General features: G+C 45.2%; 1 protein-coding gene across 1 annotated transcript; it reads right to left on the reverse strand.

Annotated features, from left to right (window-relative positions):
• Window positions 1-4,074: 4,074 nt before the first annotated feature.
• Tango4 (transport and golgi organization 4) lies at window positions 4,075-92,059 on the reverse strand. Its single transcript, XM_037429260.2, has 12 exons — window positions 91,923-92,059; window positions 91,705-91,811; window positions 91,479-91,612; window positions 76,521-76,654; window positions 75,726-75,821; window positions 62,652-62,744; window positions 47,367-47,516; window positions 44,589-44,690; window positions 40,314-40,525; window positions 32,738-32,877; window positions 17,503-17,696; window positions 4,075-4,209 (listed from the first exon to the last, which is right to left on the reverse strand). The coding sequence occupies exons 1-12, from the start codon at window positions 91,926-91,928 to the stop codon at window positions 4,150-4,152; spliced, it is 1,428 nt and encodes a 475-aa protein (XP_037285157.1). The 5' UTR covers window positions 91,929-92,059; the 3' UTR covers window positions 4,075-4,149.
• Window positions 92,060-108,827: the final 16,768 nt, after the last annotated feature.

Genomic DNA, 108,827 nt, shown 5'->3' on the forward strand with positions numbered 1-108,827 from the left:
GATGGGTAGTGGGATACTAGAAGAGGAAAGCCGCAGGACAGAGAACGAGGAAGACGAAGTGTTTTGAGAGCAGTCGATTTCATTATCGTTAAATGTCAACAAAAGTGCGCTCTTGGTGTTTCCGCTTGCAGACCCAATTTCAATTCCAATTCTATATAAACAGGAACCCATCCAGCAAGTAGACAAGAAGTTTTTCCAATGGGCCAAACGTACTTGGGAATAGAAGAAACACAACTTAGCGGGTGTCTTAATTTTATTACCAACGGTTTCGACCAGTCTTCGTCAGGGTTCGCGAACAAGTGCGACGCTATGCAAACATGCCGCATCGACATGGTGGTGCAAGAAGGAAACGAGAGAGAGCGACGAATTCGTGGTGTTTTACGGTGGTGACATATGCTGTGCCGAACAGTTTCTTCTTCGTCTCATTGGTCTCTTCTATGTATGTATATGTATATATATATATATATATATATATATATATATATATATATATATATATATATATATATATATATATATATATATATATATATATATATATATATATATATATATATATATATATATATATATATATATATATATATATATATATTTGTGTGAGTGTGTTAAAGATTTTATTACAGGTACACCAACTTGCTTTGCCTGAAAAAAAAAAAGACGTGCCGACGAGTCCAAACAATTGTTTGTGACGTTTGGATGTTTAATATTTATGAACCACAAACAAATGTGAATGATTTGGCTGGTCCGCATCTATTTTTGTTATGTCTGGCCCGTACGAAATTCTGTCTTGTTCTCGACAACCTGTTCAGCGCATTATGCAATAATAGACTGACAATGCAGGTTATCGGTCCAGATAGTCTGTAAACACCCTTTCTGATATTTATTATCAGCAAAAAAAAAAAGAAAAAAAAGAGAAGTATGTACCACTCCACTCAAGCCTTTTGCATGCCATATGTGGAGTTTCACTGCTTCTAGAATCTGCCCACCTCTGACTGATTGACAATGTGAATTGACGGTGCAATGACGACATCCATTTACTGAACAAAAACATCACGGTTGCCAATTTCAGTGGTGCCAAGCATGAAGAGGTGCAGAGCTTTGTGCTCTTTGTTTCTCATTTATTCTTTTTCTCTCGTCTTCTTTTGCTGTCTTTTTTGTCTCTCGTTTATTTTTATTTATTTCTCTTCATGTATTTGTCTGTATCTTTCTATGCTATGCTTTATTTTCCCCCTCATCCTCAGTCTCACTTCTCTTTCCCACCTTCTTGCAGTACCATACAACATAAGCCTATGCAATGCAAATCTCGTGTGCATGGATAGCTGAATCGTTATGCCAGGTGACAACGCTCTCCCTTGAGTTGTCTTTCGAAGGCAAGCATCAAACAATAGGTTGAATTCTGCCTCATCAAGAAATTTGTGCGAGGTGACACCACATCATGGCACCACTGCTCACTTGGAGGTGGTCACGTGAGTTTTCAGTCGGACAGAGGAGAAGGGGTGCACAAATCATGCAGGTTGACAGCTCCACTGTAAAGAGGCAGACTCTGCAGTGATTGCGACTAGTGTTTCCTGCAACAGCCCATTGTGGTGCTCTAATTACGCTTCACAGGCCAAGTTCTCAGATTCAAGCTGTCTTCCATAAAGCTTCCAGCAAGACGTTATTGATTATTTCTATGCTATTTTTCTTTTCAAGTTTGACATGGCACAAGTAACACCCTAAATAGAATGGTTTGTCCTCTGCAACCTAACCTCCAAAAAATCTTTTTCTTTTTTAAATCTTGACTGGGCATATTGTAATACCTTTAGGTGATAAAAGAAAAGGTCACAAGACACACGGACAAAAAAGTGATCCTCTTCACTGTGATTCCCAATAAATTGCTCGTTAAAATAAAACAAAAAAAACTGCCAGCATACTTTAGTTCCTTTTTATCCATGACTTTGTAACCTACTATATCATATTATATTTTTTTTACAAAATAACTGCATGCCCCAGCCAGATATTCGTTCTGCAGCGACTAGTATAGGTTTTATTAAGACTCACAATTTTAAGCTGAACACAAGTTCACACAATGGCAGATTAATCTAATCAACAGTGTAGTGGTAACAGCCAATCATATTGTCTCCTATAAATGAGCACAAATACTTGAGTCACCAACAGAACAAGAATGTTATTCATATTGAAAAAAAAAAAAGAAATAAACTAGCACCATCTATAGCGACTTTTTCATGCACTTGCCTTTTTTCCCAGCACAGCAAGAAAATGGGGAAATATCTTTATTCATAAGAACAGGCAAAAGACTGCAGCTTTTCCCGAAGCACAAGGCATTTATTGTTGCCTTGATTTCTTCTAGCCTTTCCTTTTAATCGCACAGCTGCTTGCTTACTTAATTTTACTTTGAGGAAGGTAAAAAAAGGGTCTCACTTTTTTTACTTTTCATTGCATTTATTTATTTATGTGTAGCAGCGACATTCTGATTAAAGGAACCCAATACCTTCCTAAAATGTCTTGTATTGGTTTAGTATTTAAAGATTTGGGACAGGTACCTGTCACTATTATACCTTTGCAGCGTAGTGTTGTTAGGGGAAGAACACCTTAGGCTCTAGGATTGTCCATTGCACGTTGCCCTGCACATTACATGCAAGGTACCCACTATACGCCATGACAGCGAAGAATACTAAGCTTCTTAGTGTTTGAGAACATGCAAGGTACCCGACGGCGCTGCATGCACTGCGGTGAGAGTGTTCCATGTGAGAGTGTTCCAGACCATGGAACCTTCTCTTTCTGCCATGGATGAAAACAAACATAAGGCGCGAGAAGCGGTGGCAACGCCGATGACAAGCTACTACGCCAGAGGCGAGAGCTCGGCAAATGGCAGCTTTGTCACTCATTTACATGTGTGAGTGGGCAATGTCACGGTCGACTGCCGATAACACCGAAAGATCCCACTGCTTTGCGCACTAATCATCATTGACTTCATGGGGATGCAGTGATTTTTATAATGACATACCTTTATTTGTAAGCATTGTATTAGCTGCTAAAAATTTTCAAGAGAAAAACAAAAGTGTGATTATGCATGCCTTGGTTTTCCTTCATTTTTCTAATTACTTATATAGATGTAATAATTGTTTTCTTTTCCATTATCCTATTTAGGATAGAAATGATATTATACACAATGTGTCTTTTTGTTAGCATTTTGCACCTCCCACTCCTGCCTAAATCCTGGCATTCAAGCCAGCAATACTTGAAAAATATAAAACTGCTGTTAAAACTTTGAAGTTCCCTCACTGAAAGAGAAACACCGTAGACTTGCTCAATGTGTGTGCCGCAAAGAAGAATGGCTCTCTAATGTACAAACAGCACAGGACTTGGTCATAGCATTGCCATGGTACTTACACCTTGGTCCTCTGTGAAGCACAGTGCTCTGCAGTTGCTACGGTTAGAAAAGGGTGCCCCTGCTAGGGCAAATGAAGTGCTCCAGAATTCATATCCATCCATCCAAAGGAGGAATATTAACGAGAACAGACATCACAAGTAGTAATTGTAAAGGAAATGTCAAGAAAGACAGGTGGACGAAAAGATAACTTGCCGCGAGCAGGGACCGAGCCTGCGACCTTCGTATAATGCATACGATGCTCAACCACTGAGCTATGGTGGCGGTGATCCCGCTGTCCACTTCATGGGGACCTATACACCCCATTATAATAATGTTCCATTACTCAACTATTCAATTATGTGCCCAAGATCAACGCACAGTTGTAGAGCAGCTTCACAAGCCCATGATTGCATTGCGCGGAACATCTGCCTTGGTCCTTTTCCTTCTGTTGCTAAAAGGGCTGATGAAAAATAGAAAGGCCATATGGCGGAGTGTTAGCATGCTGCTACACACAAACTACGAGCTTCTAGACGTGTCATTTTGCAAAAAACACATTAAAATAATTACTTTTTGCTAGTTTCTGCATGAAGTGTAGGTCGTGTCTGCCTATTTTAATGCCCAACCTCTCAATATGGGTGAAAATGTTGGTGGCTACAATGTTTTCCAGTATTTCTTTAGGCATTAGATGCATACAAAGGTTATACAGTACAGCCGCATTTTATTACACACTCTCAAATGGCATGTTCATGCTACAGCAAAACAATTTGATAACATTAAAACCGTCTTCGTTTTGTGATGTCTGGTTTCCAATTGATTGGGTGGGTCTCCTCAGTCTGAAACAAAAGACAGATAATGTTACTGACATTTATGCAATATTGCATCATATGCAGTGCTGCTGAAGAAAGCACAATCCCAAAGAACACTATTCAAACAAATCACCACAAAAGCTAACTCGTGCAATAATTGAAGCCTGCATTGAGAGCAAGAGCGAGTTCATGTGACTTCATTCCAAGCGGCTTCAGCAACTTAAAGGCCCAAAACATTTCAAGTAAACATGTGGCAGCGCTACAAGCTGTGGGTGCCCCACAAATTTCAAGAAATAATACCTTCTCCTCTCTGGGCCTTTCTGGCTTTCCCAATGACATGCGCGCTGCACCGACATGTGCATATGTGATGTTGTCCACAATTTATGCTGTACTTGTTCGAACAAGAACTTACGCCTTCTGGTTCGTCTGCAAGCATCTGTGAATCCTTGCTATTATTTGTCATGTTGCACATGTATATGCATTTGCGAATTGGAAACCGTGATGCTTGTAGCAAATTGCTGGCATACAAACCCGGGGTTCATACCAGCCCGATTTGTACGAGCCCGCACTGGTATGGCAACAACAGCGGGTAGCTGTGGAGCGCAGAGTTGACAAAGTTGTGGTAACCAGAGTAGAGTGTCGGCGATTGCATATGTCATGTCATGATCATGTGAGATTTGAAAGGGCACTTGGCGAGGAGACCAGTGAAGGAAACAGAGAAATGAGCCATTGCTGCGTTTTGATCATCAAACGCACATAGCAGCACATGACCGTTTCAAAAATTCTCCCAGATATTAAAGACTCATGCACCACACCTAAATTTTCTATCTCTGGGTGATTTTGAGGTCCTTCAAAACCACACGTGCGGCTTCTCTAAATAGTTTCTGGTAGGCTCGAAGGGCCCACATTTCCCTTCAATCACGTTACCTATTTCGCCTTCAACAAGAGATTACAAGCTGAAACCTTTGGTAGCACAAGAATAAAAACTTGAGCGAGTTGGTAGGCATTCGTTTTTGGTTGATGCAGTGCCCATTGGACCAGGAGGAAGAAACAGCACAGAGCAGGCACCAACTCACAAATAAACTTCACTGGGAAAAACAAGCTTAAGTCCGACGGACATTCTTGCCAGTGCCATCATTCTCTGCGTGTTCCACCTAGCACTCGTGAAGGCCTTTTCTAACAAAATGCTGCATATTACATTGGAGTGCTATATAGTTTAAATGAATAACAAATGCAGTCCCTACGAGATAGTTATAATAGTACAAGCGGTCATTTCGTGCATGTTTCCTCACATACAAAGAATTTCCTGCACATCATAAAACATGAGACATCTGTCCATTTCTTTTCATGTTGCTCACTTCTAGAAATATTCATTTAGTACTTTTATGGTGCACACCTACAATCTCGGGTTAGGTATATACATGTAGTGAATGACAACAATTTGTCAGTTTTGTGGTGCTTCTTTTTTCAAGCCCCTGAATCTGTCTTTACGTGTCATTCTGTCGCACAATCGATCATTGTGTTTCAATGCATGCTCAACATGCACTTGTGAAGCATAGCCCTTAAAGATATGAGTCGGAGTACAGCACAGCGAACTGGCACTTCATGCTTGCAAGTCTGATATAATAGAGACATTATACCGTCCAACTCATTGCTTTGAAAGAAACATTGATCGTTTTATGTCCTTCGATACCCTTAATTTAGCAATCGTTTTGTGCCATGGGCTTCTTACGCGCTCCGCCGTTTCCATAAATATGACAGACAATAGAAGAAGCAGAATATTCTACGGAAATATACTGTATTGGAGTACTTGATCGGGAGCAGAGTACACCTACTTACGTTGTCAACGTACATTGACACTTTGCAGCGTGTGTTCATATGTGTAAGTGATTCTGAGATGGCCACCGTTTGTTATCGAAAATAATAATTCGAGGTGATTCTGCACAAAACTACTGCCTGTTTCAAAGCCTAAACGCAATTCAAACACGCCTCTAAGCATTCCTTGCGTTTGTCGATTTCCACTTTCTGAAAGACGCAAAACATTGTGTATCCATTCGTAAAAGAATTAAAGAGCACAATAACTGGAAAAGCGACAAAAAATGCATCGCAGAATTGCAAGTGTTTCCTTCATGACTACGCTGCGTAGTTGGCACCTTGAAGCGTAGAAGAGATACGCCTCGAACCGGAAGTACCGTAGCAGACGATGCACCGTTTTGCTATACACCTATTGGACGACTGTACAAGAGGGCCAGCCCAGTATCTTTTTCACACTTCGGCAAAAATAAAGGAAAAACTTTTTGGGGGTACTTTAGGCAACATCTGCTGCGGCATTATATATATATATTTTTTATTGGTGTCTGCACTTCTACTAGTGTGGCTGCACTCTTATCTTAGGTGACACTACTGTAATCCCTGAAACGCCATGTGAGAAAAACGTTGATTATTGAAGCTGCGGCAATTGAAGAGAAAAAGGCAATTAGCAAACCTATAATGCTACCCACAAAGGAGTTATCCTTCTTGCAGGGAACGGACCCCCTTGCACACTTTTCTCAAGTTTGAGCAATTGATTATGTGTTATAATGGTCAAAAGATGCCTTAAACAGTATGTAATCACTCATGGGCAATTCTGCATATTTATACTAGCGTTTTCCTTCAAAATAAAATTCAGTTGTTACTCAGCGCTAGTCTTCGAGTGTCCCTTTTTCCTGTGTGTCTCTGACTGTGCTGTGAGCTCTTATGGATTATTATGCGCACATGAAGGCACACTTTTTTATTAGTGTGTGTGGCGGCAGTTTCATATGGGTGGCTGCGCCCAACCTGTTCTCTGGTTTTACCCGTCAAGTTTCCGTGTTTCCATCAAGTTTGCTGTATATATGTTTGTCATAAATTTGGTAAATGCTTTTACTAGATGTTTTAGTCTTTTGAAGTAGCATTCTGACAGTGTACTTGATGTTTTAAGTCACTTCAAGCGAAAGAAGATTGAACTTGGATGTCCAGACCATCCTGAGCAACTGTCACGAGTTTAGCTCGGGAGCACTTGTGAAGGACGGAATTGATAGACAGACAGGGGAAAGACACAGGTGTGGCAATACCAACACACTTTATACAAAGGACAGATGACGCGTATACACAAAACTCGCTTTAAAAGGGCCCTGAAACACTTTTTCAAGTAACCATGGATTATATTCACAACAAGAACGTATTGCCAAGCGAATTCAATGCCGCAAATGTTTTAGGAATCCGTCCAGAACAAGGGTAGTTACAAAGATTTGTCGCACGCTACAAACACATTCTTTCTTCTCTCATCCCGATGAAAGCATTGGAAGGTAAGCAGAGAGGAATGGCAGGGGCAAAAAAATTACGTCACGCACCCCTTGTAATATTGAGCACTGTTTTATTATTTTATTTTTCATCGAATTCGCAGCTTTTACAGTGTGATTGTGCGTGCATGTGTAGACAAGTAGCGGCCTTCCACGGCAGTTCCTGAAACGATGGAGCGTGTCATGTCCAAACAGCCGATGGCTGATAGATGGCCTTCTACGAGTGATTTTTGAGCGTCTTCCATCATTTGCCGAAAGAAGAGAAAGCAATTTTTAACCGATTTTGTTAATTTATTGTGAATTCCAGGCTGTGTGCTGCGCTATAATATTAAGTTCACCTATTCTTGGGAGCCCCTACTACCAATCGGCAGCATTTTCTGATCATGCTCGAAATGTGTTGCAGGGCCCCTTTAAAGCACTCAATAACAATGACACTATAAAAATTAAAATACACCCAAACCTCAATATAACGAATCTGGATATAACGAAACATTGATTATAACGAATTAAATTAAAGATACTCTCGTAATAGATTTAGGGTTAGAATAAACCTTTATAACGAATTTATGGATATAACAAACCTACTTTCATGTAAGATGCAAGTTTGTTATAATGAGGTTCGAGTGTAACACACAATATCTCAGAACAGTCCATGTACATGGCCAAACCCACACTGCCTGTAGATTAGTTTCAACCCATTGCTAGCCCTAGCCGCTAGCTCTAAGCCAATATGGCATCAAAAATGGAATGTCCTTGCAGTTTGTTGCGTTGCGACTCGTTGCCCCTTGCATTGGCAACGTTTTGTCGAGTCCTTCATCACTGACGGGCTGTTCTACTTCTTACGGTTGCCGTCTGTTGCTCCTGTCGCTGTACCGCTCTTCTTCATTGCCATTGTCCCGGTCCTCTTCTCAATTTTCGGCCTCGCTCCCCAGGGACTCCCCCGCTAACGCATCCACTCGGCTGACTGGTGTGGGCTGCTCCCATTCTTAACACGATGTGAGGAAGCTGCAAGTACAGCAGGAACTACTGGGCAAGATGCGGCTAGTCTGGGCAGCCTCACTCGGGACCATCTCCGAGATCGACGGCTACTTCTCGGGCTCTTTCATGCTGACATCCTCAGAACCGGGCGGTCATGCTGCTCCCGTTGCCGTAGTGACACTTTTTTCCCACGTCTTTGCAGCTTGGTGTCCCAAAGCACAGTTCCAGCTTATCCTCTGGGATTTCCCCTCCCAGCTGGGGTCGTGTGCCCCAAGCCTTTCTCCGACCAATCTCTTGCGTCTACGCAGCTGGTGCGCATGCACTCGAATGACTCTTCTTTGCTAGTGTACTGTTGCCGCGCTTCCACATTCGGCACGCGCCTCGTGCCTCTCCTTTACTCACCAAGGCAACTTCCAGCTAAAATGATGGCATTTTGATGCCACAACACGCCTCCAGTTTTTAACGAAAATTTTTAACCAGTGTAGCATCAAAAAGCGTGTAAGTGCAAAACATCTGAAACAGAGCAGGTGCTAGACATTATTCCCTGCACCCTAAATACATGAGATTTTCGACCTACCATTTTGTCTTCAAATTTTTCTCCAAGCCACTACTTGTCATGAGTAGAACACTTCACTTAACCTGAACTACATACTAAATAACTGAACGGCCAAGAATTCATCTCGAGAGAGAAGGCGGGCATCAATGGGTCTTTGCTGGAGAGAGAAGGGTGTGAAATCCTCAAGCTAAGTGCTGTCGACTGCGTTGGAAACTTATCTACACCGTTATCACATCGAGAATATTTCATTCTCCTGACATCCACGTCGCAAAAAGTACACAGGCGCAAGTTTACCAAAACCAGTCTCAAAAAGTCATTTTACGTAACACAAAGTTTGGGCGTTATTGATTTACCAGCACGTTCACTACCGGAAATTTGCAAATAATGAATAATTGCATGTGTAAGATTAGTGTGTGTAGGTAGCAGCACCGATAATGTTAAAATTTGCATTATTGCATGACGAAAATCCATGGCAACCGTAGGCTGGCATGCCATAGTAGTATGAAAAGTTGCAGTGGCACCATCTTGTGGCATCCGCGCAAAATGGAGTTGCCAGAGTGAAGCTGTACATGCCACTTCATACATTCAAGTTCACTATACCTCATCTATTGGAGCAGCAGTTTCATACTGCTAGTAGCCAATGCTCAGTGTTGCTTGGTTGACTATAATATTCAGCTAGATTTGGTGGTTTACACTTTCAATTGAGATGCATAGCATAAAGTGACGTTTATGAGCAGCAGGGCGCAGCAGGTATGATTGGCGCAGAATGGTGCAAATGGCACATCTCTTCACAACCCATGGAGTCAGCACCTGTTTCGTGCTATTTTTTCATCCCCATCCTGTGTGCATTGCGTCAACCTTTGGTTGCAGCTTTTGTAGCTAATGAAGTTCGTTTAAATATGGTTAAGTTTACTTGTAGAGGCTTAAATATACTTTCCTTTATTCTGATAGTGAAACTGTCAGGTTGATGACACAAAGAATAGACAGATCAAAATTTAATTTAGCTCGACCATAATTATTGAACATTTTGTTTCCAGAATGCATGCAAGTACAGTAAAACCTAGTTATTTCATAGTTAGCTGGACCGGAAAAATTATCCGAATTAAGAGATTGCTAAATCATTGAAAATACCAAGAAAACAAAGCATCAATGACTTAGTCACATTGATTCACTTTAATTTTCTCAAGGAATACACAAGTCCAGTTTTATTTGGCATGGGAGCAGTGAAAAAGTCGTGATTTCTGTCATTTGTGAATTTGTTCCCAATGTGAGTGCGAGTCAAGATCCCCGTGTTATCCGAAATGTGCTCAGAACCCATACCCCATCACCAGCAACGTTATGTTGGATGGCGAATGTGCCTTTCTGAATGGCAGCAGTTGTTTCAGATATCTGTGAACGCTAGTTTTGTTTGTGTTGCAGATAATTTGTTGCACTTCAAATGAACAAGGCTGCAGCCGAATTAATGTGGATTATTCAATTTCTTGAATTAACAAGTTTTACTGAAACATGTAGGATTTTTGTGAGCTGATAGCGATAGGCAATAAAGTGTTTTTGAAGATGCCAATTGGAAAATCACGATTGTTGTACTAATGCTTTGGCATCGGTAACAGCAGTGTCTCCCAGCAGCTGGCAGCTGTTCTGCGAGAGTGACCACCAATCCTCTGCACTTCATCATGCAGGTTTTTTTTCATGCCTTCGCTGTGATGCTCTTTCCTGCGCTGTTTGGTTTAACAACATGCGCATCATTGGTGCGCGCACTACCGTTCCGTGGACCTGCTCAGATTTCAACATGCGGGACTTGGCTGGACAGTACTCGGGATTCAACGCGGCAAGCCATGCTACTATCTCAGCACTTGGTCCTGGGCACAGCTTGGAAGGCCCCATCGTCAACGATATCAATCGTTGCCCAAGCTATAAAGCCACCGCCCCCGTCAGCATCGCCTTGTGGGCTCGGTAGCTGTTCAGCATCGCCTTGTGGGCTCGGTAGCTGTTCTGCGAGAGTGACCACTAATCCTCTGCACTTCATTATGCAGGTTGGTCCTTCATACAGCCTATACGCAAAAAAGTCGAGCAATTACTTCTTACTTCAGCTGCCGAGCCCGCAGTGCCTGTTTGCTACTTGTTGTGAGTGTGGAGCTGTCGTGTGTTCCTTGCTGCTAGTCGCGGGTAATATCGAGTCGAACCCAGGACCCGATAATGCGGCGATTCTTGCCGAGTTGCGTAAGCTAACTGCCGGTAAAGCAACTGTCATTACGGAAATTAAAGACATTAAGGCACAACTTGTTGCCACGAATAACACTATCGCCGAGCTCGCTAAGCGTGTGGCTTCTGTGGAAGCGAGTTTTGAACACATCGAGCGCTTGTGGCAGCAGCTTGGAACCGTACAGACTGACAACACCGAAACTGTGTATCGTGTTTCTCTTTTAAAAAGCCGTTTTGATGATGCCGAAAATCGGTCCCGCCGTAACAACCTTATCTTTTATGGTATCCCCAATTCTTCATATGAATCACGTGCACACCCTGAAGAAGCGATCATTCAACTTTGTTCCGAACAACTGAATTTAACAGTCGACACAAAAGAAATAGAAAGAGCGCATCGCTTGGGTCGCCATACCTCTGGCCGTAATCGTCCCATAATTGTCAGATTTTCTGCCTTTAAGACGAAAGAGGCGATCCTTACTAACGCTCGCAAGTTGAAAGGTACCACATACGGCATTGGGGAAGACTTTTCCCAATGGGTACAAAACGCACGTAAACACCTTGTCGCCTTTGCAAAAAACAAGTCCGTGCCTTACTCACTTCGATATAAAACGCTACACATCGGCCCACGATGCTTCTTCTTTGATGAAGCTTCACAAAGCGTACAAGAACAACTATAGCTATCTCGTCCCGCCCGTCAACCACGCAGCCACCTTACTCGCATGCCCCGTGCCACCCTTTCACTCTCGGTTATCTTCACTAACATTCGCAGCTTCCTTCCGAAACGTGAAGTAGTGTCAAATCTGGTGTCATCATCCGATAGTAATGTAGTTGTACTAACCGAAACATGGCTTTCTAGTGAAATCACTGATGCTGAAATTTCGAACAACTTTCCCAACTTTGATATTTTTCGAAAAGACAGGCACGGTGGCAGAGGGGGTGGGGTATTAATCGCCATTCATACTGAACTATCTTGTTGCCCTGTCAATATATCAAGTGACCTCGAAATTCTGTGGCTGATCTGCCATACCGAACCTTCATCTATTATTCTTGGCGTGTGCTACAGGCCCCCTACTCATCATTCCGATTTTCCCAGCAAACTTAATAATATTTTGAGTGATTTAGCCAAGCGGCACCCTAATGCATGCATCTTGCTTTTCGGTGACTTTAATTATCCCAGTATTGATTGCTCTTCTATGCAATTAGCTACAGGTAACTCGGAGGCTGCTGCATTTCTGGACTTCTGCCTTAACCATAATTTGACCCAACTGATAAAAGAACCAACTCGTGTCACGGTAGATTGTGCCAACACGCTTGACCTTATTCTGGCATCGCATCCCGAATTCATGTCATCAATTAGTTACCTTAAAGAAATAAGCGGCCATAAAGCAATTCATGCCACATTTTCCCTCAAACCACTTTTTCACCATTCCCCAGCAAAAAAAATTCGCCTCTATAATAAAGGTAACTACTCCGCCATAAACGACGAACTGCATGAATTTTATCGGTCCTACGAGTCGACATTTCACAATCGCTTCGTGCAACAGAACTGGTCAGATTTTCAGGGCAAGATGAATGTTTTAGCGGACAAATATATTCCAGTCACCACTATTCCTTCTAATCGTCATAAGCCGTGGTATACCAAAAACCTTAAAACACTTGAGAACAAAAAGAAGCGGCTCTTCGTAACGCGAAGTTTAAACCTAATGCCGACTCGTGGGACAGATACTATCAAGCTGAACGCGCATATCTCGCAAAAGTTCGTCAACGTAAACATTCCTTTTTTCACTCGGACCTTCCCCGCAAGATAACCGATAACCCCCGTAAATTCTGGCAGGTCATTAACCCTCAGCCCAACCGCTCTATCCGTATCTATACAGATCAGGGTGATATCCTTTCAGATTCTGAGTGCGCTAATACATTCAACGCCGCTTTTTCATCCGTTTTCACAGCTGAACCAGATGCCCCCTACCTGAGTTCCCTACCCCTATCATGTCAATAATGCCGGCTATAAATTTCTCGGCCGAAGGCATCACATCACTTATTGAAAAAATAAAGGTTTCTTCGTCCGCAGGTGTTGATGACGTCACTTCTAAACTTCTAAAAAACACTAAACATATTTCTGCCGCAGTCTTAACCTTGTTGTTCTCGCAGTCTTTATCATCAGGCACTCTACCGAATGAATGGAAAGTGGGAAAGGTCGTCCCCGTCTACAAGTCAGGTAACAGCGTTTCACCATTAAACTACCGGCCCATCTCCATAACCAGCATACCATGTAAAATCATGGAACATATCTACACTAACATCATGAACTTCCTCGATTCCAACAACTTTATCCATTCATCACAGCATGGTTTTCGCAAAGGTCTGTCCTGTGAAACACAGCTTGCTCTTTTTATTCATGATCTGCATTCCAACATGAACTCTAATATACAGGTAGACGCAATATTCCTTGACTACGCTAAAGCCTTCGACAGGGTACCACATCAACGCTTGCTGTTAAAACTTTCCCACTTAGGTTTGCATTCAGATGTGATACGATGGGTTAAAGAATTTCTTACTAATCGGTCTCAGTGTGTGTGTATTAATAACATAGCCTCTAACCCCGTCCCTGTATCCTCCGGCGTCCCCCAGGGTTCCGTGCTGGGTCCCCTATTGTTCCTGATATATATCAATGATCTGCCATTAGAAGTTACTTGCTCTATTCGTATGTTCACAGACGACTGCGTTATTTATCAGTCAATAAGAAATACCTCCGACCAGGCTGTGCTGCAGAGCAGTTTATCTAAAATCCTGAATTGGTGCGATCGCTGGCTTATGGTCCTGAATCCCAGTAAATGTAAATTAATGTCCGTCACCCGCTTGCAAAGCCCTCCCCTCTATCTGTACAAAATTGCTAGCACTCCTATTGAATCTGTTAGTACCTTCGAATATCTCGGTGTAACTATCTCCAAAGATCTCAATTGGTTTCCGCATGTGTCCAACGTCACCTCATTCAGTAACAAAACCTTAGGCTTTCTCAGACGTCATTTACGCAGCTCTCCTCCTCACGTTAAACTCATCGCATACAAATCTTTAATTCGACCAAAACTTGAGTACGCGTCCGCAATCTGGAATCCTCATCAATATTATCTCATAGACGCATTAGAAATGGTGCAGAACCGCGCCATCAGGTTCGTTCACTCATCATATTCGTATAACGTTAGTGTATCCTCATTAAAGGCGGCAACTGTCCTGCCCACCCTTTCTTGTCGCCGTCGCACTGCCAGCCTATCCCTGTTTCACAAAATGTATTACAGCTCACTCAATCAGCCACCTTACATCTCACCGCCTGCTCGCATATCCCTTCGTACAGGCCATTGCTTAAGTGTTGCTCGTCCTCAAACCCGTACTCTCACCTACTCGTCCTCTTTTTTCCCACGCACCATTGTAGACTGGAACGGCCTTCCCTACGCCGTCGTTGCCACCACCAACCCAGATGCTTTCATTGATGCTGTAAAAGTGCACCTCTCATCCTGAATGGTCATGTATCATCTATCCTTACTGTACACCCACCCCTTATGTAATGCCCCCACTCGGGGTCTTTTAGAAAATAAAGTGAAGTGAAAGTGAAATACTTGGTGAGACTAACTGTTGCTTTTTTGCTGCTTGGTTTTTTTTCTGGTGGACATTCATAGGTGAAGAGGGCACAAACAGACACGTGACACTATGAGCTGCTTTTTAACTGTATCTAAAAAAAAAAGCGAAGTGACAAAAAAAAAAGAGCTCACTACAATCTCCAGCACCTTTCGCACAATATTGAGATCAATTTTTGCTGTCCTTGCGAACAAAATTATTACTTTTAGCTACTAGGAAAGAATTGGCAGCAAAATCATTTTGACATACAGTCAAACCCCGATACAACGAACGCCACTTCAACGTACTATAATAACTCGTGTAATGAACGCACCAGCGTAATAAACGTACCTCCAACATTCATCCGCTGCAGTCTCGTCAATTGACACTTGGCGCCTCTTTACCCGTTAGATCTCTTCCGCTCTCTATTATTATGTCGACTCCCCTCAGCCACCTCGGCTCGCTCCCTCCCCCCCCTTCGCTCGTTGCTCCGTGCTGTATTGTTATTCCTTCTATTTGTGCGCAGGACGTCTAGTGTATTTTTTTATCTGAGCGCCACAGCGGGGTTCACGAACGGCGCGAGTGTAGAGGAATCGCAGCTGATAAGCACACAATGAGCGAAGGTCACGAAACTGCTCGCGCCAACCGGCGGTCGTTTCCTGCAAATACGAAACTTTAATGCCCAACCCCATGCAGGTGCTTTTCAAGCGACGACAATAGGATTTGCTGTTGCGAAGGGTTATTCGTCGCTATCGCAGGTTTTTTGAAAACCAGAAAAATCGCTCGTCGCCCAGAAAAGGTTGTGACAATTTCCGCGACATGGTAGCACCTATGATTCTCGCTTCACTTGTTCTCTGCACGTACAGGAACTTTTCATGGGGGAACGAGGCAGCGGCCGTATTTTATCGTTTCTCTTGTTATCGATGATTTGTTTTAATGCTTCGGCGGTAGTTTGCTGCAAAGTCGGCAAAATGCGTCGTAGGGCACGCTTCTGGACGCCCCTCAAGATCACAGCAGATACCACTGTGGCGGTTGAACGATTGCGAGAAAACATAGCAGCAAAACACTTTCAAGGCGTGCTCGGGCAGCCCAGGAGCAGCTTGTAAAAAATAGCGCCATCAACCACCGAAGATGAGTAAAGTGCAACAAAGAAGCTGTTTCCAAACAGCGTATGCGTATGTCAATTGCGAAAGGCTAAGCAACCTAATTTTTTTTGCATTCCGGCATTTTTAGCTCATGTCGAGAAAGCTTTCATAAAATTTGTCCTGCAGAATAAACACACCCCCAGCTTTGCTCGGAGTTTTTGAGAAAAAAAGTGCATCCATTACGCGAGTGAATATGGCAATTTCCGCTACAACGAAAAATTTCGTTCCCCATCAGCAGTCTGTAGGTGTCAATGCATAAATATTCTCACTCCAACAAACACTTTTTATTTTGCCTTTCCACTTCAGCAAAATTTGATGATGCAATACCCGCCACAGATGTTTTATTCTGAGCAGTAAGCACGATCTTGAACGTTTTGATGCATTTTCAGAACATAAAATTACATCTCTACAAAGCCAAAAATAAGCGTTGGCATCACCGGAAACCGCCGCTGTTTACTAAGCATGGAAACCACCATTGCTCGATAGCAATGGCAATGAGACCGCCCTGGTTTTGCCACTGCCTTGCTTCTGAGCTGCAAACAATTCGAAGGTGAAGCGCAGTCGCACAGTTTCCGACCCGCTGCTGCTGGGTGCAATGGTGGAACGATGCCAATGCTGTTAGTTCCTTTCATGCTTAGTCACACTGGTCAGAGCGGCTGTTTGCGTTATCAACTAAATCAGCCAGCTGCAACTAGTGGATGATAAGAATAGCAAATAGAAGGCATAAGTCACCGCTCCACGATTCCACGCCTGTTTCTCAACGTTGTTGGATACTTTTTGACGGCGGACAGCTGCTAGTGTTAGCGTGTTAGTGTAACTGTTAGGTCCGTTTACAAAAGCAATTGTGGGTGTTGTTTCAGCACGCTTTTCAACATGGCGTCGCTATGCATGCATTACGCTGCTGAGAAAGAAAAGGAAGCAGCCGACACTTATTGAATATCTCAAATAAAAGTTCCTTTGTTTTGCTAGCTCAGCTCAGCTACATTTAAAAAAAAATATCAGTACAATAAAATTTTTCGCATGCTACATCAGTTTCGTTTTAGTGGGATTCAACTGTAGCATGGATGACACAATGCAAACGTCAATAGACATGCTTTCCTGACACTGATTTTTGTAGTGCTCTTTGCTATGTCATACTCTGCATTTCCCCTAAAAGTGCTGATACTGGGAGGAATGAAATCATCCCACAGCTTTTATTCATCTTAAACGAAGCTTATCTGAGACACCGAGAGCAGAAAAATGTGAAGGACCTTTTACGTGGAAGTTGAACCTAATAATGGTTGGTCCTTCTTTATGTACAAGTTGGCTTGTTTCAGATCACTCCAAATTGAAATAATAAAAATATCTTGCATGGCCCTGAGGAATCTGACTGTAGCCATGCATCAGGGCTCCCGCAGCTGCAGCCAAACGTAGGATGTAGGATTGTTCCTCTGACAGCTTTTCCGCTGTAAGCTAACAAAATGCTACTGACGAAGAAATGCTAAATGTAACAAAAAAAAATACATACAGCGGTGTCATCTTCCCGGAATATTTTCACAGTCTTGTCAGCCTCGGCTGTGATGAGGCGGCTGCCGCTCTGGTCGAATCCACAGGCAAATATGCCCGCCTCACTGTCGATGGAGCCTGGCTGTACTGGGGCTTGGAGCCGCTGGAAGTTGTAGCCCGTGCGCCAATCCCAGAAGAACAGTGTTCCATTGTCCCCTGAGTTTAAGCATCCACTTAAAAATCAGTCAACGTTGCTGCAGCAAAAAAATAAAAGGACTAGGCAAACAGGAGCCGGCCAATATTCAAGCGAAACTGCAGCACCACAGCAACCTACGTAAATAATCCATTAACCTAAACAAAACATTGTTGCACAAAATACTTGTTCTTACGCAAATTTTACAAACAAGCTCACATTCACAGGTTTGTATGAGGCAGTCAAACACTTAATGTAGCTATTTACAAGGCAAAACTACTTTTTGGGCAAGTTGTTGTAATTTAGAAAACACAATTTTATGGTGCTGGAAAAGCACAAGCAATAGAGAGATGCACAGATGCGAAGAGCACCAACTACAAGTGCAAAGGCAGAGTTGTCACATCATATCTTTTGTTTACAACAGCGCTAGCATTTCACTGTGACCCATCTTTGCAAACTCCCTATCTTTATTGAGTGGGCAGGCCAATGTTCTACAGTGTTCCAGGCTGTGCTACAAGCCGGACTCTTTAGCGTTCTGAAGGGTGTGCAAGTAGAAAGCAGGTTTGAATTCTGCTATATGCACAATGCAACAAGCATGACAGTTATGAACAAAAACAGGCATAGCGACTAAACACAAAGAACTTTGTCGTTGAGTGCCTCCGTTCAGGCTTAATCCTAGGTTTGTACTGGTATTCTAATGCTTTGAATATTTTAAATATTATCACTCCATTCAAATTCACACTGATTTTAATTTAAATCGTTTGAAATTTCAAAGTACTATAAATTAACAATATGTGTATATTAGTCTACATGCAAACTCCTGTAAAAATGGTTTCACTGCAATGAAAAAGTGCTCAGCCATAAAAGCACCTATCTGTATATACATTAATTCGCACGTACCTCATTGTAGAAATGATTTAACTGCAGCAAAAAAATGCAAAGCCCTGAAAACACCTATCCAGGGGAAATCCACACTGCCACAAAACACCACTTGAAGCTTAAGTGAATATATTACTAGAGCTGTATGAATGCTTGCTCTAGGGCCTCACAAAAATTGTACATATTAATAAAAAAACTGCAGGGTGCTAATATAGACGTAAAACTTCTTGCTATTAAAACTTTCACACGGCCGATACTGGAATATGCCAGTATTGTCCGGAGTCCTCACCAAAAAGTGCTTGTAAATAAACTTGAATGCATACAACGGCTTGCAGCTTGCTTTATATGCTCGAGATATAAGCAGAATGACTCAGTCACAGAAATGCTACAACTATGTGATCTGGAGAGGCTCCACAAGCGCAGACACAAAAATAGATTAAAGTTTCTTTTTCAATTATTAGAAGGCGAGTTTAAAATTAACAGAAATTACTACAGAGAACAACCTAGGAAACGAAGTGAGAGGCCAAACCATATGTCACAGAACGAGCGCTAAAAATGGGCGCGCCGCCAAATTCTTGCGATAACGCGCGAAAGAGACGCCGCGAGGTCAAAAGAAAAAAAAGAAAACAAACATCCAAGGCTCCCCGGGGCGCGCGCTCTCCTCTCGGAAGCGTGGCTTCGCCGACGAACCTCCTCACCCCACAACGGCGGTCGAGCAAGCGCTGGAAAGTTCCAGAAGGAAATAGGCGTGGTCATACCGAGCTGAGTCATCTGCCGCGGAGGGCGTTCCAACCGTCTCGCCCTCTTCCCAGCCCTCGCTGCGTATCGCGCCGACGAAATGATGAGAACCTTCTGGAATGTCGCGCGGAAGGTATTTAACCGAGCAGCGGAGATGAGAAAGCAGGAGAAGACGGAAGTAGCGCCAGAGTGCGTAGGGATTCCGCCGTGTAGTCGGCGAAGGTTTTGTCCGTAGGGACGAAGCAGGAGATGAAGAGGATTTCCACCTGAGGGGTGACGACTCGAGCTACAGGCAAGAGTGTGTGTTTACCGCTATCGAGCGAAGACGCGTGGCGACAGCTGCGTGTGTGAAGCCGACGTGTTCGGGCGAAGAAGTTTGAAGCTTGGAGAGTGGCCTATTGAAGACGGGAGGTTTCCTGGAAGAGAAACTTCGGCGAGGTTTCCTGGAAGAGAAACTTCGAGAGCTGCAGAACGACAACAACGCTGGACTATGAGTGAGTGATTCTCGGAAGGGTATCATTCAGACTTTTGTTCCAAGGGCTTTGGACTGAATAGGTTTTCTATCTCTTTAGTCTTTAAGTGCCTTGGTTGTTCAATGCATGCGACTGCATTGTAGTGTGTATTGTTGTCTGTGTCCGTTGTTTAGAGTGTGGCTGATTGTACTGTGTAGTACGTTGTTTGATTGGTTTGATTGGTGACATATTGTATAACTATTGTGGAGTGTGCATACTTGTGTATTGTTTTTGATCTGCCATTTTTGAGAATATAATATTTGTTTTGTTTATCAACTCTCGGCTCTGACTTGTTCTTTGGGCCACAGCCGGCGTCCGCTGGCGCGCCAAAAAGGACCACTTCTAAATTGTCCACGCTTTCGTGGTGCGGTTGGGGGGGCCGATACTTCGGCTCTTGGAATTAGCCCGGCAATTGCCTCCCGAATTAACGGGAACGATGTGACAATTAATCTGGCGTCCGCGACACAGGACCTTTTGGTGCACAGTGTGTCCAAGGTAGTGAGAAAGAGCCTCGAGTTGTTGATAGTGCTATCGGAACGATTTTGTGTGTTGTTCAGTGTTCTCGTTAACGAGTGCAGGGGAGTGTTCCGATAGACTAATTTAGGCAGATACTTTTTGCACGCGGCAAGGTTTTATTTGCGAGTTGCGAGACACAATGGATCTCGAAAAGTTAGTCGCTCTTGGTGAGAAGATGGGTCTTTCTGGCGCCGAACTACGGAAGTGGGTAAGCCAGAAGGAGAAAGAGGCGGTGGAGAGAGAGAGGTTGGCAGCTGAGAGGGCCAAGGAAGAAAAAGCAGCTGAGTTGGAGCGAGAGAGGTTGGCAGCTGAGAGAGCCAAGGAAGAAAAAGCAGCTGAGTTGGAACGAGAGAGGTTGGCAGTTGAGAGAGCCAAGGAAGAAAAAACAGCTGAGTTGGAACGAGAGAGGTTGGCAGCTGAGAGGGCGAAGGAAGAAAGAGAGCAACAATTGAAGTTGGAGTTGGAGAGAGAAAAGTTGGCAGCCGAAAGGGCGAGAGAAGAAAGAGAGCAGCAATTGAAGTTGGAGCTGGAGAGAGAAAGACTGGCAGCAGAGAGGGCTAAAGAAGAAAGAGAGGAAAGAGACCGGCAGCGACAGCACGAGATAGAACTCGAGCGGCTCCGTTTGCAACAGCGAAGCGAAACTCCCGTCCAAGCTAGAGTTGAAAGCAGCGAACGGGAAGATCATGGCTTCCGCTTGAACCCAAGCAAGCTGCTCGTGGCGTTTGATGAAAGGAAGGACAACCTTGACGCGTACCTTCACCGATTCGAGACGATTGCGAGGAGCCAGAATTGGCCGGAACATCAATGGGCAACTGCTTTGAGTACTTGCTTGAGTGGTGAAGCGCTCAGTGTGTACGGTAGGCTGACGCCGACCGACGCAGCCAACTATGCAAAGGTGAAAGCTGCTTTGCTGAAGCGATTTAGATTTACCGTGGAAGGATTCCAGGACAGATTTCGGACAGGAAAGCCAGCTGATGGTGAGACGGCTACGCAGTATGCCGCCCGACTTTGCCATTATTTCGACAGATGGATTGAACTTTCAGGGACAGCGCAGGAGTACGATGAACTTAGAGAGCTCCTAATTAGAGAACAATTTCTTACTAGTTGCCACCCAAGCCTGTCGCTGTACTTGAAAGAGAGGAAAGCTAAGTCACTTGAAGACATGCTTGAATTAGCCGATCAATTCTTGGAAGCGCAAGGTGGCACTAATTTGGCCAAGGTCAAAAAAGAATGTCCTGGAGATTCGAAGAAATCGGCACCCGAACAAAAGAAGCGTGCACCGGAGAGAATTCCGCGATGTTTTCTGTGTAACCGAGTGGGTCACCGTGCTAACCACTGCCGAACTAACTTCACGAGCCCCACGGTTGTAAAATGTTTCAAATGTGGTCAGACTGGGCACAAGGCAGACGCATGTCGTAACGAAGCGAGTCAAACTCACCAGGTATCCTGTGCACAAGTGGCATCAAAAACCGTTGATGACGTCACCGATGGATTCGTAGAGTTGAAAAATGGGGAGAAAATCCCTATTGTGGGAGCTGTAATGTCAAAACGGCCAACCGGTGTTACGAAGGGAATGCCAACGCTCCCTGGAAAGGTTGCGGGGAAGAAGATTACAGTTCTAAGAGATACCGGTAGCTCCACGGTTATCGTGCGGAGAAATTTGGTACGGGAAAGTGAGTTGACCGGCAAAACGAAACCGGTTTGCTTAATTGACCGTACAGTTCGGATGCTTCCCGAAGCAGAGATTGAGGTGGAAACCTCGTACTTCAGCGGGAAGGTTACCGCTCTATGTATGACGACCCCCCTTTACGACCTTGTCATCGGAAACATCGACGGGGCGCGAGGACCGAATGATCCGGAATGTTTGGGAGAAGACCCTAAGATAGAGCCCTCGCCAACCCAGCGACCGCGAGATACAGTGGAGGAGCATCCCGAGACGGATCTCACTAGAGCCCAAGGTGAAGCCGCGGCGCAAGAGACAGCGAATGAGAAGACGATCGTGTTGAATGAGTTCACACGCTGGGCAGCTGGACGTACGTCGGCACGACCCCAACCGACCGACAGTGTAAAGGAGACGGAGTCGGCCAGCCAGGCCAAATGTAGAGACATGAACAAGCTGGTAAATAAACAGACCGGACCCGTCGAACGTCATGACCCGTTAGCAGGGTCGGAAGTGACAACGATGGCTGAGACGCTGCCTCAGATACCGTCGTTGGAAAAGGCTCGCGGAAAAAGAACAAGGAAAAACAAGAAGAGATCGAGCGAGCACCGCAAGAAAGGACGCAAGCGCAGCTCGAAATACACAGGATAGGTGCTGAGGTCGAATCAGAATGTGTTTGGCAGTGCTGAGTGCCATATGTTGTGTTAATGTTGTGTTATCCTGCGTCACAAGTGTCGAAGTGTCTGTGCTGTGATGTATAGTGTTGTATAGTTGTTGTAATGAGAGAACTTTGTACATTTGTATTATTGGGAATGTGTGGTGGAGTGTTGTACTCATGTGCCTGTGGTTATATTTCATGTGTTGTGTAATTGAATTACAATGTACAATTGTATTGAATGAACTATTGCGAATGTGACGTGTCATGAGCGACGGACTATGTTACAGTCTTTGAGTGTGTGGGGACTGTTCGCGCTCGTTTGTATGGTTCTGAATATTATGAGATAATATTCTTAAAGTGGGGGGCAGTGTCACAGAACGAGCGCTAAAAATGGGCGCACCGCCAAATTCTTGCGATAACGCGCGAAAGAGACGCCGCGAGGTCAAAAGAAAAAAAAGAAAACAAACATCCAAGGCTCCCCGGGGCGCGCGCTCTCCTCTCGGAAGCGTGGCTTCGCCGACGAACCTCCTCACCCCACAACGGCGGTCGAGCAAGCGCTGGAAAGTTCCAGAAGGAAATAGGCGTGGTCATACCGAGCTGAGTCATCTGCCGCGGAGGGCGTTCCAACCGTCTCGCCCTCTTCCCAGCCCTCGCTGCGTATCGCGCCGACGAAATGATGAGAACCTTCTGGAATGTCGCGCGGAAGGTATTTAACCGAGCAGCGGAGATGAGAAAGCAGGAGAAGACGGAAGTAGCGCCAGAGTGCGTAGGGATTCCGCCGTGTAGTCGGCGAAGGTTTTGTCCGTAGGGACGAAGCAGGAGATGAAGAGGATTTCCACCTGAGGGGTGACGACTCGAGCTACAGGCAAGAGTGTCTGTTTACCGCTATCGAGCGAAGACGCGTGGCGACAGCTGCGTGTGTGAAGCCAACGTGTTCGGGCGAAGAAGTTTGAAGCTTGGAGAGTGGCCTATTGAAGACGGGAGGTTTTCGGGAAGAGAAACTTCGGCGAGGTTTCCTGGAAGAGAAACTTCGAGAGCTGCGGAACGACAACGCTGGACTATGAGTGAGTGATTCTCGGAAGAGTATCATTCAGACTTTTGTTCCAAGGACTTTGGACTGAATAGGTTTTCTATCTCTTTAGTCTTTAAGTGCCTTGGTTGTTCAATGCATGCAACTGCATTGTAGTGTGTATTGTTGTCTGTGTCCGTTGTTTAGAGTGTGGCTGATTGTACTGTGTAGTACGTTGTTTGATTGGTTTGATTGGTGACATATTGTATAACTATTGTGGAGTGTGCATACTTGTGTATTGTTTTCGATCTGCCATTTTTGAGAATATAATATTTGTTTTGTTTATCAACTCTCGGCTCTGACTTGTTCTTTGGGCCACAGCCGGCGTCCGCTGGCGCGCCAAAAAGGACCACTTCTAAATTGTCCACGCTTTCGTGGTGCGGTTCGGGGGGGCCGATACTTCGGCTCTTGGAATTAGCCCGGCAATTGCCTCCCGAATTAACGGGACCGATGTGACACCATACACGAGTACTGCACCCTTATTTTGCGCGAACGAAAGCGTACCGTCATACTTTCTTCCCCGATGTCGTTGAAGATTGGAATGGGTTACCGAGTAACTGCGGGTGATGTTAATAAATTTGTGCATTTACTTGATTTACATTTATGTGATTTATTGTAAATATTATTGCGATTGTTATTCGTTGCACTGCAAATCAGGGTGTTTTTCGTTTTTCATTTGAAATGCAAAGTTTTCATGGATTTGTATATATGTATACCTGGTTTTTCATTGGGAGATGTATAGTTATATCCCCAATTTGTTTGTACAGTGTGTCGTACCTTTCCTGTAATGACCCTCAACAGAGGGTTGACGGTATTTCTAAATAAAGTAAAAATAAAAATAAATAGCAAAATTCTGGCTGCAAGGCAAATTTAAATATTAAAGTTCGAGTGTGAATTGCATCGAATATTTTTCGTAGGATTTTCAAATACTTTTTGAATATTTCGAAGTAACAACTATCGAAAAAATGTTGCAGAACGTACCTAAAACAGGGTTCGTACAGGTTTCCAATGCGAAAATTCAAGGATATTCAACGACTTTCCAGGACCTGTTACAATTTTTTAAAGGACTCAAAGCGGCATGCTAAGTTAAAATAGTTCACTCTAAAATTTTCAAAAATGACCAATTTTACTGCACTTACAATGAATATATGCATATCGCAACTAAAAAAAAAATTCAGTCTTCTTGCAACTGCTCCCTCCACAGAAAGTGGGCACGATGCCGTGTCAGAAAGTTACGCGCTGACGGGCTGCAGTGCGTATGTGCGGTCAGGCCTTAAATTAAAAGGGTGGTGCCACAATACTTGTGGGTTGTGTTCTCATTGCTGCAAGCATTAATTATAGCTCCAACAAGCACGATACAAGCACCAAGATTAATTTATTCTCGCCAAGTAATTTATCGCCCTATCGATGTGGACAATTTTCAGTTCCTGTTTGTGGGCGTCTGTGATTACAAAAGTTTGCACGCCTCATGCCGAGTATCGTCTGCTCTTGCACAAATGTGCCACACAAGCACTTGCCAAACAAACGCGTCACTAGCTGCAGCGGCTGCGATGCTTTGCCAGTACGTACGTAATGAAAGCCCACAGGTCACTCACCGCACTATAGATCTACAACTTTCGTTGCCCTTCCTATAGAGCTATGTCAGTGTTTGACACGCTCATGATGGGCCTCGATTAAGAGAATTAGCATTTAGGTACACTTGAGAAGTGACTTAAGGGGAGACACGGGTCTTGAAGGCCGATAAATTCCCGAAAAATCGATTTTTTGAGGTACTTTTTTTAATTATATATAGGGCCTACAGGGCCTTCAGAAGGTGTTCCTAAAATGTTATTGCCATGTAATGCATATTTGTTGAGTAATTCGATCTCAAAGTCAGTTTCATGACCATTTCCCTCGCAAAACCACCTCAAGATCAGTCACATTAAATGCAGCGGCGCCTGAGAACCACGCCAAGTAGCGCGGCCATTTTGGTCTCATTTGAAAGCCATATTCCTTTGTTTGTTTCTAGCAGAAGACAACTGTTTGTCTAGCAACAACGCCGCTATCGCGAATAAAGAAAAATCAAATACTCGCATGTCATTGGTGCATTTCTATCACCTGGGGCAGTTCCCGGTTCCCTATTGGATGTCAAGAGATTCATTCGTCTGCTAGACACCGGTGCACAATCCCCCATTTTGTGACGAGGCCTAAGCGACGGCTGTGTGATTGGTGCGATGGCAGGCGGTCATCGAAAGTTCCATACTGCTCATGCGTTCGAAAAGCAGCGAAAATGACGTCTGAGAGCATGCAGCATCTTATCAGCGAAACTCTGTGCCGTCAAGAACATGGAAAAAGCTAGCCGTGCCAACGCCATCACGAACGCGGCTCCCACGATCACGAACGCGATAGGCGGAGCCAACGATCACATGCGAGATTTGCGCGTCGGCACTCCCCTGGTTTACAACGCTGAAAAAGTGGCCCTTGCGTGTCATAAGAGTGACATTCAAAGAGACCTTTCGTCGACCTCAGGCTCACCTCGCGAGCGGTCTGTTTTTCGAGACTCGGGAGGGACCGCGACTACTGGAATGCCGTTCACCGTCATAAGCTGCTTCAGTGTATGAATTACGGTGTGTATGGCGGGCCTGGCAGCATTTCCGAGAAAGATCGGGAATATAGCATCGTTACAAAACTTGTGCTGATGTGTGATGAGTGCGGGGAACTGAAATTCGTACGGAGTTTAGCGAGAGTGGGGGAAGAGGGGGAATGCAGCACGCGGTCCGTTCGAGATCAATGTGCTCGCGGTTCGCGGGGCACAGCAAATGGACAAACTGCATAAAATTGCATTTTTTTTACCTAGAATGTTTCACAGAGATGCAAAGACATATAAAGATTACATCAAAGTGGGAATGATTCCTGCTCGTAGAAGGCTGCCGCGTACGTTAGTGATGACTGCGCGAGCACCGTCAAAACGCTGTATGCCGATCTGAACTTTAGACACCCTGGAAACATCTGGCGTGCAATGAAAAGAAGGCTCACGGAGAATGATAACGACTACACTCCTGGTAGCTTCTAGCATCATTACTGCACTGATTTACACCATTGCCTGTTGAATATACAGGCTCACCGTGTCCCTAAACTTACTTTCTCGTTTTTCCAAAACAACATTTTTCATCAAGCTCGAGGCCTTGTGCCCATAGTATCTTTTGCTCTAGTGATTGGATTTTGATAAGCTTATACATTGATGAGTGCAACAGGACCAAAACATTATGGTAATTTTATTAAGAACAGCAAATTAATTAGTGACAAAATTAAACAACAGAGTCAGATTTCTGATGAGTTACTTGTTAAGGCCATAACTCTTGAACCAATGAAGCTAAAAATAAAGTTATGGTTTCCTTGCACTCCCTGTTCTTTACAGAATTCTCCCATATTTAATTCGCAGCAATATTTTATGAGAAAGCTGTCTAAACAGTGGGTGGTAAGTTTATGGACCAGTCAATATTTTGAAATCTGGAAGCGACAGCTGAAAACTAATTGCATATTTGTTTTCAGCTGTGAGAAATCCATGTTAATAAAATTTTCAGCTCTACATACCCAAATATTAAAAAAAAAACTTTTAAGACCAGTGTCTCCCCTCAAAATATATTTTGAACATTTCCCAATTTCGACCATTCATGTGAAATGTCCTTGCATATATAAGGAAAACCCACACGGTGCTTGCTATAGCCTTAAAATTTGATGGCACCACCCCATCAAGAGCATTGGCTTGTCCACAGTTGACACTTGCAGCCCGTTGCTCAACAACAAAGTAGTAACAAGTGTGACAGCAGTTAATTTACACTCATCTTGTGGACATATGTGTGTTCTTTTCTAGCATCCTTCGTGGCGAGATGAAACACGGTCCCTGACCAAGTCTGATGATGATCTGTCGTTTCGGAATCGCGTACGAGTTTCTCATTCACAGACTCGTTTGTGGTTTCGAAATGTCAGATTAGATCATCATCAGACTTGGTCAGTGACCGTGTTTCAACTTATTCAATGCCTGACCAGACGAACTTTTATCGAACTCTCTAATACATTTCTGTTGGCGCTTAAGCAGCACGCTTCCAGTGTCAAGGTGGGACAATTGTTCATAAGCACTCGTCCTGTGCGTTTTTTTTTTCGGGCATCCTTTGTGCTTGAGCAGCAGCACGTTGCATTTTTGTTCGTGCGTCCTTTGTGCTTGAGCGGCACGTTGCATGTATGAAGCTGCTTGCCTTTCTTCATGTGACATTCTGATTTCTTGACATCACATTCACTGCTTTGCCCTTGCCCCAAAACTGACTTTTTTTTTCACATGCATTTTCGCAAAATGGGACCGTGGGGGCCCTCGCTGCATTACTGCTTTGTAAATGGGGAGTTCGACAGGTTGACACACCTATCTACCACATGTAAAAGGTTGCGATGTCGATATGAGAGTGCACTGTTCACAACTTCAAGGATTTTCAAGGATAGCAAAAAATTTGAAGACTTTTAAGAGTCTTGAAAATGCATATTTCAAATTCAAGGGTTTTCAAGGATTTCAAGGACCTGTATGCACCCTGTTGAGAGCATTTTTGTTCGATAAAAACATGGAAGAGTTTCTGTTGGCTAGGTTGGTGAAGTGCTGCAGGGATGGCGTTCTCTGGTTCTGTCAAGATTGCAATGCAGAGACCGAATTGTATTTATTCAGATGATTAAGTGCTATCAATGTAGTGCTGACAACACTCTACTCTAGAAAGGAAAATCTTTTCTTCCACCTCTCCCGTCTTCAATTTCTTAGGAGGCCCAAATGATTTAGTGGACAACGGCATACTCCCCTTCGAATTCGGAGTTGCTAATCTGCCCTGTAGACATCAATGTATAATAACATCTGACATTTTAGATGTTCAAAATTCTTGTTCAATTTTTTTGGCATTAATTAAAGCCCCCATCTATGTCCCATAGGTTCAAAGCAGTGATTTCATGAGTCGATCTATTACAGCGATAGCAGAGCCCTAAAAGCAGCTTTGCCACAATACCAGGGTGTCAGGTGGTGATGAATACTAAAAATATGAAGAGGCCATTGTAACTGTGCAGTACACCTTCATGTAGGAATCGGCCTTTTCTCAAGTCAACACATTTGCTACCAAAACAGAGCTTGGAAGACAGCTTCATCACACTGCGAAATTGTAATGAGGTGGTATATACCAAACTTTCAAGTGGCCACTGTCTTATCAAACGTTGACTTGGTTTTCGGAAAGTTTGGATAGTCCAAATTCTAGTGCGAATCAAATATTTGAAAAAAATATTCAAAAACAAATATTTGAAAGTTCAAATATTCATACATCCCAACATATCAACCTCAAATCAATACATCATATTTTGAGTTTAAAAGCTTGTTATACCGGCGTATATGCTCCAAGTATATAAAATTTTAGATGTCACATATTCCACAGGTCATCACTTGCATTCTACAGAAATTCAAATTCAGTGACGCAACCAAAATCTTCTGCTTTGGAGCAATTTTCGAGCAGCGAAATGTTCATATTGTAGCATTTTGGAGCGGCACAATTTTCCACTTTGGAGCACTTTGGAGCAGCCAACTTCACGTCTTGGACCAAAAGAAAGTTACATTTACATTCAATCATTTTGGGGCTCTTGTGAATAGCTAGAAATATTTCAGTTGATGATGCAAAATAATGGCGTCATGTTGTAGAGCATTATGAAAAGCTTGTTCTGTGATTATTTTCGTAGCAAATAAACAGAATACTGGTTGAATAAAATTTTTCTTCATGAAATAACATTTTAAATACACCTATGTGGTTATCAGCAAATATGGTAGAGAAACGCTGTGACGTACAACTCTAAAAACTCATAAAGCCAACCTCTTCCGGCACTAATCTCTCTGTGCTGAAACTACACAATTTAAATATCTTTGTTTTCCTTTTGCAGCTATGTTTTATGTAACTGGGGAGTTCTGTCTATACTCCGAAAACCCCCACAGTGTTCCTTATTGAGCAGTGCATAAAAAAAAAACCTCACAAGTTACCTTACATATGCCTAAGATGACTCGAAGGCAAGAGCTATTTCGTTTTTATTGCGATAGCAATTATATGGACATTCTCGACTGGTCTTAGCCATTGCCAGGAGCTTAGGCAAAAGTTTTTCATTTTTTAGGGGGGGGGGGGGGGGTGCATTTTGAGAGGGGGCACCAGCCAGGCGAATGTTATATATGCCATGACGAAAAAGAATTTCGGAGCACTGCGCTGGGCAACTGGGAGGACCCTCTGGAGCATGTCAGTCTCCGAGAAGCCGCTGACGGTCGAGTACACGAAAAGGTCATCTACGAAATTGATGACCGATTACACCGCATCTTGGCCGGAAAAAATGGGCACGGTCAGCGACGTCGACAGGGCCATGGTCGCAATGTGCCTCGACGTCCGTGACCCAGGGGTGGGGTTCTTCCCGTTGGGCGCCAAATGTTGGGATTCGAGGCTGAGGCTAGCCCGAAAATCCCGTGGGGAAGACGCAGAGGCCGACAAAAACCTTGTTTATATCAGAACCCGGGCCGCAACTGCTCGCTGCTAGCGGCTGCCGTGTGCCACGAGCCCACCCGCGATCGTCGTCCTCTTCTTCTTTCTGTAATTGGCAGGCTCACAGCTGCTGCTCCCATAACCTTTAAAAAAATTAATCCAACACGCATCTTTCGACAGATAGAGTCCAAAAATTTCCTCTGCTAAAAACGAAACCAAAACTGCGTTGTTAACAGCCTCCCTTCAGAGGAGTCAGATACAGTGTCCGTCACTATCACACAATGGCAATGGACCAAGAGTTTGCATACGATGCCTTCGAGCGCGACTGAGCTATGCTCATTGTAATTTTTTTCCTTGCAAAGTTTAACTAGTGGTGTCTCGCTCTTATTAAGAACCTTGACATCAAGTGAAAGTAATTTTGCACGGTGACAACAGCATTATCGCGCCCTTATGCGTGTGCAAGCCTGTGACCGCGAGTGCAACAAAGGCAGACCAGCTGCACGTTGACCAGGAAAGGTTTCCACAAACCGAAAACAAAAAAATTTCGGCTTTTCAGCCCACTGAAGCTACTCTGTGTAGAAAGAGCTTGACTAGGTAACAACCCCGGATACGTACGCACATGATCGAGGCGTAAGTAGAAGTCAACGATTTTAGATTTATTCAGCTGGAAAAGAGCGGGGCCTTCTAGAGGTGCAAAATGACTCTCTGCAATCGCCAATCAGGCGAGGGCGCTGCGGTTGCATTAGGATTGGTCTCGGCGGATCTTCTGCTACTGTGCTACTGCTTCCAAGGAGCTGACAAGCGACTACTACAAAGGCTACCTCGATATAGTTGCTCTCCAACACGTGATGAGTCATGAAAAAAGTGCCAAGCTGCCAAATAATATAGTTTAAAATGGTTTAATTGAACACGCGTTCTGTCACCACGGCTTCGCAAATAACCAAGTCTCTCTACCTGTGGACACCGATGTGCGCATTTCATGTGCAATGGTTTTTTTTTTAATACAATGAAAACTCGCTTGTTTAAATAAATTAGCAGCTAATGGGCATAAACCGGGAATGGACTGCACGCGTTCTGTTGCTTACGGAACCCATTTTGAGAATGTGCACACGCCAGAGCATCTAGGATACGTACTTCGCATGCAGGAATGTAACTCCACGTTTACAGTTACTCGCTCACGGCAAACGCGCACGCGTAGGTGACCGCACACACCAGCGTTGACATAAAAAACAGTAGTGACGGTAGGAGTGCGCTACACACAACAAAGAACCTGACAGTCAGCTCCACTACGCTTGCCACTCCACTCTCTGGTTTTCGCTAGGCAACAGAGGCACCAAAACACACAGCCTAGCTAGTAGAAACAGCACGCTCAATGCAAGGCAGCACATTTTCGCGGAGTCACGCGTACAACAGTTTAGAGATTATGGTGGCACCATGCATGGCAGCTTCGTCACCAGAAAAATGCAAAGTAAAAAAAAAAAACATGATTGAGCGTCTCATTAGTTAAATCAGCTTTTTGTCCCCCACAGAAGCTGAGCTTTGCATCAAAATTCTAACTTTCGAGGCTGTTTTGGAGCAGTTCGGCGCAATTTCCGCAATTGTGTTTTTGGAGCAGCTTGGCGCAAAAAAACGGAAATGTATCAAAAATGCGCAATATGCGCAGCTGTATTGCCCCTGCTAACTGAATGTATTTAAAAATGTTGGTAGAAGCACATGCGCTTCCAAGAGAATAAAGTTTTCACTCTAAGAAGACATTTTGTCTCACTATACTTTTCTAATCATCAACCTAGGGGAGTGCAAGTTCATAGTTTGCACTCGTAAATATTTGCTCGACGTTTGATTCAAATAAAAGGTTTTTTCTATCAAATGGAATCTGAAAGTTGTCGTAAGATGCGGTGTCGGCGTAAAACTGTGACGTATAACCAAGGTTTTTAATACATTATCTTTATGGAGATTTCACCGGGAACAGATTGCTTCGTCGTAATATGCGGGTTGTCGTGACACCAGGGGATGTATATTCGAAGTTCCACTGTAAGTTTTCTTCCCAGATAATACCAGAAGACGCTGTACAATGCATGGTAGGCATATAAATTGCATATATCACGTGAGTTTTTAATACATTATTTCCAAGGTGTTTTGCAGGGACCAAACCGATTTGTTGTAAGGTGCAGGTAACCAAATGACCACAGGTGGCATGATTTCGGTGGTTCTACAGTATTTCAATTTATGACACAACCTTGTTATAACAAAGTCAATGAACATGTTGAATAGAACAGTTGACTAGAGTTTGGCACTTCACTTAGAACAACAATTTATATTATACTGGGCGATTTACGAATAATGAAAATTTATTATCATACTGTGTTCTCCCTTCGAAAGGACAGACTGAGTTGGTAGTACCTAATTCAGACATTAGTGCAAAGAAGCACATGGACAGAGAAAGAGTGTTACACGATAGTGTTGCTCTTTGACCGTTCATTTGGTTCTTTTCTCCACTGCATGAATTTCGGCCCCTCTTACCTCCAGACACAAGGACACCATCGTCATTTATGCCAAGACAGTTGACGATTGCATTGTGACCAGAAAGATTCTGGATGAACTTCCCATCAGGGCACTTCCACTGCTTTATGTTGTCAGGGCCCCCAGATGCAAAGGTGTACCTGCACACAGTGAAACTGCTGTCATGGAATATGTAACGTTGGTAGGAAAAAAGAGGAAGTTTTAAAGGAATGGACAATTGTGATCGCTTCTGTGATGGAAAGATTCTGTCTCGTGAAGACTCCAATGCGCAATGTTAGCCTCATCAAACGAGGGTGTATATACTTTTCATTTATTGTGAAGAGAGACGAAAGGGTGCCTTAAAACATTAAGAAAGTAGTATACTCAAACAGGCTGCTTTCAGTTAGTGCAGTATGCAAATCTTAGACTTTAAATCAAAACCCAGTACACTTTTTATAGTTTTACAATTGGTAGTAGAATTCAAACTCTAACAAAACCCAATGTTACAAATTGCCCAATATAACAATTTATGGAACAAAAAAAAACAAACATAGCAGGTTGCATGTCCAGGCTGCTTTGACTTCTCACATGAATGGGCATGGGTTATGGGCAAGTTCAATTCCCTGGTACCTTTTATATTTCACTACGTTACAATTTTATACTTCGCAGACCTCAAAACTCTTTTACTTCATTTTATAAACTTCCCAATTCAATAAAATAATTCAAGTGCAAATGCTGCAATTGATGCAGAGAACTTACAGGGACAATAATCAAGCCAATAGTGTCCCTCGAATCACCCAGTATGTTAAAACAACTGTATTAGAACAGTTAAGATGAATTACCAACTCGCCTAGCAGTCCGTGTTTAGAACAATGTCACCTGTTGAATTCATTATTCGGGACATTGGCACAAGTAGCTTCAACAAAATAAAACAAAGGTTCTGACTAGGCTGGCTAGATGTCTTAAGGCGACTATGCTGGAGCAAACACTCAATGTAAAAGGTGTTTACAGCCTGAATTCCTAAAGAAATTGGCCTTTTTTTTTACTAGCTTATTTCATAAATATCTTTGTTAAGTAGGTTCTGACGTTAACTTTGTTTCGCTAGCCACTGGCTCGCTTTGAAAGAAAGACTACATTAAACTTTACTTTCGACGCGTGCCAGGGGCCGGCAACCGGAAGCAGTGTGTCGAGAACACACAGGCCATCTAAAACCTCGGAGGGCATACTTTACTTTTTTACTGAATCCCGGGTGGCAGTGCTGTGAATAAGTATGCTCATGCTCACTGTCAAATTTCTTCGTCTTTAGTTCAAATTTCCTGTAACTTTTCGTAGCAATACGTAGCAACTAAAGTTAGATAAAAGAAAACCAAAGCAATACAGCTGTACACGACACTAAAAAAAAATCCAACATCTGCAGCTGCGATTCAAACCTCGGTATTTTGAGTGGGAAGCGGGCGTTCTACCTCCAAGCCACTTCGACAGAGCTGCGTGCAGCACTTCAAACGACCACACATTGCAGACAATTGGCTGCAGTGCCACGAGCGGATTGGCCTTGTTTGGGCTTCACTTTTCAAAGCTTGGTCAGGGCACTGCTTTGCTCTAGTTGTGGGGTCTGTGGATGAAGCAACACACTCTCGAAGCGCACGAAGATAGTAGACGCGGCTGGACCGCACCAAACAAATGCATTTATTTAACTGCTTTTCACATCGACGATATAGTCAGCTGAATCAAAATACATCACCATCATCATCAACAACACCATGACTACATCCACTTCAAGACAAAGGCCTCTCCATAGTTCCACCAGTCAACTCGGTCCTGTGCTTGCTTTTGCCACTTTATACCCAAAAACATTGCCTTCCTAACTTTCTGTCCCCCCTAACCTGCTTGCCTTCTCTAGGAATCCTGTCAGTTCCCCTAATGACAAGCGGTTATCCTGCCTACAAGCTACATGCCCGGCATATGTCCATTTCCTCTTCTCGATTTCAACTATGATATCCTTAACCCCGGTTTGTTCCCTGATCCACTCTGCTCTCTTCTTGTCTAATAAGGTTACACCTTAAGGTTACACCTTAAGGTTACACCTACCATTTTCCTTTCCATCGCTCGCTGCGTCGTCCTCAATTTAAGCTCGACTCTCTTTGTAAGTCTCCAGGTTTCTGCTCCGTAGGCAAGTATCAACAAGATGCAGCTGCTATATACGTACCTGTCTCTTGAGAGACAGCGGCAATCTACCTGTCATGATTTGAGAGCGCTTACCAAATGTGCTCCACCCCATTCTTATGGTTCTAGTTACTTATATCTCGTGGTTCAGCTCCGCGGTTATTATCTGTCCTAAGTAGATGTAGTCTTTTACAACTTAAGTGCACTATTACCTATATCAAGGCTGTTCTTTTCCTAGGTTGTTGTACATTACTTACATTTTCTGCAGATTAATTTTAAGACCTACCTTTCTGCTCTCCTTGTCTAACTCTGTAATCATGAGTTGCAATTTGTCCCCTGAGTTACTCAGTAATGCAATATTATTGGCAAAGTGCAGGTTACTAAGGTACTCTCCATTAACTCTTATTCCTAACTCTTCTCATTCTAGGCCACTAAAAACTTCCTGTAAGCACGTGGTAAATAACATCGGGGAGATTGTAACCCTGCCTTACACCCTTCTTCATTGGTATTCTGTTGCCTTATTTATAGAGCACTATGGTGGCAGTTGATCCTCTGTAGATTTCTTCCAGGATGTGTATATATGCAGTAAAACACATAGATAGGCGAGTTGTGCATGCTAAATAGGTTGTATCCATGATACAATCTATTTAGCATGCACAAAAAACAGGGCAAGAAAGAGACAGACGAGTGCTATATATGCTTCATATATACTTTGTCGACGCCCTGATTCCGCAGTGTCAGCATGACTACTGATATTTCTACTGAATTAAATGCTTTCTCGTAATCTAAGAAAGCTATGTATAGTGGTTGGCTGTATTCTGAGCATTTCTCTATTACATAATTGATAGTATGAATGTGGTCGATTGTTGAGCAGCCTGTTTTAAATCCTGCTTGTTCCTTTGGTTGATTGAATTCTAATGTTTTCTTTACTCTGTTAGCAATAACCTTTGTAAATAGCTTGTATACTACAGAGAGCAAGCTGATCGGCCTGTAATTCTTCAAGTCTTTGTCATCTCCTTTCTTATGTATTAGGATGATGTTAGCGTTCTTCCAAGACTCTGGTACTCTTCCCGTCAGGAGACACCTCGTAAACAGGGTGGCTAGTTTTTCTAACACAATTTGTCCTCCGCCTTTCAGCAGATCTGATGTTACCAGATCTTCACCAGCAGCTTTGCCTCTTTGCATTTCCACCAAGGCTTTCCTGACTACTTCCGTCATTACTGGTGGGATGTCATCTGGGTTACTGCTAGTTCTTACATTATGGTGGTGGTTGTCCCGGCTACTGTACAGATGTATGTAAAACTCCTCCGCTACTTTAACTGTTCTATCCATATTGGTTGTTACTTTGCCTTTCATGTCCCTTAGTGAATACATCTTGTTTTTGTCTATCCCAAGTTTTCTCTTCACCGCTTTGACGCTTTCTTTGTCCTTTAAAGCATGTTCAATTCTATCCATATTATACCTTCTTACATCAGGTACCTTAGGCTTATTAAATCAACTTCGAAAACTCTGTCAGTTCTATTTTGTATCTTGTGCTTAGGCTTTTATGCTTTGAGGTTTCTAAATCATGCTCTTCATCTCCTGGGACAGCTTGTCTCCTGTTTAACTACCGTACCTTCAACTTCCAAAGCACATTGCTTAATAATACTCGTCAGATTATCATTAATTGCATCAGCACTAAGGCTGTTTTCCTTGATAAGAGTGTAGTATCTGGTATGAGGCGAGTCTTCGAATTCCTGTGCTTTCCCACTTAGTGCTAGCTCATTGATTGACTTCTTGCGTATCAGTTTCTGTCGTTCCTTCTTCAAGTCCAAGAGAATTCGGCAGCTTACCATTCTATGGTCACTGCATCGTATCTTGACAAGCACTTTTATATCCTGCACGATGCTTGGTTGTGGTACTTTCCCCATTAGGGCTCCTCCATGTCTACTCATGGTTCATTTGTTTTCGGTAGAAGGTATTCAAGATTCGTAAATTATTGCATTCCGCAAATTTTACTAGTCCCCCTTTAGCATTTCTAGTACCGAAGCAATAATCCCGTGCTCCTTTGTCTCCATCCTGCTTCTTCCCTATATTGGAATTGAAATCGCCTATCAGTTTAGTATACTGTGTTTTCATCTTACTCATTGCTGATTCCACGTTCTCATAGACGCTTTCAACTAACGCGTCATCATGGCTGGATGTAGGTGCGTAAGCCTGTACCACCTTCATCTTGTATCTCTTATTGATTTTAATTACAATACCTACCACCCTTTCATTAATGCCATAGTATTCCTCTATGTTGCCAGCTATGTTTCTGTTAATAAGGAACCCCACTCCCAGTTCTCTTCTGTCAGCCAAGCCACGATAGCAAAGAATGTGCCCATTCTGTAGCACTGTATACATTTCATCTGTCCTCCTAACCTCACTGAGCCCTATTACAGCCTATTTAACACCCTCTAACTTCTCGAATAGAACAGCTAGACTTGCCTCACTAGATTAGGTTCTAGTGTTAAACGTGATGATGATGATGATGTGTAGTGCTTTAAGGTGCAAGGGCCATTTGATGGACAAAGAGTGCCAGGTCAATGGACAAGTGATGCGAACGATGATTATGATAGGTGGCTGTAAAAGGGCCTTAAAATTTTTCGCACTGACGCGGGTAAAAACATAGAAGCACTAAAACCATGACATTGACATGAAATATGAGCAGTGAGAGTGAATAGCAAAAGGTCATAGTCAGACAGTGATGGAGATGTAGCCACCGCGGCAGCGACCTCTCTTCAGAGGTTTTGCTATGGAGTGCCTGGGTACATGACGTTAAAAGTCTGTTGAAATGCCAGCAATGATATATGTGCGAAAAGGGGTTCTCTACCGATGAACATTGATGGGTGAAACGGTATCTGTTGTTGATATGCCAATAAAAAGTGCTTTTTTCTGAGAGCATCTAAATCACTGCACTAGACAAGGATGTGGACAACCGTGAACGGTTCTCTACATCTCTCACACAATGGTGCATCGCCTCCAGACAAAGGGTATGAACGTGTAGAGCGTGTGTGTCCTATCTGTAGCCTTGTAAATGTGACTTGTGTGTAGCACAATCTGGACACTGCTGGCCAATTTCCAATTTTCAGTTTGATAAGGTGAAGTTTGTTTTCTGTTTGCCTATCCCATAGGCGCTGCCAGCACGCCCTGAGCTCCGGTCGTAGGAAAGGTTTCAGATCAAGTGCAGGGACAGCTATGGATGTATTAGCGGCAGCATTGTCTTGAGCAGATACGGCAAGCTGAGCCGCCAACACATTTCCAGCAATCTCGCGATGCCCTGGCCCCCAGCACACTACAACATTTCCTTTGAGAGCATAGATCTTGCATAACAAAGAGTACAGTGACACAAGGACAGGATTAGCGTTAAACATGGTCAAGTTCAGGTTCCAATGGTGGCCTGTCCGAACCCAGAGATTCTTAGCACCCTCTGCTGCGTTGCAAATCTGACCGCTGCCGTGGTCAGTTGCTTTGCAGCCACTGAGGACTGAGGGCCATGAGTTAATTGACGTATGCATGTGGGAAAAAACAAATCACTAGTGACGAAGACGCTAAAACAGTCTCACGCAATATTCCAATACACTCAATCAACATAACAAACAAGGTAATGCGAAGACAGCGTCGCCGCACCCAATGGTGCCTCGTCAGAAGACAAACATGAATGCCAGCCATCATGTGCCAGAAGAGAACCTGCTCATGTCATGTGCTGCTAGTCAGCCTCGCTGCCAGGCATCACTACTAGTGCTACAGTAATACATATTGATGATGATAATGGTTATAAACGCTCACAAGCACAAGGCCACCTACTGCTCGATAGTTGTGAACCCTAAATGCAGCCTATGCACGAAACACGTGTGCGCCACGAGGCGCAAATGACTTTATAGAGGGTGTTAGCCCCCTAACATAGTACACTCTTCAAATGCTGGGCTGTCTAATAAGGAACACCATAGCAGAGGGCTCCCGAGATTTCTTATTTAATGAGCACCAAATCTAGGTACAGTAGAACAACGTTATAATGAAGTGATATATAATGAACTAATAAATTTAATGAAGCAAATGTAATTCCTCTTGAAGTTCTCATTGAGGCCGTTGTATTTAAAACCTCATTTCAACTAAGTGAAAATTTCCTTAGAATGAATATATCGACCCATTGTTTATTCACAACGAGCATTTACTGATAATTTTGGTATACGACAATTGAATATTTTATAGCAGACGACGGTTTACATTTAATCACAGCTGCAGTAATTAAAAACTCGCGCTTTGCGCTCCCTGAGAGCCACCTGCCACCACGTGCGTGGGTGCGAGTCTCCCTGCTCTCCTTTCCTCGGGAACTAATCGACTTAACCCCGCAGCAACTTGCGCGAGCGTGCGCATCTGCCGGCCTGCCCTCTCCTGTAGAACTCGTTGACCCGCCCACGCATCTGACCTCCTTTCTTTTTCTTTTCAGCTCTGCGCCAGGACAGCGGAGATTGTTTTTTTGTTCACCTCTGTAAAAGATCTACACCACTTTTATCAGTTTCTGCCGTTGGACACGAGATGGACAACGGCTGCGGAAAACGTATGCGCAAAGATATAAAAATCCAGCAGAAGTCGCCAAAGTTGGAAACCGTTGTGTCCAGCATAAAAAAAATTTGGTCGAAAATTTTGGCGATGTCGCCAGTGAGTGTGTCGCGGGCGACCAGGCCCAGACGTCGTGGGACGCTTTTCTTCACGCCAGCGTTATGCCTGGCTGCGACACTTTCTGCCCGTACATTGGTGCCAATGCTGACGCGGTGACAACCAACTCGTTGTCAGATGTGGAAATTGTGCGCACAATGGCGGGGATGCATGACGACAGTGACAAATGTGTTGACATCCCGGAGCCTAATGTTGGCAAACCCGACGTACCAATGCCCGAGCAACGCTAAAAAGCATTGGCCCGCCCAAGCGCTGGATGCGACAGACCTGCTGTGCCGTTTCTTTGGTGCTTATAATGACGGCGAGGTCGGACACAAAATAGCTGCTGCAACTGAAACAGCAGACATCCGCGTGAGGAAAAGACGACAAAAGTGTATTAAGGACTATCTTCAAAGTGATCTGCCAGCTCGTGTGCTGAATTTGCCGGAAATAAAGTACATTGTTCTTTATTATTTTGCTAGTTTCTTGCCTTCCGACGGTCGTTTTTCTCTGCCAGCCGGCTGCTGTGATATTTGGTGGTGAGTACATCCTTTTTTGCTGGCTAATTTTTGGTAGACTGGATATTGCCTATAACAAACAAATGGTCATAACAAAGTAATTATGACTCCCTCTTCCACTTCGTTATAAGGAGGTTTGACTATAGATGGGCTTCCAACATCTTTGGGTGAGCAGTGAAAAACCCCTAGAGCAGCGCATTTTTTGCCGTTGCGCGAGTGAAGGGAAAAGCACGTACAGCCTGGGATGTACCACCAGTGCCCGTACGCTTTTCTTGTGGTGGGTCAGGGTGACGCGTGATCGACCAGCCACCAAGTCCCAGAGGCGGATTGTGCAGTCGTGGCTCCCTGTCAGCACCTGTGGCTCGGACGACTGTGTCTGCACGCTGGCCACTGTGTTGGTGTGGCCCACCAGCGAGTGGATGTTGGCCTTGGTCCGCATGTCCCACACCTGCAAGAACAGATCTAGTTGCTACATATGCATTCTAAAGAAAACCATTAAACAGACATTATAAGAACATTATAGATCACTAACCAAAGTCTCACCTTTTAATCATTGTTTACATTCTTGAGAGTGTAAGTGGACACCAAAATTTATTCAGTGCCTCTCAAAGTTCAATGAAACAGCTAACGTGCTTTCGCCCTCGAGCTGCTACCTTTATTGCAAACACCTCTAATTTTTCTTTCACGGACAACACTGCTTTTTTGTTCTAAACCAACGATGCTGACGCTAACACAGCCAGCACGAGAACTTCACCGAAACCAGCTTTTTAGTGCTGCTGTGTCAAAAATGTGACCGCTCTCCAGGCCCACATTTGCTGCTGTCGGAGCATTATTATAAAAAAAAAAATACTGTGAGGAAATAAGATACATATACAGTTAGAAAGTAGATTTCGTTACAGCAAAATCACAGTCTATTAATTCATTGACATCCATGTATCTATTATGTATATCGAGCGTAATAAAATGCAAGGCTCCACAAAAATGACCTTCTACACAGGTATCAAGGTTCTCTCCCCCAGCGAGAACCTTGACCCACAAACTGCGAGCGCCATCAGTCGCATCAAAAGAAAACAGCCCAGGTGGCAAACACAACCTAGACGCGGCACAAGGTGCGGTGTCATTACATAACTGACCAAACCAACTTGCACATTATTTTTAGGAATAGAAACTAGGCATTGGCAAATGTCATTTCCTTAGGTTCAAAGTGAAGTGAAAGAGACTTTGAGCAGTAGCGAGGCTTGTATAGCTGTAGGGTACTAGTTACCACTGATACAATACACCAAGTCTTAAACATTATCATACTTAGCACAGACAAGCCCATATAGCACATTTTTAAACTTCAAAAAGAAGTAATTAAGGTGAAGAGAATATGTACATTTAACCTTGAAACGTGGCTTCGTGCCAGTGCGAATTCTTCTAGGTGAATTGTTTCACAGCATAGAGCTTCCAGTCTGCAAGGAAGCCAACCTTACAAAAGCTCATGCATTCAAATAAACATATATATTCGTTCCTTTTGAATAATTTGAGATTTTGAATGATCTAAATTCATGCCAAAGCAAATTAAAATACTGCAATACTTGTTAAAATACTCAAAGCGCTCAATTATTCACCTATACCTACAGTTTACAACATGCTTTCTGAAAATTGCTTAGCAAAATGAGCTGAGGTAAACGTATAACGTTAAATGTGCACCTTCTTTGTTTTCTCCCTCCTTCGACCTCTCTGAGGCTGGCACTGCATTGGTATTGGCCAGATGTCATCACATGGGACCACTCGCAGCGTTCATTTGTTTACAATCACTTCCGACTACCATCTTTGTTCTCGAACGATGTGTCTAAGCACGGTTAGCGCAGACTTAGTGGTATGAAGTGCGGCCTGACCAGACCTAGGCCCGATGTTTGCCAAAAGCGGGCGAGCCCTGCCCACTGATATATAGTTGACGGGCCTCCCAGGCCCAGCTCGGTGTGTCATACCCAAAGCTTGACCCGACTTGATCAACGATGCAATAAAGCACATGACAGCACAAAAATAAAAATGTGTTAAGAAAAAAGCGTGCCATCCTTCCCTGTAGCTTCTTTGCTTTCATTGTTGATAAAAGTGAAGACCTCCCGAGTGCAAAACCATTCACAAATTACTGCGCAGAAACAAAAGGTTGCATCTGAATTTTGGCTTCAATTGAGTGCATCGTTTCTGCATTATGTATCCTGCAGCAAACAAGTTGTGCTCGCTGCTGATGCTTGTAGCTGGAATCGGCAATATCTTTTTTGCAAGTTTGGCAAGTTTCAAATAGTTGTTTTTTTTTCCCCTATCTAAAACTCAAGAAGTTCCGATTCAGAGCACGCGCTTAGTGATTCATCATCATCATCATCATCATCATCATCATCATCAGCCTGATTACGCCCACTGCAGGACAAAGGCCTCTCCCATGTTCCGCCAGTTAACCCGGTCCTGTGCTTGCTGCTGCCAATTTATACCAGCAAACTTCTTAATCTCATGTGCAACTTCTTAATCTTAGTGATTCAGTACGCACATACTCACTAACTTCATTCTACTTATGAACGCTGTCATCGATGCCACAACACTTGCTGAATGGTTACATGCTCTGAATTTTCGCATATTTTTTTTTTCACCAAAAGTGTATGCTACCCTCAAAAGAAAGCACACAAATGAACAAGGACAATTCCAGCACATCTTTATTTTTGGCTTGATTCGGGCTTTTTACCTGGCCCGAGCCTGGCCTGATAAATAAACAAAGAAGTTTGAGCCCGGCCCGGGCCCAAGGTGAAAAGATGTCCCGCTGCCCAAGCCCGGCCCGCTTTTGGATACCTGGAGCCTATGCAACGCATCTGTTTTACGGATACGAACTTTCCATTCTGTGTGCATTGTGCTGTGAGACACTTTTCGCACAAGAATGACGTCGCTGTTGGTTGCCATCGGTACCTGTTACACCTTCTGATGCCAGAATAAGTCTAGTGACAACTGAAGCTCTTTATGATACCACCTGTTTTAAGTGCAACGAGTTGCGACAAAAGACATGGTTGCATAGAATCGGAAGTGAGAACCTCAGGTCGACATTTTATACTCTTTTTTGCGTGCACTGAGATTTGCTTAAATCGATGCCTGCTTTAACGCCTCAAACATATCACAGTCAATTATGTTCTCGCTCAGGTTTCATTAACACTTCTGCATAGTGTGTTTTTTGCTTTTTGTCAACAATACATGGTTACGTTTTCTCCTCGACGTTATGCGCCGACTGGTTCGGGTCTACTTTACTGGGCGGTGCACTTAGCAAGCGCGCGGAAGGACAATCGAAAATGTGATTGTGAAACTTTAGATATTTTGAGCTGCTGTTTTGAATAAACAAAACTGGATTGTGAAAACTGACGTTGAGGTTGGTACTCATCGTAGAAGTTTGTCGCACGCTCGTATATATCTGGCTCTTTTACGTTGACCAATCGGCCATGAGACTCGCGATGCGAGGGCAGCTATGCAAAGCGTGCACGCCCCTACAACCCAGCCGGTGACCACGCAAATAGCACTGCTGTCTATTAACTCGCTGATTGATTTTATGCACTGTAAAGAAATGCCGCCAGAGTTTTCGTAGAAGCTGGAAACTATGTGCACTGCCGTTGTGAAGCTCAAGCTTCCGTAGAAACAACTATAGATTTCAGACTACTGCGACGTGTTGAACCTGTGATGCGCTCTTTAAGGTAAGAAACGAAGTTTTGTTTTTGGGGCCTACTATCTGAAATATTTATTCACTGGTGCCAATGGCGAGTTCAAGCTTAGAGCTACAAAAGGCAGAGTCGCCCATTTTTTCAACCTGAACGTGCGAACATCGACCGCCAAGTATGTGAGCGCTTGTTGCGGGTGTCCTGGTGTCTGGTTACCAAAACAGCCTAGCAGAAGACAGCTACACAGGACTGTTCATTGCAGGCATGCCCATCTTCTCGTTCATTTTGCTGCTGCACTCCGTTGAAAGTCGCTTATTGAGTGGGCGGTCGACGCTCACATGTTGAGGTTGAAAAAATGGGGGGCTGTACATCCGGCGACAATTTCTTTTACGGCAGTCCAAATATAACAATCACAGGTTACAACAATTGAATTTTTAGGTTTTCTTGTATACGTGGACTGTACTGCATTGGCAATAAAGGGAAAGCTACAGAGGTGGAGCTTCTGCAAGGAGATGTGGCCCGTTTGGTGCGCATACTGCTGTCAAAAGTCATGGCTTAGTGCCGGCGCTGCTAAGCAGTACGGGCAAAAGGCGCGACTTTTTCTCGCATGCAAAAATGCAAGTGACCACCTATAAAGTAAAACAAATGCAAATACACCACTAGTGTGAGCTGTCTCAAGAAGCTACATGTAGAAAATAAAGGAGTATCTTTCACATCTACAATCTGTAGATCTGAAAGCTGTAGGATTTGGTCCTGAAGCCTTTGCTTCATTGCTAAGAATAGTTGTCTGTATGTACAGTACTTTCTCGAGTGCTTGTGCAAAGGATAAGTGGTTACCCTTGTTGTCGCATCCCGGCCCCCAGTGACCAGGATGTCGATGGTGGGATGTAGAGAGAGAGCATAGACACCGCTCAAGTGGCCGTGGTAGTGGCGTATCACCTGCACATGAGGTTGACACACAAAGCCAGATTCATTTCAAAAGAGAAGCCAAAGGCATCAAGCAAACAGGTATACACACACTGTCTCTCTCGAAAATTTCGAGACGTGCACATTTCAAAACAGAGGGTAGGCAGTCCTTTAAAGGTAATGTATACATGGCACATCTGAAATTTCGAACAATGCTAAAACTCTTCAGTACCTCATTTTTTGGGGGCCTTACGCACGCTCTGCTTTAACTGCAGGTCAGAAACTGCATCATATGAAACCACTGCCTCTACCATGTTAACATTGAGATAGCACTCTGCAGCTGCAGCGGTTCCCATGGAGTCAGTTTCACTGCAATGCAAAGGCGCCACTCACTAATGTGCACAAGTGCCCGCAGTGTCTCCATAAAACTTGCTCAATTTATGCCCACCTCAAGGCCAAGTGATGTAAAAAAATTTTTAAACAGCAATATTTACTAGAAATTATTGTTCTGTAATATAAACCACATCTTTTTAGGCACACATGAGGGTTATAAATCAAGTCACATTGTTTTGTTCATTTTTCATGACTATAAGTTTTATGAAAAGTATAGCTTGCGTGAACACTCTTTACTAAAGTTCTCCTCGTTTTCATTTTTTGCACGCACATATATAGTAAGGAACTTTGGCCTGTGCAATGAACTAAAACAAATGAGATCTGACAAATAGTGAAAACATGGTAATTAAATGATTAAAAATTAAATAATTAAAAAAAGTATTCACTGGCACTAGGGGTTCCTCCATGTAACAGGCAACTACATTAAATCTTGCAGCATGCTTTTGCTCATTGAGGTTAACCAATGTGGTAAAGAAGTGTGGCAAGTTTTAATAAAAATGTTTATAAGCAAAAAAGCTAGGATTTTTTGCATATGAAAAAATGCCAGAAATACAAGTTTTGAAAAAAATCAACAAAAAAGATTTGAAACAGGTGCAGTGCTTGCACAAGATACTCAGGAGGGCTATATTTGCAGCCAGTTTCATCATGGACTTTACTACTGTGTGCCTTTTTTCTAGGAGCGACGTAAATTATTTTTTCCAGCCTGTTTTGCAGCATCAATGACATGACCGGGCGCTTGTGAGGCACAGTTTTCCAGTGTAGAGGCCAGGCAGGATCCCAATTTGCTTGAAAATATCAAATGTGTTTTTATTGCCATTATTGAAATGATTCGCATCGTCTAACAAAGCAAACTTGATTGTTTACAGGCTCATGTACATGTCCTTCAGCTTGAGCAACAAATTTACCAAGTTTATTACTCTTATGAATAAAAATAATGTGTGCACAATGCTCATTATGACATGTTCACACTTGATATGATTGCCAAATCGCCAACAAAATACTACTTATCAAGCTAATCTTGTGATGCACACAAAATTAGCACTTTCAGTTTCGTTGCACATTTCGAAAGAAACTGCCTAGACAAAAGTTTTCTGCAGCAAAATGACGGGCAATAAATTACACATCTAACATAACCAAAAACCAGAAAATGACATTTTGAGTTCCAGTTGGCCTCATACTTTAAACCTATTAATGATTAAAACGTGGTTGGCCCGACAGTCTATATAATGCTATGCATTTTAAGACTACAGCGCAATGTCCTGTGGTATGCAGCGCCTACAGGTTTGCATGTTCACTGATTGATGAATTCACTGATGATGATGTTAGTAGTAAAGCATGAATTAGTAGTGCTTCCACATTACTTGCATGGTTCCTCCAAAGTCTAAAAAATTGACTGTAAGCTAATTGGGGGCAAGGGAAGTTCTTGCCAAGTACTGCAATCTTGCATTGTGAGAGGTTGGTGGTGGTGGGCAGTCGACTGGACCACTGCCACCCACTGTAATAACAACGTTGCCCACTGTGCAAAGTTGTATCACTCACGTAATCCTGCACAGCTTGCATACTTTGAACACAACACAAAATAAAGGTACTTTTTAAACATACAGAGAAACTACAGCTAAAACTCCATACTTCTACAAACTTCAATATAAAAGAATTCTCAATGTAACAAAGCACAGCGAAACATCGTTAATACATCACTGCCGAGAACATGGCATAGCTACGCATTAACCAGCAAGTACAAGTACTGGATCTCCTGGTGGGCACCGACTTCGCCAATAATGAATTAAACACTATGTGACATCAAATATTGCCTAGAGTACCCACCAGAAAGCCTTTTCTTCCTTTTCGTCAAAGCACTGATCCTACTTTTTGCATGCCAACAACTGGCACTGGATAGAGAATGAACACACATACTGGCTTACCATGATACACACGTGTGCATCTGTACCGAGATTTTATGGAGTTCAAGGTGCTGCTTCATCACCTGTGTACACACACTACTGTAAAAATAATACTACAAAAACTTGGAGAGGTGTCCTTTTAATGGTGAAGATTTCACATTTCTATCTCATTTCAATGCTTGCCTATGAATGGTGAAAAGTGCACCATGATTATGTATACAATGTATCAATTCCAAGGCTTGAATGTTCATGGCTCTACGAGAGCCTTTTGAATTTCACTGAGCTTAGTTTTTCATTTTCGCTGAATTTCGGGGTACTTAGGATGCCTTTTAACAGTTGGCATAATCTGAATAGTTCGAGTCCCTGTGGAACGTGCTTTACCATTTGTCCAATGTACAAGTATGGCTGCACTTGCCTTGTTGTACTCAAGGTCCCAGCACTTGACCTGCTTGTCCTCGCCGCAAGAGAAGAGGTATGGCTGACGTGGGCTCACAGCCAGGCCCCGCACTCCACTGATGTGTCCAGTCAGGGACAGCTTCAACTTCCCGGTGGCCAGGTCCCAAATCTACGCACACGAGTCACAATGAGAACTGAATGCTTGAGCACAACTTCAATTTCCCCATATGTGAAATGCAGAGGTGCCTTTATGTGACAAGTTCCTAAATTACTTGAACTGAAACAATCCCCTTATAGAATCGCTGCATACTTGTGAGGGTACTGTGGGTGCAGCTATTACTTAGGTAAGTGCCCAAACATTGCAGGAAAGCAAGCATGCCTCTAGAGCGTCACACTCTCACTAAAACTGCAGGTGGCAGCAAACCCTCTTACTCTCGGTGTTACAGTGTCTCATCGAGAGCAAGGCGGTGTACGATGCAGGCCACGTTCTTGAATACACAGTGGAGGCCATCAACACAAATCACACCACTCTGATCCTGCGAACAAGTGGACTTATAAACCCCCCAGACAACATCTCTGTGGAGATCGAGTTCACGGGGAATAATGATCATTCAGTTTTTCTGACACAGTGTTTGCTTGCAGGCAATGCCAGTCCCATGCTTGTCTTCTGTTTAGGTTGTGATGACGGGGAGCTTGATTCGCCTACCTAGACTTTGAAATTCGAGGATTGCTCCTGGAGTGCCAGGTGTCAAACCGATTGAAAGTGACACCTTCATATTTGCAATATGCTTCACCTCATTACACTCTTGTATTGTCGCAAAGCTACTTTTCAGGCTCCCCTAAGGTCGAATTTCTCAAAGAAATAGGGTCAACGTCGAATTAAAAATGGCCCCTTCACGTTTTCAAGAACCTTCACCCCATTGCACTCATACTGCGGCAGAACTGTCTGTTGCAGATAGAGATTGTGGTGAGGTTGTTGTGAAAGCACAAGCAGTGCATACCAATTGAAGCTGAGGCCAAAACTACAACCCAGAAAATCACACAGAAAGCGAGTATTCATGCCACCAACCTCAGGTAGCGACTCCTTCAGGTGCTTGGCCCCTGCATCCCGCTTTTGTGCCGATTCGAGGTCCGCTTGCCAACGCATCCACGCTATTTCTGCTTCGCGCACTCTCGGCTCGGGGTCTGCTTGTCTTTACGTCCGCTTCACAGCGGCTTTCAAGTTCGCTAGTCGATGAGCCCGTTTAGCTTCAGACTCACGAGCCCTCACTGCTGCCGCTGCCTTGATGCTGGGGACCAAGCGACGGTAGCGAGCGAGCGCTGCTGTCACCACACGAAAATCTCCAAGTGAATGCCGCCAGAGCGGCGGCACATCACCTAGTGAGCACTCGCACCATCTAGAAAGCACAGTGGGAGGGACGAGAGACAGGCCCGCCAGCATTATAAAATTTAGAATAACAGATAGCTGAACTAGTTCGTAAATGTTGTGGGAATTCAGGCATCCGCGCTAGTGCTCATCACCATTTCCTCTTGGAGAATTCTCGCATCGCTCTCCTCCCAACCGGACGGATGGCGACTAGTAATAAATTGCTGTCACTTCGCTGCCATCCACGCCCCTCAAAGTTTAACACGGTGTCCCATTGGCCCAATTTTGGCGGGATTCAGACTTTGCTCACGCTCGCTCAACATGTGGGAGCGCGAGACGGGGTTCGGGAGACCACTTCAGGGTTTCAGAGGGTGCGTATGTGTTTTGGCCTCTCAGGCCAGCGGGGATCCTTTGTTTGGTTATGTTTGGTTATGTTGTTTTGTGAAACAGTGGTTATGTGAAAGGTGCACGCTCCTTTACGGGGTCTTGAAGTGCCGAGACAGAACGCCTTGCGATTGTGCACCATATGTTCCTCTCAACTGTTGCTATGTATGTCTATTCTCCTTATTCTGCATGCTCTGGGGTGTGCAATTGCGGAAGCGCTGATCGAAGAATTGGTCGGCGCTTCGAAATTGGTTCTTTGTCTATTTGTTTGTTCAATTGTTCTATAAGTGCGCATTTGCAGCCAGTATTAAATGTATAAGGTAACTTGTTTTAGCTAACTGGTGTTTTGTATAGTTATGTTACTTACGATTGCGATATATATTGATTGAGTAATATCTGTGTACTGAATTCCCATAATAAACCAACCTATTCGGAAAGTGTCACCTAGGTTCTCCCTCGCAGCGCGCGTGCCAGCTTGCTGTCCCTTCGTGGCGATAGACCGAGTTCGCCTACGCAGCGAAACGAATGGTATACACGGTGTGACAAGACAGACGAACGAGGACGCTGCACCCCTGCTTGGAGCTCACAGTGCTCAAACCCGTGGTGATGTACAATGACCACAAAGAGAAAAGAAAACAACACTACAGTATTTATGTTAAAATGACATGACATGAAAAGACAGAAACAACAGTGAAGTCAAGAGAATGACCAGTTATATATCGCGAAGACCTTCAAGTGCAACCGACCGATAGGCATCGGCTCTTGCTTTGGAATGCACAAATAACTAAGTATTTCAAGTGCAGAGCACTTTAAGGGGCCGGGCTGTCACATGCTACCATCCTATGCTGCCACGGCTTGGTGAAACACAGGCAAGACCACGTATAGCCACCTGTATCATATCGAGCTCAGGCCAAGGAGTCTTCTTCCTCTTGTTCTTCAACAGCCTAGGGGGGCTTTGGAACCCTCCAGAAATTTTTCTTTGCTTGCGTGTATATACACGCATGTGCAAACATACATGAAGTATGATGAAACACTGCCAATTGAATTCTGGATATCCTCACTTGGTTAAATCACACATAAAATAGAAAAAAAGAGAAAGCAAGCAAAAAAAAGAGAAAGAAAAAATGAGGGAAAAAAAGAGGGACAAATAGATAAAGAGAGATGATTAAATTGATAGAAACAAAGAGAGACACTGCTCTCTTCCAAGTCCCTTGTCCATTCTTGCACTATAATGGACCACCAACTTGCCCAAAGATTTGCTCAGTTAAGAGAGAAGTAAAGGACGAGAAAATCTTAGAGAAACAAAGAAAGCTGCCCAGCTCCTTCACATTTGGTGCCCCTAGTGGGAAGCAGACTTACTTTTCTATTGCTTAACGGTTTTTCAGTCAGCGGTGTTTGCAGCCCATGTTTATGCACCCCATCTTTTTAAGGGCCCCCAAACAACATTTAAAAATACAAAATCGAGCGCGTTATTCTTGCTTGGCATGTTCCATTTTTTTTTTTTGCACGCTTCATGACACCAGAACAGCGATTATGGCGCATACTCTCGACTGGTCCATATATCGAAAATATCAGTTCTGAGTTGCCTCCAACTCTGCTTTGCCGTACATTGGCTTACCAATTCTTCCTCACCTCACTTGATTATCAGACGCAATGAACTGATTTCACTCCAATTTGTTGAACAAGTTTCCGACAGCAGAAGCAGTAATAACAGAGTGTAGCTGACAAGCTCGAAATCTTCATAGGCTGAATGACTAGCGCTAACATTGTGCACAGGCTTTATGAAGAAATTAGTGTGGAGGAGATATTGCCTGTAAGAGTTGTAGTAAAAGCGAGAACAAAACTAATGGAAAGGCACCACGTTATTTCATTCTTCCAACAGACGAACTTTTTACAGCAAAGATGACGGAGTTATCCACAAAAAAGGCCAGCCTGCTTTCATGTTTTTTGTATATTTTTTATTGTAATCTGCATTTTCTTTATTGGCATCATGTTCCATTCCAAATCCATAACTCGTGCATGCGCAGTGTCTTTTGTACTCGCGATTAAAAGCTCACGAGTGCCAACAAGGCACACGGCTGAAGCATTTCTTTCTCACTGAGGGCACATGCGATAACATCACTTCGCGTGTGGGGCCTGCCGTCGATTACACCTGAACCAGAAAAAAAGTGGTTTGTTTTTTTTTTTATCAGATAAAGGAGTATGAAGGGACACCCGGGAAGAGGAACTGCATTGCTTAAACTGCAACTCTGAACTTTGACTACAGTCGATCCTGCATATATGGAACTCGGATATATCAAATTATTGGCTATATCGAACAGTTGAGAAATCCCCTTGTATTTCCCTTGCAAAAATATGGCACTTTTGCAACCATATATCGAACTTCCGCACAGTGGAACATCGACCATGTCCAATGCTGCGCCGCACCGCAGCCCAGAAAGTGCATTTTTCCTAGTAAATATTGATCAATTTTTAGCTGTCTTCTAACAAGTGCTGATCCCTTTCTGTGCTCAGATGATGAAAAGACAGTATTATTCCATCACGCTGATTGCATTGGTACGTTTGATGCACAATCTGCTACTGCAGGTCCTAACGTGCAGGCATAACATTCTTCAAAAAGACCGATTGCCGAGGACACCAAAATGAGAATGCGAAGTGACTTAGTGATCTCGTTGCAATGTTCACATCTCCTTGCTTGTTTGCTGGTGCACAATGGCAGACGAGCCTGAAAAGCATGGCCTTCAAAATGTGAAACTTCACAAGTACGTAGGCAAGGAGGACCAAGGGGGGCCCAGGCCCCCCACTGAAATTCCTCCAGTTGGCCAATAACGCCAGAGTATAGAGGCACAAGTACAAGTAGTGGCCTGCACATTTAAACAAATGAAAAGCAAACACTATTTAAGGAAAGCAAAAACGTTTATTAGAGAAAAAAAATGCCACTTGCATTTTCTTATGGGGGGAACTAGAGTAAATGCGTTGCAGAGTGGTGGGGGCAAAGCGTGAATGTTACATAATTAGGTATGGTTTAGGAATGCTGAATTGTTGTTTGGTCTTTATTATTCTTATTTTTTGAATGAGGGAGAAGCGCTGCCTTCAACATCAAGCGAAAGCCAAGTAAAGATGCCCTCGACTGAATTTCTAATGCCCGATCCAGTGCCTACATGTACGGGGTGGCCAGTGAACGGTTATGCAGCGCAAGTAGTTGTTTTTAGGGGCGAAGCTTCTTAAGCCGTGGGTCGTGCATCCTTGATGTATGTAGTTGTAGGCAGCCACCTCTTGGAATGTCCGCTAGATGGCGGTACTTGTATATGATGAATATATGATGAAAAAATGCGAGGTAGCGGTACTTTCAGTGTTCAGACAGACACAGACAGACAGATGAACAGACAGACAGACAGGCAGATGCACATACAGACAGATGGACGGACGATTCACGGTTTACTGATAAAACCCTCCAAAGCTTCGCTCCACTTATCATTCACTCCGCGGATTTGCTGTGATTTTTTTTACTAGCAGATGATGCCTGCGTCTGCCTTGCGAGATGAGGTGGAGAGGGGAGCGACAGTTTTGCAGATGTCTTTTTGGGCCAGTATGGGGCTGGCATGAGACTGGAGCATGCACACGATCATGCACGGGAGGGGGGGGGGGGGTCGCGTCAATGCCGACGCCGAAGCGCAACGTTGTGTGACGTAAGAAATGCTCTGCATTTAAAAGGAAATAAGAGTTAGAAGCTGGTGGGTGGGGGTTCAAGTCCAGGCCTCCACTGGCCTCAGCAGCTCGCCGCACTTGGTCCAAGAGTGCCGCATGGGCCATCTTCTCCTCACTGGCAAGCAAGGTCTCCCACTGCTCAGTCTTGAATTTTTCCACCAGAATCTGAGGCGTGTTAATTTTGACTGGCCAACTAACCAAGAACAGCAACCAAAGAACCTTTATTCTGAAAGCACGGCAACGTTCGCCAAGAAATTCAGCGCCTGGCCTGTGAATCAACTACACAACAGAAACACCACTCACTCATATGCCTGAGGCGTCAGTGAAACTATTGTCCATACAGGAAAGAAGACATCCGAGTGACTCACAAGCCTACGACCGAAGTCTCTCTACATACAGTTAAACCTAGATATAGTGAAATAGATGAATTCCCGGAAAAATTCGTTATATAGAGGTTTTCGTTATATGGAGGTTCGGCACGAAAATTCGGAAAATAAATGCGCAAATTAAACAAAAGGAGGACTGAAGGCAGAGCTAACCCCAAACACCTATTTCACAGTAAAAAACTGCATTGTTACTGCAATAGCAATTATATGGACACTTTCGGCAGGTTCTTGCTATCCCCACCATGTTCCCCAACAAGTCCAAATTGACAACATGACCCCGCGCATTGTAACTTTCACAAGAGTTTTCATAAATATAGATACGTATACATATACCATACATATACAGCGAATGAAGGCGGTGGCGGCAAAAACCTAGCCGAAACTGCCCATATACATATTTGCTATCGCAATAAAAAAAGCAGAGCTGAATGTTGTCAGAGGACACGCCATGCGCGTGCAGTGAAACTATGCATGCGCGCACGGCTTCGAAAACGAAGAGCGAACGACACGGACACAGACACGGTTACTGCGGAAACTATTCGGGAAAGTGCCCTCCATATGCAGTGTGGCCCCACATATGTGACGCTAACTGAAAGCGTGGCACTGCCAACGTGCAAAAGTGTTTTTTTTTTGGTTGGGGGAAGGGGGCACACCCGCGCATGCGACCGTGGCGGGGAGAAAGGGGGCAGCGCCGGCTCATAAGGTGCAGGACAACCTGCCTGCCTCACGAGGACGCAGCCCCGCCACCGCTTTGGCCGCGGCGGGGCAGAAACGGAAGATGCATGCTCATACCAAAATGCCGAAATGCAGAACAAAACTCCAAGATTGTCCGTGGGGAAATTTGTTATATTAAGGTTGTCTCCCGCAGTTACTTTGTTACATAGACGTCACAAATACATGTGCTTCTATGGAGGGACGGCGGGAATAGAAAAACTTCGTTATATCCAGGAATAGTTATATAGAGGTTTGTTATAAGCAGGTTTAACTGTATTGCCAAAGACTGCCTAACGAGGGAGACAGCCAAAGGCACTCTATACATGGAGAGCTTGGAAGAGAAAACTTTAGTACTGAATGCGAAATATTCGACAATCCATTAACCCGTTCGGCACCACTCTCGCCTATGCGAAACCCATAACCCTTTGTCCACTGCCTCTGTCTTTAAGCAGGTGCCCGCAAGGTGGAAAGCGTAAACAGTGTGAACAATTTGTACGGTTGGGACACCTACCTGTTGAATGAGTGTTTATGCAGCTTTCCAGTTATTCGTATATTGCCCGTGCCGACCGAGGGAAACGCCATAATTGGTGAGCTTGCTCATCACTTTTGAGAAAGTAAGCAGACGACTACCAACGTTATTTATGTCGTTGTATGTGTGGTTACGCGTTGTTCATGTTTCCATTTTCGTTAGAAAAGAGTGAAATTCCTCGTATGTGTGGTGATTGAAACTTATAGTATTGTCTAATAATTGTTCAGGGGTGGGGTGCTCAGCACCTACAAAAATCACCCGCAACACGGTTTGACTTATTTACTGCAAGGTCTTATGAGAAAGAGCGGCGGAAGCAATGGATTGCCACTGGGCGTTGGGACAGACGAGCCGCCCTGACATTGTGAAAGTTAATGCGCCACTTCTTGTTCTCAAGCTTTCGGCACTCGTTAGATGTACTCGATCATGTTGACACTGGTCAAAGACGAAACTTATCGTAGCCTAAGCATGCGTTGGTTGTCGGTTCAACGATCGTGCAAGGGCATTTACCTCGAACATTCTGTATTTTTCATTTACAAAAACAGCAATGCCGCAATCGTTGACTTCAGAATGAACAAGCAGTGATTTAGATGTCGCATTTGAAATCAAAACAAATCGGATGTTCATCACGAGCTCGGACTCATATCTGGGCCTTGTTATGCTGGTCTGTGCGAAGCTCCTATCATATTCACTGGCTTGACGATTCACTTCACCTAGACAGCCGCACTGACAGTCTGTTCTCTTTTGCAGTAGGAGGTGACCACATGTCTCTTAGGCAGCTCTCTTGAAAACTTGTCACTGCTACCACGGCATGATCTATTAATACCTTTACTAATGATACTAAGCGCTATCTGTCGAACGCAGAAAAAACCTTTTTGATGATAGCGCCACGCAAGCACAGCAGCACAAAAACAAATAAAAAGACAAAGCACGTGACGTCCGAAATAGCAGGCGCACGATGTAAAAACACGGCGCGTGCCCGCCATCTCAGAGGCCATGCAAAGCGCAACTGCACCCACTGCGCTGAGGGCGTGCCGTGCACCTTCCAATCTACCACAACGTTTGTGCGCCACCATCCAACACTGCATTTTTGTTGTCGAGTTTGTCGTTATTAACTTAAATGGAACACCTGCTGCGCAGCACGCATTCGGCCGGTACGCTAGCTACACGGCTGGTTTGCACAGCATACACTGGAGCATTGGAACCGAGCAGCTCATCATCAGGATTAGTTTTACATTCGAAATAAAGAAAAGGTCGATGGGTGGGCTTCCCCATGGGCCCAGCGGCTCGTTCCTTTCCTCAACTATTTTGGTGCCGTGAAACCCGGGAGGAAGGACCTTCGGAGGCGAGACGGAGCGGACTTCACAAATTTCGACTGCAGTCGTAGCCTCGAGGACTTTTGTGAAGCCGCCGTGGCTAAAGCTGATGTGTGAGGCCTAACCACCGCTGAGATCTGGGAGCCCGACTCCGGTTGCAATTAGTAAGACTACAAGGAGCGTACATGCTATGACTTGAGTGCAGGTATTGTCTGGACGTTAACGAGGCGGGAGCCTTAACGTCTACTTCAACTCCTTCCTGACTCGCCCTTCACGAAGACCACCCGATATTCACAAGGCAGTCCATAGGTCAACGGCGTGCATCTTGACAGTGCAGCCCCGTGAGTGCAAGCATCATCTGAAGGCTCGCGAGACGGGAGCCCTCAGGTTTTCTTCAGCTCAGTCCTGACTCGCCCTTCATGACGATGGCCCGATACGCACAAGATCATGAAGAACGACAGCCCGACCGAACCTTCTGCGATGGATGCCGTGTTGACTCCGACTTAGCCTTGTGACACAGTCCGCCAGTGATCTCTCCCATTTCCGACACTAGACCGAATCATGGAGGCCCTCTACGAAAGGCGGAGTCAAGCATGCAAGACCGTCACGCAAGTCATCGCTGATATCGAACACCTTTGGCGTATAGACCACCCACCAATATGTGAGTTGAAGAAGTTTCCCCAAATTTTGACTGAACAGTACGAGCTTCTCAGAAGAATCGATAAGGAGATTGAAAAAACAGTTGATATCGATCATTTGGAAGCGGAAATGGAAGAAGCCGAAGTTTATGAACGCCAGATTATTCTAGCAAGGGTGAGAGTGGAGTATAAGATTGAAGATGCACAAAAAGCTCAGCAAAGTCATGCGGAATCGATAAAACGGATGAGAGCAGAAGCAGAAAGGAAAATACTACCTCCGTCTACATCACCACCATCTAGCCATTATGTGCCGAATGGCAATCTTGTCGCACAGAAACTAGATGAGTCAGCCTCAGGACAAAAAAGAGGAATATAACAGCAGCATACAAACCAAGGTTCCTACAACAGAAAAGGCAAACCAAGAACCGTACACCGAAAAACAACCTCCGAGTCTGAAGACACCTTCCACAACTTTAGAATTCACGTCAAAAGACTGTACCCATGAAGATAACGTCAGAATATCTACAACAACTCAGCTGATCATGGTGGAAGACATTTCTTTGATAGGAAACTGGGAAGCTTTTGAAGACCGCAAAGGTAAACCGCCAGGTCCTAAAGGTAGATGCACGCCGAAGACGACAACTCCAGGCCACATAATGTCACCGCCAATATGCTTAGAAAAGCCTGGTGGAAGCAAGACAAGACCACTTCTTAAGGGGTACGCGAGTCTTAGACTGGTGAAAAATGGCCAAAAAGTCAATTTTGAGAAAATGCGATATTTGAAATTTTTAGACCTATAAGCACATGTCCTCAAATTGTGAACGCTGAATTCGATCAGTAAATGAATTAAAATTGATTATGAAGTCGCCACGGGAGCCGCAAAACAACCCACGGCAGGTCAAATTCATTCGAACTTCCCGCGCCCGTCGCCGGCGAGGCAGTCGGCCGATCGCCGCCATCTTGGGCTTGTTTTGAAGCTGATTCCTTTGTGCGCATTTTGCCATGCTTCAAAATGGCGTCGTATAAACAGAACGGCTGCCCTCGCCCCTTTCCCGGAGCCCCATTCCGGGCTGCTGATTAGCCGGAACGCGCGCGCACCAGGCGAGCCCTCTGTTCCTCGCTTCCCATTGGCTGATGCGGCCAAAGTTGCCCGCGCTTTTTTTTGTATATTGTTCGTCGACCGCCGGTTCCCGTTCGCGCACGTTGTTGGTCTGCTTCCCGCACGTGCCTGCTTGTGCTACGCGACCGACGCACTGACTTTCCGTCTTTTGCCGGCATGATTGGAGACGCTCGTCTAAAGAAGAAGACGCGCCAAGCGTACGGCAAGAAACGGAGGCGCCCGTGGAAAGTCCGCCAGAAGAAAGCAGCCTACAACGTGCAGCCGATTTCGCCCGATGCCGCCGAAGCGGCGCATTCCGACGACGGCGCGCAGCTGCGGTCGCTTGTTTCCAAAGCGGTGCACTCTCCTGTGCCTTGCAGCAGCACCTCATCGGATTGTGTCGTCGTCGGATGGTCATCTTGCACTTACAGCAGCATCCTAGACCGCATTGACACGGCGTTTTCTTCGGCGGACGAGTTTGCTGAGTGCGCGAGAAATGCAGCAGGCTTGAAGCATCACTCGCATCGCAGTGCGCAACGGAACAAAAGTTCGAGTTACTAGATATTGATCTGGAGGATGGTGGCAAAGAAAACGGGACAGAATTTGTTATTGTTGATCTGGCGGCAATACGCTCGTTATTTGGACGTGTCGTGTGCCCAGAATGCGGTGAAAGAAGCGTCACTATTTCAAAGGCCAAGAAAGAGTACGAGCTGTGTTCGAAGCTCATAGTCACATGCGGCAGTTGTGACTTTCGCGAAGAGCGTTTTTTGTCCCCACGTATAGCCGACGAGACCTACGCCAAAATAAGGCCGTATGAAGTTAATATGCGTGCCATGAAGACCTTCAACAGTATCGGCAAGGGGGCAACGGCTCTGTCGGACTTCTTCGCCGGGATGAATATTTCGCATCGAGGGCTTCACCACAAGAGTTACCAAAGCCACATGGATATAATGAAAGAAGCCTGCTGTGCGACTGCTGCCGAATGCGAAGCGGAGAGCGTTGCTCGTGCCAAGGAGCTCCATGCGGAGTTCGGCAACGCGCCCGGAAACGTCGGCGTAATTTATGACGGCACCTGGCTTACGCGTAGACATAGCTCGCATATATGTGTTGACTGCATGGTTGAGATGTATAATGGCCTCGTGATAGACCATATCGTGCTATCGAACTTTTGCCTGGCTTGCACCACAGGACCCAAGGAAGGAGAAGCAGGACATTCTGCCTGGCTTATTCAGCATGCCCCTCTGTGCCAGAAGAATGTTGATTGTAATGCTGGCCAGATGGAAGTGGAGGCAGCACTACGCTTGTTTGAGCGGTCACTTGAAAAGCACAAGCTTCGATATACGACAATGCTGTCGGACGGCGACAGCAGGACATTTCATGCACTCACAGAAAAAGAGGTGTACGGCTTCATAAAGGTGGCCAATAAGGACTGCATAAATCATGTACACAAGCGTATGGGAGCTGCCTTAGGTACCCTTGTAGAGATAAAAAAGCTCAAGGTGGCTCACTTGGTGGAAAGGGCAGACTTATGCAACAAAAGATAAAGAATATCACCTCATACTATGGCTACGCATTGAGAAGCCACAGGAACGATGTTCCAGGTATGCAGAAGGCTGTTCTAGCAACTTTGAACCGCATGTCTTCAACTGACGAGGCACCAAAGCATGACCTTTGCCCTGAAGGCCCTGAATCCTGGTGCAAATTTCAGAGAGCTCTTGTGAAAAATGAGAAGCCGCCACCACAGAAGGACAGCCTGCCTGATTTCTTAACTGAGGCATTGGAGCCTGTGTTTAGGCCGCTGAGCGACAATGCCCTCTTGGAAAGGTGCAGCGATGGGATCACCCAGAACCCAAGTGAGAGCCTGCACGCTATGATTTGGCAACAGGCCCCCAAAACTCAGCGTGCATTCTTGCAGAGAATTGAAAGGGCAGTTGCCGAAGCCATCAGCCGCTTCAACCAAGGCACAACCAAGAGCAACTTGAAATTGCCAAGAAGCTGGGCTACAGCGCTGGCAATAACTTGGTGCGTCGCAGCCTTAAGAAGGACAAGGGCAGGCTGCAAAAATCGCGAAGAGAGCATCCCGACAGCAGTTCAATAAAAGAAAGACTTTCAAGGCGTCACAAGCCAGCAGGGGACTCTGCTTACAGCCCTGGTCTGCTGTAAACAGTCATGATGGCAAATAGTAGTGAGAATTTTTGCAAAAATGCATATTCTTGGTTTTAGACCTAAACATTGTGTAAATCTATTGTTTATCCAAGGACAACATTATTACATGATTTTTTTTAGTTCCTTTCACTTGCAAGACACTGGAACGACCACAAAGTAAAAAAATAATAATTCTTATGCTGAGTCAATGACTATTTTATAGTTCTAGAACAAGCTGTGAGCAGTATTCTGGGTGGGTACAGTGAAATTTAGCATGGCCATTTATCCTATAATATAGAGCTACAGAATTATGTCATTAATATCGCTGTAGCTTCACTTTAGCAAAAGTTAAAGTTGCCAGAAACTTCAAACGCGTTTTTCTCAGTTCGATGTTTTCGCACATTGCACTCGGCCTTACGGGGGTTTTTCCTATGTTATACTTGAGTGAATGCGACAAAATTGGTATCATTTTATTTGTCTTGACATGATCTAGGGGGTGATGCTATTTCTATTTCTCTAGCATCACTTCAAAAATTACCATTGAAGATTTCAGTGAGAGAAATTTATTGTAATATAGTGACCATAAGTGTTCGTCTGTTTTCTTGCTTATAAAATGCCTTCAAATGGATAAAAATAGCATCACCCCCTACAGCAAGTCTCCAGCATTGGAATTATGCATTGGAATTATGCATTATGGATTTAGCAAGAATAAACTGTCAAGAAGTCCTGTAACAAGTACGCAATTAATTAAGATTCAGACCTTCATATTTTCTAAACCACTTGAAATATCAAGAAACAAATTAGAGATTTGAAATAAGCATGAAAAGCTAGCTTAGATAGTGAAGTCTGGTTAATATTCAGCAAAAAACTAAAAAAGATTTTAGAACCCACGTCCCCCCCTTAAAGTGAGTGGAAACGGAAGGAATACGGCGAGGACGCAGATGCAACTTCCTTGTACTGCATTTAGGTTCTCCTCTTCTAGGAAGTCACAAACGTCAAGGTTGAAGGCAATATGGATAACCCCTCTTATTTGAGCGAAGAATGCCAAAAGAGCGTCACAGCTGCATATAAGGGAGAGCAGACCAAGACAGAAAGAAACGGCTGGTGCTTCTCAGGTCAACGAAAGCAAGACAAGAAAATGAAGAAAACTGTCTAAAGCGAGCTACAGAAAAACATCGAGGAAGGGACTGCATCATCGTTGTTCATGTGAACTAAAAGTGCTCATCGAAAGTAAACCACGGGGAACACGTTCAAAAGCACGCATTTCGAACAAGCATCGAAACACCACTGGAAGAGCTGGCACAGGAGAAAACTTGGATGGTCCCATATAGACTGCCTTGGAACTCATACAACTACTGACTAGTATTGTGTACTAAGAACATGGGTGTGTGTTTAGAGTTCTTCATCGTCATGCGTCATTATGGGGGCCCAAAGGGTGCTCAATAATTTATGTAAACAAGGAAGAGGACAGTATCATCATCAAGATTAGTTCTGCATTCGGAATAAAGAAGAGGTCGATGGGTGGGCTTCACTATGGGTACGGTGGCTCATTCCTTTCCTCAACAATGACAAGAGTAAATACGGTACTTTAAATTAATTTTGAAGTTTGCATGTGTGAGTGACTCCATCGTGCCATAGACCCTTTTCATAATAGTAAAGCTAGCTTTCCTGATAAGCAGTTTTCCCTACTAATGGCGGCTAGTCACTTTTTGCAAACAGAGTGTTCAAGCACAGTTTACTTGCACTAAGACTTGAAAAATGTAGGTTTAGCTATCTCAACACTACTGCGCATAATAGACAAGCCCCAGCGTGTTCAACTAGGACTTGGTCTCCATTTGAAGTTGGACAGGTGCTGCCATTGGTAAGGCAAACATGCAGTGCCGAGAAGCGCACTTGCAAATTACGAAAGGGGTCTATTAACAACCTCAAAAGGGACCCTTAGGGGATCATCCCCTACTTCCCTCACGTCACCATGCTGCAGTCAACAAAATAACTTACGATGAGATCATACCCATCATTTTTCTTTTGCCACATTTGTTCCCGCAGTCTATGCTTCTTGATGATTGGCTGCGAGTGTGTAGCCATGGCGCACACTTTGAAAGATTAGTGTACAGCGACACTGTAGTCCCATTTATTTTTCGAAAGTAGTTCTTGATGCAGATTGTGCAAAAGTGTGTCACAATTCTGTGTGCTGACGTGGTCGAGAGCTGCTCACGCTAGGCGGATATAATTTCACTCAATCGCTTCTCGATTTTGGAGCTCACTCATAGTGAAACTAAAGCTGGTCGGTAATGAGCGGCCTCCAATAAATTATCTGTCACATGTTGCAGCAAACGATGTGTCGTGTTATGCCTAACAGCAGAAACATATTGCGGCAGAAAAATGCAGCCAGAAGGGAAAAATTTCTCTCCCCACTTTTGAATCTACCTTCCCCCTCCTTCCCACGCCACCGGTATTGGGATCGGTGCACAGGCTTGTAGGTGACATTTTTACCCAAGCGTGTCTTAAGTGCTCATTGTAAAAAGCAGGAGGCTTAGAAAAATGTTTGCTATGAGTAAATGTAGCTTCAAAGGGTAACATAAGAAAAACACAAGTACACCGAAATATGGTCGTTTCAACCAATGCAGTAGACTATCATTAGACAGGACCTGAAGGGACCGGGAAAATATGTTCCACTTGATAGGAGTTCTGTTTACTGAGAGATGACCAGAGTTGTAGTATGCAGGGACAAAACCAATCATATCAGAAGCAGTTGTTCCATTTAAGTAGCAGTTTTGTTTCAACAGATTTCAGCCTACTGAGAACCTATTGTAGACTTATAGACTGTTATAAGCAGGTTTGACTGTATTTGTTTCCATGATCGCTGTGTGTCAGAAGGCACAGAGAAGAGGGAACACAAGATGCAGAGAGCACCATGCTCTGCATGTCTTGTGCTCTCTGCCACAAGCCGTGATTACGGACGCAAACTCGCCCAACACATTTTATTGCCTGCTATTGTTCAAGCCATCTTCTGTACACTCACCTTAATAATTCTGTCATTCGATCCTGTGCAAAACCATTGGTTTCCAGGCTCCACTGCAAGACAGCGAACCCAGCCAGTGTGCCCACTGATCACCTGCATGAAATCATAAAAGTTGAGGACGTGAGGAATTCATAAACAACATGTGTGTGCTAATGCCGATGTTTCGACAAGTGTACTTGTCTTTTTCAAGACTGCAACTTATGTGCTTAGCGCTTGTGTGTGTTGCTTCGTACCCTCTCCAATTTCAACAAGGGACGAATGAAAAGGGGGGAAGAGAAAAAAGAAGAAAAAAAGGTGATAGCGGCGGCAGTGCTCAGGTTTTCCAGAATTACAGTAGTCAGAAGAAATGATTGATTGATTTGTGGGGTTTAACGTCCCAAAACCACTATTTGATTATGAGAGACGCTGTAGTGGAGGGCTCCGGAAATTTTGACCACCTGGGGTCCTTTAACGTGCACCCAAATCTAAGTACACGGGCCTACAACATTTCCGCCTCCATCGGAAATGTAGCCGCCGCAGCCGGGATTTGATCCCGCGACCTGCGGGTCAGCAGCCGAGTAAGTAGTCAGAAGAAAGCACCACTTAAAGAGACACTAAAGTAAAATAACAATTTACATCAAAGTAAAAGCTGTGAGGTGCTGACACCTTCTGTAAAGTTGTTTGTGCCTCATGGCATACGTGTCTCGCACATAAGCCGCATTCAGGGCTAACAAATATCGAGCGGTAGGTGGCGTTGTGCTCGCGAGCATTTGAAGGTCCCTAGATGAAACAAGTTTTCAAGGTAGTGACATCTCCCCTTTCCTCCTCACTTATGTTCCTAGAGTGCCCCCTAGAAGGTTAAAAACTTTTATGAAAAAGCAAATGTTTGGGTTGAGTTGCTACAGTGAATAGGTGTATATTAAACAAAATGGGAGGAAATGAGTCATAGGATAAACGGTTACCTATATGAACATAAACGGTACAACACAAAAGCAAGCAGGATGTGCGTTACTTGACTGGCAACAATGTTCAGTTCTATATTTTACACCACTAGCCATGGTGTCTCACGTCGTATATCGTAGTTAGTCGAGTTATAACTAGTCCAGCTCTCCAAATGTGTTTTCTTCATACTTTGACACAGTGAACACGCTTTTTCCTGTATCCTGTCAGTGACCACAGGGTGCGTGATGCTGTGACAAGTGATTAGAGCCGGCTTGTGCGCACGCAAGGAAAAACCACGGCCAGACTGGTACGAACGCTTGACTAACAGCACTACGATGACTTTTTTAATGTGCCCATTTGGACAATCGTGATGCCAGGTGATTCTAGTGTGGTGTGTGGAACTTCCTGAAAAGTGAGAGTTCTAGTGGTGAAGTGTCCCGAAGCAGTTTGTTTAGGCTTCTTTATGACGCGTTCTCATCAACTGGTCAAGCGTGAAATGTTACTGAAGGTGCGTTGATTACACCCTCCAGCTGCCCTGTATATGTGCATACGCACAAGTATTTGTAACAACTGGCATGCACTAGACACACTTTTGATGCGCGCCTGGCGTTTGAATAAAAACCGACAAATAAACTCGCTTTGCAGATCCACGTCAACGTACGTTGACGGAGTTGCACGAAAGAAAGCATTCGCGTGAAATGTTTCATAGCTACACTTCACGGTGTGCTTCATCTCGTATAGCACAAGGTAAGTTGAAGCGAGCAAAACTGTTTTATGTTGTTTCGCGGCAACCCAGCATTGTTGAAAAAATGAGAATGATGAATTGAACGAGCACAGCGAAACAATCCTAGCCGGCTTGGCGCACACTGAAACGCTTCTCTTCACTTTATGTCCTGGCTACAATTTTGTCTTTGGTCACGGCGAGAGTCCGGCTGGAGCCATATGCGCATGCGTACTTGTTTTGAACCTTTTGCATAATAATAAATAACACCACCAGCCATTTGTAAGGTCACGTGCAAGGAATGCACCAATTACAAACGTGGATGGCAGAAAAAAGGAGGGGTAAGCAAGACAGTGAGGAGGACAGCTCGAGAACAATGAGTGACGCTACCTTGGAAACTTGTTTCATTTGGGGACCTGACAGCATTTATCACCACCACCATCTTCATCCTCATGGTTAGAATAGTTGCGCCGGCAGTGATGCCTGGCGGCGTCACTGCCGGTGTAACTATTGGTCACCACTATCTGGTAATGATAGTGGTCACCACTGCCGGCGCAACGTTGGTCACCACTATCATTGTCATGGTTAGGTCGGTAGCGCCGGCGGTGACCCCTGGCGGCACGAGAGAATTGAGCGAGTCTCTTTTGGGGTGGGGCGGCGTTTGACCGAAGGCGTTTGATCACAATTGATGTTATAATAATTTGGCTGACGATATCGTGATTTTAAAAGTAGTTAAATAAATGTACATTGTTTTGGTTCGTTCTGATCATGTTGACTGTGTCCGTGTTCCAAGAGCGTGGCGCGCTCCATTTCGAGACCCCCCAAAGCTCTATGTATGATGTCTAAAACAACAATATTATCAACAGCAGTGCCCTACTTACCGAGAAATTAAGGCAAATGCACAAGAATACATGCACCGCAGTAGAACAACCTCAAAATGATCCTAATGACGTCAGGCAAACCGCCTACAATTAATCACTAGTTATAGATCTAGCTGCACTAAGTAAAAAACTTTTCGTGCATCAAGAGACATCATAAAATGCTGCTTGTTCATTTCTGTTTGATCCATAGAAAAAAGAACCATCAGACGTTACTATGGAGAATGGCGTGAGTGATTCAAATATTTTATTTTATTGTAGTTAAACAAACCGGTATTACATGGAATCGATCTAGCCTATATATATCGTACTATTATTGTTCTCTTTCAATTTTAATTATAGATATGCATGTGTCTGAATACAACTACGAAGTTCTTATTTTCTAGAACCTTTACGCTACTGCATTCTTTCCTCTTCCCTTGCTTCTAAAACCACTCCTACCACGCATCATTAAGGTCATTCCCAACCCAGAAGGTTTTTTGCGTCTCCTTTTTCCTATATTTTTTTCCTCTTTTTTTTTTGTCGGCTGTTAACCCTAACGTCCCACGTACCACCCCCCCAACTTCCCTTTTTTTAGGGGCGAAGCTCCTTAGGGCGTGGGCTGTGCGTCCCCTGTAGCCTGTATGTAGCCACCTCTAGTTTAGTTCTTGCAGTGTTCACTAGATGGCGGTACCGTCCCCTGTATGTAGCCACCTCTAGTTTAGTTCTTGCAGTGTTCACTAGATGGCGGTACCGTCTCCTGTATGTAGCCACCTCTCGTTTAGTTCTTGTAGTGTTTACTAGATGGTGGTACTTGTAGCTGATGATGAAAAGATGCAAGATGTTATAAACTAGAAAGCGGTACTTGTAGTTGATGAAAGACGCGAGATCTTATAAAATAGGAATGATGTCACATATGGCGCGTGTCATTGGTTGAAGGCAATCGTTCGATTTAGTGCGGCGACGTACGCTAGGGGGAGCAATGTAATAAAATCGAGTGGGCAAAATGTACAGAGGATTTATGGTTTACCAGGTTTACCTCCGGAGCTTCGCCCACTCATCATCATTCACTTCGTGGATATGGCGGAATTTTTACCTTTCTTCTTGTGCTTCTCTTGTCATTGCTCATTTTCTTTGCATTCTCAATTTCCCTTTTTCTCAACCGACATGCTGCCGAATTCTTGAGACAAATCCACTGAGTGGGCAACCTACGAGGATACTGAAAGCATATTTTTGCCAATGACTTCTCTCATTAAACACGTGCTCTTCCGACCCCATCCGGTATCGCTTACCTTCGGCATCTTGGCATTTAAAAGTACGCCGCCTGCTTCTCCCCCCTTTTTGTAACCACTCTCTTGTTATGCGTCCCATTCAGAGGTGTTCGGGAACAGGCGTAAGCAGCTATCGTCGACAACCCTTTGTGGTAGCTGGACACGGCAACTATCTGCTGGCTTCAAACTTTCAAGCTGTTTCCTTTTTTCGTGTCTTTAGCGGCCACCGCTTTGCAGCACACCACTCCTACTTTGTGCATTTTCTTTTTTTTCATTTTTATTTTTTCCTTTTCTTTTTTTTTCTACCTTCCGAGAACATTTTGAATCACTACCACCTAACTCAAAACAAAGCGAGGACTGCACTTCTCTGCTTTATAGTTCTTTTTTTTATTTAGACAACAATTGCCAACAGGGACATGCACCACCAGGACATGACGTCACTACTAACCCCCTCAAAACTAACACGCCAAGGACGACATGCTGTCTTTGACAAAGATAGGTTCTCTTTTTGAAATGTTAGCCAGCCTGTATGAGGCACCTCCACTGTTCACCCTGATTATTCCACTACGAGTTTCCATCAGTCGGCTCGCATCTTGATTTCTGTATTTATAGGCATTTATGCTGATTTCAAATATGTAATTAATTTTGTAGCAAGTTGCACAGCTTTTTGTGCCTCAATGATATGTAAAATATACTGTATTTACTCGCATAATTAGCACACCTTTTTTTTTGCGATTCTGGAGCTCCGAAAAGGGGGTATGCAGATTATGCGGGGATTTTGCGAACACATACAAAATAATGTGCAATAGTCCTAACGCACGCAGTATATACATTCAAGAAAAGAAAATAAGTTGGAGTCCGAATGAAGCGTACGTACTTGATTATTTCACCGAATTAGAATGTACTTTAATCTCGGTCAGATCTGGTCACGTGCAGCTTAGTGGGAATCACTGATCGAGATGTCTGATAGAGAATCATCATCGCAATCACTGCCTTTGTCCTCCCAAAGCGCATTGCCCTCACTTCTGTCCAGTGGGTTCGAATATCCCATTTTCTTGAAGCTCTTCTCAACAACGTTGGAAGAAACTAGGTCACACAGCAATACCGGAGGACCTAAGGTTTGTACATAATTGAAAAGGCCTTCATCAGTAGCAGGGCAGTTGTATTAGCAAGCGCGCACTCTTCTGTTTTCTCCTGTACTGATTGCACTGATCGGTACACGTTGAAGGAATTCACGCTGAAGTGCTTGGCGATGGCACGATTCCCGTTTTCTTCGGCAAACTTCAAAACAGCGTGTTGGAATTTTGCTGTATATGTAATTACTGTAGCGCACCGCAAGGGAACCGTAAATATCCATTCGCCGGATATGACGAAACATAAACTTCCGAAATCAACCAATAAGCGTGTGTTGCAGTGCAGATGCAGAGAATGAGAGGAACAGTTGGTTGGCCCGACAGGCCCAACAGGCTCTCGCACACCTCCAGTGGCAAAAGTTGTCTGCGCCACAGCACGAGCACACATTCTCACGGTGGTAGAGATGGAGAGATAGAGGGGTTAAAGGCTTGAGCACTTACGGCGACCTGTCAACAGGTTTGAGTGTTCGCGCACGATATTCTATGGATGGGGGAAGTCCTGAGAAGAAGAGACTTTGCACTCGCAGCTCGTTTGACTGCATTCGCTTGATCGGCGAGGCGCATGCCCATCCAAAAAATTTAAAGGTGCGCGCCGGCGAGCTGGCTCGGGCGGGTTGCAGAGCGCGAAATACGCAAGCATTTTTTTTTTTACACAAAGGTAAAAAATTATGCGAGGGTAAAAATGATGGGAGTAAACACGATAGTTCTTTTTGACAAACTTTTTATGCCACTAAACTTTTATGGTTCTGAGCTATCAATGGCTGATATCACTCCTCACTAACTTTAGAATGCCAATAACTATGAAGAAAGCACGTATTTCACATTTTAATGGACAAGAAAAATTGTAATGTAAAAATTGTTGAAATCCTCAGCCAATACTAATTGCTTGCTCTAGCTTCATAATCTATATACACAGGTAAAATCAAGTTTTAAAGAACATAGTTGCACCCTTTACATGTTAAGGAATATCTGAGCAAAATTTCATCTTGATCTGACTATCAGAAGTACCAAAAACATGATGTCTAATCTCAGGAAGTTGCCCAAAAATGGATCTTGAGGAAAACGCATTTTAAAGACATAACTCAAAGCTCATATATGAGGCAAAGATATTGTCGCTAGGTGAAAATAACAGAATACAGGATGACGGTGCGACCAGAAAAAACGAGGTCTGTATTAACAGAACAAAAGAGCAGCCGCTTCGACTTCTTCTTCCTCGGAGGAACCGTGGGTGCTGTCCACGCTCATCACTTCATCGTCCTCTGTCTTCTTGCCCGGCCTTAAGCCGTGACATTAGCCTCCCATTCAAGAAAGCATTGTCCCGATGCTTTATAATCAAAGCGGTTTGTACTCGTTGGAAACGCATGAGTTCATTCGGAGAAATAAGGCTTCATGCGTACCACGTGCACAACTTCTGGAGCATACCTTCGACGCCTTAAAGAGTGCGCAGTATCAGGAACAACCTCATAATTAACGTCACTGAGACGTCGCAGAACTTTATAGGGACCGAAGTACCGTCTTAACAGTTTTTCTGAGAGGCCACGGCGCCGAATAGGTGTCCATATTCAAACTTTCTCTCCTGGCTCGTAAGAGACTGGTCGGTGACGAAGGTTGTACCGTCTTGAATCGTAGCCCTGCTGGCGACTAATACGTAGGCGTGCAAGTTGTCGGGCTTCTTCGGCCAGCTGAGTGATATAATCAGCATCCGTTTCAGCGTCTTCGCACTCGTGCGGCAGCATAGCATCCAGCATAGTGGTGACTTAACGACCATGAAGAAGGCAGAATGGCGTTGTTCTTGTTGTTTCTTGATAAGCCGTGCTATAGGCGAACGTGACATACGGCAAGATTTCATCCCAGTTTTTATGCTCCACATCGACATACATGCAGAGCATATCCGCTAGTGTCTTGTTGAGACGCTCTGTAAGACCATTCGCTTGCGGATGATACGCCGTTGTTCGCCGGTGGGATGTGCCACTAAGTCTTAAAACTGTCTGTAATAGTTTGGCTGCGAATGCAGTTCCCCTGTCAGTTATTACCACTGATGAAGCACCATGCCTCAGCACCACATTCTCTACGAAAAATCGGGCTGCTTCACTTGCCGTGCCCCTCTCCAAAGCCTTGGTTTCGGCGTAACGAGTGAGGTAGTCGGTGGCTACAATAATCTATGCTGATGAGGTTGGAAATGGGCCCAAAAGATCCATTCCGACTTGAGCGAATGGAGTAACAGGCACGTCAATAGGATGGAGGAGGCCTGCTGGTTAGACGGGTGGAACTTTTCTGCGCTGGCAATCAAGGCACGTCCGAACATAGTGTTGAACGGTCGCCGTCAGTCTTGGCCAGTAATATTCCTGCCTCACTCTGCACAACGTACGCGTGTAACCCAGGTGGCCGGATGTTGGTTCATCGTGGCATGCCTGTAATACTTCACTCCTTAGAGATGTTGGGACGACGAGTAAGTAGTCGCTTCCGTGTGGCGTGAAGTTCATCTTATACAGGACGTCGTTGCGCAAGCAAAATGACGAAAGCCCTCTCGCGAACAGTCTAGGTACAGCTGAAGTGCGACCCTCTAAAAAACGTATTATGGGTTCTAGTTCGGGGTCGTCTCGTTGCAGCTGTGCGACAGTTGCAGTGTTTACAACTCCGACAAAGGCTGTATTGTCATCTTCTGCCGTCGCAGGTTCGTATGGCGCACGAGAAAGGCAATCAGCGTCTGAATGTCGCTTCCCCGATCTGTAGACCACCGTCATGTCAAATTCTTGAAGCTTCAGGCTCCAGCGCGCCAACCGTCCTAAAGGGTCTCCTAAATTCGTCAGCCAGCAGAGGGAGTGATGGTCGCTAACAACATTAAAAGGACGACCATACAGGTATGGGCGGAATTTTATAACCGCCCACACCACCGCAAGGCACTCTTTTTCAGTAGTGGAATAATTTTCTTCCGCACGTGAAAGAGTTCTGCTCGCGTAAGCAATTACTCGTTCGGAGCCATCCTGCCACTGCACAAGTACAGCTCCTAAGCCGACATTGCTAGCGTCGGTGTGCACTGTTGTCGGTGTGTCATCATCAAAGTGTGCGAGGACTGGTGGCTTCTGAAGGCGTTGCCGCAGCTCGTCGAATGATTTTTGCTGCTCTTCATTCCATACGAATGCGACGTCTTCTCTGGTAAGGCGGGTCAACGGCGAGGCAATGTGCGAGAAGTTCTCAATGAAGCGTCAGTAGTAAGCACACAGTCCTAAAAACCGCCTGACCGCCTTTTTGTCAGTTGGCGCTGGAAAATTCGTAACGGCAGCTATTTTTTCAGGGTCAGGCGGCACACCTTCACTACTGACAAGATGCCCCAGGAACAGAAGCTCTTCGAAGCCGAAGTAGCATTTTTCTGGCTTAAGTGTTAGTCCGGCGGAACGGATAGTTTGAAATACTGAGTGCAGTCGCCTGACGTGTTCGTCGAATGTAGCAGAAAATACGATGACGTCATCTAAATACATTAAGCACGTCTGCCACTTGAGGCCTGATAGTACGGTGTCCATTAGTCGCTGAAACGTTGCCGGTGCTGAGCACAAGCCAAATGGAAGTACCTTAAATTCAAAAAGGCCATCAGGTGTCACAAAAGCTGTTTTCTCCCGGTCTCTTTCATCGACTTCTATCTGCCAATACCCACTCCTTAGATCCATCGACGAGAAATAACGCGCATGCCGTAGTCGATCGAGTGAATCGTCGATACGCGGAAGTGGGTAGACGTCTTTTTTTGTCACCTGATTCAGCTTGCGGTAATCCACGCAGAAACGTAAGGTGCCGTCTTTTTTCTTCACTAATACAACCGGCGAAGCCCAAGGGCTTTTCGACGGCTGAATAACGTCGTCTTCAAGCATCTGTCGCACCTGCTTTTCGATGGCTTCACGTTCTCGCGGAGCTACCCGGTACGGGTTTTGCCTGATGGGTCTGGTCATGTCGTCCGTCATAATTCGATGTTTCGTCAGTGGCATTTGACGGACCCTGGAAATCGAAGAGAAACAATCTTCAAACTTGTTAATAAGCTGCATGATACTTTGATTCTGTGCCGGCAGCAAACTTGGGCCAATATCAACAGATAGAGGTGCAGGGGTCAGATCAGTTGAATTATCTTTTTCAAGAGTTAGGCAGTCTGTCATCTCGGTGAGCTCTTCCACGTAGGCGACTGCCATGCCCCTCGTTAGATGTCGGCGTTCAGAGCTGAAGTTCGTAACAAGGACGTGCGTGTGTCCGCATTTTATGCTTACGCCGCCTCTTGCGATAGATAAACCATGGCTGAATAGCAGTGTTGGAATTTGCTCGGCGATGTTTTCAGAATCGCTCGACGTGTCACATGTCACAGCCACGAGTGCACTCGATCGCGGTAGGATGGTTACGTCTTCTTCGAAGACACGCAAAGGCTGACGTCGCTGGTCTGTACAGGGCACATCCGAAACTTGATCTGGGGCCATCCAAAACGTAACCGATCTCTCAAGAATGTTGATAATGGCCCCGTATTCATGCAAGAAGTCCATGCCCAAGATCAGGTCTTTGCAGCACTCCGGTAAAATTACGAAAGTAGCGACGAAACCTGAACTGCCGATATTAATTCGAGCTGTACATTTGCCTGTCGGCGTCACCAATTGACCCCCTGCGGTTCTAATGTTTGGGCCCGTCCATATTGTTCTTACTTTCTTTAGGCAGTCGGCGAGTTTACGGCTGATAATAGAGAAGTCCGCACCAGTATCTACCAGTGCTTTTATTGGGCGTGCGTCTATACAAATGTCTAGATTGGCGCTTACGATTTCTGTTGATGTCGGTGACGTCGTATCGTCCTTGGTATTGTGCGTCGTACGATCCGTGGTATCATTCGTCGTATCACGTCGTAGAGAAGATGTTGGAGGTGTGATAGCATCTCGACGGGCGGCAACCTTCCCCCCAAAGGTCGCAGCTGTTAGTTTCCATGACGAGGGCTAGGAGATCTGCCCCGGACCCCCTCGGAGTAACTGCGCTGTGGCGGCGAGTTCGGTGCAGGTGAAGGAGAGCGGGGTCGACGATACGGCACTTCGGGTTGCTGTGCTTGCGGGCCTGCACTGCTGTCACGGCGGTTATCGAAATAGGCACGAGGGGAGGTTTGTAGAAAGTTATGATGTCTACGGTCACGGTACGGGCAATCGCGAAAAATATGGCCGGCTTCTCCGCAATGAAAGCAAAGTGGTCGACGGTCGATGGTGCGCCACAAGTCCGTCTTACGGATGAATGGTCGACTGGTGGGCATACCTTACGACCAAGATGCAGATGTCGGCGGAGTGTACATTGGCGCCATTTGCATAGGCACGTTGGACTGTGGATACGGCTGCGGCGGATTGGGAGCTGGGGCCCACGGCTCGTTGTAAGGCCCTTGGCTCACGTCACGATAAGCCAGTGGTGACGAATTGTAGGACACTGGAGTGTGTCGACAGACAGCTGATGCGTAGCTCACAGACCGCTGGTCTGAGGGCGATTCGGGCAACGAAAATGCCTGGCGGAGTTCTTGCCGCACAACTTCTGCAACGCAAGCCATGGTATTTTCTTGCGGAGTCACAAGGAGGTTTCGGATCTCCTCCCGAACGACCTCACGAATGAGTTCGCGCAGAGAACACTCACTACCGGCACTCAAAGCAGAGGGACTGGGAGATGTTTTGAATGGCTGGTCATGGTATCGGCGCCGTTGCTGCATTGCTCGCTCCATTGTTGTAGCCTCTTTGACAAATTCGGCTACGCTTATTGGTGGGTTGCGTAGGAGACCGGCAAACAGCTCTTCCTTGACGCCCCTCATCAAATGTCGGAGTTTTTTACCTTCAAGCATCTCGGGGTCGGCCCGCTGAAATAGGCAGGTCATGTCTTCCGCAAACATGGCGACGCTCTCGTTTGGTTTCTGTATGCGTGCCTCGATGAGCTGCAAAGCAGAATCGCGGCGGTCGGTGTTTGCGAATGTCCCGAGAATTTGCTGCCGAAATTCCTCCCACGAAGACAGCGTTGACTCGCGGTTCTCGTACCATGTACGAGCGCTGTCTGCCAAAGCAAAGTAGACGCGCGATAGCTTTTGTACAGTGGACCAGCGGTTGGCTTTGGCGACTCGCTCATACTGGGCTAACCAGTCCTCGACGTCTTCATAAACCTCACCATGGAAGGTCTCAGGAATTAGAGGCTGATCAACAGTAAGCTGTGAAGGCCCTCCGGTAGCCATTTCTCCCGGTACGGTGTGTTGCTGGAGAAGTTCGAGCGGGATCACCTCGGGACTAAGGCGTCGCTGTCGGCGACTGTAGCGGTGGATAGGAGTATCCACTGCAGCAACGGATTGCGGTGGTGGACTCGATGTGTTAGGGCGCGGAGGTGTCAAAAGCATCAATTGGAGAAGTCCAGCACCTCCACCAATGTCGCTAGGTGAAAATAACAGAATACAGGACGACGGTGCGACCAGAAAAAACGAGGTCTGTATTAACAGAACAAAAGAGCAGCTGCTCCGACTTCTTCTTCCTCGGAGGAACCGTGGGTGCTGTCCACGCTCATCACTTCATCGTCCTCTGTCTTCTTGCCCGGCCTTTAGCCGTGACAATATGTTTTTTTAAATGGTTTGTTACATCATGAGAGCTTAGCATTCATTGTTATTTTGAGCATGTGGATTTAGTAAACTCTTCATGTGAAGCGCAACGGCAACCAACCAGGTGACAATTTCCAGGAGACTCTAGACAATGAGCTCTTCTTAGTTTTTGGTAGCCACCTTATGCTCTTTTAAAGAGATTTGAACCTTCTTAGAGGTTGATTAATACCTTTATTATATTTTTTTGTGATAGAAGTAGAGAACCCAAACTTGTGAAATCAAGTAAAAGTGAAAATTATGTCATTTTGGAAAAAAAATGCGTTTTTCAACTTGCATCTTTCCCTGAACAATGCTATGTCAGAAATTCTTTGAATAAGGGCTTAACACTCATCAGTTTCCACTGTGTACGTAGTGTACCACATGAACTCAAGAGCCCCCCTCAGATACATTTATACTTGCTAACCGGAGTGTGGATAAGGTGTGACTCTGTATATTTTCTTTCCTGGGGATCGGAGTCTGACTCATGGATGTAAAGACCGAGGTCATCAAAGTTGTGAGCTGTTAAATTAAAATGCTGTGCCATGGCTTTCAATAACTTCCTTGCTGTGTCCGTTTGATGCCCATTTAATCCAACACTAACAGGTTGTCCTGTTTCGTGAAAAGTTTCACAAAATCATATGCTCTCATTCATTTTGCACTGAGCAAACATGTTGATCCAAGACAAAAACATTGAGCTGTGGGTACCAGTGTCTCAGGCTGTGAGAGGTCGCTTTAGAATACGATTGACCAGCTGAGGTCAATGTCATATTATCTAAGGCATGGTTGCTCAACATTAACAACGAAGCATGACATGAAGCAGGGGTCGGCAACTTTTTTAGGCAGAGGGCCAAGTTGTGTGAAGCCGATACATGGAAGGGGACTTTGCAGGCAAAGCACGAAATTTGGCCAATATACACCAATCGGTAAAACTGGATTAGAAATCATGTTTATTTCAGCATGCATGTTACAAAGCCGCAATCAAGCATAGACTACAAGTGAAAATACTATTTTATGTGAAAACTGCTCTGTCAGTAAGAAGTAGCAAAAAAATAAAAGGAGCTGGGGGGTTTGACTTCGTGCCAGGGGCTAGATAATACTGCCAAGCGGGCCGTAGGTTGCCGACCCTCAACAGAAAGCAAAGGAATCGCAGCACAATGCCACCTGCGACTCTGAACCTGACTTCAAAAATGCACCTCAGTAGACTGCTAAGTGCTCTTCTTTCATTACTTTCAAGGTGCCCTTGGATACATTTTGTTTAGAAGTTTACAAGAAGCAATACAACAATGCAATGTAATGCAAGAGAGCTTTTTGGTACACAAGTTTTTTTTTAAAGGTTTATGTGACATGGCTTGCTTTAAAAAAAAAAAAAATCTTGTTTCCACCTCAACAGGCTCCTAGACCGAAGGGGATCATAAGTTTTGACAAGACTATAGGGCCAACTTTTCATCTGCGCACTTACAGTACATCTGCTTTAAAGTCCTCACATGTTCATTCATGTAAAAATGGCAGCCTAACTGAGGGATATCACTGGAGCTAAAGTGTGTCAATAGGAAAAAAAGGCACATACCCTGTATAGCTTCCAGGGTGGATGCCACTGAGGCTTTGGTATGGCTACCTGTTTTCGCTGAACTTGTGCCAATTGTTGTCCTGCTAGCACAACTGCCTGAAAAGACAATAGACAAGCATTAATGAAAGATAGACTACGAAAAATTGCACAAGTCGTATACACTACCATTGAGAAAGTACTATGGCACTGCCCATTCTTTTTATAATTTATAAAATGAAATACACCAGACTCTTGTTAAACAGAACGTGAAGAGACCAGGACAATATGTTCCATTTAAAAAATATTCCATTTACTGAGAGATGAACACAGACGCAGAATTTATCTTTGAAAGCTATTACATTCAAGTTAGTTGCATTTAAACAGCAGTTTCATTTACTATAATTCCATTACTACAACTACTACTTGTGGCAAAAATATGTGAAAAACATTAGGCCAGCAGCCAACTTTCATAACTATATGTAGGATACCTTGTTTTGCAATTTCCCTTATCTCACCAGTACAGAGGAGCATACAAAACGAATGCCCCTTTGGTTTAGCCTTATTTAGCCTTATTTATCACAACAATTTAGAACTAAATCTTGAGATTTACTACTTAAGCTTAGCAAAATCACAATATTTGATTATGTTTGTGTTAAATATTGTACAACTCCCAAACTTCTTCATTTTTACAACCATGTTGACATACTATCTATTTATATTATTAGAGAATTGATAAATTAATTTTTAAAAATGATTATAAGCCATGAATCTACACACTGCTGCCCTGTAGTGCATGTAGGTGTATTAGACGAGTACCTGTGATGTTGATGATGGTGGCGCAGCTTTCATCACCGGATAGTCGTCAACACCTGGTGGTGGTGCATCATCGTCATACACGGGCATTACATCCATGCCTGAATATGTCAGCTCTTGAAGCTTGATCTCTTTACCTGTGCAATGGCAATATGGAATCTTCATTTTAATGCTCTAATCAGCAAGCACTGCCACCAGCAGACAGTGGTAATATTGCAAGTCAGCAGAGCCTACTATGTACTACTGATTCCAGAGCTTAGGGGTCACAGAATCAGTGAACATGCTGAATCGCCATGAGATGGATGGATTGATTGATGAACATTATTTGGTCTTTCGGAACCCACTTTATCAGGTTGTGGGCCGCTTTCACGGCGGTACAAATGTCTCTCTGCTGCCCATGAAAAAGAGGTGAAACGGGTACAAAGTTCATTGATCAAATTTTGCTGCAGATTCCAGTAAAAGACACAATAGGGAAGCTGGAAGGTGCAATTTAAAAGCTCAAGGCAGCAACTGTAGGACCTCCTGTAGGAACACACAAAATCCATTGTTGTAAAATATAGTATGATCTACAGTCTGCACTAGTATGTGCCAGCATATGCTTCTGGAAATATAAATTGCATGGGCTTTATTCAAGAGATTCCACAAGCCTGCGTTGTGTACTGATCAAAAAAGGTTTTCACACGATACCTACCTAAGCACGCTTACTACTAAAACTCTCATCACAAAGTTCACTGAGGAGTAAAAAATGGAGCATAATGTTGCTGTGGGCAGTGTGACACAGGAACAAACACAGACAGTTCGCTCTGGTCCTCCATCCAGGTCCCACTGCCCACAGCCACATCATGTTTAATTACCAACTCGCCCAGCCTGCCCTTCTGATGAGAAAAATAGAAAAATGTCATCTTCTGACATACTACTAAAGTGAACTTTCGAATTTAATGCACCACAGGTCGTCTTAGCCATCAGTGTCCACCAAGTCGGCCTACCACCAGCACAGATTTCATTATCTTTTTCATGTCGTTCATCCCCTCCCCACCCAGTATTTACTAACACAATCATTTGTGAATGCCTACAAATTAACTGTACAGTGAACTGTACAGTGTTTGATAAGCCCTATCTCCGTCTACAGGCATCAGCAAGCTTAACTCGAATGCTCCGCAGTGTGTCCTGAAACAGTTTGATGGACACTAGTGCTGCGTAGCTTTGGTTTCTGTCACTGAGATGTAACCAATACATGTTGACATACTATCCAAGCAAACCAAGGTATTATCTCGGCAACAGCACCCAGCACTTTATGGCTGGCATCAGTCAAACCAGTTCAGGCCAAGCTGTGGAACATTTAAGTTAAGATTGCTGATGCCTGTAGACGGAGATAGGGCTTATCAAACACCAGTACAAAAATATTAACTAACGGCAGCTAGCATCTTAACCACAGAAATCGACATGGCAGAAGAAACAGCAATATCGCTAGCAGTCTCAACCTGTACTCACAAAACAGTAATACTAACCGATTCACCAGCAGCTTGTCGAAATTTTCAGAAGGAAAGAATTTCCAAGCAAGCCTTAGAAATTCTCACCACTGCAGCAAAGACAAATCTACCAGATACGTACAGACGGGTTCACTGTTAAAGAGAAAACCTGCGTGAACAGCATGTTTAGATTTCGCTATCTTACGAAATCATAGTGGCTTAGATGTGCATAAGACTACTGGTGGTTAAAAGTTGCGACTCCTCTTAACAGACTATTGACTTGTATGAAGATTGTTTCTTAATCCAGTTGCTCTTAGAGGGCCAGGAACATTGATAGTATGCATTCGAGTGTTCCCTTTAACAGTGGACCATACTGTACATTGTTTGGGCTCCAGGTCACGAGTCCCTGAGGCAGCCAATGCTTTCGCCCGAGCTCATGTTCACCGGGCCATCGCACAGGACGCACTAAGGAGGAAAGATGTACCTAAAAGGTACAATGATATTGTCACGCGCTAGGAGCACGAAGAAACGTACAAGGAGACGCGACTGTCAAAATCTGAGACACAAAGAAGGACGTCTCCACTGGCACCGGTTGCTCGTCTTTGTCTTCTTCGTTCACTGGCCCAGAACTGGCTCACTGTTCGCTGGCACAGAACACCAGGTGGCATTACTCCTCCCCCAAGAGGGCATCGACCCGATGCTCAAGAAAAGTGTGCACAGTAGTGGGTCAAAGTAGGCAACATCAACAAATATTAAACAAAGTAGCGCAGGATAGAAAATGCGTCCTGGGCCCGGCAATCGGAAATAAACGGCATTCACTGTTCACATAAAGAGTTCACTGGCAAACGAAGAAAATTCACATCACCGCGTAAAGTATGGTTTTAGGCGGACGATGTGTACAGTCTCTGGGCGGGATAACCTGCGTTCGGATGATGGTGAGCCTCCGTCTAGAACCACTTCGTAGTTGACGTTGCTGACACGTCTGAGTACTTCGTAAGGTCCAAAGTACTTCCAGTTTCTCACTGAGACCTCGCCACCTAATGGGTGTCCAAACCGAAACTTGGTCACCAGGTTCATAATTGACTTCTCGATGGCGGATGTTGTACCGCTGTGCATCTGCGCACTGTTGAGTTCTTATGTGCACACGGGCCAGTTGACGTGCTTCCTCAGCATGCTAAATGTACTCATTGATGTCGGGGGCTAATTGGTCGTGCTCGTCTATGTCCTCATACGGGATCATGGCGTCTAGCATAGTTCTGACATCTCGACCATAAACGAGCCGAAATGGCGGGAAGCGTGTAGTTTCCTGCGTTGCAGTGTTGTACGCAAATGTTACGTACGGCAGGATGTCGTCCCACGTTTTGTGCTGCACATCCACGTACATAGAGATCATGTCGGCTAGCGTTTTGTTTAGTCTTTCTGTTAAACCATTACTCTGAGGGTGATACGCAGTGGTCTTTCGATGGGTTGTATAACTCAATCTGAAGATATCATCCAAGAGCTTCGCTGTGAATGATGTCCCTCGATCAGTGATGACATATGACGGGGCGCCATGCCGTAGCACAATTTTATGCATAAAAAACTGGCTACTTCAGCTGCAGTCCCTCGTGGCAATGCCTTCGTCTCAGCGTAACGCGTCAAATAATCGGTTGTGACAATAATCCATTTGTTGCTAGAATAAGACAAAGGAAACGGGCCTAGGAGGTCCATTCCCACTTGATCAAATGGTGTAGGGGGTGGATCGATCGGTTGTAGATGGCCTGCAGGCTTTAAGGGTGGTGTCTTGCGACACTGGCATTCACGGCAACCCTTCACGTAGCGTTTGACACAGGCAGACATTTTAGGCCAGTAGTAGTGCTGTCGCACCCGATCCATAGTTTTTGAGTAGCCCGGATGGCCGGATGTGGGCTCGTCATGGCAAGCTAATAAGACGTCATCACGGAGGGCTTCAGGCACAACGAGAAGATGCAATCTGTCACCAGCACCAGTGTTCTTTTTGCATAAGAAGCCATTTCGTAGGCAAAATGATGGCAACGTTCGCGACATTGGACGAGGAATGGGTGCGGTGCCACCTTCTAAGTGATCTGTAATCATTCTTAGATCGGCGTCATTTTGTTGCTGAGACATCAGATCCGGCCCGCTCAGCGTTGCCACGAAGGCGCCGTCCTCTTTTGCGCTTGTACTGGTGAATTGGAGAGGTGCTCGTGATAGCGTGTCAGCATCTTCGTGCTTTTTGCTTGACTTGTACACGATGGTGACATCAAATTCCTGTAGGCACAGACTCCATCGTGCTAACTGTCCTGAAGGGTCTCGTAAATTGGTCAACCAGCACAAAGCATGATGATCAGTCACCACTTTAAATGGTCTTCCGTAGAGATATGGCCTAAACATTGTAATTGACCAAATGACCACAAGACATTCTTTCTCTGATGTAGAATAGTTAGATTCTGCGTGAGACAGTATGCGACTTGCGTAGGCTATTACCCGTTCAATGCCATCTTGTCGTGTTACCAAAATATCTCCAAGACCAATATTGTTGGCATCAGTGCGTACTTCTGTGTCAGCATCTTCATCGAAGTGGCCTAGCAAGGGAGGGGAAGAGAGCCGGTGCTGTAGTTCCGCAAAGGCAGTCTGCTGTTCGTCAGCCTAGACAAATGGTGTGTCATCATGTGTGAGGCGTAATAGTGGCTCCGCGATGTTGGATAAATTTTCAATAAAGCGCCGGTAATACGCGCACAGACCCAGAAATCGTCTAAGACTTTTCTTGTCAGTTGGAGTTGGAAAAGTGGCGACAGCAGCAGTTTTGTCAGGATCAGGCCGAACACCAACGGCGCTGACGACGTGACCAAGAAACTTTAATTCTTCGTAGCCGAAATTACATTTCTCAGGCTTGAGTGTGAGATTGGCCAATCTTCGAGCACATTCCGAAGGCGACGAAGATGCTCGTGAAACGTTTCTGAAAACACAACGACGTCATCGAGGTAGACGAGACAGCTTTTCCACTTGAGGTCTGCCAGGACGGTGTCCATCATTCGCTGGAATGTGGCTGGAGCGGAACAGAGGCCGAAAGGGAGCACTTTGAATTCATAAAGGCCATCCGGCATTACAAAAGCAGTATTTTCCCGGTCACGTTCATCGACCTCTATTTGCCAATAACCACTCTTCAAGTCGACGGACGTAAAATACTTCGCGCGGCGCAGCCTGTCCAGAGAATCGTCCACTTTAGGCAACGGGTACACGTCTTTCTTAGTGACATCGTTCAACTTCCTGTAGTCGACACAAAAGCGAAGCGAGCCATCTTTCTTTTTCACAAGAACGACTGGTGATGACCAAGGGCTGCTTGAAGGCTGTATCACGCCATCCTGAAGCATTTCCTTAACCTGCGTTTGAATCGCGTGCCGTTCGGTTGACGAAACACGATAAGGCTGCTGCCGTATGGGATGTGCGTCGTTGTAGGTGATAGTACGGTGTTTCGTAATCGGTGTTTGACGTATCTTCGAAGAACGTGCAAAGCATGTGTGGAATTCCAGCAACAGCTCGCTCAAACGCTGCTTGTTCGCTTCAGAAAGCGTTGGATTGATGTCGATGCTGCGGAAAGGCACTTCAACAGTGCCGATGGTCTCGGAAGCAAAACACTCGGTGACATTGGCGACTGGGTCGGCGCAGGCGATGAAAGTTCCAGGAAAAAGGTGCCAGTGCTCGTAGCTGAAGTTTGTGACAAAAACGTTGCAGTGATCATCACGAAGGTCAACAAGTCTTCTCGCTTTGTAGACACCCTCAGACAGCAAAAGCAAGTGATTGCTTTCTACGACTGCTTCACCGTGCATCACTCCGTCCCACGCCACCTGAACCACGACAGTTGTAGAGGGTGGTAACGTGACAGCGTCGTCGATAACACGAAGAGACACTCAGAAGTGGCTGGGGTCTGCGTAAACTGTTGTGGCATTTGTGGTCGCGAAAGTGACTAGACGTCGTTGAATGTCAATTATAGCACCATGCTCCCTGAGAAAATCCATGCCAATGAACAGATCTCGAGAGCACTGTTGGAGAACACTAAAACTGGCAACAAACGTACAACCACGGACTTGCAATCTTGCCGTGCACGTACCGAGTGGCGTGACGATATGCCCGCCAGCTGTACGAATTGGCGTGTGGTTCCAAGGAGTCGTTACTTTCTTCAGAAGGGCGGCCAGTTTTTTGCTAATTATGGAATAGTCCGCACCAGTGTCCACTAAAGCGCCGACTTCGCGACCATCTAGCAGAACAGGAATGTCTAAGGAAACTCTTCCGCAATCAGCCGGTGATGTCGTTGTCGATGTATCGTCGGTACCTTCAGTCTGCGTCGATAGGGAGCCTTGAGCATGACCAGTCTGAGCGGCCTTGCCCCCGAAGGTCGCTGTGGCTAGTTTTCCCGACGCGGGCTAGGTGACCAGCCCTGCACCATGCCTGAATAGGTGCGATGATTCAGCGAGAACCGCCGCGGTGATGGAGAACGTGAGTGGTGCCGAGATGTCGATCCGCGCTGCTGGGCAACGTAGTCCGCAATTTCCGGAGGCCGTTGGCCGAACCTAGGAGGTGGGGAGTTGGCCGAAAAACCACGACGTCCCAGCTCTCTATAAGTGCACTGTCGGTAGATGTGCCCAGGTTCGCCACAGTGATAGCAAGGAGGACGTCGATCAGGGGCCTGCCACACGTCTGATTTTCGCGGAATCGGTCGGTGGTCGCTGAGGTATGGGCCCGCTTGGACTGCCTGAAGCATGGCCGGGGCCGTAGTATGAGTAGGAGTGAAATGCCGTGCAGGTTGTCGCTGAGTTTGGTTTGCCAGAAGCATGGCAGGGGCCGCGATGGGAGGCGGAGCCAAAAATGATGCTGGCTGGAGTAGAGTTTGCGCCAACGACATGCGAGGAAAGTCATTTAGGGGCCGCAGCTCTGTCTGACAGGACTGTTCTCGTAATGCGTGCTGAACTTCACCTCAGACGATGCCGGACAGAGAACTGATGGTGGGGGCCGAGGGTACTGAAAACTTCTGCAGTTCTTCGCGGATTACAGAGCGTATGAGCTCTCGGAAGAAGTCGACGTGGCCCCCAAGACCGCCCATGTAGTCCGTAGCAGAGGCAAAGTTCACTTGTCGCTCGTACGTCTGTGTCCGTTGCCGAAGCATGCTTTCAATCAGGACGGCTTCAGCAAGAAACTCTGACGTAGTCTTGGGGGGGCTGCGTACAAGACCACCGAACAACTACTCCTTCACTCCATGCATCAGGTATCGCACCTTCTTCTCTTCCGGCATGTGAGGGTCGGCTCGTCGAAAAAGACGCGTTATGTCCTCAACGTACATTGCTACGCCTTCATTTGGCATTTGCACACGGCACTGGAGTTCACATTCAGCTCGCTCTTGGCGATCGGGACTTGCATACGTTTCGAGAAGCCGGCGTTTGAAGTCCACCCATGACGTGAACAGACCTGCCCGGTTTTCGCACCAAACACGCGCCTCGTCATTCGAACTGAAGTAGACATGTCAGAGCTTGTCTGTGTCATTCTACATGTTATGAGCGGCAACGAAGTCATAGTGGGCTAGCCAATCCTCAACATCTTGATGGACAGCACCACGAAAGGGATTCGGCGTTCGTGGTTTGAACAGTGCATAGTGCATTGGCGTTGCGCCTTCCATACCGGCTGGGTTGGAGCCATTCGGGACGGCGCTGCCTGGGATAGTTGGGGCCGTCATCCTCTCTGAGAGAAGTCCGAACTCGGGGTCCAGTCCACGGATCCTTCGGCTAGCACGGTGAACAGGCGTAGCCACCGGTATGGGGCTGGAGCTTCTTGTACTGGGAGGGGTTCGGTGCATAGGGTACCCAGCACCTACACCAGTTGTCACGCGCTAGGAGCACGAAGAAACGTACAAGGAGACGCGACTGTCAAAATCTGAGACACAAAGAAGGACGGGTTGCTGGTCTTCGTCTTCTTCATTCACTGGCTCAGAACTGGCTCACTGTTTGCTGGCACAGAACACCAGGTGGCAATATACTGCAACACTTTAGGCTAAACAGAAGAATTTATCTGCCAGCTCACCCCAGTCTGATTCGGGAAGAGGCAGTAACCCTCAGAAAGCAGCAAACTAACACTTACGTTCATGGTACACTGCTTCACCACATCTCACCGAGTACTCATACAACTGCAAGCACTGTGATGTCCCAGAAACCCTATTCCATATGGTATGGGGATGCAGACAAAGCCCTGGAGCCACTACACTAACCGAAGAGCAATGGAAGGCCAAGTTATCAGACCTGGGTGCAGGAGATGGCAAGGGCGCGCGGGTACCAGGAATAAGGTGGCCACCCACCTTGGGCGCACAATGCATTTGCTCAAATAAACATTTATTCTCTCTCTCTTAAAACGCGACCAAATACTTCAACTGGCTTCGAAGCAATACTGATAGACTGTAGCGCCTTCAGAAGAAGACATCACATTGAAGTGAAGGTGTCAGTGGCCACCTTTAAATCAAACCAAGCAGCCAACTATTAGTCAATATGACCATTGCAGTGGCATAGCCAGGGGGTGGCACAACGAGCTCAGGCACCACCCCATTAAATTTTTTTTAGAAGCTTGCTTGCCAAGCTTCTTATGCTCACACCTTGTCCATCGCACTGCATCTGCTAGTTCTAATTGCTCCCACCAAAGGCACAGCTGTGTTCACTCCAATGATTCAAGCTTGCTCACTAGATGGAGCGCCACCTGAACGGCCGTGCCGCAATCCTCACTGCACACATGGTGTGTGCTCTTGTTAGATAGGTGACTGCTAGAGAGCCGCGCCAATATACAGTGCTTGCCTTTGGCACGCTTCCTTCCTCTTCACAGGGAGCTCACTCAGTGCACTTCGCTATGGCTACTCAGCATGAACACTCAGGAAGCCAAGGCAGCGATGGTGAGAGCTAGCTTGCAAGGCACCAGCAGCGCTGGCTCGCTGCCAAGACCCTTCGGTGAGAGCTTGTGAAGCAGGCTTTTTGTACTCGTCGCTAATTTTAACATAGACATCTTGCAAAGCGATGGGCTAGTTCAACACATGATGTTGCATTACGCTCTCCGATGCGTGCCATACTGCAAATGTCCCACTACCAGCAGAGGGACCTATATTGACGTTGCCTTCTTGAACTTTCCACTGCATCCCATCATTGAAGATCCCTTGGCAACGTACTTTGCGAATCACAAAGCAGTCATTTTTCAAAGGAAAAAGAGTCCTCAAGCTTATTGTAGGATGCCGTCCTTGTAATTCATGAAAATATATGTAATTTACATGTGTATACGGTGCGTCAAACGTAATAAACAATGTGTGTGTGTGTGTGTATATATATATATATTATTCAAAAAAGAAATTCTGTGGGTCCGGTGCAAATATAATTAGGAACAAAGGAGCACACTTACGAAAATTTGATAGTTGTTTACTCTAAATTTCGGCCGGGGCACGGCCTTCGAAGGCCGCGCCACGGCCGAAACGTAGAGTAAACAACTATCAAATTTTCGTAAGTGTGCTCCTTTATTCCTAATTATTATATATATATATATATATATATATATATATATATATATATATATATATATATATATATATATATATATATACTGATACGAGCATGTAGTGGGTTTCTGGCACTTGATCTGCTAGGTATTGCTGAATTGCTGAATCCCGCGAGGACGCTCCCCGTTGCTGGGTCGACGCACGTTAGGGTGAAACCCCTAAAGGCCCATCCTGCGATACGCACACTGGCGGTACAGATGGCCTGCTTTGCCGCAGTGGTAGCAAAGGGGCCTGTTGTCAGAGGATTTCCTACCATGCTGCGGGCAGTGAGCGCCGCCGACGTTATGCTGGACATAGCCACCTCACTCAACCTGGCGGCGAGCACACCCAAGCAACGCAGAGAGCTCTGTGGTGCCCTCATGCAGCCCGAGGACTAGCTAGCTGGGTGGCTTCGCCATGGCACTCCGTGCTTTTTCACTTGCAATCCTATCATTGCAAGCTGCCTGCGCATTACCAGAGTTCAGCAACTTTTATGACTAGGCCGAAAATTGGGTGGCGACCATCAACACTGTCAGATTTCGCGAGGCCTGGTTGGACCAGTAGAAATTGGGGGTGGCTATCGAACAAATTCAGGATGGTGCCGCGGCGTGGTACAAGTATGAAGGTGTGAAGCAGCAATCCTGGGTGGAAGAACGTGCTGCCCTGATTGCCACTTTGGCCAAATTATCTGTGCCTCCGGCGAGTCCAACACGGCCTTCACCGAAGACGGAATGCTGGAGGGGTTCCTTCCCGAGGCTGCAGCTGTGCACTGCAGTTCATCTTTTCAAGCTTCGGACTGTGATGGTATCTGGCGTAAATCCTCTACAGCCAAACGCCGCATTACAGCCCCATCACTCAAGTTCAGCATTGTTTAGACAAACACAAATCCTGACACCGCTGGTACTTGACACACTGCCATACCAGGAATACGACGTGCCACGGAGATAAGAAACGAGATCTATTTTCACCCGTAGGAACAACATCCTTGGCTATCAGAGCCCGTCACCACATGAACGTGGGACAGTGGCCTACTGTAGAACACTGCCCCTCGCATGGAAGACTTGCCCGTACGGCCTAAGCCTCTCTCCCAAGCTATGGTCACTGAGCAGGAAGGCTCATTGGTGCATAACGGTCTGTTAACATCCACAGATTCAGGCCCCACATGTGTGCCTACCAAAAGCTACGCACTGGAAACGTCGCAAACCAAAGCTGAGGTTTGCCTCATCATCACGGTTCATCAGTGCGATCAGGATTGTTTGTTCCATCTTCCGTTCTGTCTGCACACTGCAGAAGAAGCTGATGCGTATGATTGGACGAGACCATCAGGGATGCATTTGACCGCCCATCAGACTATCTCACTACTGTAGCAGGCCTTCAGTAGTGGCATTTTGCAAAAACATGCGCCCCTGCTCGCGGCATCATACCAGAGCCTGTCAGTCATGCGACCATACAAAGGCAGTCAATTCTATCAATTCTGTCAAGGCAATCAATTCGTCTACCAGAGACTAATGAACCTGCTTACCGTGCATCGCCGCAGTATTCCCGAGACTGCTCATCCATGTCCGCATGAAAAAGTTTCAGGCAAAGATTCAAGACAGCTTGTGTTGCACATTGGAGGCACTTCGGGCCCAAACGCGTGTCAGCGTGGACAGGACAGACCTCCCTGGTGCAGCCAACACCGTCTAACAAAGACATCGTAGGCAAGCCCTCACAAGTTTCCACATGAAATAAACCGAACCCAGCGACAAATCCGATTCCGGCCAGCAGACAACACACAGTCAGATACCCAGGCAGGGTTGCAACGTGGCCGGTTCTGACCACTTCGATGCAGCCAGCATCGCCCTTGAGAAACACTGTAACTGCTGCAGATAGCCTCGCCCACCAGAACATTGTCGTGTGGCCCATCAGTCATGGTTGCAGTCATAGCCGAGTGTGATGATGAAGACCGACACTGGCACTCTGGCACCGGCCCGCATTCTATGCGAGCGAGGTAGAGGAGGAAAAAGATAAATAGAACGAATAGAACAGCCGGCCCCCACAGCAAGGGTGCTGTTTCTGTGCCGTCATTCGTTACAATACTTATATATATATATATATATATTGCTACGGGGCACCATATATGCCAAGGAATGTCACGTCATTCATCAGAAAACGACAGCATACCACCCGCAGACTAACGGGCTAACGGAACGATTTAACCGCACGCTAGGTGATATGCTCTCAATGTACGTGGCATCTGATCATAGCAACTGGGACCGTGTTCTCACATATGTCACAATCGCATATAACACTGCAGTACAAACAACCACGGGATTTTCACCTTTCTTTCTTCTTTACGAACGCAAGCCTTCCTATACAATCGATACTCTACTTCCCTACCGTCCTGATGCTTCCGAGTGTCCACCTACCTCCGATGCTGCTCGACAAGCCGAAGAGTGCCGCCAGCTCGCCCGTACGTTCACCTCGAACGAGCAACGCCAGAAAGAAAACCGTAGCACCTCCCTTCCGGATCCCAGCTATGCCCCAAGGTCTCTTGTGTGGCTCGCCATCGCATACCAAACTCCGGGACTCTCATCGAAACTTGTCCCTTGGTACGTGGGGCCTTACACCATTTTGGAGAAAACCTCTCCGGTTAATTTCCTAATTGAGCCAGTTTCCCGATTGGACGACATGCACTGGCGTGCACGCGACATTGATCGTGTTTCCCGCCTGAAACCGTACCATGAGCCGCTGCCTGAAACTTCTTAGGTCGCCAGGATGGCTCCTTTTTCAGCGGGGACGATTGTGAATAAGAAGATGTGCCTGCAGCAAGCAGCTTCGCCAACGCCCGGCTATCTCGGCTCGTGCTTCGGTTTGCTGCTGTGCCGGTCTCTGGACCGTTCTTGACGCTGCCTCACCGCTGTCCTTAACGACTAATAAACCTCTTCACTATATATATATATATATATATATATATATATATATATATATATATATATATATATATATATATATATATATATATATATATATATATATATATATACACACTGTTACCACATATTTAATTTAGATTTAGGTATGTGCACCTGTGTAGCGGGGAACAGGGTGGTCAAGAGCTCGCTGGCGCGCGTTCACTGCTGTATACCGTCGAGTCAACCATCACACACACACACACACACATATATATATATATATATATATATATATATATATATACATATATATATATATATATATATATATATATATTCTTATATTGTTATGGGGAGAAGGTGTGTATGTATGTATGTATGTATATATATATATATATATATATATATATATATATATATATGCAGAGGAATAACTACGGTTGCCGCAAGGTTATAAATATGAAAGTAGATGCGCTTTCACATAACAACTGCTTATTGTGCCGACATATCGACGGGAACCCCGTCTTTTTCAAGGCATAATACTATTTACACATGTTCCATGTCTTCTTATAGCCTGTCGAGACAGGAGGGAAGGGGTCAAAAGAAAAGTAAAAAAGGAAAAAAAAGAAAGAAAAGAGAGAGAGAGAAAATAAAGAAGAAGAAACAGCGAAACGGGACGACAAACATAAAATATAGAAAATCTAGGAGAAGAAGCAAGACCGACACGGCGTAATTAGAAAGGGGCAGGAGTACTTAATTAAGGAGTACTTAAGATTAAGGAGTACCTGATTAAGGAGATGCGCGAAGTACTCCTTAATCAAGAATACCCGCCAGCTATCATTGATGACGCCATCAAAAAAGCTGAAAATCTGGACCGCCGGATTCTTCTCAACCACCAGAAAAACGCCGACCAACACCGCAACAAAAACTTGCTATTAACTTTCACGAGCAACCCACCGAACATAAACAAGGTCCTAAGAAAACACTTTAACATATTGGAACAGAGTGTGCGACTATCCAAAATTTTCACTTCTCCTCCTTGTGTTGTATACAGAGGGCCGAAAAATATAAAGGATCATTTAATAAATTCAAAGATAGGTGTGAAACCTCAAATTGGGTGTCATCCTTGCGGAAAAAGCAGGTGCAAGGTATGCAAACACATGCAGACAACGACAGTGGCGAAAAGCACCCACTCGGATTTTAAGCACAGGATAAGAGGTGCACTAGACTGTGACTCAGACAATGTCATATACCTCCTGGAATGTGGGGTATGTAACAAGCAATACGTGGGCCAGACAGACACTCCGTTTAGAATTAGATTCAACAACCATCGGGCACATGTACGATCTCTGCCAGGCCTTCCACTTTCAAAACACTGCACATTAAAAGACCACAGCTTTGATGACATCAGGGTTACACTACTAGAAAACAACTTTCGAACAATCAGAGAACGGGAACAACGGGAATCTTATTTTATCTACAAATTTAACACGATAAAATACGGAATAAATGAACACCCAGGCACTCTGTCAGCGTTACGACCGCTAAAAGACGCAAATGCTTCTCTCTAATCAGTCCGGTTTCATTACGACAATAATATTACCCTCTAACAAAGCTTTTGGCCTATGAATCTGACAACATAGAAATGATTTGCCTCATCAAGCACAGCTGGAACGCACAGATAAGTGGTCCCGGATGTCGTACGGTTTCCCCCCCCCCCCCCCCAACTTTTTCTTTTCTTCTTTTTTTTTTCTTCTTTAAGTTTTAACGCACATTCTGTTCCTTCACTGACAAGGAGCTGACAGCTAGGTGGTTTCGTTAACTTTTCCATACATGCGCGCATGTCTTCCCAGTGAGCCGCAACTGTGTGGTGACTGTCCCGGATGTCGTACAGTCTCCCCCCCCCCCCTGTTCTTTTTTTTTTCGTCTTTAATTTTTAACGCACATTCTGTTCCTTCACTGACAAGGAACCATTGCATATAATGAATATCGATGGCGGCGCCTCAATCACTGGCTTTTTCATTCCTCCCGACGCCACCAGCACGCACTCGAAGCGCTTAAGCCCTCCCCATTAACTTGCCCTAACCTTCAAAGAGGAACGAGCCGCCAGCGGACTACACGGAAAGGTGAAATACAAGAACGGCGGCTCACTTCCCACTTGGGGAAGAGTGGGTGCGGGGGAGGTATTGTTGACAATGATGACATTGCTCATCTACCTCTGCCCTACTCTGTTGAAATGCTGCCCCTATCTAATTACGCCGTGTCGGTCTTGCTTCTTCTCCTAGATTTTCTATATTTTATTTAATGTTTGTCCTCCCGTTTCGCTGTTTCTTTTTTTTTCTCTCTCTCTTTTGACCCCTCCCCTCCTGTCTCGACAGGATATAAGACGACACGGAACATGTGTAAATAGTATCATGCCTTGAAAAAGACGGGGTTCCCGTCGAAACGTCGGCAGAATAAACAGTTATGTGAAAGCGCATCTACTTTCATATATATAATATTATATATATATATATATATATATATATATATATATATATATATATATATATATATATATATATATATATATATATATATATAGTATTGTGGTTACGCCCTTATATGATGGTAGAGGAATTTGTATGGAGGATTCACGGGTTACCTGATGATTTCCAAGCAAGCTCCTTGAACATCTCCAAATGAATATGGCGTGATTTCTTTTTATTTTGCCATGGCATACAGAGTTAGAAATCACCATTTTAAGGGGGGTGCACCTCCCTTCCCCCACCCGCGGAAAATATCTGGCAGCGCCCCTGCACTATTGGAGAATATAAGATGAGGTGGCTACGCAGCACCTACCACACGTACGGCACTTTAAGTGGCGAAAAAAAGGAATTCAGTTAAATAAAAAGTTCAGCGAGGAGGTGGTCGTTAATGAAAACTGAGCGGTGGGGGCACGGTATGCACTGAAAACAAGCAGAGGAGGACAGAGGCCCTCCTTTTCTTGTGTGCGAGGTACAATGCCCCCCTCGGCCAGTTATCACGAAAAAAAAAAAAAACTCACTTTTTGGCACCTGGTCGTGGTAAGACGCGCGGTGCCCGTCTGTGCTGTGCCTGTAGGTTTGTGGGTTAGACTTGACAAGGTGCATCACGAGGCTGTACTCGTCTTTCGTCTTGACATTCATTTTGAACTTCTCACTGTAATATAATAGGGCCAGGTTCGTTAGCGCAAACAGAAATTAGCCATGCTAAGGTCAAATATTTTGCCACTACGTAAGCCTGCCACTCACCTCGTGTCATCTTGCGGTGGAGGGTTCGCTTGGTCAGACAGGAACATGTCGTGCGTGCGTTTCAGAGATCGGAAGACCAGAGTGTGGACCGAGTGCTTTTGAACGTCCTATACGGGCAAAGTAAGCGAGAAATATAAGCGCACTTCAACAGAAACGAAACACTGAACGCAAACAAAAGAAGTGGCAATATACAGTAACGTTACTCCGGCGCCTCTCACCTCCATGTTCAAACCAATTACCACCACGGTGTCTGGTCACCGCGAATGTTTGAAGATTAAACCACAGATCAAATCATCAACAGAGTTCCCACCATTGCGTTGCGGCTACGACGTTGGATCGTACTGGATTGAGTAACAACATTGTTGCCATGCGCAACATTAGCCAGTCAACTTTCTTCCGCTTTTGTATGGTATGGTCACCAGTATATTAACTCTATGGTACGTGGTCACCACCACGACCGGCTTTATAAATTTATAAAGCCGGTCGTGGTCACCACAAAGTAGCCACCATCATACAGTTTCCTAAACTCTACGGCCACCATAGTAAAGTGCCTAGAATATACTTACTAGTGTGCCGACCAGCATTTTCGATGGGAAACGCTGGCACTCCCGATGATGTCTTCCTCCAGTAGCCACCAGACGGCGAAACCCTTAGGGACAATGCTATCCGAGCGGCGGGGCGCACCTTGCGAGAGCGCGATAATCGATGGTGAAGTCCCTGATGGATGGAAAGCAGGATGAGCATGATCTATAAAGGAAAGGGGGACAAAGATGACATAAACAACTACCGTCCTATAACATCAGTAATCTACAGGCTGGCGATGCACGCAGTGCATCAAAATAGGCAAAAAGGAACTCAGGCCCCTGTGGCTAGCATTTTTGCATTTCAAGGGAAAGTATGATAGTGTGGTTCAAGAGGACTTGCGAGGAATACTAGACACACTGGGTGTGGAAGATGGAGTCACTAATCTTTTAAAGGAAATCTGTAAAAGTAACAGGGTAGTTATAAAGTGAAAAAAAAAAAAAAAACAGGTATCCAAGCCCACAGAGGTGAAATGGGGACTTAGGCAGGGGTGTCCACTGTCACCCTTGTTATTCATGATGTACCTACAAGGATTAGAGGCCAAATTAGTGGGAAGTGGACTTGACTTCAACCTGTATTTAGTCAAACAAGGAAAACTCATTGATCAGGCACTACCAGCATTAATGTGCGCAGATGATATAGTGCTAATGGCCGACAACAAGGAAGATTTGCAGAGATTGATCGACATCTGCGGTAACAAGGGAGATAGGTTACATTTACGATTCAGTAAGAAAAAATCAGCAGTCATGATTTTTAATGATAACGAAGGTGGTGAGCTTAGAATACAGGAGGTCACGCTAGAGATAACAGATAAATGCAAATATCTCGGCGTATGGATAAGCAATGGGACCGAGTAGCTAAGCGAACACGAAATATACGTGACGACTAAATGTAATAGGAATGCAGTAGTGATGAAAAATAGGGCATTGTGGAATTAGAATAGGTATGATGTTGTGAGAGGATTATGGAAATGGGTCATGGTTCCTGGGCTGACGTTCGGCATTGTGCATGGTCTTGTGCATGAGATCAGAAGTTCAAGCAAGATTAGAAATTAAGAAACGTGGAATAGGTAGGCTTGCTTTAGGAGCTCACGGGAATACACCAAATCAGGGAGTACAAGGTGACATGGGATGGACATCATTTGAGGGCAGGGAAGCTAGCAGCAAGATAAAATTTGAGAAGCGATTGAGAGAAATGGGGGAGGAGCGTTGGGCTAGGAAGGTTTTCGGCTACTTGTACATGAAGAATGTCGATACAAAATGGAGGAAGCGAACCAGGAAATTGACTGGTAAATACTTAGAAAACAGCAGGTTGCCAAACCAAAAAGAACTATATCGGTTAAGAAGAAACTGAAGAAAACGGAGACTGACATGTGGAGAGTGGGCATGATTAAGAAGTCCGCACTAGAGATCTATCAAACTTTTAAGCAGGAAATTGCCAAAGAAAGGATCTATAATAATACTCGGGGTAGTTCTCTACTGTTTGAGGCCTGGACGGGAGTATTGCGAACCAAGACAGATCGGGCCAAATACGAAGGGGTAGACACAGTATGCAGTGCGTGTGGAGAGGAAGAAGAAACTGCCGAACACTTGATAATCTTCAGCAAAGGGCTTTACCCAATAGTTCAGGATGATGGCGCAGAGTTTTTCAAAGCACTGAAGTTTAACGACAAGGGGGGGGGGGGGGGGGGGGGGGGCAAAATAGACTTTAAGCGGGTAGAATTAACTAGAAGGAGGTTATCTGATTGGTGGCTAAAGTCAAGGCACGAGTGAAAATTAAACCCTTCACTGCATAGTACGAATCTTCAACCTCATTAGTTAAAGAAAAAAAGATAAACTTAATCATTAGTTCACTAAGTATTACGGCTAGGTGGCGTTAGCCGCCGCCCGATCTAAAGGGTACAGCCACATTCATCGATCCGCGCAAGTCGCGACGCACGCGCGTTGCATGCACGTCGCTTGCGCTTTGGATGCACTTCGGATGCGCTTCGTATACCCAGTCGGTTGCGGTGTAGTTGAGGGGCATTTCTGTTGTTGCGCACATAGCGCGAGCCTCCGCCTGTTTTTGACGTGTTCCTGTTCTGTGCACGTTGTTCACGCTTGTGTCTCCTCACGAAACTGGGATTTCGTCACAGAAAAGAAGGCGTAATTAAGGAGAGCGCCTGATTTTTTTTTTCATATTGTGTGAGTGGATACTGCTCTAACAACGAGCGGATCTTATTATTCAGCGCCCCTGCAGACCCAGAACACTGAGCCTAGTGGGAGAAAAACAAAAGGCGAAAGGATCGAAGACTAACGGCGGCGGCTGTCGTTAGTGAGAAACATTTTAGTGAATGCTACGTTTAGCGCTCCCCGCATTCTTTCAAAATTACAGCCTATGGTGTCATCAGTGGGATTCCCTGTAAAAAAGTCAAACCTAAAATTTTTATCCTTCATTTATTTCCAACTCTCTCGATTTCTTTTCATGGCCAAGTAGATTTCTCGTTTAAAACGGCGTCGCCGACACCGGCAAATCTACGAAATTAGCTTTTTAATACTGTTGCGTTAATACTCTTTTTTTTCTGGCACCAGTTGACATTGTCCGCATTTGCACCGGTTGTTTCAGCCAATGTCTCCAAAATCCTCAAAAATGGAGAGAATTCGATATGTGCTGTAGCACTCGGAAAATAAACTATTTGCATTTAATCCAATGAGCTAGTATCAACGTCATTAGAGTATTGAAGCTCATGCAAAAAACTCAACCTTCAGCAATAGAAAAATTGGCTTATAGTAAATGTTGTGGCATCGTGCAATCAACCAAATGCCGCGGGTTTCACAGTTGAACTTTATTGAACTTCATTAGAGTTTTCCTCTTTCCTTGGAAAGCACGCCTATTCATTTATTTATTGGTATTTTTTATCAAACACTCGATATTGTGTACCGTAATAATGATAACGGGGCGTATACGTACGTTTGTAAGTGCAACCAAAATAATATTGCTTTGATTACGCATCACCCCCCAACCAGCGTTCTACAGTTCTAAGTGGGCTGAGAGAGCCCACTTCACCTGTCACATGCACCTGTCACACGCACGCGTTGGCTGGCGTGTTGGTAGAGACACGGCCGCAGGAGCGGCCACGCTAGAGACGCTGGCGACACCATTCCGCTCGGGTAGGGTGGCTAGAATGGGGAGGTGTGATGACCGGCCTCCGGAGGCTGGCCCAAAAGCGCGCTCCTGCCGCGCGGTGGCGCTGCCGGTGGGGGCGCTGTGCTTTTCTCGCGTCGTCTACTTGTCTCTGGGCGGGTAAATGATTTGACCGCGCTCAGTTTTACCGCTGTAGTCTTTTCAATTATGTTGTTGACGTCGGGAAACTTGCACGTGTAATCTACTAGCACAAACCACGCAGCCGATACAGAGCGTGGGTTTCGCGGCCACTTCTTGCGAGATGGGCGTGCTTGTCACGCGAAAAATAGTTTAGAGGAATCTCTCCCGCAGACCAGCAAGTGGTAACAACCCTGCGTGTGTCGCTCGCAGATTTGTTATACATTTTCGATTGCAATAGTACTTTTAAGAGTGGAAGTCAATGCAGTTTTTATGCAGTGCAGCAGAAGAATGCAATAAAGTAGAAGACTTGTGGCTTGATACAAGTTTATTGGAAACAGTACATTAAAACATTACATAACATTACATAGCTCGGGCTCTTGATCCTTAAAACAATGCACTCTAAGAGCCACGCTTTGTCGTATCGATATCCTCGCATGAATTTCCGCTTCGATGCCTCAAAACATGCTCGGACTGCATACTGCTGCGTTTTCGGAAGCTGCTTGATCTGAAACAAATGCACGAAACAGGAAGCTTTATTTATGACGCTAAATATGTAAAGATACAGCACCTTACCTTTGCCTCAAATCTGTTTTCCTTGATAGAGGAATTCCTTTGTCGTAACGTTCGTACGACCTCATGAAGGGTGTGCACTTTCTTACTCCGCCGCCTCAAAGTGCGAACGCCACATTTCAATCTCCTTCCCGCTGTCTTTACCAATGGGCTTCGCACCTTATTTTTTAAGCGCAGCAAACGCGCCTTGAGGATTCGCCTCACTTTTCTGCACTTCAGACACCACTGAGGCATATGGGCCGGCATACCTGGAAGAAACAACAAAATGGGCGACATGTGAAGTATATGAAATAATTTTTCACAGTTGTGATGCCCAAGACGTATGTACCAAAACACAACATACTTTGTGACACAGATCCGTCACACACAGCGGAGAACAAGCCGTTTGCTGACGATGTTGTGCAGTCAGACACATCTAACCGTTTAAACTCGCTGGTATTTCCAACTCCACAACACACGGAGAGTTTTTCTGCATACACCAGAAGCTCTTGGGCCTCTTCCTCAGACTCAACGGTGCGCTGACAGTGAAGGTGGCCAGCCAGGAAAACGGTGCAGGAGGGTGAATTTCGCTCTCCAATTTCGAACACAGCTATCTTGTTGAAGGCAACAGGGGGTACTTTGCTTTTTTGATGTTCAGCTGTTTGATAAATCGCTATGTTTTTGTTTTGGAATGTCTGACGTGACCAATACTCCGATGGTAGTCGAAGACCAAAAATGAAGTGTTTCCGAGGTAGGTACTTCATCGTTGACTATGTCCAGTTCGTCATGAGGAATGAGCTGAACCGATTCGCGTTCTGAATCGTCAATGTCCTCGCGGCTCTTCTTTGCAGGCACGGAAGAGCCCTGTCCCATTCTCCTCTTCCTCTCTTTTGGCAGAGTTTTCGTCATATACTTTGGAAGGTTCGGGAAAATTGTTGGAATAGCACTCTCTTTAAGGGCAGGCACATCGCGTGGTATATGGACCTCCTTTCCATTCAAAATGTGCACGTAGTGTCTCATGATAAACCTGAAAACGTAATAAAAAGTGAGCGTAGCCTCTGTAATGAAGACACTTCGGATTTCCAAGCAACGAAACAATAATTAATGCATGTGCTGCAGCGTTAGGTGACACACATCTAGCCTTGGGTCGATGGAGGCAGAACGCAAAACACGCCCACGTGGAGCAACATGCCAATGTAAGTACAAGAACAACGGATCATCTGAATTAGTCTGGCTCTTTCCACTGCACTTGTGCTGCTCATGACCCGTGTGTCACACCGGGTCAGTGTGTTAACTTGTAGAAAGCTCAACTTTTCTATATGCTTAAACATGTACGAATTCCATACGTACCTTGGGTCAAAATGCCTTTCGCAAACTGCAGAATTCTCTTGCAGTGGCTTGTCGGCCCTTAGTATGGCACGTGCCCACTTTTCAAACTCATCCTCACGGGCAGGTGCACGAGAGACAGTCTTTCACTGCAGGATTTGTAGCCGGCGTCGCAACCTGGCCAAAGCACCACCTCTGCGTTTTTTCCCCCGTCGACGGCATTCTTCAGAGCGGTTTAAAAATCGACGACAACCGCTGACATCATCTCCTTCAAGAAATCTGGAAGCGATAGAAAAAGCAGGCCGTCCTTCGCGAACAGCAACAGCTAACTTGCGCTGCTCCGTCACCTACGAGACACGAGCAAGACATGCTCACAGTCGGCACTAAGGTCCCTAGATGAAACATCTAGGGACCTTAGTCGGCACATGCCAACAGCGCCCCAGACTGACGCGCCAAATTCCCCCCCAGAGGCGAGAACGCGCAGAGGGGCCTCGCTAGGAAAGAGGCCGCCGCCGCAGTCATCACACCTCCCCATTCTAGCCACCCTAGCTCGGGCTCGGGCCGCTCGGCCATTGGCTCGGCATAGCACGGTCCCTGCGGCTATCGCCGTCTAGTGGCCGCTGGTGGAAGGCATTATTCTCCGTGCCACCGCGAAGGCCACGGTCAGCACACCAGTAAGTATATTCTAGGCACTATAACCATAGCTTCTGCATTCAGGCACACACGTTGAGGTTTAGGCACAGCCTCCTGTGGTCCAGGCTACAGGAGAAAAATCACAGCATATCCACGAAGTGAATGATGATGAGTGGGGCGAAGCGCTGGAGGGTTTCATCGCTAAACCGTGAACCATTCACGAATATTGGCCACTACATCATCAAACACGTGACAAAAACACTGTATATCTAAATTCGAAGCATTTCTTAGCGAACTTCAGCGACTTTGAGCGTATCTATCTATCTATCTATCTATCTATCTATCTATCTATCTATCTATCTATCTATCTATCTATCTATCTATCTATCTATCTATCTATCTATCTATCTATCTATCTATCTATCTATCCACCTACGACTTCCAGCTCTCCTGGCCGTTTCGATAATGGTGTCGATACCAAGCTTGGTATGGCATAACATGACTGTATGAAGAACTTAATTGACTAGTCGAACATGAAAATCATGACATGTATGCCATGATTTACACTTCATGGTCCTGCAGCTCTTGCGGTGGTTCCGTTCACATGGCATGTTGCAAAACTGGTATGGCAGGGCATGATTGCATGGCGAGTACAAGCGACAGACCCTAACATGAAAATCATGAAATGCATGTCATATAACAACATGACTACATGCCACGCTCACGATGAGCTCGCGGCCGTTTCGCTAGCTTCATATATACCAAATTTGGTATTACGTGAATGGATGACGAAGGTATGTGACTGGTGCAAACATGATAATCATGTGATATGTCTCATGTAACAACATGACTACATGCTAACGCTCATGATACGCTGGTGACCGTTTCGCTAGCTTCACTTATACCAAATTTGGTATTATGGGACGTGAATCGATGACGAAGGTATCATACTGGTGCAAACATGATAAACATGAGATGCGTGTCATGTAACAACATGACTACATGACCGCAAGAGCTGCAGGACCATGAAATGTAAATCATGACATACATGTGGGTGCACGTTAAAGAACCCCAGGTGGTCGAAATTTCCGGAGCCCTCCACTACGGCGTCTCCCATAATCATATGGTGGTTTTGGGATGTTAAACCCCACAAATCAATCAATCAATGACATACATGTCATGATTTTCATGTTATGAGTAGTCAAGTACGTTCTTCATATAGCCATGTTATGCCATACCAGGTTTGGTATTGATACCATTATCGAAACGGTCAGGAGAGCTAAAAGTCGTAGGCGGATAGATAGATAGATAGATAGATAGATAGATAGATAGATAGATAGATAGATAGATAGATAGATTGATAGATAGATAGATAGATAGATAGATAGATAGATAGATAGATAGATAGATAGATAGATAGATCAAAATCGCCGAAGCTCGCTAAGAAATGCTTCGCATGTAAAAGCGCGTCTCGTGTGCGCTAGGATCTCCCTCTGGCCGCCCCTGACCCTCTCTTCATTATCACCCGACTGAAGTTCTTTCTTTTTTTTTCAAACACCTGCGAATAATGAGAAAGCGACAGCATTATGCTTCGAATTTCTGTCATTTGCTTTAACGTACTTCGAAACGCATGCATGGAATAAAAGTGACGTACAAGGAATAACAAGATACTCGATGTAACACAATACAGGAAACGAAAGAAAAGCAGCGTATTTACGTTTTCATGTTTTGTCAGGCTGACACTATCCATAGCCCGTATCCATGCCTTACGCGTGCTTTCGTGAGTCGAAAATTCAATTACGTACAATCGCGGGCCAGACGGTTTCAACAGAAATGTGGGCACAGCTAGCTTCTGGTTCGATCATTCTCTTCCTGCTCCTTTACCCCAGTGAATTCCGTCAACTGTTCACTGATTGATACGATTAAGAGACGCTGTAGTGAAGACTCCGAGTATTGTGACTACCTTTAACGCGCACCCAAATCTGAGCCTACAACATTTTCGCCTACACAATCTCACCTGTGAAGTGTGCGCGACTCACCATGAAGCGGTGCGTCCACCTGATGTGTGTTCGATTCGTGATGGGTTTCGACGCCTTCAACTCCGTGAGCAAGCTTCTGCAGAACTGTCCTGTCCTTCTGATACCCCTGCTCCTGCCGTGTTGCCTGCGGTTGAGCATACCCTGGTAGTGCCTTCGACTGGAAGTGCTTGCTAAAATGAATGTTCCGACTGCTACTGAACATACTTCACCTGCTTGCATCCGAGCTGTCTACACCCCGGTTACACCTGCTACTCTCTGTCTACCTGCTGCTGCACGCCCCGGCTGTTCTTCCTCCGACTGTTGGTGCTTTTTGGGAGAAAGGTACTATTCTACGTGCGCTGGAGGTGCATCCACCGATCGTGCCAGCCATGTTCCCTGTGGCAGTTCCTGTTTTGCGTGCTTAGGAGGTACATCCACCGGTCCCGTCCGCGTCGACTATGCCCGTTGCCATTTTGTGCACGGTTTCTGCATCGGTGTCGCCAAGCCATACCTCATCTTAGCCTCACCACCATTTGCATATTCCGGCCCCTACTGTGCGGAAAGTGTCCTGGAGGAAGCTTCCTCCTACAAGAGGGAAGAGTTTACGGGCCGATTCTTTCACTCCGCCGTACTGCTCTGTGCGGCTTCAGTTGAGACGGCTTTCGTGGAAATGGCAGAGGCGTCGGCGCCGTACCACAGAACGCCTTTATATACTACCATAGCCGTACACTTAAACAAGACAGTGACTATGCGGACATCCTCTCTCGGGGGAGTGGATGAGATGGTGGTACGTTTGGCAACGTGTCTTGCTTTCATGTGCTTTGCTTCTTATTTTAGTAAACTTGCCGTGCATTTTTTAACTTTGTATACAATGTTTTTTTTTTCGAGGAGGGGATTCAGTTTGGATTGCGGAGTGGTGCCTCGCGCGGCAGCGATGTGCAGAAACACCGCTATAGGCACTGCAAGGCGGTGCCTAAGAGGCATGTGTCTCATGATGCATATTCAAACGGTAGTATATAGGTGTTCTGTGGTATATATGTGTAAATAAAGAGTTAGTGACGAGCACTGGAACGAGGCGAACGTTTTCGTCGGCGCTTTGCGCCCCGTTGTGTGGTGGCTCTCGCGTGTTCGGTTCGACGTTTCTTCTTCACTTCGTCGGTGTCGGGGCCACTAAGACACAATACAACAAGCGTCACCCCAGGTTTTTGCCCAAAAGGCAGTCGAACTACAGCAGAACTCACACCGTCGGCTCAGCTTCAATGGATTATTGACTGACGATTCCACGGCCTTCGCCACATGACACGGACGCTGCTTCAAGTGCTGTCGTATCGGCCACAGCGCTAAAGAGTGTTGTAAACCGTCGCAGACCAGAATGCACTACCAAGCAAGCCAAATTCCTCGGATGCCAGTTCGTGTTGAGGGAATAGATGACCTTTCTGCTCTAGTGGATACTGGTGCGGAATGGGCAGCGCTACACCGAAGCCTTGCTTCGGACACTATCAGTCAGTGGACGCAAACTCCCCTCTGTGGACTTGGAGTGCTATGCCAGTCGGAATGCTTGACATTTCAGTCCGGACGTCAGTGGGTACTAAAGCTCTTCCAGTCATTCCCGCCTTTGAAGACCTTCCCACCGACATGATTCTTGGAGCAGATTTCTTGCTGCCTGATGACATTGAGCTTACCATATACGTAGCGGCCACGCCGAGCTCCGGACTTCGACAGCTACTACTACCGCCACAACCCTGCCACCACCGACAGGTGAGCAGTACACTCCGCCTACCTTATCTTCTATAGCAGCTCACCATCAGCCAGTGTTCACTAGCAATACAGCAAAACTACCAAGCACTAATTTGCTGCGCCATCATATACCGGCGGGAGACCATCCGTTAATATGCATACCACTGCTACGATACGCTGTACGAGAGCGGGAAGTAATCGCAGAACAAGTAGACTTAATGCTTGCGGCGGGCATTATGAGGCTGTCATCGAGTCTGTGGGCAGCGTCCTTGTTTGGAAGAAAAACAGATCACTACGCTTCTGCGTTGATTAGAGGCAGCTCAATAAGAGCACACCGCCTGACTCGTAACAAGTTCTTTTCGTCCCTTGATTTACGCGCAAGCTACTGTCAGATGAACGTCGCGGAGGCAGATATATATGTACAGTCTTTCGCACACTTTCGGGCTTGTAGGAATTCAGCCACATGCCGTTTGGACTGTGAACGGTTCCTAGCAGTTTTCGGCGTGCGATGAATTCAGTGCTAGGACCACCAAAAAACCATGCCTGTGTGGGGTACTTAGACGACATCCTAGTCGTCGGTAAGGCAGAGGATGGACATTTTTACAATTTGGACGAAGTTATACACAGACTTTATGGAGCAGGGTTCCGTTTAAACCAAGAGAAATACCAGTTTGGGCTGTCCAAGATTTCGTACCTGGGACATAATATATCCCCTGTCGGCATTCAGCCACTCCCGGAGCGAATAGCTGTGGTGTCGGAGTATCCCACACCAATGTGCCTGAAGCTGGTTCAGTCATTTCTGGGTATGTCATCGTATATTTGCGAAGGTTTATTCCCCACTTCACTTCGATTGCAGCTCTCTTGAGCGATCTTCTTTAAAAAGACGCATGGTTTGAATGGGGCGTCTTACAAGCAAATGCTTTTCAAGCTATATAAACCAAAAAAGCTTACTATAGTTGCCTCAAATGAACTCACTTCAATGAGAACTGGCCCACCGAAGAGCACGTTGACGCCAACCAAGTCGGTCTATAGGGGCTGTGCTAGTCCAGCGCGATCTAGATGGCGTAGGACACGGGGTCGCTCATGCCAGCTGAAAGCTTTCAGACACCGAGTGCCACTATATCACTCCAACGAGCTGAGATATCTTGCAGTGGTATGAATCGCCGATGATAAATTTCGACATATTTTCGGGCACAAATTCACTGTTGTGACTGATAATGCTGCTATAGCATGGATTTTCGCCAAGCAGAAAATAAATAGAAAATTTCCCCAGTAGATAATCACGCTGCAATGATGCGATTTTGACGTGCCACTGCGCCGGGCGGCTAAACGACGTCGCAGATGCACTTTCACAGAACGTCCTTGACTGCGCGCAACAAACCAGGCAAAATCACATCGTAATCGCCTAGATGGATATCTCCCAAGCCCAACACGAAGAAAAAGATTTGGCATCAACCATTGCATCTGACGCTGACAAGGGAAATTGTAGTATTTTTTGTGATGCGCAATGCCGCATTGTCCCAGCCTCACTGGTGGCCGAAGATGCAAGGTAGCGTCCGTTCTTATGTCGTCAGTTGCAGAACCTGTCAGCAGTTTAAGCGACTGGCTGTTTCAAGCTGGAAAATTAACACATATCCGGATACCTGAAACAATTTTCGACACGATTGGCGTTTATTACATGCGACCTCTACCCAGTGGGAAATCGTTACGTCATTGTAGCTGTAGACTAGCTGTCGAAATACGCGGAAATGAAGGATATCTCTTGCATCCACTTACCTAATCGATTTCCTGGACCACCGATTTGAACGGAGGCAAGGCTTGCCAAAAAGGTAATATCTAATCGGGCTACAACGAGCGGAGAACTGAAAAAAACACAGTAAAACGCAACCCTCTACCCACTCCCTCTGTTCCCTTGAGCAGAACTATCTCAGCTGCGTAGCGGCTGTGCTATAGAAGGGAGTGGAAGGTTGGTTGCGTGGTGTCATTCTTGTCTCGTCGTGTCTGCTGCTGCTGCTGCTTGTCAAGGATGGAGACCAGTGCCTTTCGATACATATCAACAACTCGACATTATGTAAAAAAACTTATGTACATATTTACAAGACTATTTCACCGTTGGAAACATCAAATGTTGCCTCGGCAGAGCAGATAGTGCAGAGCACTCTTTGCTGCGATCAGAACCATTGCCACAGATGATGGGCGGAAGCTCTCGGTGGAGTGGACCTGAGTTCGCCAGGCGGGATCCGTGTAGCGAACTGAGACGCTACTCGAAAGTTCTCACAGGGGTATTACCCAAATATTCCAACAGAGGCTGAAGCACCGGTGTGGTTTGAGTCCGTGAAGAGTGCCCTAGAAGCGTACGAGGTACCGGGAGAGTTTTGGGGACGTTTGGTTTTCCCGTTGGTAGCGGAGAGAGTCCCATTTTTGTCCACGCGGCTAAGCCCAACAGAACATGAAGATTACCAAGTAATCACTACAATCCTCTTCACTACAAAACAAACGATGCTTGACAAGCTCAAACTTTCGGTAGGGGAATATCTAAGAAGATTCTTAGGGTCAGGGAAGCGTGCGAACGAAGGGTGGATACCTTTTTCGACACGTTTAGAGAGCTACCTCCACTTTTACCTTGAGGCAAGGGGGGTGTTGACATTCGAGGGCCTGGTTAAACTTTTGGTCGCCGACCAATTAAAGAAAAAAATTTGTCGGAGAAGGCCGTGCAGTGTGTGACGCTCCAAGAAGGGAGAACGTGGATGAGCGCCCCAGAGATATCCGCGTATCTGCGAACGTTTGAGGAAGCGCAGTGTGCGGACAGCGCTGCGAGACAGGCGAATCAAAACCCAGTGGAATTGCAGGGAGTGAGAAAAGCTAGAGCGAAGGATAGTGGTGCCGGAGAAAGCCTAGGCACAGAAGGAAAGCGTAAGTCCAGGGCATGCTACAGTTGCGGTAGCGCAGGGCACCAAAAATGGAATCGCCCTCAGTGCCAGAAACGGCCGACTGCAGGGGTTCCGGGCGTTGAGAGCAAGATCTTAGTGGCACACGTTTTGATAGGAGAACCGGTAGTAGCGCACAGTGACCTTATCGCCGTGTCATTCGGTTGTAAGGATAGGCATATCGGAGTGGTCTTGGACACGGGAGCGGAGATCACTGTCACGGAAGAGCGTGATCCCACCGGAGATGGTGAAGCCGGAAGGCACTATTAACTTAACATCTGCGTTCGGTGGCACAGTGACGGCGAAGCTCGCGATGGTGCCGTTGACGACATCCAGCGAAAGCGACGTTAACGCTGACCTAAAGGGGACGGTTCCCGTGCTTTGCGTGTTAACTGTCCGACTGACAGCACGAGCGGATCGCCTGCTATCATAAAAAGCGTGGAACTCGCTTAAAGATGAGTGCTCTGCATTATCGGCTCTGTCGAGGCAACATGCGACGGTTCCCCAACGGTGAAGAGTCTTTTAAATTTGTACATAAGTTTTGTACAAAAAGTCGTATTGTTGCAACGTATCGAAAGGCACTGCTCTCCATCCTTAACAAGCAGCAACAGAAAGAGAAGATGGACACCATGCAACCAACCTTCCACTCCCTTCTATGGCAACAGCCGCTGCGCAGCTGGGAGAGCTCTGCTCAAGGGAACAGAGAGAGTAGGTAGAAGGTTGAGCTTTACTAATACCTTTGCACAGCAGGCGTACAGCACCACTTTGCATCCGTGTTACATCCTCAAGCAAACGGCTTTACTGAGGGAACCAACCATAGTATCCAGGCACGACTCGCTCCATGTACGAAGATGGTGAAAAGAGGAGAGGCCGACTAAGCATCCACCTTCCGTCAGCCGCTTCTGCGATTAACACGGCCCTGCAGACGTCTACCAGGGAAACACTCGGCGAAATTGTTTATAGAAAACTACCACAGCTGAAAGCGGTCCACAGTCTGGATGCTCCCGTTATAATCCTATGTTCCGACCATCGCAAATCGGCCTGTCACAATATCCGAATTAAGGCGATCGAGAAAGCCATTCACGCACAAGAAAAACAAAAGCACCACTATGACAGTCACTGTAGACCCTCTCATGCTGACAACATCGGCGACGAGGTGTTGGTGCAAAGGGGCGTTAGCGGGCCCGGCAAGAAGTTACTCTTGAAGTTCTACGGGCCATTCATAATTACTGAACGTGCATGAGAAAATACCTGGCGTGTAAGCACTTCAGATGCGAACTTGACTCTCGATAAACGTAAAAGAAACAACTTTGCCGGGCATGTGTCGCGCGTGAAGAAAGCATTCGGACAGGTGAAATGAACTGTCGTTTCCTTGTCAGGTCCGCAGTGTGGCCGAATGTAATGGAGAGCGGCGCGGCAGCTGTGGGGCTGGACAGGCAGAATAGCACAGCTTGCTCGACGAACGGGTGTTGTCTGGCTCACTGCAATATATCACTCGCTTCTTCAGGAAGCATTGCAGACGTGCGCTTGCACTGCGTTAATTGTCTGTCTATTTCTTCGAAAGAAGAATAAAACGGCGAGTTTAAGATAACCATCGGGGGTGCATTATTTCCACATCGACTCCTATCTGCTTGGACGCCAACGTTGTGTTCCTCAGCTGTGTCACCTCGTTGATTTCACGTCACTTTTCTACAGTTGGCGTGACTCAATGCAGGCACAAATTTTCGTCCATGCAAAAGCGCTCTCGCGGCTTGCGCAAAGCAGACGAAACTCAAGCCGCCCGTCGGGTGCTGGAAGCAGCCATCTAAATAAGCTTCGCGGAGGGTCGACACACGACTGAATGAAGGCGCGCGCATCGACACCTCTGTGCCAAGTGGAGGGCGCATGCGCACTCATGCCCATGCTCCGTTTGGCTGCTGAGGACGCCAAGCTAGAATATTCTGCTGCTCAACAACGTGAAATGTGGGGTAGTGCACACATACATATAACACGAGCCAGAATCGGATAGTTTTATTCTCTGTCAACATAAGTAAAAGTAAAAAAAAGTAGTATTAGCGAGGATAACAACCTTAGATGGCAGTTTTTTGTAGGAGGCGAGAAGAAAATGAAAAGTATGAAATTACACAGGAATGAACAATATCTGTAGAGAAATGTAATACTGTACGTTAAATTAATTTCATTAGTAAGCTATGTAGGGCTCTGCATTTATTGCATTAAAGGAGTCCTGAAACACTTTGTTTCCAAAATAACCACGGATTTGACTCACTGAAAGAGCTTATTGCCTCACGAGTTCACCACCGCAAAAATTATTTGAATCCGTCCAGTATGATTAGAGTTACCAACATTTGTCGCGCGCTGCAATTGCATTCTCTCTTGTCTCGTTCCGATGAAAGCACCGGAAGCTAAGCAGCGAGGGATAGCACAGAGAAAGAAAATATGCCACACGTGCCTTTTGACCTTGAGCACTTTTGCTCTTTCTTTTTTCGACTCTATCATATATCGAGCGAAGAAAATAAATTTTTAGTTGGCTGGGAGTTTATTGTGATTTCCAGGCCGCGTTCCGCGCTGTAATATTTAAAAATATTGCAGGGCCCCTTTAACGCCAGGTAATGACTGCGGTAGTGATGACTAGTTCGGATGACCCGGCTATTTATGGGGACACATTAGTCGCAAGTGATGCTTTCTGTGTTTATAGTAAACGAAAGAATCAGTGCAGCCATATATATATATATATATATATATATATATATATATATATATATATATATATATATATATATATATATATATATATATATATATATATATATGCAGAAGATTAACTTCGGTTGCCGCAAGGTTATAAATATGAAAGTAGATGCGCTTTCACATAACTGTTTACTCTGCCGACGTTTCAACGGGAGCCCCGTCTTAAAAATTATGCCTTGAAAAAGACGGGGCTCCCATCGAAACGTCGGCAGAATAAACTGTTGTTACGTGAAAGCGCATCTACTTTATATATATATATATATATATATATATATATATATATATATATATATATATATATATATATATATATATATATATATATATATATATATATATATATATATATATAAATAGGTATGGGATATGGCACAACGGGAGCGTTGTCAACAAGGATAAATATATTTATTTCCCAACAGTTTCGGGAGGGGTCCTCCCTTCATCAGGGGATGAGTTATACATATATGTGTGTGTGTGTGTGTGTGTGTGTGTGTGTCTTTCTACGTGGTAGGACTGCCTTTCTTTTTTCCGCTATTATACTACGCCTCACGTGGAGAATAATAATCACGACGAGCCATCACCAAACGACGCCCTGCACATAGGGGCAGAATGTTCTCGACTGCCGAGTAATACAGGCCTGACCATACGTATGCGTTGCAGCGCGCAGACTGCCGCGCCCTCCCCCTGTGAACTGGGTGCCGTGCACTGTTCATAGGCTCGACGCCGCGCACTGAGGCAACGCTTACGTCTGGTCAAACCTCACTGAGTAAACTCGTGTCTTCATTCACCCCTCATAGAAATTTATGTCACGTGTGGACCGTGAGCCTGCGCTTGGTGGGCTTGTAAACTACTCTGGTGACTAAAATGAATTCTTATACAAACATTCTTTCCCTCTATGTGGCTGAAGTTGCGGCGTACACAGACGCCGTTATATTTGACCGAGCCTAATCTGCGAAAATATGCTTGTGCAGCACAGCTCATATCAGGACACGCGGCAGCTGCTGCACGGGGAGTTACTGTATGTATATCAACTTCAGTGAAGCTGCTCAAATATTCATCGATGTACGAGCTATTGCCGCACGAACTGACTAACTATTACGTACTTACAAGGTGAAGAGCCTATCACTCTCAAGAATCTCGATATACAAAGATTTTTTTTAATACTGAAGTACATTACAACAAACAACCCTCAAATTAGAGGAACCTACTGCTCTCTCACACTCCGTTTTAGCCATTCCGCGGCGTTCCCCATTCATGCCGTGCTTCTGAGACGCACTATTTCAACATTGAAAATTGGTAT

This window comes from Rhipicephalus microplus, chromosome 2 (assembly GCF_043290135.1).
Source record: "Rhipicephalus microplus isolate Deutch F79 chromosome 2, USDA_Rmic, whole genome shotgun sequence".
Lineage (NCBI taxonomy): Eukaryota > Metazoa > Arthropoda > Arachnida > Ixodida > Ixodidae > Rhipicephalus > Rhipicephalus microplus.

Excerpts from the sequence above, each read along its gene's own strand:
- Tango4 (XM_037429260.2), bottom strand. Across the intron at positions 32,878-40,313 it reads CTGGTGGTACATCCCAGGCT|GTACACCTTTGCATCTGGGG; the intron begins GTACGTGCTTTT and ends CACTGTGTGCAG. Across the intron at positions 17,697-32,737 it reads TGGTGTCCTTGTGTCTGGAG|GGGACAATGGAACACTGTTC; the intron begins GTAAGAGGGGCC and ends GCTTAAACTCAG.